The sequence below is a fragment of the Oncorhynchus clarkii genome, chromosome 12 (genome assembly GCF_045791955.1).
Source record: "Oncorhynchus clarkii lewisi isolate Uvic-CL-2024 chromosome 12, UVic_Ocla_1.0, whole genome shotgun sequence".
In the NCBI taxonomy this organism is placed as follows: Eukaryota; Metazoa; Chordata; class Actinopteri; order Salmoniformes; family Salmonidae; genus Oncorhynchus; species Oncorhynchus clarkii.
Genome location: NC_092158.1, coordinates 51,024,577 through 51,168,755, shown reverse-complemented (window position 1 = coordinate 51,168,755; position 144,179 = coordinate 51,024,577). Strand labels below are relative to the sequence as shown.

The 144,179-nt window shown below is 43.0% G+C and overlaps 4 protein-coding genes across 10 annotated transcripts; 1 reads left to right on the top strand and 3 right to left on the bottom strand.

Annotated features, from left to right (window-relative positions):
- Positions 1-7,016: 7,016 nt before the first annotated feature.
- Positions 7,017-36,424, bottom strand: c12h5orf15 (chromosome 12 C5orf15 homolog). Of its 2 annotated transcripts, none has more exons than XM_071171053.1 (3): positions 36,284-36,424; positions 18,015-19,090; positions 7,017-8,587 (listed from the first exon to the last, which is right to left on the bottom strand). In XM_071171053.1, exons 1-3 carry the CDS (start codon positions 36,393-36,395, stop codon positions 8,453-8,455), a joined length of 1,323 nt encoding a protein of 440 aa, XP_071027154.1. In that variant the 5' UTR covers positions 36,396-36,424; the 3' UTR covers positions 7,017-8,452. The 2 variants fall into 2 exon arrangements, with proteins under 2 accessions (XP_071027154.1, XP_071027155.1); XM_071171054.1 differs by having other exon boundaries at positions 18,015-19,087.
- Positions 36,425-36,998: 574 nt separating this feature from the next.
- On the bottom strand, positions 36,999-52,255 carry LOC139420786 (non-selective voltage-gated ion channel VDAC1-like). Of its 2 annotated transcripts, XM_071171052.1 has the most exons (10): positions 52,100-52,178; positions 49,722-50,241; positions 48,525-48,594; positions 47,563-47,612; positions 45,150-45,302; positions 44,712-44,764; positions 44,254-44,481; positions 41,593-41,743; positions 41,336-41,393; positions 36,999-37,990 (listed from the first exon to the last, which is right to left on the bottom strand). In XM_071171052.1, exons 3-10 carry the CDS (start codon positions 48,589-48,591, stop codon positions 37,899-37,901), a joined length of 852 nt encoding a protein of 283 aa, XP_071027153.1. In that variant the 5' UTR covers positions 48,592-48,594; positions 49,722-50,241; positions 52,100-52,178; the 3' UTR covers positions 36,999-37,898. The 2 variants fall into 2 exon arrangements, with proteins under 2 accessions (XP_071027153.1, XP_071027151.1); XM_071171050.1 differs by lacking the exon at positions 49,722-50,241 and having other exon boundaries at positions 52,100-52,255.
- A 15,398-nt stretch (positions 52,256-67,653) lies between these two features.
- On the top strand, positions 67,654-137,322 carry LOC139420784 (transcription factor 7-like 2). Of its 5 annotated transcripts, none has more exons than XM_071171044.1 (12): positions 67,780-68,019; positions 68,174-68,243; positions 69,063-69,166; positions 111,782-111,905; positions 115,691-115,778; positions 121,616-121,702; positions 122,739-122,858; positions 123,128-123,290; positions 128,261-128,368; positions 129,119-129,166; positions 131,972-132,020; positions 135,513-135,652. In XM_071171044.1, the coding sequence occupies exons 1-12, from the start codon at positions 67,837-67,839 to the stop codon at positions 135,587-135,589; spliced, it is 1,221 nt and encodes a 406-aa protein (XP_071027145.1). In that variant the 5' UTR covers positions 67,780-67,836; the 3' UTR covers positions 135,590-135,652. The 5 variants fall into 5 exon arrangements, with proteins under 5 accessions (XP_071027148.1, XP_071027149.1, XP_071027145.1 ...); XM_071171046.1 differs by having other exon boundaries at positions 135,490-135,606; XM_071171047.1 differs by lacking the exon at positions 129,119-129,166 and having other exon boundaries at positions 67,654-68,019; positions 135,490-137,322.
- A 63-nt stretch (positions 137,323-137,385) lies between these two features.
- Positions 137,386-143,260, bottom strand: LOC139420785 (S-phase kinase-associated protein 1). Its single transcript, XM_071171049.1, has 6 exons — positions 143,123-143,260; positions 142,249-142,345; positions 140,384-140,457; positions 139,204-139,347; positions 138,278-138,418; positions 137,386-138,058 (listed from the first exon to the last, which is right to left on the bottom strand). Exons 2-6 carry the CDS (start codon positions 142,343-142,345, stop codon positions 138,023-138,025), a joined length of 492 nt encoding a protein of 163 aa, XP_071027150.1. The 5' UTR covers positions 143,123-143,260; the 3' UTR covers positions 137,386-138,022.
- Between the last annotated feature and the right edge of the window lie 919 nt (positions 143,261-144,179).

Genomic DNA, 144,179 nt, shown 5'->3' with positions numbered 1-144,179 from the left:
AGGGTGTGTAAGGGGCCTCCTTTGCTGAATATGCACCAGCTCAATGGGGGGGGGCATTGGAATTTACTTCATTCTTATTTCGGCTGCAGCGTGTGACCTTTGCACACCTCCATCCATATATTGTTCTTCATTATTGCTGTTCCTCTGCAGCGTTGGCGTGACCACGGGCCTTCGTACCTCCATCCCACATGCTCAGCTGTATTTCCCGCTCTTCCTTATAGGAACTGCATCAACCAAAAGGAACTCCACAGAGTCAATGACTGGAATTTTAATGGTGTTCCTTTCAGCCTGGCCTCAGAGCCATGTGAAACATACTTTACGTATTTCTGAACACCTCCAAGACGTATGATACCTACTAATGGTCTAGTTACTTTAGACAGAGACGAAAGTAGGGAGGTTGGTGGAGAAGGATGGGTGGGCGTAATCCGTGACAGTCTAGCGATCAAAAGGTTGTGTGTTTGAGTATGTAGCGTTTTAGCTAACCCTTCCCCTAACCCTTATTCTAAAATTAACCCAATTCACCTATCCTGCTAAGTAAATTTATCTACAGATGTAGGATCTTAGTTTGATAACTATTTTGTTGCAGAGAATCTTCCTGTACAGCAGAAATGCAAACGTCTAGTGAATTTGAGTTTTAAAAAGGCTTCTAAAGTTTTTCATTTCCACTTTGAAACTTCAGACTTGATTTGCCCTAATGGAAGATGTATCAACCCCTACAAAAATGTCCATTAATTATAATACACATAATAATTTGCATTTCCTGTTGCTGCAGGATTATTTTCCTCTTGTAGCAAACTGGCTCAAATGAAGATCCTACATCTGTAACCTTCGTCATTTTAGTTCCCCTAACCAACAACGTAAATTATCCCTGTATTTTTTATTTGTTGTTACAGTACAACAAGCAACCTGTCCTCCAAATTGTATGATAAGTTATGTCATTCAATTCGTATGCTATTGTACAACCAGGTAAGACGTATGATACTATGCATCCGATAATTTGTATGATATTGTACGACCGCTACTCCATTCATAATGTAACCTAACGTAACGTAATATATGATGCTAAATGGAGTGCTACAGATTTACTTACAGAATAATACGAATTGCCCAGAGACCACGTACTTCCTTCAGAATGCTGAGATTGCTCAGTGTTCTAGTCAGTGGTCATGCCTGAGCCTGTTAATCAGGTGTTTCATTGCCCGGGGACAGAGGGTGACGCATGTCCATGTTGTTGTGACTGGCCACGACTCCCAAATAAATTCACCCTGCCTCGTCACAAGGTGATCCCATGGATTTAAAATGGGAGGGGCAAGATGTTGAGGGAACTGCAGATGGTGTCAGTGAGAAATCCCCCTCCAATTAATGCATAGACATACCTACAAATACACAGACAGAAAAAAACTGCACCTCATCATCAGAGACTGAAGGGAAGATCAAAGTAGCATATAAAGCCACGAGAAGACGCTAGTCTGAGAGCTTTGGACAGAGCTAAGATTATAGCTCCAAACTGAATAAGAGAGATATATGGACCCTGCAGGACTCTGAAGACACTACTGGTAGAGAGAGTAGAAAGGATTTTGAATAGCCCATACAGAGTTGACAGACAGCGTAGACTAACAAGAGAGAAAGGGAAGAGGAAATATAAGACAAACAACAAGAGCTGAGAGAGCTGAGAGAGCTGAGAGAGCTGAGAGAGCTGAGAGCTGTTCTGAGAGGACCGAAGGAGAAAAGTAAATTGGGGAGATGCTGACGAGGAACTTAAGGCATGAAGCATGAAGCAGCTAACATAGTAGGTCTGACAGAACCAAGCAGCCAGACACTGTATGGCTTAGCATGGGAAGGTAGGTGGAGGCAGGGGAGAAGCACACACACAGATATGTATTCGATTCCAGCCATTGCAATGAGCCCCTCCTCCTATAGCTCCTCCCACCAGACTCCTCTGGCCTCCACCAACCATCCCAAGCTAAGCCATATAGCAGGGATCATCAACTAGTTTCAGCGGTAGGTCGATTTTTGTTTATTGAGCGAGGAGAAGCACACACACACACAAACACAATGGATGCTTAACAGCAATCAGCTGAGAGTAGAACTGGAGGCAGCCGGACCAACATGCCGATTAAGACTACGAAGGGGGTGTCGCTAATACGCAAGAGTTACTGAAGAAGACGGAAGGCTACATTTAAACGTTTGGTTTTTAACGGATGATAACCATTTCATCATCTTAAATCAACAAACCAATGACAACCTCTGAGCTAACAGTTTGTTAGAGAAGGAGGAGGAGGGTTTGAAGGAAGGGAGGTGCTTTGATGGTGAGTGAGTAATGAAGGGGAGGATGACAACATAATGAGAGAAGCGAGGGAGGCTCCAGGGGAACGGGCCCCTCAGAGAAGAAGGTAGGCAGTCTTCATTACAGCAAAGAAGACATATGGTGTGGTGTTTATAAACTAGAGGTAATCCAAGAGTCAACACTGTACACTCGGTAGGCTTTCCCCAGACAAAAACTCAGGACAGTAAAGCTATAGTCAATATTAAAACCACACACCCAGATAAAACAAGGCACACAGGACTAGACAGTCTAGACCACGCATCACCAACTAGATTCCGCCACGGGCTGATTCTTTCTTGAGCGGATGGTCAGGGGGTAGGAACATCATTAAAAATCATTTGTAGACTGCAAATTGACCGCAACAAGCCCAAACAGATATAATACTGTATTTGAGTAAAACATAATAATTTCAAACCTTGCTAACATTTATACAAAGAGTGGGTCTAATGCTGAATGCTGATTGGTTAAGACTGCATTCCAGCAGGTGTCTATTCCACAAGTTACCACCGGCTAAATCTATGACATTAAATGGCTATTCACTGTCACACCGCCGGCTTGGTAGAAACCCTAGATTTGTGTCGGGACTATATCCTGTGGAAGGATGAAATTGTATGAATAAAGTCATCAAAATAAAGTTTTTAATGAAAATATGTCAATCATTATTTGAATATGTTGGTAACCCATTGTATAAAAGTGATAATGCGCTCGAAGCCGGTGTTTGGAGGATGTATTGGATATAGTGCCAATACACCGGCTTCTTGGGCATTATCACTTAATTGTATCACATACAGTGCATTTGAAAAGTATTCAGACCCCTTCACTTTTCCACATTTTGTTACATTACAGCCTTATTCTAAAATGGATTCAAATTATGTTTGTCCTCATCAATCTACACACAATAACCCATAATGACAAAGTAAAAAGAGGTTTTAGATTATTTTGCAAACGTTTTAAAAATAAAAAACAGAAATATCTTATTTACATAAGTGGAGATGGGAGAACCTTCCAGAAGGAGAACCATCTCTGCAGCACCAATCGGGCCTTTAAGGTAGAGTGGCCAGAAAGAAGCCACTCCTCGGTTAAAGGCACATGACAGCCTGCTCTGAGTTTTCCAGTGAAGCATGGTGGTGGCAGCATCGTGCTGTGGGGATGTTTTTCAGCAGCAGGGACTGGGAGACTAATCAGGATCAAGGGAAAGATGAATGGAGCAAAGTACAGAGAGATCCTTGATGAAAACCTGATCCAAAGTGCTCAGAACCTCAGACTGGGACAAAGGTTTACCTTCCAGCAGGACAACAACCCTAAGCATACAGCCAAGACAAAGCAGGAATGGCTTCCGGACAAGTCTCTGAATGTCCTTGAGTGGCCCAGCCAGAGCCCCGACTTGAACCTGATCGAACATCTCTGGTGAGACCTGAAAATAGCTGTGCAGCGATGCTCCCCATCCAAGCTGACAGAGCTTGAGAGGATCTGCAGAGTATAAAAATTGGGGGGCCCCAAAAAATAATAATCTGCAGCCTGCCAGCTGGGGAACACTGGTGTAGACAAAGAAAAGTACACTATATTCCATCCAGGTGATTTTTAGTTTGAAAGCAACAGGGACAGGACATTTTAAGTGTCATTAGAGGGTAGAGGAGATCAGAGATATCCATCTTACTGCATACTACCGACAATTGTCACATTTTGTGGTAGGGCTACTTGGCTATGTTCATTTCTAAAATTAAGGTAAACGGCACTTCCTGTGGAGCATCAACCACGTTTACATTTTAGTCACTTAGCAGAAGCTCTTATCCAGAGTGACTTACCGTAGTGAGTAGATAAATGTTCAGATATTTTTTTGTACTAGTCCCTCGTCGGAACCAAGTCTCACACAATATGAAAATCAATTTCAGAGAATTTTAATAAAAAATAACGATCCATAGAGGACACAGGCCCACAAGAGAAGGGATATTTTTCTGCATTAACACATTGCATTCACCCATGTGCACACACATTGGTCCACAAATGTCCTTTTTGAAACATACAGCACCTATGAAAATGCCATAAATGCCAACTATTTCCGTCAACAGCAAACTTTCGCACACCTTGACCTCCCTCTGAAGATAAAGCAACAGCCAGAACATATCGGATAGGTATGCTTTGATTTTATTCCAGATTTTTTATCTGCGAGGGGGAGGCTTCCCCCCCCCCCCAGTTTCCAGTCCATATATTGACATGTCAGCACCGGGGAGCCCCCGTGGCATCTGTTCTGCCAAAATATCCAGGTTTATTGAGAGCATTTCGTGATTTTATATTTTTTTAAGGAGCAATCCAGAAGGATGGCGGAAGCTTGAATCGGATGGCGGTGGAAGTGAGGATGAAGAGACTTTTGTCCAAAAGAATGGGAAAATAAGCTAAATTGAAGTTGAAAAGAAAATGTGTATTGTTGATAATACCCACATCATATCTGGTAGGAGTACGTTTTCAGGGAGTATTGGTGCCCGACTTGGTGAATATGTTGAAAATATCCAAAATGGTGGAGAAAGCCTTGGGTGAAGTAAAATCAGTAAAGATTATGAGAAGTGTGCTTGTTTTGATTTCTTGTGTTTCTGCTGATCAGAAAAAGTGTGGGTTGGGTCTCACTCGAGTTTATGATTATGCTGTGTCGTTCTTTGAGCTACGGAGAAGGGCACCTGTCAAGGGAGTAATTTCTGGATATACTAAAGAATATTAATGGTGGTCAATTGGCAGTAAAGTTTTTATTTTTATGTGGAGTCCCTCCCAACATGAGTGCAGCTGGGATATGTGCACTATCCTGTCAGAGCTTTTGTATCCAGGCCTTTGCAATGTCATCGTTGTAAAATGTTTGGACCTGTAGGAAGTGTCTGCAGACAGAAGAAGCCGAGATGTTGGGATGTGTGGGAAAGATGACTTTGAAGGTGATTCCGAATGTGTAGCAGAAGAGAATGGCCATTGGCAAAGGAGTAAAGTGTTGCAACTGTGGTCAAGAACATAGGGCGAAATCCTTGGAATGCCTGAGTAGGGTGAAAGAGACTGAGGTTGCCAAAATCTGGGCAGTTGAAAGTGTCTCCAATGCAGAGGCTGTCAAAAGGGTAGAGAGATGATCTCTGAAGGTCCAGTGGTAGTGAATCACCAACAGGACCTAGAAAATCTTCATGTGAAGAAAGTGGACTTAGTGTCTTTTATAGCGATGGTGGTAAACGGCACTGCACAAGTCGAAACGAAGTCAAGAAAGATCGACTTCCTTGTTTATGCAGCTGAAACACTTCTGGGATTAAAATACTTCACATCTGACGAGTTATATGGAGTACTGTCTTGTGCGGTCCCACCCTCTCAGGCCCTAGAGCCTGAGCAGGGTATATGAGTATATATATTTTTTTTTTAATTATTGTTAATTCCTTTTTTTGTAGTTTGTGTGGATTTGTTTTTTTTTGTAGGCATGACTCCGCCATGGCTCGCTGGCCAAAGCCTATGGGGAAATTAATGGGGGTTTTGGATAAACATAAATGCCGAAAATAAGGTCTGTGGTAAACAGGATTAGATCTTATAAAAATATAAATTTGGTTCTATGAGATAATCTTCATCAGCTAAAGTAACTTTTTGTGAATTTATGTAATCAAAATAAGTCCATAAAGCACATACAAGATTCACCATTCTTAAAGGCCATGTTAACTGACTGATATCTCATAGAACAATGCATTTAAGATCTCCTAAGCCTGTGTTAACCTCAGACCTTATTTTCGGCATTCATCCCAAAACCCCATTCTTTCCCCCATAAGAAAAGCTGAACGAACCAGTTTCATTTCCGCTTTTTAGTACTATAAACTGACAAGCTCTATACGCCCAATATCAGCCAGAATCAACCACCCTGCATAACCTTGACATCCCAATTGTAATCAATATCACTGCATTGGTTTGTCATTTACCCACCATCTTGTGCTTTCATGTATAAATAGAATCTTTGGTTTCAATTAAATTGACAGTGCTTGAGGTTTATGAAATCAACCATGTAAATATACGTATTTTTTATTTAACTTCATAAGTACATTCAACTTGCTTACACGGTTATTAACATACTAGGTTTTAGGATGATGGAATAACAGTTCAAGCTAAAACAGTCTTGTACTCAAGCTGGAAGTGCATTTCTGAACATTCTCTTGAATGGTTGAGCTGCTGTTGTCTGATCGCCACTGACTTGAAGGTCTCTACTGCCATCCAAGGGCGATATGACTAACTGCAGCCTTACCTGTCGTACAGGCCCTTTGGTATGTGCCTCCTTCAAGAACACACCCAGCTCATACCAACCTCTCTCAATAACATCAGACAGCTTCTAACACAGAACCACCATGCAAGTTCAAAATGCTATTGACACTGCTTAGGATTCAGGATTACTCACTGGGGTGCTTGGATGGATCAACAAACAAGGATATGACAGATGTAAGCATGGCTGTCCTCATACAAAACAATAGCAATGGAACGATTGAGTGGATAGGGTAGTCATGTGGTCACCACAGGCTCATTTCCAAGGACATTTCCAAAGCATTCAATACTCACGACAAACAGTTTTTTGATGACTCTTAAAACCTGGTGTGGATGTTATGTTAATTTACAAGAAACAAACTAAAACAGATTTTTCAAAATGTATTTCTTAGAAAACGAAGCATTAGCAAGAGGAAAAACAAAAAGGGGCCCCCAAATACAATTGTGCTTTATTGACAAATACAATTGTGCTTCATCGGCAAACGATTGTACAATCTCTACAGTTGATTGCAAAGGCAGTGTCCATCCACCAAATGCCATATGAAAGCTACACAATATACGTCCTGTTCCATGCATGACAAAACCTCCCCTCCATGCTTCAGCTATTGTTGTGACACTCAGATTACAATGCTTTTCCACGGTCCTGAAAAGACAGCTGTAAAAAGTATTGGGGATTGAGAAAGTGCATGAGAATTGATTGATTCTGGATTCACGTCACAGGATATGGCATTAGAATTGAAGACTCGTTAAGGTAATGACGAGTGAGCGACGGTGGTTGTCATCGTTTCCTCTAGACTGAGGTTGATTCCCAAATGGTACCATATTCCCTATATCTATAGTGCACTACTTTTGACCCAGAGCCCTAGTGCCCTGTTCAAAAGTAGTGCACTACATAATAGGGTACGTCCCCAGATTCGACAATCAGTTCTCTGTCCCCTAAAGTAATGTGTTGAAGTAGTTTCACATGCACTCCGGTCGAGTCCACATTCTCATTGAGAAACGAATTGAGAAATCTCAGTGAGGAATCTTTACCCGACATCTGAGACTTCAAAGTCATAAAACAAATACAAAAAAGGGGGCAGCACTGGGATTAGTGCATAGCACAATCTGGCCAACGTTTTAATAAGAAAATAAGTAAAATGCCGGATTATGGAAAAATACAATTTCAGGCAAGGGAATTACTGCCACCATATCACAATGTGGTGGGCTCTGTCATGTCAAAAGTCCTCACTTGTCTAATGGATTTTAGCGTAAGAAATAACCACAAGTTCTGAACATGAATGTATATTGTGTAGTACGCTACATACGTACAATATTAACTTTTACAACTACAAATGCAGATTGTACTGCAACGCCTTGTGGAATGAGGGCTTTGAGGCGAACCACTACAAATAGCCTTCACTCATTGCAGGGCAGATTAGTGACTAGCAAGTAAAGTACAGCATCATTGGTATTGATTGACAATATTTACATTCCAATTTTCTGAGTGTGTAATCTGCAATCAGCACAAACACTTAAGAGTGTGCAAAACAATAAGTGTAGAAGAATAGTAAGGCTTAAACATGGTGAGAACATATTTCATACAGACCAGTATAGGCCACCCAAATAAATCAAATACTAAATCATAATTCATTTCAAAAACGTAGGACTATGGTTAACAAAACAGAAATTAATATTTCCAGCATACGTGGGCAAACATCGAAAACGTGTATCGATTACAGAGTGGTAGTACCATCAAACTCCCTCCTGCCCAGGTTTTTCCTGAAGCAAGAAAAAAAAAAGTGGGGCAAGCTTGTGGGCAAGCAAGCGTTTCAACAATGCAGCTGGAAAAAGGCTCGTATTAGTTCTTTCAACTTCCTTCTCTGCTCAGAAGATGTAATCTTGAGTCATCTTGAGGGAAGGCATGGCCTCGTTGACATTCTGGTCCAGCCGATGATACTCCACATTGTTGCGAGAACACAGGCCGTCCCTCCAGCGCCGACTCTGGGCTAGCAGGAAGATCTGGAGAGAGGGGAGAGTGGATATTCAAGTTAACCTTTAACCTTTTTTATTGAATTCTGGGCTGTCCATTCATAAAGCGTCTCAGCGTAGTAGTGCTGATCTAGGATCAGGTCCCCACTGTCCATGTACTCCTATTCATCAAGACCTAAAAAGGCAAAGCTGATCCTAAATCCACATTCTTACTCAGATGCTTGATACATACGGACCCAAAAGTAGCTAAAATAAGCGCCATCAGGGTGATATTCAAAGGAACACAAAAAAGGCTATGAATGGAGACTACCCATGCTAACAATGTAGCTATAGTCTCAATAACAAAAGATAACTCCAACTCAATATGCATTTCTGCATAATGTTATTAATTTAAGATGACTAAAGTTCATATTTAAATTGGGCAACTTTGATAGGGGTGGGGCCCACAAAAAAAATATGTCTCACGGGACTGTGTAGCCACATCCATACCCACACAGGCAGTCAGAGCCGACCCCAAGTGAATTTTTGTTTCAATGTAAATATGCTGCAATTATACACAGTTTGTCATGGGTGTAGAGAATATTTTACAATTTACAAATTGTAAAAAAAAAAATTCAGTTTTACTGCTAATTTCTTGAAATTCTACACATTTTGACATAGGGTAGATAGAAAAATGTTTGCAGTTTAATATATCTGAATGACAAAAAAAAAATCGAATGGGGGGGCCCCCTGGTCTGTAATTCAACCATGTTTACAAGTTTAGATAGCAGACTAGACTACCTTAAAAATGTTAGCTGATTAAGTGACTGTCAGCAGCTGACGTAAGATTTTTTTTTAAACAGCACTTTGTGTATTGTACTATTCTCTCTCGCAACAGTAAGTTGAGACCTTGACCGAGTCCCTTCCCCCACAAATTATTATTATTTTTTGTTGTAAATTGATCCACAGGCCTACAAAAAGGGGGGCCCTGATAGATGCCCATCCCTGATTTAGTGATCAAAACAATATTTTGTTTCTGTAATACATCACATTTTCTGTGTTCTGTTTGTAACACTCAAGTTGCGGGTTGATGGTCACTAGATTTGGAATGGACTATTCTCATATGTTGATAGTGATTGACGCCAGACTGGAGGTACAAGGACACACTGATTATTCACTGTTGTATTGATGACATTCTATGAACACTGATTCTGTAGCAGCTGACAAAGACACCCTTTTGTTTGGACTTCCCACAAGCCTCTTGGGCTGGTGTTTGGAGAACATTTGGTGCAGCCTGATTAGGAGGATAAAGGACCTATCTACAAGAGGCCAGTTAGACATTTTCTCTGCACCTGTGCTGGGTGGTGTCTCCCTATTGCAACTTGTAAATAAACCTGATTGACATTATCTGCGGCTGCTCTTCTCTTTTGTTCACCTGGAAATTCCTATTACAGTGTGTGTAAACAAAACATCAGGAACACCTGCTCTTCCCTGACTGATTGACCAGGTGAAAGCTATAGTATGAGCCCTTATTGATGTCACCTGTTAAATCCACGTCAATTCGTGTAGAAGAAGGGGAGGAGACCGGTTAAAGGACTTTTAAGCCTTGAGACATGGATTGTGTATGTGTGCCATCCAGAGAGGGAATGGGAAAGAAAAGATTTAAGTGCCTTTGAACGGGATCTGGTCGTAGGTGCCAGGCGCACCATTTTGAGTGTCAAGAATTGCAACGATGCTGGGTTTTTCATGCGCAACAGTTTCCCATGTGTATCAAGAATGGTCCATCACCCAAAAGACATCCAGCCAACTTGACAACTGTGGGAAGCATTGGAGTCAACATGGGCCAGCATCACTGTGGAACGCTTGACACCTTTTTGTCCATGCCTCAACAAATTGAGGCTGTTCTGAGGGCAAAAGGGGGTGCAACTAGGGCTGTGGCGGTCACGAAATTGTCAGCCGGTGATTGTCAAGCAAATAACTGGTTGGTCTCACGGTAACTGACATGAATGAACATAAACACATTTAGCATCTGCTGGCTTCCACACATAGCCTACAAGCTACTGATGCAGACTTTTGGAACATCTACATTTTAAAAAGTCAACTAAATCCATGTAATATAGCCTACACCTTCACAATAATCCCACTGTTTATTTTAGACAGGTCTGAAGAAGCATGACAAGAAGAAATGTAGTCTATTTCAGGAGAACAGAATAGTATACTCGGAGTTGCCCTTATGTTAGGGCGACCTTATGTTAGGTCCTGATCTGGCGATGCCAAATGGCTGTGGGCTACACAAGTTTATTTAGGAGACAAGATTTGCTTAGAATTTCGTGGCATTATTTTATAGCATGAAAAATACAATTGATTAAAATAGAAATTATATTTTCTCCAAACAATTTGATGCAGCTATTCTGTGTTGAGCGGTTCAGAAAGAAATAGATACTCCTATATGCCTAATTTAGAGTTAATGCAATTGTTCTACAAACTCTATATGTTTTGATTTTTAATACATTGTAAGGCTGCATGAGGTGACTAATGATGATTTGAAAAAAGTCGGTACTTTGTTTTTTGCGCAGGCTGTACACACTGCATCAATCACTCATTCACAATTTGACTAGCACTTTATAATGCCTCGAATTTTACGGCGACTTCCTCTTTGTGGGGCATCCTAAAAAAAATCCATGCCTTTTGCGGTCAGTGGTTATTGTGCCCTTGGCGATCAGGTTTCTCACAGGCTACAAGTGAAGACAGACACGTCGGGGACGCATCTGCGCGCATCCTTATCCAATTCCGAGGTGCATATTGAAGATACTGGAAAAACTGTCCACATTTACTTTGTCAGCCAACAAGATGAGTAGGCCAAACAGCAAAAGCCTAAGTAAATCTACTATCCCCCATAGTAAAAATTTTATTTTTATTTTTTTAAAGACCTATTCTATTCTGTGCGAGAAATAAATATTCCAAACATAGTCTGGGACAGTTGTGGGATGCGATTGATTCCAAATTAATACAACCACTACGTACATTTTTTTTGTTTAATGCTAATGTGGCTGACGCAACAGATCAGAACGTTTAGCTTTAAAATGTTGAAAACTCCATAATCAAAAGTGACAGCAAATGCAATAATGCTTGTATTGCTTCTGTTATAAAGGTTAAATTTACAGTGAAAATGAACTTCCAAGCTTGAAACACATACGCTGCTTATTTATTCATTACCTTTATTTAACTAGGCAAGTCAGTTATTAACAAATTCTTATTTTCAATGACTGCCTAGGAACAGTGGGTTAACTGCCTTGTTCAGTGACAGAATGACAGAGTCAGCTCGGGGATTCAATCTTGCAACCTTTTGGTTACTTGTCCAACGCTCTAACCACCAGGCTACCTGCCACCCCATATGTACAGTGGGGCAATAAAGTATTTAGTCAGCCACCAATTGTGCAAGTTCTCCCACTTAAAAAGATGAGAGAGGCCTGTAATTTTCATCATAGGTACACTTCAACTATGACAGACAAAATGAGAAAACAAATATCCAGAAAATTGCATTTTAGGATTTTTAATGAATTTATTTGCAAATTACGGTGGAAAATAAGTATTTGGTCAATAACAAAAAGTTTCTCAATACTTTGTTATATACCCTTTGTTGGCAATGACAAAGGTCAAACATTTTCTGTAAGTCTTCAAGGTTTTCACACACTGTTGCTGGTATTTTGGCCCATTCCTCCATGCAGATCTCCTCTAGAGCAGTGATGTTTTGGGGCTGTTGCTGGGCAACACGGACTTTCAACTCCCTCCAAAGATTTCTATGGAGTTGAGATCTGGAGACTGGCTAGTCCACTCCAGGACCTTGAAATGCTTCTTACGAAGCCACTCCTTTGTTGCCTGGGCTGTGTGTTTGGGATCATTGTCATGCTGAAAGACCCAGCCACGTTTCATCTTCAATGCCCTTGCTGATGGAAGGAGGTTTTCACTCAAAATCTCACAATACATGGCCCCATTCATTCTTTCCTTTACACGGATCAGTCGTCCTGGTCCCTTTGCAGAAAAACAGCCACAAAGCATGATGTTTCCACCCCCATGCTTCACAGTAGGTATGGTGTTCTTTGGATGCAACTCAGCATTCTTTGTCCTCCAAATACGACGAGTTGAGTTTACCAAAAAGTTATATTTTGGTTTCATCTGACCATATGACATTCTCCCAATCTTCTTCTGGATCATCCAAATGCTCTCTAGCAAACTTCAGACGGGCCTGGACATGTACTGGCTTAAGCAGAGGGACACGTCTGGCACTGCAGGATTTGAGTCCCTGGCGGCGTAGTGTGTTACTGATGGTAGGCTTTGTTACTTTGGTCCCAGCTCTCTGCGGGTCATTCACTAAGTCCCCCCCGTGTGGTTCTGGGATTTTTGCTCACCGTTCTTGTGATAATTTTGACTCCACGTGGTGAGATCTTGCGTGGAGCCCCAGATCGAGGGAGATTATCAGTGGTCTTGTATGTCTTCAATTTCCTAATAATTGCTCCCACAGTTGATTTCTTCAAACCAAGCTGCTTATCTATTGCAGATTCAGTCTTCCCAGCCTGGTGCAGGTCTACAATTTCGTTTCTGGTGTCCTTTGACAGCTCTTTGGTCTTGGCCATAGTGGAGTTTGGAGTGTGACTGTTTGAGGTTTATACTGATAACAAGTTCAAACAGGTGCCATTAATACAGGTAACGAGTGGAGGAAAGAGCAGCCTCTTAAAGAAGAAGTTACAGGTCTGTGAGAGCCAGAAATCTTGCTTGTTTGTAGGTGACCAAATACTTATTTTCCACCATAATTTGCAAATAAATTAATTAAAAATCCTACAATGTGATTAGGATTTTCTCTTTTTTTTCTCATTGTCTGTCATAGTTGAAGTGTACCTATGATGAAAATTACAGGCCTCTCATCTTTTTAAGTGGGAGAACTTGCACAATTGGTGGCTGACAATACTTTTTTGCCCCACTGTATGCCAGTTAGGCTCTATAGCCCTTGTAAAACCGGATAAATGTGCTTCATTTTAAGAAGTTATTTGGCCACTTTAGTTGTGATACAAACCTTATCAAAACATATAGGTATGGGCTAGACAACATGAGGTATGCGACTATGATTCGAAAAAAGGCATTGTTCCTTGCGTTGTGCTGGGCATCATTCACAAGTGATAATATAGAATTCACAAGTGAAAGGCTAATATTGTCACCCATTAGACTTTTCTTGATTTAAACTGGTATTTACACACACACACACACACAAGTTTGGACACACCTAATCATTCTAGGGTTTTTCCTTATTTTTACTATTTTCTACATTGTAGAATAATGCTGAAGACATCAAAACTAAGAAATAACACATGGAATCATGTAGTAACCAAAAGTTAAACAAATCAAAATACATTTTATATTTGAGATTCTTCAAAGTAGCCACCCTTCGACTTGACAGCCTTGCCCACTCTTGGCAGTCTCTCAATCAACTTCATGAGGTTGTCACCTGGAATGTATTTAAATTAATTGGTGTACTTTAAAAGTTAATTTGTGGAATTTCTTCCCTTCTTAATGTGTTTGAGCCAATCAGTTGTGTTGTGACAAGGTACGGGTGGTATACAGCAGATGGTCTTTTCTCAAATAGGGCTAAGTCCATATTATGGCAAGAACAACTCAAACAGGCAAAGAGAACCGACAGTCCATCATTATTTTAAGACATGAAGGTCAGTCAATCCAGAAAAAGTCAAGAACTTTGAGGGTTTCTTCAAGTGCAGTCGCAAAAACCAAGCGCTATGATGAAACTGGCTCTCATGAGAACTGCCACAGGAATGGAAGACCCAGAGTTATCCTCTGCAACAGAAGTAAGTTCATTCGATTTACTCGTGAATCAGGCATTCATGGTTAAATTCCTGCAAAGAAACCACTACTAAAAGGACACCAATAAGAAGAAGACACTTGCTTGGGCAATGAAACACGAACAATGGACATTAGACCTGTGGGAATTTGTCCTTTGGTTTGGAGTCCAAATTTGATATTTTTGGTTCCAACCGCCATGTCTTTGTGAGATGCAGTGTGGGTGAACAGATAATCTCCATGTATGTGTATTTCCCATCGTTTCCCCACACTTAACCAGCATGGCTACCAAAGCATTCTGCAGCAATACACCGTCCCATCTGGTTTGGGCTTAGTGGAACTATTATTTGTTTTTCAACAGGACAATGACCTAACACACATCCAGGCTATGTAAGGGCTATTTTACCAAGAAGGAGAGGGATGGAGTGCTGCATCAGATGACCTGGTCTCCACAATCCCCCGACCTCAACCAAAGTGAGATGGTTTGGGATGAGTCAGACCGCAGAGTGAAGGAAAAGCAGCCAACAAGTGCTCAGCATGTGGGAACTCCTTTAAGACTGTTGGAAAAGCATTCCAGGTGAAGCCGGTTGAGAGTGTTCAAAGCTGTCATCAAGGCAAAGGGTGGCTATTTGAAGAATCTCAAATATATTTTGATTTGTTTAACACTTTTTTATTTACTATATGATTCGTTGAGTGTTACAGTGCCTTGCAAAAGTATTCGGCCCCCTTGAACTTTGCGACCTTTTGCCACATTTCAGGCTTCAAACACAAAGATATAAAACTGTATTTTTTTGTGAAGAATCAACAAAAAGTGGGACACAATCATGAAGTGGAACGACATTTATTGGATATTTCAAACTTTTTTTAAAAATCAAAAACTGAAAAATTGGGCGTGCAAAATTATTCAGCCCCTTTACTTTCAGTGCAGCAAACTCTCCAGAAGATCAGTGAGGATCTCTAAATGACTAATGAGGATAAATACAATCCACCTGTGTTTAATCAAGTCTCCGTATAAATGCACCTGCACTGTGATAGTCTCAGAGGTCCGTTAAAAGCGCAGAGAGCATCATGAAGAACAAGGAACACACCAGGCAGGTTCGAGATACTGTTGTGAAGAAGTTTAAAGCCGGATTTGGATACAAAAAGATTTCCCAAGCTTTAAACATCCCAAGGAGCACTGTGCAAGCGATAATATTGAAATGGAAGGAGTATCAGACCACTGCAAATCTACCAAGACCTGGCCGTCCCTCTAAACTTTCAGCTCATACAAGGAGAAGACTGATCAGAGATGCAGCCAAGAGGCCCATGATCACTCTGGATGAACTGCAGAGATCTACAGCTGAGGTGGGAGACTCTGTCCATAGGATAACAATCAGTCGTATATTGCACAAATCTGGCCTTTATGGAAGAGTGGCAAGAAGAAATCCATTTCTTAAAGATATCCATAAAAAGTGTTGTTTAAAGTTTGCCACAAGCCACCTGGGAGACACACCAAACATGTGGAAGAAGGTGCTCTGGTCAGATGAAACCAAAATTGAACTTTTTGGCAACAATGCAAAACGTTATGTTTGGCGTAAAAGCAACACAGCTGAACACACCATCCCCACTGTCAAACATGGTGGTGGCAGCATCATGGTTTGGGCCTGCTTTTCTTCAGCAGGGACAGTGAAGATGGTTAAAATTGATGGGAAGATGGATGGAGCCAAATACAGGACCATTCTGGAAGAAAACCTGATGGAGTCTGCAAAAGACCTGAGACTGGGACGGAGATTTGTCTTCCAACAAGACAATGATCCAAAACATAAAGCAAAATCTACAATGGAATGGTTCAAAAATAAACATATCCAGGTGTTAGAATGGCCAAGTCAAAGTCCAGACCTGAATCCAATCGAGAATCTGTGGAAAGAACTGAAAACTGCTGTTCACAAATGCTCTCCATCCAACCTCACTGAGCTCGAGCTGTTTTGCAAGGAGGAATGGGAAAAAATGTCAGTCTCTCGATGTGCAAAACTGATAGAGACATAGCCCAAGCGACTTACAGCTGTAATCGCAGCAAAAGGTGGCGCTACAAAGTATTAACTTAAGGGGGCTGAATAATTTTGCACGCCCAATTTTTCAGTTTTTGATTTGTTAAAAAAGTTTGAAATATCCAATAAATGTCGTTCCACTTCATGATTGTGTCCCACTTGTTGTTGATTCTTCACAAAAAAATACAGTTTTATATCTTTATGTTTGAAGCCTGAAATGTGGCAAAAGGTCGCAAAGTTCAAGGGGGCCAAATACTTTCGCAAGGCACTGTATTTCATAGTTTTGATGTCTTCACTCTTATTCTACAATGTAGAAAACAGTAAAGATAAGCGAAAAACCCTTGAATGAGTAGGCGTTCTAAAACTTTTGACCGGTAGTGTATGTGTGAAATTTGTTTTGATTTAGAATGGACAATTATCATGGACCTGTATCGAAACAGGGGCAGCAGGAAGAAATACATGTAATCTATGCACTTAAATAGCAAATGGAGATCACTTTTCCTGTGGTTCATTTTCATGCCAGCCAGGTAGGCTATACTCCTGTTGTAAAGATAAGCAATGTGTTTAACATTAGGAAAGTTGAGAAATAAATATAGTAAGGCTGGGCGATAGAAAGCTGACAGGGTCCTCCTCTTTTTAAAAGGCCATCATTCAGTTTTCAAGTAATTGCATAGCCTATAGAAATGTTGTGCATCATGAGCTCATGGGCTCTCATGAAGTGTTTGATTAGATTTTCAATTACATTTGCATTGATGTCAGAGTGATTTAAAGAGACAATAGAGTGCTGAGTACCAGGCAGTTAGCAAGTCTGGTAGGCTACTAATGACCAGCAGCAGCATCAGAGCTTGGAGAGGCCTAATTGGAATGGCAGGTAGCCTAGTGGTTAGATCATTGGGCCAGTAACCGAAAGGTTGCTAGATCGAATTCCCGAGCTGACAAGGTGAAAATCTTTCATTCTGCCCCTGAACAAGGCAGTTAACCAACTGTTCCTAGGCCGTCATTGTAAATAAGAATTTGTTCTTAACGGACTTGCCTAGTTAAATAAAAAAGGTTAAAAATAAATAAATTAGCATGATTAAAACGGTCACGTGGAATTTGACTGCCTTCGTGATTCGTGACCGCCGGTGTGGTGGTAATACGTTCCTAGCCGCAACTCAATATTAGGAATGTGTTCCTGATGTTTTGTGCACTCAGTGTATAGCCAAGGCTACTAGTTTACGAGCTAGAGAGAAGAGGAAGAGATGGGCGAGTTGCCAGCCGGAGATACATGAATTACAGTGAAATATCCACCAGAGTTTAGGCTACCCTTTTTCAATAAGTGGTTGCACCGATTTTAGATAAAGCACTCAAATTAAAATGTAGGCCTAGTGTCAACAGAACCACCCATTGCTTCACTAAAATGTATTGGTCAATGGCTGATATGCATGCAACCTGTCCATAGACTGTTTCTATTTAATTGTTGTCCATTTTATAGCCTAGGCCAGGTGTTTCCCTACTCCAAGTACCCCACAACAGTACACATTTGTGTGTATATTGAAGGGGTTCGGTACAGCAGAAATCAAACAGTCTCGTATGGATTAATAAAGTACTCCCCCTCTGCTTACCTTCCTCTTGTTGTGGTAGGTGATGTATACAATGGCCACCAGGAAGGCCAGGATGACCAGGTGGAAGAAGAAGTGGGAGTCTTCGTCCTGGGTGGTGTAGATGTTGGTGTCCTTCATACGTACATCTATCTTCCCAGCACTCTTTGTTGGGCTGAGCACCACCTGGTCATCATCGTCGGCGTCCACCATGCCGTCCACCATGCCGTCATCGTTCTCCTCGTTGAGGTCTTGGCCGCCAAAGTTCTGGTTCTGGTCCAGAGGGACCTTAACAGTGGGTCCCATGTTATAGTCTTCACCACCTTCTTCCTCATTTTCTCTGTCGTACATGTCTGTCTCGGGCTGGGACTCCAGGGTGTTGATAGGCACTTGATCGCTCTCTTGCTCATCCTCTGTTGCGTCCATGGGGCTGACGAGCTTGGTGTTAGAGGCAGGGCTTGGTTTCTCCAGGATGGGCTTGGCAGGCTCTGGGGCTTTGACTGTGGTGGTGCTGGTGGCTGGAGCTGCAGTCATGGCAGCATCAGCATCTGAATCAGCAGGTTTGGGAGGTAGTTTTTCAGGAGTCAGTCCTGATTTATCAAATTTGGTTTTGTTCTTGTCTGCAGTTATTGCATACTTGCCAACAGTTGTTTCAGCAATAATGGCAGTGGATTCAGCTATAACCTCCCCTTTGGTGTATGGTGCATCATCACGTGCTATTACACCATCGATAGGTGTGTCTTCTATAGGTGTGGCGGCAGCGTCCTTGATGGGTGTGGCGGCAGCGTCCTTGATGGGTGTGGCGGCAGCGTCCTTGATGGGTGTGGCGGCAGCGTCCTTGATGGGTGTGGCGGCAGCGTCCTTGATGGGTGTGGCGGCAGCGTCCTTGATGGGTGTGGCGGCAGCGTCCTTGATGGGTGTGGCGGCAGCGTCCTTTGCATCTGCTGTTACAGCCTTCATTACTGTTGCAGTATTGTCACTGGTTACTGTGTCTGCTTTGCCGTCTGTTTTACCAGTGCCGATGGCTGTTTCTGCATCCTTGCTGGCTGTTGCCAAAGGCAAGGGTTCTAAATCATCAACTCCTGGATCCAGAAAAACTGCTGAAGTAGGAATTGAAAACAAAACAGTCACCACACTCATTTGAACCTCTGTTCACATTCTACACTTTACAAAACAAGTCATGGGGTTTAATCTTTTTGTAGCTTACAGAACATTTGAAAATAAGCGTGGTGAAATCTTTAGTGGAAAAATGTAGCCAAATTATATAGCGTAGGCCTAATCATCAAATTGTACATGATACACACATCTTATCATTCTACATCTGACCTGTAATGGTTGAATGTGTTTTGTGTTAAATAAAAGAAAATAATAGGTTCACTTTGCCCTCGGGGGTTGGGTGTCCAATCAAAAATGCATATAAAAAAAAGTGTACCAATGGTCCAAACCTCATAATCCGTTAAGTTTTTACCCTTGTAAGATGGCTAAAAGTATGGTGACTAAATCAATGGAGGCCAGAGAAAGTGGAAAAAAAAGGCTGAATTGTGCAAAAATGAAGGTTACTTGCTACCTGACATGCTCACTTTCCCGTTGAACTCATCTTCTCGAATCCTCAGAACATAAAATAGACTCAATCGATATCCCATCATACAGGTAGCATTTTAGTATATGCTTTTCATATTAAATTGAAATCCCTGTCCTTTTTAAAAGATTATTCAAAAACAAGCATCTCTCTAATGTCAACTGCTTTTATTTTCAAAGCCGATTACATTTAATTCAGCTCGTATCATGCGTATTTAGCTTTTTCCGACCCGTGGAAACAACTGACGACAACAAAATGTAAAATCCTCAAAAGTTATGAGAAACCTCCATACCTACAGTACCAGTCAAAAGTTTGGACACACCTACTCATTCAAGGGTGTTTGTTTATTTTTACCATTTTCTACATTGTAGAATAATATTGAAGACAAACTATGAAATAACACATGAAATCCTGTAGTAAAAAAAAATGTTTTTTTAACAAAGTAAAATATATTCTAGATTTGAGATTCTTCAAAAGTAGCCACCCTGTGCTTGCGAAGAGCTGCTGGCAAAACGCACAAAAGTGCTGTTTGAATTAATGCTTACGAGCCTGCTGCTGCCTACCATCGCTCAGACTGCTCTATCAAATCAGACTTATTATAAGATAATAACACACAGAAATGCGAGCCTTAGGTAATTTAATATGGTCGAATCCGGAAACTATCATTTCGAAAACAAAACGTTTATTATTTCAGTGAAATACGGAACCGTTCCGTATTTTATCTAACGGGTGGCATCCCTAAGTCTAAATATTCTTGTTACATTGCACAACCTTCAATGTTATGTCCTAATTACGTAAAATTCTGGCAAATTAGTTTGCAATGAGCCAGGCTGCCCAAACTGTTGCATATACCCTGACTCTGCGTGCAATGAACGCAAGAGAAATGACACAATTTCACCTGGTTAATAATGCATGCTAACCTGGATTTCTTTAAGCTAAATATGCAGGTTTAAAATATATACACTTGTGTATTGATTTTAAGAAAGGCATTGGTGTTTATGGTTAGGTACAGTCGTCCAACGATTGTGCTTTTTTCGCAAATGCGCTTTTGTTAAATCGTCGCCCAGCGTTGCATCGATTATATGTAACGCAGGACACGCTAGATAAACTAGTAATATCAACCATGAGTAGTTATAACTAGTGATTATGATTGATTGTTTTTTTATAAGATACGTTTAATGCTAGCTAGCAACTTACCTTGGCATCTACTGCATTCGCATAACAGGCAGTCCTTGTGGAGTGCAATGAGAGGCAGGTGGTTAGAGCGTTGGACGAGTTAACTGTAAGGTTGCAAGATTGGATACCCCGAGCTGACAAGGTGAAAATCTGTCGTTCTGCCCCTGAACAAGGCAGTTAATCCACCGCTCCTAGGCAGTCATTGAAAATAAGAATGTGTTCTTAACTGACTTGCCTAGTTAAATAAAGATGTTTTTTTTTTAAATATAATTTTAAAAAATGTAAAAAAAAAAAAAAAATGGGCAAAATCAGCACCCTAAAATACCGATTTCCGATTGTTATGAAAACTTGAAATCGGCCCTAATTAATCGGCCATTCCGATTAATCGGTCGACCTCTAATGCAGACTGCTTGACACAAATGGTAGCAGAAGATGAATGTTGAACTTTTGTTGCACCCATATCCAGATGCTGCATACCATTTTTTGCGCAATGACGCCGTCAGCGCGATCGAGACGTTAGCCTGCACTGGGAGTCTGGGCTGCATCATTATCGTGGGGGAAAGAGCCAATAACGTGTTGTGATACCAACACCTGACTCACATCTGCGTGACACCGTCGTCTTAAAAAAAATAGCATTGAGCTATATTGTTAATCTGCAGGCTATTATAATACAGTAAACCTCTCAACTGCGGGAGGGTCTACTCACACAATTGACAGTGGTGTAAAGTACTTAAGTAAAAATACTTTAGTTGTATCTGTACTTCACAATTTATATTTTTGACTACTTTTACTTGACTACATTCCTAAAGTAAATTATGTACTTTTTACTCCATACATTTTCCATGACACCCAAAAGTACTAGTTACAATTTGAATGCTTAGCAGTACAGGACAAAAAGTCCAATTCACACACTTATCAAGAGAACGTCCCTGGTCATCCCTACGGCCTCTGATCTGGTGGACTCACTAAACATAAATGCTTCCGTCGTAAATTATGTCTGAGTGTTGGAGTTAGCACCAGCTGTCAAAAAAAGTAATAAAAAAAGAAATTAGGCCATCTGGTTGCTAAATATAAGGAATTTGATGTATAGCATTTACTTTTTACTTTTACTCAAGTATGACATTTGAGTACTTTTTCCACCACTGTACTTAAGTACATTTAAAATCTGATCCTTTTAGACTTACTCAAGTAGTATTTTACTGGGTTACATTCACTTTTACTTCAGTCATTTTATATTAAGGTATCTTTACATTTACTCAATGTAACTCAATGTATGACAATTGCGTGAGGCAGCTAGATCTACAAGTACACCCCCTGGACAGGATGCTAGTCTATTCCCTTAATACTGAGTGAGAAGCAGAGAAGCCTCAGATCCCATTTTTTACAGTCTGGTATAAGCCGGGGGATCGATCTCACAACCTTCCAATCTCAGGGCAGACTAACCACAAGGCCACTTGAGCAAGCTAACGTAAAGCGTTACATATTGTACGTTTCGCATATATGAAATGGATAGAAATCCACAAATGAATACAAACCATATGAAACGTAACATATAATACTAAATAGAGTGTCCCGCATTTACGTACAGAATAATACGAAATGCTCTGAGAACAGGTTGGTGATAGGCTTAGGCCAGTGAACAATCACACCTGATTCGGCTTGTCAACTAACCGACAAGCCCTCAATGAGTTGAATGAGGGGTGTTTGTTAAGGGCTACAACAAAACGGTGTACTGTTGGGGGTACTCGACGACCAGGGTTGGGAAACACTGGCCTAGGCGATATGAATTGGAAATTGGCAACCATTAAATACAAACATACATGCAACCTGTCAATAGCCTATCAGACATTGATCAATACATTTTAGTGAAGCAATGGGTGGTTCTGTTGACACTAGGCCTACATTTTAATTTGAGTGCTTTATCTAAAATTGGTGCAACCACTTATTGAAAAAGGGTAGCCTAAACTCTGGCAGACATTTCACTGTAATTCATGCATCTCCGCTGGCAAGTCGCCCATCTCTTCCCCTTCTCTCTAGCTTGTAAACTAGACGTCCTCCCAAAAGGCTGTCTCGTCATTGTCGGTGATCAGGCCTACCACTGTTGTGTCATCAGCAAACTTAATGATGGTGTTGGAGTCGTGGAGTGCAATGGAGGGCACAATCTTCCAGTCCAGAAAATAGTTTTTCCATCTATGCCAGAAGCCTGGGCCTCTTGATGAAGACTGTAGAACTGTCATCAACACATGCTTCTCTCTAGTAGCATTTGTGTGCCCAGGCCACATACGCGTACTGAAAGGATCCCACCATGGTGAACGATGCAGAGAGGGACGTTTACATTTTAGTCATTTAGCAGACACTCTTATCCAGTGCGACTTACAGGAGGCTCAAGGGTTATTATTTTTACTATGTTCTACATTGTAGAATAATAGTGAAGACATTAACTATGAAATGACACATATGGAATCATGTAGTAACCCCAAAAAAAGTGTTAATCAAAAAATGTTATATATTTGAGATTCTTCAAAGTAGCCACCCGTTGCCTTGATGACAGCTTTGCATTCTCTCAACCAACTTCACCTGGAATGCTTTTCCAACAGTCTTGAAGGAATTCCCACATATGCTGAGCACCTGCTGGCTGCTTTTCCTTCACTCTGCAATCCAACTCATCCCAAACCATCTCACTTGGGCTGAGGTCGGGTGATTGTGGAGGCAATGCCATCTGATGCAGCACTCCATCACTCTGCTCATTGGTCAAATAGTCCTTAAACAGCCTGGAAGTGTATTGGGTCATTGTCCTGTTGAAAAACAAATTATCGTCCCACTAAGCGCAAACCAGATGGGATGGCATATCGCTGCAGAATGCTGTAGTAGCCATGCTGGTTAAGTGTGCCTTGAATTCTAAATACTCAGTCTCAAAGTCACGGTGGTTGGAACCGAAAATCTCAAATTTGGACTCATTATACCAAAAGGACAGATTTCCACCGGTCTAATGTCCACCGGTCTAATGTTGCTCGTGTTTCTTGGCTCAAGTAAGTCTCTTCTTCTTATTGGGGTCTTTTAGTAGTGATTTCTTTGCAGCAATTCGACCATGAAGGCTTGATTCCTCTGAACAGTTGATGTTGAGATGTGTCTTACTTGAACCATGTGACATTTATTCGGGCTACAATTTCTGAGGCTGGTAAATCTAATGAACTTATCTTCTGCAGCAGAGGTAACTCTGGGTCTTCCTTCCCTGTGGCGGTCCTTATGAGAGACAGTTTCATCAAAGTGCTTCATGTTTTTTGTGACTGCACTTGAAGAAACTTTCAAAGTTCCTGAAATGTACCGCATTGACTGACCTTCATGTCTTAAAGTAATGACGGAGTCATTTCTCTTTGCTTATTTAAGCCATATGGACTTGGTCTTTTAACAAATAGGGCTATCTTTTGTATACCACCCCTACCTTGTCACAACAACTGATTGGCTCAAACTCATCAAAAAGGAAAGAAATTCCACAAATTAATGAACAAGGCACAACTGTTAATTGAAATGCATTCCAGGTTACTTCCTAATGAAGCGGATTGAGAGAATGCCAAGAGTGTGCAAAGCTGTCATGAAGGCAAATGGTGTCTACTTTTTAGAATCGCAAAAAACATTTTGATTTGATTAAGACTTTTTTGGTTACTACACGATTTCATGTGTTACTTTATAGTTTTGATGTCGTCACTATTATTCTACAATGTATAAATTAGTAAAAATAAAGAAACCCTGGAATGAGTAGGTGTCCAAACGTTTGACTGGTACTGTGTGTGTGTGTGTGTATATATACATACACACACACACACAGTACTTACTAATGGTCGAATTGTGTGTGTATCTATCCATCTATCTATCTATCTATCTATATATATATATATACACACAGTGCCTTGCGAAAGTATTCGGCCCCCTTGAACTTTGCGACCTTTTGCCACATTTCAGGCTTCAAACATAAAGATATAAAACTGTATTTTTTTGTGAAGAATCAACAACAAGTGGGACACAATCATGAAGTGGAACGACATTTATTGGATATTTCAAACTTTTTTAACAAATCAAAAACTGAAAAATTGGGCGTGCAAAATTATTCAGCCCCCTTAAGTTAATACTTTGTAGCGCCACCTTTTGCTGCGATTACAGCTGTAAGTCGCTTGGGGTATGTCTCTATCAGTTTTGCACATCGAGAGACTGAAATTTTTTCCCATTCCTCCTTGCAAAACAGCTCGAGCTCAGTGAGGTTGGATGGAGAGCATTTGTGAACAGCAGTTTTCAGTTCTTTCCACAGATTCTCGATTGGATTCAGGTCTGGACTTTGACTTGGCCATTCTAACACCTGGATATGTTTATTTTTGAACCATTCCATTGTAGATTTTGCTTTATGTTTTGGATCATTGTCTTGTTGGAAGACAAATCTCCGTCCCAGTCTCAGGTCTTTTGCAGACTCCATCAGGTTTTCTTCCAGAATGGTCCTGTATTTGGCTCCATCCATCTTCCCATCAATTTTAACCATCTTCACTGTCCCTGCTGAAGAAAAGCAGGCCCAAACCATGATGCTGCCACCACCATGTTTGACAGTGGGGATGGTGTGTTCAGCTGTGTTGCTTTTATGCCAAACATAACGTTTTGCATTGTTGCCAAAAAGTTCAATTTTGGTTTCATCTGACCAGAGCACCTTCTTCCACATGTTTGGTGTGTCTCCCAGGTGGCTTGTGGCAAACTTTAAACTACACTTTTTATGGATATCTTTAAGAAATGGCTTTCTTCTTGCCACTCTTCCATAAAGGCCAGATTTGTGCAATATACGACTGATTGTTGTCCTATGGACAGAGTCTCCCACCTCATCTGTAGATCTCTGCAGTTCATCCAGAGTGATCATGGGCCTCTTGGCTGCATTACTGATCAGTCTTCTCCTTGTATGAGCTGAAAGTTTAGAGGGACGGCCAGGTCTTGGTAGATTTGCAGTGGTCTGATACTCCTTCCATTTCAATATTATCGCTTGCACAGTGCTCCTTGGGATGTTTAAAGCTTGGGAAATCTTTTTGTATCCAAATCCGGCTTTAAACTTATTCACAACAGTATCTCGGACCTGCCTGGTGTGTTCCTTGTTCTTCATGATGCTCTCTGCGCTTTTAACGGACCTCTGAGACTATCACAGTGCAGGTGCATTTATACGGAGACATGATTACACACAGGTCGATTGTATTTATCCTCATTAGTCATTTAGGTCAACATTGGATCATTCAGAGATCCTCACTGAACTTCTGGAGAGAGTTTGCTGCACTGAAAGTAAAGGGGCTGAATAATTTTGCACGCCCAATTTTTCAGTTTTGATTTGTTAAAAAAGTTTGAAATATCCAATAAATGTCGTTCCACTTCATGATTGTGTCCCACTTGTTGTTGATTCTTCACAAAAAATACAGTTTTATATCTTTATGTTTGAAGCCTGAAATGTGGCAAAAGGTCGCAAAGTTCAAGGGGGCCGAATACTTTCGCAAGGCACTGTATATATATATCTCCGCTCTCGGTGTTTCACCATTTTGCTTCAATTCGCAAGAGGCTAAATGCATCTCACAGGAGAAAGCATCCGAGCGAGTGAAACAGCGCCCCTCTGTCTCTCTACATGTAGGCCATTATCTGATGCCGTCTGTTCCAAACGAGTATGACGTTGTTGCCGCCCGTAGAACTGAAGGCAAGGCAAGCCACGGAGCATCTGGCCTCCCTTAACAAAAAAATGATTTTAAAAAATGTGCGAATCAGTGTTGAGTTAAACTGAGCAAGCTCAACTGTGAATGGTCCTGGCGCACCAAAAAAATAAAAATAATAAAGTGTCAAGGGAAGCCCGCTTGGATTTGGCATCACTCCCAACTAATCCTATTGAGAGCATACATCAGTAACAGAAAAACTTGAATTGTTGCATCTCATTGTGTTGCTGTCCTCCAGTGGTTAGCTTGCCAGCTAGCTAAAGTTAGCCCTTTCCTAAATTAGCCATTTGTAACCGATGTGAAATGGCTAGCTAGTTAGCGGTGGTGCGCGCTAATAGCGTTTCAATCGGGTGACGTCCCTCACTCTGAGACCTGAAGCAGTTGTTCCCCTTGCTCTGCAAGGGCCGTGGCTTTTATGGCGCGATGGGTAATGATGCTTCGTGGGTGACTGTTGTTGGTGTGTGCGCAGAGGGTGTCTGGTTCAAGCCCGGGTCGGGCGAGGGGACGGAAGCTATACTGTTACACATGGATGGAGATAGGGATATGGACTTGTGGTTTTACTTAATTCTCTGTACTGGCCAGCGATTCTGATCCAATCATTAATTCATACATTGTTGCGCCCCTGGCCTGAGAGGATGGAAGTTCAATATGTAGCTAGATGTAGAAGGCTAATGTTAAGTAGCTAAAGTTGCCCATGAACGGAAGTTAGGCTAGTGAGCAAGCATTTTAGCCAGGTAGCCTTGGACAACAAAAAAATGTAAGTGTGCACTGTATGACAGAGTGATCAACCTGAAAGAGAGGATGGCATTGGCGTTTCTCTATAAGTAGGGTGAGTCAACATGTTTTTCTACTTGCACGCACACAGAAATCAGAATCATGGACAGCCACATCATATTTAGCTTACATTAATTGGACTAAATGGTTTTTGATATTTCAGCTGTCACTAGATTAGACAAAGCAGAGGTGATTTAATGTTGAAATGGTGCTGGAAGAGTGGAGGCAGCTCCTGTTTTCTTTGCAACTTGCGGTAACCCTCTGTGGTTGTAAATCAATAGTTGTTTAGTGGTCCGAAAAAATAGGAAACATTAACTTACATGACCATTTATTCTGATCTTATGGTCTCAGCCTTTAGACCTACAGTTGAAGTCGGAAGTTTACATACACTTAGGATGGAGTGATTAAAACTCATTTTTCAACCACTCCACAAATTTCTTATTAACAAACTATACTTTTTGTAAGTCGTTTAGGACTTCTACTTTGTGCATGACAGAATACATTTATCCAACAATTGTTTACAGAAATTATTTAAATGTATCACAATTCCAGTGGGTCAGAAGTTTACATACACTAAGTTGACTGTGCCTTTAAACAGCTTGGAAATTTCCAGAAAATGATGTCATGGCGTTAGAAGCTTGTGATCTCCAATTGACTCAAATTATGTAAATTAGGCCGTGTACCTGTGGATGTATTTCAAAGCCTACCTTCAAACTCAGTGCCTCTTTGCTTGACATCATGGGAAAATCAAATGAACTCAGCCAAGACCTCAGAAAAAAAATTATAGACCACAAGTCTGGTTCATCCTTAGGAGCAATTTTCAAATGCCTGAAGGTACCACGTTCATCTGTACAAACAATAGAACATGATTATAAACACCATGAGACCACGCAGCCATCATACCGCTCAGGAAGGAGACGGGTTCTGGCTCCTAGAGATGAACGTACTTAGGTGCGAGAAGTGCAAATCAATCCCAGAACAACAGCAAAGGACCTTGTGAAGATGCTGGAGGAAACAGGTACAAAAGTATCTATATCCACAGTAAAACGAGTCCTATATCGACATAACCTGAAAGGACGCTCAGCAAGGAAGAAGCCACTGCCCTAAAACTGCCATAAAAAGGCCAGACTACGGTTTGCAACTGCACATGGGGACAAAGTTCGTACTTTCTGGAGAAATGTCCTCTGGTCTGATGAAACAAAAATAGAACTGCTTGGCCAAAATTACCATTGTTATGGAGGAAAAAGGGGGAAGCTTGCAAGCCCAAGAACACCATCCCAACCGTGAAGCACGGGGGTGGCAGCATCATGTTGTGGGGGTGCTTGCTGCAGGAGGATCTGGTGCACTACACAAAATAGATGGCATCATGAGGACAGAAAATGTGGATATATTGAAGCAACATCTCAATCGGTCAGGAAGTTAAAGCTTTGTCACAAATGGGTCTTCCAAATGGACAATGACCCCAAGCATACTTCCAAAATTGTGGCAAAATGGCTTAAGGACAACAAAGTCAAGGTATTGGAGTGACCATCACAAAACCCTGACCTCAATCCCATAGATAATTTGTGGGCAGAACTGAAAAAGCATGTGCGAGCAAGGAGGCCTACAAACCTGACTCAGTTACACCAGCTCTGTCAGGAGGAATGGGCCAAAATTCACCCAACTTATTGTGGGACGCTTGTGGAAGGCTACCCAAAACGTTTGACGCAGGTTAAACAATTTAAAGGCAATGCTACCAAATTCTAATTGAGTGTATATAAACTTCTGACCCACTGGGAATGATGAAATAAATAACAGCTGAAATAAGTCATTCTCTCTATTATTCTGACATTTCACATTCTTAAAATAAAGTGGTGATCCTAACTGACCTAAGACAGGGAATTTTTACTAGGATTAAATGTCAGGAATTGTGAAAAACTATTTGGCTAAGGTGTATGTAAACTTCCGACTTCAACTGTATATATCACGTCGCAAGGCATATGAACGAACATCTTGGCTTCCCCAGTGATTTTACCCTGCTACTGATAATAATGTGAACAGTTGCCACATACAGTGGCAATGTGAACCCTTTGGAAATACCTGGATTTCTGCATAAATTGGTCATAACATTTTATCTGATCTTCATCTAGATCACAACAAACAGTCTGCTTAAACTAATACAAACAATGATAAGTTTTCATGTCTTCATTGAACACACATTCACAGTGCAAGGTGGGAAATGTATGTGAACCCTTGGATTTAATAACTGGTTGACTCTCCTTTGGCAGAAATAACCTCAACCAAATGCTTTCTGTAGTTGTAGATCAGACCTGCACAACGGTCAGGAGGAATTTTTGACCATTCCTCTTTACAAAACTGTTCCAGTTGAGCAATATTCTTGGGATGTCTGGTGTGAACTGCTCTTGAGGTCATGCCACAGCATTGCAAATCGGGTTGAGGTGGGCTCTGACTGCACCACTCCAGAAGGCGTATTTTCTTCTGTTGTTGATTTACTTCTGCGTTTTGGGTTGTTGTCCTGTTGAATCAACCAACTTCTGTTGAGCTTCAATTGGTGTTGAGCTTCAATCTTTCAAATTGAGACCATAAAATGGGAAATTAAGATAAACAGAGGTCAAATTCTGATTGACAAAAACATTTTGAAGTAAGATAAAGCGAATAGGATTTAGTAATCAGCGCTGACATCCTGTCAAATCAGTCTATAGGAGTTCTCTGAGAAGAGGTTTCTGTCATTAGAACTGGCAGGGACAAAGGTGAGTGGTATATTAGGTGGATGTACAGGATATGTAAGGTATGAATTTCCCATGTTGCTATGGGCTTGGTTTTAGATGAGCTTAGAGGTCGACCGATTAAATCGGAATGGCCGATTAATTAGGGACGATTTCAAGTTTTCATAACAATCGGAAATCTGTATTTTTGGACACCGATTTGGCCGATTTTTACACCTTGATTTAACTAGGCAAGTCAGTTAAGAACACATTCTTATTTTCAATGACGGCCTAGGAACGGTGGATTAACTGCCTCGTTCAGGGGCAGAACGACTGATTTTTACCTTGTCAGCTCGGGGGATTCAATCTTGCAACCTTACAGTTAACTAGTCCAACGCTCTAACCACCTGATTACATTGCACTCCATGAGGAGCCTGCCGGTTACGCGAATGCAGTAAGCCAAGGTAAGTTGCTAGCTAGCATTAAACTTATCTTATAAAAAACAATCAATCATAATCACTAGTTAACTACACATATTACTAGTTTATCTAACGTGTCCTGCATTGCATATAATCGATGCGGTGCGTATTGTTGCTCCAATGTGTACCTAACCATAAACATCAATGCCTTTCTTAAAATCAATAAACAGAAGTAAATATTTTTAAACTTGCATATTTAGCTAAAAGAAATCCAGGTTAGCAGGCAATATTAACCAGGTGAAGTTGTGTCACTTCTCTTGCGTTCATTGCACGCAGAGTCAGTGTATGTGCAACAGTTTGGGCAGCCTGGCTCATTGCAAACTAATTAGCCAGAATTTTACGTAATTATAACATTGAAGGTATGTAATGTAACAGGAATATTTAGACTTATGGATGCCACTCATTAGATAAAATACGGAACGGTTCCGTATTTCACTAAAAGAATAAACGCCTTGTTTTTGAGAGGATAGTTTCCGGATTCGACCATATTAAATTACCTAAGGCTCGTATTTCTGTGTGTTATTATGTTATAACTAATTCTATGATTTGATAGAGCAGTCTGACTGAGCGGTGGTAGGCACCAGCAGGCTCGTAAGCATTCTTTCAAACAGCACTTTCGTGCGTTTTGCCAGCAGCTCTTCATTGTGCTTTAAGCATTGCTCTGTTTATGACTTCAAGCCTATCAACTCCCGAGATTAGGCTGGTGTAACCAATGTGAAATGCCTAGCTAGTTAGTGGAGTGCGCGCTAATAGCGTTTCAAACGTGGGAATATTGAAGACTCATGTTAAAAGGAACCACCAGCTTTCATATGTTCTCATGTTCTGAGCAAGGAACTTAAACGTTAGCTTTCTTACATATCACATATTGCACTTTTACTTTCTTCTCCAACACTTTGATTTTGCATTATTTAAACCAAATTGGACATGTTTCATTATTTATTTGAGGCTAAATTGATTTTATTTATGTATTAATTTAAAATAAGTGTTCATTAAGTATTGTTGTAATTGTCATTATTAAAAATCAAATTTTTTGGTCTTCCAATAATCGGTATCGGCATTGAAAAATCATAATCAGTCGACCTCTAATACAGCCTAACATTCTCCTGCAAAATGTCTTGATAAACTTGGGAATTCATTTTTCCGTCGATGATAGCAAGCTGTCCAGACCCTGAGGCAGCAAAGCAGCCCCAAACCATGATGCTCCCTCCAGCATACTTTACAGTTGGAATTAGGTTATGTTGGTGTGCTGTGCCTTTTTTTCTCCACACATAGTGCTGTGTTTCTTCTGTCTACAGAATATTTTGCCAGTAACGCACTTTTGCAAACTTCAGACGTGCAGCACTGGGTTTTTTTTAACAGCAGTGGCTTCTTCTGTGGTGTTCTCCCATTAACGCCATTCTTGTTTTGTGTTTTTAGGTATTGTAGACTCGTCAACAGAGATGTTAGCATGTTCCAGAGATTTCTATAAGTCTTTAGCTGACACTCTAGGATTCATCTTAACCTCATTAAGCATTTGCTCTTGCAGTCATCTTTGCAGGAAGGCCACTCCTAGGGAGAGTAGCAACAGTGCTGAACTTTCTCCATGTATAGACAATTTGTACTACCGTGGACTAATGAACATCAAGGCTTTTAGAGATACTTTTGTAACCCTTTCCAGCTAGATGCAAGTCAATAATTCTTAATCTTATGTCTTCTGAGATCTCTTTTGTTCGAAGCATGGTTCACATCAGGCAATGCCTCTTGTGAAAAGGAAACTCAAATTTTGTGAGGGTTTTTTTATAGGCCAAGGCAGCTCTAACCAACATCTCCAATCTCGTCTCATTGATTGGACTCCAGGTTAACTGACTCCTGACTTCAATTAGCTTTTGGACACACAATTTAAACGCTCATAGTGTAGGTTGGGAAAAGTATGTTTTCAATATAGACAAGAAAAATACGATAATTTGTGTGTTATTAGTTTAAGCACACTATATTTGTCTATTGTTGTGACTTAGATTAAGATCAGATCAAATTTGATGACCAATTTATGCAGAAATCCAGGTAAATCCAAAGTGTTCACATACTTTTCCTTGCCACTGTATGCTCCCAGCAGGCCCAGTTATTCAGGAAAGCTTGCTCTGCCTTTCCGTTCTGACCAGCTATTCTTTGTGTGGCATAAACACAACCAGTCAAAGTAGTAATCTGGTTAGGCTAGTTCAAAAGTCTCCTGTCGGCAACTTGCGCACATTCATCCAAAATATACGGAACAAAAACATAAAATATCTAAAGTGTTTGTCCAATGTTTCATGAGCTGAAATACAAGGTCCCGAAAATTTGCCATATGCACAAAAAGCTCATTTCTCTCGAATCCTGAGCACAAATTTGTTTATATCCCTGTTAGTGAGCACTTCTCCTTTGCCAAGATAATCCATCCACCTGACAGGTGTGGCATATCAAGAAGCTGATTAAACAGCATGATCATTACACAGGTGCACAAAGGCTACTAAAATATGGAGTTGTCACAACACAATACCAAGTTGAGAGAACGTGCAATTGATATGCTGACTGCTGGAATATCCAACAGAGCTGTTGCTAGAGTTCAATTCTCTACCACAAGCTGTTTCCAACATCTTAAGAGAATTTGGCAGAGCATCCAACTGACCTCACAACCGTAGACTATGTATAACCACACCAGCGCAGGACCTCCACATCCGGCTTCATCACCTGCAGGATTGTCTGAGACCAGCCACCCAAACAGCTGATGAAACTGAGGAGTATTTCTATCTTTAATAAACATTTATGGGGAAAAACTCATTCTGATTTGTTGGGGCTGGCTGCCTAGTGGGTGGTCCTATTCCCTCCCATGGCTACGCCACTGCCCAGTCATGTGAAATAAATAAGGCCCTAATCTATGCATTTCAATTGACTGATTTCCTTATAGGAACTGTAACTCTGTAAAATCATTGAAATTGTTAAATGTTGCGTTTTATATTTTTGTTTAGTGTATAATTCCAGCAGCCAAAATGTGCAGATTGTAGTGTTGAAAATGCAAACCATGTTGAAGCGCCCAAAGTCTGTTTTGCCTATTGGTTATGGTGCATTTGGAAAATTCGTTGCATACATTTTATATATTACATCAAAATTTTGAAAATCAGATTTGCACCAAGCTGGTCATTGTCTGCAGCTGGCTCTGATTGTATTGTAGGTCTAATGAAAGAGGCAGGGAGAGTTAGCTCATCCGTAGTGGTCTGCGAACCCTCAACCTTCTGGCCCGGAGCTCTGTGTGGCATCGACTGTGCCACAAAAGCATTCTGAAGTGGTAAAGTCGATATCCACGTTTATAAACACAGGGTCACTACAGTTATTGTTATTTGTGGCCATAAAATGTTGAACTGTCCCTTAGGTGACTTGGTGAGAGGTATCAGCAGTTTAATTAGTTGAAACTTAATTACTCTTCACAAAACAATGTCCATAAAGGCTAGAACACTTTACAATGCAAGATGATACCAGTAGCTTCCAGCTTTGTAGGCTAACTTTCCTTGCTATGCTAGCTGACAGCTAAAACTAACAAATTCACTAGCCTAGTAGTTTCTTGTTGATAATGTGCAAACCATAATGCTGGTTTCAAAGATGATTGCCACAAAAACATTACTAATTCACTTAAAAAGCGGTCTCTTTCTCACAATTCTCTAAGATGATATACTGCCTCAGCGAACTAACTGACTGTAGTTCTCCGATGGGCAGATTTGGATACAAGGTATCTCATAATTTACTTTTCGTAGCAGGTTAGGAGAATTTACGCATCAGGTTAGGATAATTAATGTAGCAGGTTAGGAGAATTTTGTATTTATTTATTTTTCATTTAACTAGACAAGTCAGTTAAGAACAAATTCTTATTTACAATGACGGCCTATCCCGGCCAAACCCTAACGACGCTGGGACAATTGTGCGCCACCCTATGGGACTCCCAATCACAGCCGTTTGTGATACAGCCTGGAATCAAACCACTGAGATGCAGTGCCTTAGACCACTGCGCCACTCGGTATCGGGTTAGTAGAATTAACGTAGCACGTTAGGATAATTAGGTTAAGGGTTAGTTTTAGCTAAAACGAAGAAAAAAAAAAAACTTGATGTCAATTTGATAAACTGCATCCCAAGATTACTGGTTAAAGACAGTGCTTTAAAAAAAAAAAATAAGCTACTTCTATACAAATAAGTCCCAAATTTCAGAGAAACAGATTTCCATGAGGCTAAACAAGCTCAATAACGCAATGCATGCACACACTCCTACTGAATACACATTCACCTGTATTGATTTACCCAGAGATTTGCCATTCAAATAAATTATCATTATGTTATGTCGTTAAATTGGTAAAAGTCAAATTGATTTAATGAATACATGGCCTTCTCTGAAAAATATTGACGTAACATTTTTCTAATGTAATGATGCCCAACAATTGCAAAGAGCAGTAGCTGAGTTTATATGTCTGGATCAAGTGTCATTCTGTGCCTTTGGGTAATATGCCTTTTTTTTTGCTGTGGTATCGTTTTGGTATTGAGTATTGTGATACTTAACATGGTAAAGAAATGCTCTCATAACAGGTTAAATGCAGTAGGATGACAGGTCGACAGATGGGCTCTTTCCGTAACTCAAGAAACTATGGGGGCAATCGCATCTGCCGGCACAAGGCACAGTGAATGGGCTACTGTTGAGAATGATTAGACTGTTATGGATAGCATGTCATGTCAATTTGGATGCCCGTAGGAATAGGCCACATGGTTTCACTTTCCATGAATGTGGCATCATGCAATGCTCCTAAAAGAGGAACAATGATCCTAAAAAAGGAACTCATAGCAGTTCGGCTTTAGCACAAAAGGGACATGACTAGCTCTATATGAGACGATAAGGCCAGAGTTGTAGTTTTTCCCCCAAAAAAATCTACTCTGGTATCGAAAAATGATATTTTCCTCGTCCTCAAGACATTTTCAGAAGGCAATAAGGACCTTGGAAAAGTATTCCCATGAAGATAAGCTCTATATCAATACCATATACAGCATTATCAAGTAAAACATGTTGATATTAAAATGATGTACAGGCAGAAAACGAAAATATTTTATAAGTAGGCTTGTGATAAGGAAATAATTTTGTTGACATTTCCTTATTGGGCCTCCGCTTAAGAGAAGTGTTTCCATTTCACTGACAGAATGCTTATTATTTCAGATACATGGTGAGGGACACCTGGTCGGACAGTCCAGTTTCTCTCAGTCAAACCTGGAATTAGAGTCCAAGACCCCAAAATAACTCGCTAACTGTAGCTGGCTTGTTACCACCAAAATAGTATCTATAAAGTGGGTTTTCTAACCATTGAGATAATATTAAATTCATATTCGAATAATTAATTATATGATTCTAACACGAAAGCATTGTGCTACTAGCTAGCTAACTACCAATTATCAGCAGAATCGTTGACAAAATGAATCTTTACTTTCACTCTGACGCCAAACTAGCGAACCCGCTGTGGCTAGGATTGGAAACTGTAACGTTCGTTAGGTAAGGTTAATGGTCACTGATGACAGATTAGATGATTAGGCCTGTAACATTTTAACCCGGACTTCTATTTCTGACAGAGTTGGCTGCCATGCTCCTCATCTGACACCTTGGCAAGTCACTAGGCGGCACCCATTTACCTCAATCGGCGGCACAGCAGGAACTGGTCGTCGACTAGCTACTGTAGCTAGGTGAAAGCTGAACGCAGATACTAATTCAGGTAAAAGCAGATACTGGTTCAGGTGAAAGCTAGCTACGTTAGCTCATATAGCTCCCTCTCAACATAAAACTAACCATAAAACATGGTAACTTCGTTTTGAATATTAAACATACCGTTTTGGGTTGCCGGCGGAGCCGAAATACAGTTGGGAGTAAACAGTTGTAACAAGATAAACACGAAACATTGAATTTTCCAGCTACGTCTCATCTTCCTGCAAGTCGCCATCTTGTTTGTGAGGGATCATTAAGGGGCGTGGTTAAAATGCAAAAAGGTGACGTGGAACAGATGACAACCGAAACTGAACGGTCCTTTCTTTGTACTTGACACCTGAGTGGGGATTAGGACTGTCTGATCAGTTGGAAAGATAGCTTTATGTATACTAAACAAAACTATAAACGCAACATCAACATTTTTACTGAGTTACAGTTCATATATGGAAATTAGTCCATTTAATTAATTAATTAGGCCCTAATCTATGGATTTCACTACTGGGCTGGGGCACACCCACCAGGAGCCAGGCCCAGCCAATCATTACAGACAGAAATACTCCTCAGTTTCATCAGCTGTCCTGGTGGCTGGTCTCAGACGATCCTGCAGGTGGAGAAACCGGATGTGGAGGTTCTTGGCTGGCATGGTCACACGTGGTCTGCGGTTGTAAAGCCAGTTGGACATACTATCAAATTCTCTAAAACTATGTTGGAGGAGTCTTATCGTAGAGAAATTAACAGTTATAGTCTAAGTTAGATATGAATATAGGCCTACAGCAAATCCAAGGCTTTTTATTTCCATTATCATTGCATTATGGGTGGGAAGAAAAGCACAGAGGCATTCAAGATGTTGTTCTTTATTTAACGGAGTAACAACATCAGGTACAGAGTTTGTCTGTTCCAACACCATCATCGGAAGACTAACATTCCTTGTAAAATCATTTGTGTTAAGAGGGATGTTGTATAGTGTGCAGGACAGGTTACCTTTCTATTTGGGAACAATTGAGGTTTGCCTTAAACTTCACAGACAGGTTAAGTATTCAAGAACATTGTTAATATATTTTTGCTATATGTAATAAAAAATAATTCACACCAAATGCACAGACAGACGAGTCAAAAACAGGTTTGATCCTAAATGGCACCATATTCCCAAAAAGTAGTTAGTGCCTCAGAGCTAATGCTGCTTAAGTGAAGGACCACTTACCCATCCCATAATAATATCTTAGACACTTCCCTTCTTTGTCAGAGGGTTTACAAGGAGAGAACTTTCCAGTACAGAGGAATATTTCACCTTGGCCAAGGAATGTTTATGTTGTAATCCAGTACCAGTGATCTGTTTAATGCAACAGCCCCACCATGTGGACAAAAAGTAAACTATGTTTACCAAATCCTTTAATTTTTTATATCTACAGTATCTTATTTTCTCTTATCCGCTTTGAAAATATATATAAATAAATTAGTGTTTACATGAGACCTTAACAGACCTTTATCATTTTTACATTTTGCCGACCATTAAAACATCTTAGTTTTATTCTAAACTGGGCCCTGTATTCCAAAATATTTTATCTGAAATGGTCCTGTAAAAGTGGAATATCAACTGTAGTGCGATTTCACCACGTGTGCCGCCTCACCTCAACCAAAGCACATCTACTGTAAGGGAAACAAAGTTGTGAGGATAGCTATTTCAATAAAATATTTGGTTGTTGTAAAAGGTTTTGGGGTTGTTGTGTTCCTTGCCTTCTTATGCCTCAAACTCTAGGCCAAGGCCGAGCTTGTGCCCACCGGTGTTAATGTTTTTCCCATCCAGGAGAGCAGAAAGGGTCAGCTTAATGCCTGTAGACAGAGAGACAGAGACAATACATCAACAAAGGGGAGTAACAAGTGCAGCTGTGGTGATCACAACATTTTGTCAGCCGGTAATTGTCAAGTTAATGTAAAATTAACATTTAGCATCTCCTGGCTTCCAGACCTTTGGAACATCTACATTTTTAAAAAAGTCTAATAAATCCATGTAACATAGCCTACACCTTCACAATACATCCATTATTTATTGTATACAGATCTAAAGAAGCATGATATGAATAAAATGTAGTCTATTTCAGAAGAACAGAATAGCATACTCTGAGTTGCCCTTATGTTAGGTCCTGATCTGGCTATGCCAAATGGCTATAGGCTACACTAGTTAATTTAGCAGACAAGATTTGCTAAGAATTCGGGTGGCATTATTTGTATTTTATAGTATGAAGAATGCAATTGAAAAAAACTGAATAAAATAGGATATTTTCTCCAAAATATTTGAGGGAGTGCGCACATGCGGCTATTCTGTGTTGAGCGGTTAACAAAGAAATAGGTACTCCTATATGCTTAATTTACAGTTATTAATATAACTTTAGTTGTTCTACAAACATTGGGGTATATGTTTGATTTTTAAAACATTGTAAGGCTGCATGATGCGACTAATGATGATTTGAAAAAAAGTAGCTTGAAAGTCATGAGCTCTGCCTTGTTTCTTGCGCAGGCTGTACACGCTACATCAGTCACTCATTCGCACTTGATATTGCCTAGAATTTCACAGCGGCATCCCCTTTCTGTGGCCATAATGCACCCTAAAAAAATTGATTGACCTATTATATTCTAAGCGATAAATAAATATTCCAGTCTGGGACAGTTGTGGGATTCGATAGATCCAAAATTAATACAACCACTAGCAGCAAAAAAACTTTTTTTACACAATGTGGCTGACGCAACAAATCAGAACGTTTAGCTTTAAATGTTGATAAACTATTAGGCTATTTCTTCACATTATAGGCGCAGCAATGTGCACATGGTAGTAGGCTATAAGAAAACACCATTATCAAGTGACCACAAATACAATTATTTTATTATAAAAAGTGCATTTTTATGGTGAAAATTATCTTCCCCAAACTTGAAACCCACGTGCTGCTTATATATGCGTTAGGCTCTACACCCCTTGTAAAGTGGATTAATGTGCTTCATTTTAAGAAGTTATTTGGCCACGTTGTGATACAAACCTTATTAAAACATATAGGCCTATGGGCTAGGCTACATGAGGTGTGCGACTGATTCGAAAAAGTCACACAAAAATTGATAATATATAATTCACAAGTGATAGGCCAACATTGTCACCCATCAGACTATTATTGATTTAATCTTGTCTTTACATATACTAAATAATATGTGAATGGATCCTAATCATGCACCTGTATCGAAATAGGCGCAGCGGGAAAAAAAATACATGGAATCTATGCACTTAAATAGCCCACAAGGGTGCGTTCTGAGCCCTCTCCTGTACTCCCTGTTCCCCCACGACTGTGTGGCCATGCACTCCTCCAACTCAATCGTCAAGTTTGCGGACAACACTACAGTGGTAGGCTTGATTACCAAAAACGACGAGACGGCCTACAGGGAGGAGGTGAGGGCCCTCGGAGTGTGGTGTCAGGAAAATAACCTCACACTCAACGTCAACAAAACAAAGGAGATGATTTTGGACTTCAGGAAACAGCAGAGGGAGCACCCCCCTATCCACATCGATGGGACAGTAGTGGAGAGGGTATTAAGTAAAGTTCCTCGGCGTACACATCACGGACAAACTGAATTGGTCCACCCACAAAGACAGCGTTGTGAAGAAGGCGCAGCAGCGCCTCTTCAACCTCAGGAGGCTGAAGAAATTTGGCTTATCACCAAAAGCACTCAAAAACTTCTACAGATGCACAATCGAGAGCATCCTGTCGGGCTGTATCACCGCCTGATAAGGCAACTGCTCCGCCCACAACCGTAAGGCTCTCCAGCGGGTAGTGAGGTCTGCACAACGCATCACCGGGGGCAAACTACCTGCCCTCCAGGACACCTACACCACCCGATGTCACAGGAAGGCCATAAAGATCATCAAGGACAACAACCACCCCAGCCACTGCCTGTTCACCCCGCTATCATCCAGAAGGTGAGGTCAGTACAGGTGCATCAAAGCAGGGACCGAGAGACTGAAAAACAGCTTCTATCTCAAGGCCATCAGACTGTTAAACAGCCACCACTAACATTGATTGGCTGCTGCCAACACACTGACTCAACTCCAGCCACTTTAATAATGGGAATTGATGGAAATTGATGTAAAATATATCACTAGCCACTTTAAACAATTCTACTTAATATAATGTTTATATACCCTACATTACTCATCTCATATGTATATGTATATACTGTACTCTATATCATCTACTGCATCTTTATGTAATACATGTATCACTAGCCACTTTAAACTATGCCACTTTGTTTACATGGCCTACATTACTCATCTCATATGTATATACTGTACTCGATACCATCTACTGCATCTTGCCTATGCCATTCTGTACCATCACTCATTCATATATCTTTATGTACATATTCTTTATCCCTTTACACTTGTGTGTATAAGGTAGTAGTTTTGGAATTGTTAGGTTAGATTACTCGTTGGTTATTACTGCATTGTCGGAACTAGAAGCACAAGCATTTCGCTATACTTGCATTAACATCTGCTAACCATGTGTATGTGACAAATACATTTGATTTGATTTGAGAATGGAGGACGCTTTTCCCTGGGGTTTATTTTCATGCCAGCCAGGTAGGCTATACTCCTGTTGTAAATATAAACATTAATATTAGGGAAGTTGAGAAATAAATATAGTAGGCCTAGCCTATAGAAAGCTGATGCTCCTCTTTTTAATAGAGGCCATCACTCTATTGAAATTTTGCGCAACATGAGCTCATGGGCTTTGATTAGATTTTCAAATACATTTGCATTGATGTCAGAGTGATTAAAGGGACAATAGGGTGCTGAGAACGAGGCAGTTAGCAAGTTTGGTAGGCTACTAATGACCATTAGCAACATCAAAGCTTGGAGAAGCCTAATTACCGTAACTAAGTCATGTGGAATTTGCCTGCCTTCATTACTCGTGACCGCCGGTGTGGTGGTAATACGGTCACCGCAACAGTCCTAGTGACAAGATCAGGGTCCTTTGACTGGCTGAGGAGGTCAAAGATCAAGTGCACGCTGCTGTTCTGTCATTTCTTCCCAAAATACAGTAGAAAGGTATTTCAACTGCACATTTAATCTACACTGGCATGGAGAAAAATAATATTTTGCAAAACATTTTAATAAAACATTTTAAAATTACTAACCAGGCTTCAGAGTCTGAGTGTATCCCAGGCCCACAAGGCTAGAGTTGTTCACTCTGGCCTGTTGGAGAAATGTATAGATTAGAAACAGGATTAAAAATCAATTTAAAAAAATAGGACTCAAAATGTACTCAACAATACTTCCACAGATCATTTTAAACTTATTAGCCTAGTAACTCCCTCTACCCGTCCCCTGAATGTGACCCCAGGCGGAGGTCATGTCTCAGCCAGTAAGAGGACTAGCTAGAGTGGCCCCTTACCGAGAAAGATGCGTCGGCATCAATCTGGTACTTGGCTGCAATGCCAAAGTGGGTGTTGCTGTTGCCAGCGGTCCAGGCCAGGTTGACTGCTGTCTCCAGCTGGTCATTCACCTTCTGGTAGATGGAGCCCCCGAACTCGGTGCCGTCATTTCTGTCATAGGGGGAAAAAACGGTTGGTCATTATTACTATGAGAATGGGGAACTAACATGTATGCAAGTATATTGCAACATGTTCAACAAAAAAACTGAAACGAGAACTGTTACAACTACCTAATATCACATGAACTGCAATCAGAAGATCAATATTCACAGTCTAAACTAGCAAACTGAGGGTACAAAACATTAGGAACAACTTTCTAATATTGAGTTACAACCCCCTTTTGCCCCCAGAAAATGTCCCAATTCGTCAGGGCACGGACTCTACAAGGTGTCCAAAGCGTTCCTCCGGGATGCTGGCCCAAAAATACAGATTTCCGATTGTTATGAAAACTTGAAATCGGCCCTAAGTAATCGGCCATTCCGATTAATCGGTCAACCTTTAGTTTGGATATGCTTATTGGTCATAGTATTGATATAGTTAGCATGCCAAAGTTCCCAAATGTCATACTACATTAGCCAAAATACAAAATATACAAGCAATGGACACTTGTTCCATGCTTTTCGGGTCCATAATGCAATTCTTCAGAAAATAGGCATTGCTTCACAACGTTTTCAGAGGAAAATGGCGGAAAATATGCAGCCGAAGTCTGGCGAATGCAGATACCAATTTGTTGCTTTAACAAATTATGACAAATGTTAAGAAAATGTTGAGCAATGTAATAAAGTAATTACTTTTCAAATAAATTACATTACAGGTTATGTTGGCTGACAATTTGCTAGCTACGCTATCCTTACGATCCGCATACCCAGTACATACTGGTGTAATGATATGCTATGTTTAGCTACCTACTGTAACGTCAGTCGGCTACTAATAAGTCGGACTTGCCAGAATATTTACTTTATGCTAACTACCCAACATTTATTCACTTGATTATTCACGTAATTTATAGCTTAGCTAAATGGTAAAGTGGTTTGGGTGTCACTGTAAATTAACTCTGGCTACCTACTCCGATTTCAGAGCACTCTGGTCTGACTGTGCCAGACCGCAGAATAACTGATGAATTTACAAAAAGCTCAACACCCGTTGAATGTGGCCGGTGTCAGTAAATGTCGGCAAAAAAGTGTAATTAAATAGTTGCCAGCAGCACCATTACAGTTACCAACACTCTGGATAACTGCCTAACCAGCTCTGCTAGGGTGAGTAAAATGGTTAGAGTGAGGTGTTCTCTCATTTGTGTCTGGAAGCAACTAGCCAGTTAGCTTGGGTGCTTGACTGCCAGTGTGAGGTCAGAACACTCAGATCATTCCTAGATCCTAATCCTCGGCCAGAGATTCCAGTATGCGCTCCAGAACGCACTCTGACACTCCAGATTGAATTTACAAACACACCTGAAGTCTAGATAGTAATTTGTTACGCTAACAAGCAAGCAAGAGGTTGCATAGCAACAGCATCAACTTCCAGTAGACAGAGTAAGTAAGTATATAGTGAGTAGTATACACTCATTATGTAGTATACAGTATGTTCGTATGGGTATGCGAACACAGATCAAGTCTCAATTGTCTCAAGACTTAAAAATCCTTCTTTAACCTGTCTCCTCTTCATCTACACTGATTGAAGTGGATTTAACAGGTGACATCAACAAGGGATCATAGCTTTCACCTGGATTCACCTGGTCAGTCTGTCATGGAAAGAGCAGGTGTTCCTAATGTTTTGTATACTCAGTGTATATCAAGGATCAGCTGTCAAAGGATTAAATAGCCATGTCTCAGAGCTAATTGACCTTGTCAAAAAAGTGATCATGAATGGAAGGCCAGGTCGCGGCAAGAGGTTAGCTTACTATCCTATACTATCCTACCAACAAAGCCCTATGACAAATCCCATCACTGTGGGATACATAAATTAACTGCCAGTCTGCATCTGAGGGGACCAGAGAGACAGCAAGTGCTTGGGGCTGCTAGTGTCCAGACAACGTCAGCTCTCATAGTTCAGAGCTGGAAACAAAATGTTAGTGACTAGTCGTTCAAAAAGCTCAGTTGGTTGGAGCATGGTGCTTGCAACAAAGTTGGGGGGTGTGCCAAAAACACAAAATACTTCACTGTAAATCATTTTGGATAAGGGTCTTAAAGACCATAAATATGGTCCCTAAACCCCATCGCTGGCTTACTGTCAGTGTTGTTGAGCCCCATCGCTGGCTTACTGTCAGTGTTGTTGAGCCCCATCGCTGGCTTACTGTCAAGTGTTGTTGAGCCCCATCGCTGGCTTACTGTCAGTGTTGTTGAGCCCCATCGCTGGCTTACTGTCAAGTGTTGTTGAGCCCCATCGCTGGCTTACTGTCAGTGTTGTTGAGCCCCATCGCTGGCTTACTGTCAAGTGTTGTTGAGCCCGATCGCTGGCTTACTGTCAGTGTTGTTGAGCCCCCTTCTTACTTCCATTGTTTGCTGAGTTGCGGAGGCCTACCTGAACCATATTTTTGCATCTATACAATGACGGGGTAGGCAGTCATTGTACATAAGAATTTGTTGTTATCTGACTTGCCTAGTTAAATAAATATATCTACTCACACATTTGTGTGGAGCTGGAACTCGTCGGTCTTGTAGCCCACGGCGAAGTTGCTCTGGGTGACCCTGTTCTTCCCGGCCTCGAAGGTCATCTGGTAGCCGGCCAGCCAGCCCTCGTAACCCACCACCGCCATGCCGTGCACAGCCGTCCCGTTAATGTCGTAGTCCACATCACACCCCAGGTTGATGTGCTCCCTCTTGTAGCCAGTCTTGATCTTACCACTCTTCTTGCTGGAGGTAGGGATATGAGAGGAATGGAAGGAAGGAAAAACTTGTGAGTATGAGGTAATATAGGAATCACAGTGACAGAATGGCAAATACATCCAACAATCTACATTGAGCTGAGCAGGACAAAATAAAATGGCAACATGTATTGTGTGACATAATTGATTGCAATTAATTAACATTGTGAAACAATTAAATGCTACCTTCAGTGAATTAATTGGATAGCCACTTCTTACCCAGTGTTTGGCGAGAAGGAGGAATCAAACGTCAGTTTAAGCCCTTTGGTCAACTGAAGGGAGAAGGTGAGAGAAAGATGGAGGATAAGAAAGCATGAATGATTCATAAGTAAATTAATTTCAGAGGCAGACGGAAAGAACTATTAAGAAAGCATTGTTGCGTAATTAAAAGGTATATTGCTCTGAGCATTTCACGCCTTAATAGGGTGGGGGGCCCATAGGGAACAGACTCCCACACGAAGAAGACTAAACATGTAAAGTTATGTATATATTGTCTTAAAATATATAATAAAATCAATGAAACAAGTCAGTGACTGCTGATCTTTTTTATATTTACACGAAGGGATTACTCATTGGCTTATAGCACCCTTCAAACAATGACAGATTGAAGAAAACGGAATAGAGTACACCCTGATCTAAAGAACACATAGTCCTGACCTGGTCCTCCAGAGTGATCTCGGTGCCCAGAGTGTTGTCGGTGTTCCACTTCTCAGTGAAGGTCAGTCCGTGTTCGGCCCACTTGTACTTGGTCTCCAGGGTGCCGGCCACTTTGCTGGTCTCGGTGTTGGCAGAGCCCGTGCTGGTGAACTCCTGGGATTGGGGTCAAACAGAGGTCAGCGGTGAGATGTGATCACGTTATTTTAGCATCAGACATTATTAGTGAGGATTTGGATGGCTGAGGACCACATTGGCACGTCACAAGTGACGGAGACAATCCGAGAGGTCTTTGACGGGTGTTGATGAGTCAGATAACTAAACGGAATAAAAATATAAAAACAACAAGTGTTGGTTCCATGTTTCATGAGCCGAAAAAAAAAAAATCCCAGAAATTTGCTATACGCACAAATTGCTTATTTCTCTCAGATTTTGTGCACAAATGTGTTTACATCTCTACTGGTGAGCATTTATTCTTCCATCTGACAGGTGTGGCATATCAAGAAGCTTATTAAACAGCATGATCATTATACAGATGCACCTTGTCGGAGAATGCACCTTGGGGAGAATAAAAGACTACTCTAAAATGTGCAGTTTTGTCACAACACAATGACACAGATGTCTCAAGTTGAGGGAGAGTGCAATTGGCTGACTGCAGGACTGCAATGCTGACTGCAGGAATGTGCACCAGAGCGTTTGCCTGAGAATTGAATGTTCATTTCTCTACCATAAGCTGCCTCCAATGTCATTTTAGAGAATCTGGCAGTACATTCAACCGGCCTCACAACCGCAGACCAGGTGTATGGAGCCGTGTGCGTGAGCGGTTTACTGATGTCAATTTTGTGAACAGAGTACCCCATGGTGGCGGAAGGAGTTATGGCATGGGAAGTCATAAGCTATGGACAACAAACCCAATGCATTTTATCAATTTCAATGCACAGAAATACCGTGACGAGATCCTTAAGCCCATTGTGAGTCCCATTTTTTTTGATGGTATCTGTGACCAACAGATGCATATCTGTATTCCCAGTCATGTGAAATCCATTGATTAGGGCGGATTTCCTCATAACAACTGTAACACAGTAAAATCGTTGAAATTGTTTAATGTTGCATTTATATTTTTGTTCATATTTTTGATATGACGAACATATCAAGGACAGCTTTCTTCCATCTACGTAACATTGCAAAAATCAGAAACTTTCTGTCCTAAAATGATGCAGAAAAATGAATCTGTGCTTTTGTCACTTCTAGGTTAAACTACTGCAATGCTCTACTTTCCGGCTACCCGGATAAACCACTAAATAAACTTCAGTTAGTGCTAAACACGGCTGCTAGAATCTTGACTCCAAAAAATGTACTCCAGTGCTAGCCTCTCTACACTGGCTTCCTGTTAGGGCAAGGGCTGATTTCAAGGTTTTACTGCTAACCTCAAAAGCATTACATGGGCTTGCTCATACCCATCTTTCCGATTTGGTCCTGCCGTACATACCTACACATACGCTACGGTCATACCTACACAGACGCAGGACACCTAATTGTCCCGAGAAATTCTAAGCAAATTGCTGGAGGCAGGTCTTTCTTCTATAGCGCTCCATTTTTATAGAATGGTCTGCCTACCAATGTGAGAGACGCAGACTCGGTCTCGACATAAGTCTTTATTGAAGACTCATCTCTTCAGTAGGTCCTTTGATTGAGTGTAGTCTGGCCCAGGAGTGTGAAGGTGAACGGAAAGGCACTGGAGCGACGAACCACCCTTGCTGTCTCTGCCTGGCCGGTTCCACTCTCTCCACTGAGATTCTCTGCTTCTAACGCTATTACGGGGGCTGAGTCACTGCTTACTGGTGCTCTTCCATGCCTTCCCTGGGAGGGGTGCATCACTTGAGTGGGATGAGTCACTGACGTGATCTTCCTATCCCCCCCCCCCAGATCTTCGTGGGCTATACTCAGACTTGTCTCAGGATGGTAAGTTGGTGGTTGAAGATATCCCTCTAGTGGTGTGGGGGCTGTGCTTTGGCAAAGTGGGTGGGGTTATATCCTGCCTGTTAGCCCCTGTCCGGGGGGGTATTGTCAAACAGGGCAATAGTGTCTCCCGACCCCTCCTGTCTCAGCCTCCAGTATTTACACTGCAATAGTTTGTGCCGGGATGCTATTATACGCTGTTATATCTGGAGTATTTCTCGTGTCTTATCCGGTGTCCTGTGTGAATTTAAGTATGCTCTCTCGAATTCTCTCTCTATCGGAGGACCTGAGCCTTAGGACCATGCCTCAGGACTACCTGGCCTGATGACTCCTTGCTGTCCCCAGTCCACCTGGTCGTGCTGCTACTCCATTTTCAACTGTTCTGCCTGCGGCTATGGATCCCTGACCTGTTCACTTCTTTTGGCTCAAGGGGTATACGGACTGCAGTGGAACTTACCAGTCCATTATCTGACTTTGTTTTCAAGTCCAGCTTGATGAGACCAAAACCTGAAAGGCACGGAAGAAAATTAAATCAAACTGTTGTAATTACAACATATTCTATGAGTGCTTTTTAAACTGATGATATATTCCTGTTCAGTTCATTATTTCCACTAACATTCCTAGCAATCCCCGTTAACGCATGGCCTCTGTTGTTTTCAAAATAAGCATGCCGTCTCTTGCAGACTTATTTTATCACTTCATAAACACATAGTGCTTATGAAGTGACGTAACAAAATGTGGAAAAAGTCAAGGGGTCTGAATACTTTCCGAATGCACTGTAAACCACTGTTCAATAAATCCCTCTCTGAGAAATACCAGTCTAGGCTATCACACATTACAACTATTACATAACATTGATAGATAGAGTTTATTGATTTGATGTGGTTTCTACCAGGGCTGTGACGATACCAGTATCACAATATTCTTTTCCAGAAATGTGACTCAGGGCGACTACATAATGGATGTTTGTTTCCCAACATTTGGGCTGTTGTCCTAAAGTTAAATCTGCTTTGTTTCCTTGCCACGATACTAACGAGTATTGCGATACTGGTATCTTCCCGGCCCTAGTTTCTACACTGGAGTCCATTGTCACGTCAGGCACAGTTCACCGCCACAGCTTCCTTCCCATCCATCTCTGGGAGGCAGTGTGCTGGTCGCCCCACCCTCGCCTGGGGGGGATTTACCTGGGAATCCCCACAATGAGGCCTAGACCTCAATAGCTCAGTACAGCTGTGTGTCTCTCAGTCAATAAGCTGCCTAAGGACAGCCAGTCTAAACTAGAGGGTTTACCAAATGGCTATAACACTAGTCTAGTACGACTACAGTCCACTCCTGATTCTCTGCAGGACAGGAGCAAAGGCTGAGTTGAAGAATGATCTAGGAAATAGTGGGTAGAAAGTAGTACTGCTCAGTGCTCACCGTATCCCTTGGTAAAGACATCCTTGGCGGACTTGCCAAGGTCAACATAGGTAGGAGGAACGGCCATTATCTGTAAAAAATCAAAGAGAAATCATAAGAAAAAAAGGAGACAGCTTTGTGTTAGGCTACTGCTTAGCACAAAGCGCTGTGAGATAGCAATGGGGCAATGGCATACATAAAGCATTAGCAGTGTGCTAGGCCTTCATTGACATAGCAACTGAGGAGAGAGCACTGCGTGTGGGGGAGGAGGTGGGAGAGGATTGAGGTCATTGATGGACGGGGTGGGCCGGTAGGGGGAGGGGCAGACAGACATGCCTCACATCTGCCTGAACAGACTAACCCGTTTGCTCTGACTCATCAGAAAAAGAGTGATGTGCTTGCCTTGCCAGGCTAGAGATTTCACAACAGCAGCCAAACCTGATACACTGGACTGACAGCCAAATTAAAACGCAAAACACAGAAGGGTCAGCTTATGAATCAATAAGTGATTTCTAAATGGAAGGTTAGACGTGATTTAATATTTGTTAGATGACCTCAACTCCACTCTTACTATACGAGAATGTGTGGGCAGAGACTTCAATGTTGAGTAACAGGAGGAGAAAATCTGCTTGTTGCAGATTCCAAAAAGTATTTCAGCATTGATCGTGCTTTTTCATCCAAGACTAGGCTTAAACTGGAACACTTGCCCTCTGCCCATGTGCACAATGCTAATTTGCAAATGGAATAGCCTATAGCCCAAATGGCTATTTTGTACATCAGCGCATGCCACATAGCCTACAGCCTGGATCACTTCCTTCAAACACTATTTAATAGAATATTAATGATAATTACTACACCTTTCTCCCGATCACACACTGAACAAAAATGTAAATGCAACAATTTCAAAGATTTTACTGAGTTACAGTTCATATAAGGAAATCAGTCAATTGAAATACTTGAATTAGACCCTAATCTATGGATTTCACATGACTGGGAATAAAGACATCTGTTGGCCACAGATATCTTAAACCAAAAAGGTAGGGGTGTGGATCAGAAAACCAGTCAGTATCTGGTATGACCAGCATTTGCCTCATGTAGCCCGATACATCTCCTTCGCATAGAGTTGATAAGGTTGTTGATTGTGCCTGTGAAAAGTTGTCCCATTCCTATTCAATGGCTGTGCGAAGTCGTTGGATATTGGCGGGAACTTGAACTCACTGTCGTACACGTCGATCTAGAGCATCTCAAGCATGCTTAATGGGTGACATTTGGTAAGTATGCAAGCCATGGAAGAACTGGGACATTATCCGCTTCCAGGAATTTTGTAGAGATCCTTGCGAAATGGGGCCGTGCATTATAATGCTGAAACATGAGGTGATGGCAGCGGATGTCACAGTATCTCTGTGCATTCAAATTACCATCGATACAATCCAATTGTGTTCGTTGTCCGTAGCTTATGCCTGCCCATACCATTACCCCATAGTGGTGGTGGGGTTATCGGTTCACAAAGTTGACATCAGCAAACCGCTCGCCCACACAACGCCATATACACTGTCTGCCATCTGCCTGGTACAGTTGAAACCGGGATTCATCCGTGAAGAGCACACTTCTCCAGCATGCAAGTGGCCATCGATGGGGAGCATTTGCCCACTGAAGTAGGTTGCAATTCCGAACTGCAGTCAGGTCAAGACCCTGGTGAGGATGACGAGCACGCAGATGAGCTCCCCTGAGACGGTTTCTGAAAAACGATGTTGGAGGTGGCACATGTTAGAGAAATTAACAGAAAATGATCTGGCAATAGCATACCAATTGCATGCTCCCTCAAAACCTGAGACATCTGTGGCATTGTGATGTGACAAAACTGCGCATTATAGAGTGGCCTTTTATTGTTCACCTGCACAAGGTGCAGTGATCAGGCTGTTAATGATCAGGCTGTGAAATCAACTTCTTGATATGCCACACCCGTCAGGTGGATGGATTATCTTGGTAAAGGAGAAATGCTCACTAACAGTGATGGAAACAGCTTTGTGCACAAAACAAGAAAAATATTATAATGTGCATATGGAACATTTCTGGGACCTTTCATTTCAGCTCATGAAACAAAGGACCAACACTTTACATGTTGCATTTATATTTTTGTTCAGTGTAAATGCATGGTTTAGTGACACCCAAAATCAAAACCAATTATTACACATCTCTCATTTCTACACGCTTTGAAATTCAGTGGGGTGGCAGTTAGCCCTGTGGTTAGAGCATTGGTCCAGTAACCGAAAGGTTTCTGGATCGAATCCCAGAGCTGACAAGGTAAAAATCTGTCGTTCTGCATTGCTCATGGGTAGATATGCCTTGCTCAGGGGCAGAACGACAGATTTGTTCCCCTGACGCCAAAGACGTGGATGTCGATTAAGGCAGCCCCCCGCACCTCTCTGATTCATTGGGGTTAGGTTAAATGAGTTAGGCACATTTCAGTTGAAGGCATTCGGTTTTTAATACAAGCCATCTACAGTGACCAACAGGCACTCGCTCGAAGGGGACCACGGTAGGAGACAGGAAGTGTCAAACATCAGGCATTCCAGAATACACACACACACATTCCGCGCACAAACATTACACAAATACACACACAGGAAGGAGCACTGAACCTTTGAGGATCATTATTGGTGGGAGAGGTTAGAATATTAGGCCATACAGAGAAGAATGTCCGTGGGGTCTTGACGAATGTACTAGCTAGTCTACATAACCGGGTCTTCAAGGAAAGCCACACAATGTGTCCTTCTGGTCCCTCTTGAGACAGAAATACTCCATTGCAGAAAGTCAATGAAATCTCATCAGACGATAGCTTTTACTATAGCTAGATTTTTTTTGCGTTGTTTAATTTTCAAATAAGCATACCTGAACAGAAATATTAAGGGAACGTCGACTGAAAGGACCTTGAGATAGGAGATTGAGAACGAGCATTGTTGCATTAGACCCGTGTCAGGCAGGTGGTTTCACGTTCCACATGCACTAGAGAGATGGAAATGCAATGTACATGTTTCCCAGACAGTTGTCACAGAATCTGCAACCTGCTGCCTGATACGAGCAGTTCTTCTGCCTGGCTGCCTGATGATGTCCAAGGGGTTATGCAACAAGGCGGCAGACACATCACTGCTTGCGCTTGAACATCTTTAGCTTACTTGCTAACGAAGTAGAAAAACTAGCTAGCTGCTGAGGTTAGCAAGCAATATTGGTGGAGAGCGGGACAAGCGCATACACTGCACATGATCGCTGGCTATAGCGAGTAACTTTAATCAAATTGCAGATTACAGTACCTAAGCTCATTAAATTCAAATAATAATGCGTCAGGTTATTAGCTAGTTACTCGAGGCCATGTTCACATAGCCAACTAGCCAGAGAGCTAACTCATCAGGCTAGCTAGCTGAATGCTGATCAGCATTTCTCCTCCTGGACAGCTTCTAACGCAACGTTACTGGTTGCGTGGTGGATGAGCGTGCTACCTCTTCCGACTCAAGCCAAGAAAGAGGTCCATGTCTATCACAACAGGGATACAATAGTGCACCATAATATGCCACAATATTAACTTCATTTCAACATACCTCTCTGTCAGTGCTTTCCAATCCTGCCTGAGGAGATTCCTGTCAACTAGACAACAGGAGGGGTGAGAGGAGGTGCCACAGCGTTACACACGCTAGAAGTCAAGCAAGCTTATGAAAAAAAAAGAGGCATGACTCTGGCGTTGTCTTGGTGGCGCACGCGCTGTTGATCGTTTGACGTCCGCATAGCGCGTCATCGGTGGGCTCCAAACCCCGCCACCGTTAACAACCGATCTAGAATCAGCTCGTCCCACCTCATCACCAATCCCCATCATTATGTGCTTATAACAAAACCGTCCATAGTCAACGAGTAGTCTAATCGCTGGAATGCAGGAATGTCGCATCAACGCTGCACAGGAGAAGAGCCAGGATGTGACGTTGAGCACTCGTCACAGTCGACTTCTGTACGGCACTATCTGTAACCCCAGCAAATCCTGGCTGTTTTACGCAGTTTATACATTCAAAATGTGCATACTGTGAAGGCCTTTGTATGTGTAACCCTATCATGCAGTTGCTATTTTGAACTTTTTTTTGTCATATACAAATCACCTCAGTGCCAGTTTTCATACTGTGTTCTGCATTCTTGTGAGCCTTATGAGTGTAGTGTATGGCAGCATGGGTGCAAAGCTTTTTGTGAAGTAGTGTGCAACTTGTTTTCATAGAATAGTGTGGAAGTGGTTGTGTGGAACCCTGCCAAACCCCATGACTTCCTCTGTCATAGTTAGGGTGCAGCTGGCAGCAAATACCTTCAGGTATTATCTAGTGAAAATAACTACAATGTGTACAATGTCTATAGCAGTTCACTTTCGATGTCAGATCAGTTATATTATGCTCAAGATAACATATTTTATATATTTTAAAAAAATATATAAATTAAATCGCTGGTTACAGTACATGTCTATAGGCACACAGGTAACCCAGGAAGTAGAAATGCAAAGCTAGGCCAATAGAGAGCATGCTCATCTTCGAAACTATGATATGCACCTACGGTAATTATGTCTCCCTTTATCGAATTATGTTTCTATCTTTGCTGCTACGAAATAGGCAAATACCCTACAAATTAAATCATTTGGAAAGCCGTTTGTTTTGAAAGCATTTATGAACATTTGCAATCCCAAATGTGCTAGAGTGACTTCTAGGAAGGTTAGTAGCACTACAATATCTTCAGAGGACAAGGAGACCATGAAACTGCCTAATCAAAGAACCAAAGGAGAGGCCGCAAACTGAATGAGGGAATGGAAGAGGCTTTGAGCTGTTTTGGCCAGTAGGTGACAGTGTAAGCAATGTAATGTGACTCCTCTCTGTTTCCAGAAAGCACAGTGAAAGTCTCCTCAAATTACAAAAAAAAGCAACTAAAAACTTCAAATTAATTTGAATAATTTGATATGTTGTGGTAATCAGTCACTCTCGAAATAGTCATATAGTATTTTCTTGAAGTTATTTGATTGATTAGAAAAGGTTAGTTACACTATGAACTTAAACTATTTGTATTTCTAGAAAAAAAATCGATTTGGTTTCAATGTTAATGATAAGATGAATATACTGCTAAAAATAACATGTACTGTTGGGTTTTAGCTCAGTTGAAAATAATAAGGAACATGTTGTATTTCTCTGACTAATAAACACATTAATATCACATAAAATAGCAACACCTCAAATTAAATAAAAAGTCTCAGCATTTTCAAATAATTTATGTAAACATTCTCATACTGTCAGACAGAAAATAACAACTACTATGAAAATGATTTCAGTGTTATGTAGCTACCTAGCCATCTGATCGATTCATTTACATTTGCCTTAATCTTAATAGCAACATTTCAATTATTATTTTAATTGATAATACTTTGTGGCATTTATGTTATTTCATTTGAGCTAATTCCTCAAAGTAAGTAGGAGCTGTTTTTGTAATTTAATTTCTGTAATAATTAATTCATTCCAAGATAATATCATGCAGTGTTTGAGGCAGTTCTTTTGTGATTTTATTTTCCTTAAGATGGCTTGTAGTAAGTAATGTCAGTGAACAATAATTAATTATGTTAATTATAACAGCAGAGCAGTTATAAACAGCATGATTCATAACTAACAAACAGTCTGTCATTGATGCAGAGACTCTTATATTTATTTATTTCCCAACAGTGACTGGTTATTTTAATCAATTCAAGTTAGAGCTACAATCCTTAGTTGCTACATCCATTTTTGGACTTATAAATGTATGATATATATCCATTGATTCTTCAAGAATATAACTTGTAAATGCCTCATGAGCTTTAGTTCAACTGTTTTACCACATCAGAACCCCAAATATAATCTTGTTTTGCTGCAATATTTGTAAACAATGTGAATGAAAACAAACACTGTATAGCCTCAAAACATGGTTTAACTCAAAATGTTCTATCGTGGGATAGTTAGTCCTTGCATCCATAGCTCTGTCTATGAATTTAAGAGTGGTTGCATTTCTTCGTTTTTTTTTTTACCAAAACAGAAGCAGTTTTGTTATTGTTGCAATTAAGGATTCTAGCTTTGAGGTATTTCCTTTCCTTTCCATTCTTGAACTGCTCTTTTGTCTATGCTGAATCACATTTTACCAACAATTTCTTGTTTGTCGCCTTTCAGTCGCCTGCAGATGAAGCCAAATTCATTTTAAAATTATCCTCAAGTAATATCTGGATTCGCCTTTCATCCCCACGCATCAAAGCCAACCAATGCACACTTCAAACAGCCATCACCAACTGCCAATCACGTATCTAAAGATGACAAACACAACAGAAAATGCTAATCAACCCAGGGCCCGCATCTACAAAGTAAATAAAGAAATTATAAACAGATGCCATAATTTACAACATATGGATAAATAAAGCACTATGTCATCTTTTTCAAAACAGTGGTTCAAGCGAGTTCCAAAACCCTCCTATCCAACCAAGCCTCTCATGAGTCAATGACTTCACTGGAGCCTGATGTATGTTGATGATTTTTCCATTCAGCACTGAATGGAAGTCCGCAACCCAGACTCTGGTTATGGTTGTGTAAATAATTTTATTTTCCCCAAGTTCCTACTCAAACAGCCACTCTCCAAAGACCTTCGAACTTCAATTAACTATCGGCAGCGATTGAATATGGTAACTGACGTTTTTGAAGATGGGATGGTTTATTGTCTCGCACTTTTCTAAGTAAAACATAATTTCTATCAATGATTGGAAATGTTTTTTAGAGAGGGGGTGACACAGAATACAATAAGTAGTTAGCAGGAGATTCAGTCAACCTTTTCTGGACTTCTTGACTTTTTGAAATCCCCATCGTCCACTGTTGGCTGCCCTGACCTAGCACATAAAGTTAGTGATGCCAAAGACGAGCTAAAACAATATGAAAGTTGTACTTTGAAAGGCTTTGTTTTTTCTCTTCAGTTCAACGTCACAGAAGTTGATAACATTATAGGGGGGAAAAAATGTGTGTGTTTCCTGACTGAACTTTGGTAGAAGGTACGAGAAATGTCAAGGCTTGACTGTGGTCAAAGCTGTTCTCGCATACGTACACACACACACACACATTTGAGCCTTGAGTCACTCTTGCTATGCCTGCTTGTTTTGTTTTGTTTTGTTTTGCTCTAAGTGTGAGAGACTGAGATCTTTATCTAGCTACCATGCACTGTGGTCCAAGGAATGCAGTAAGATGGGTAACAGACAGTTTCACAGTAGTGGAGAGATCTGTGCTGATAATTGGGTATGCTCAGATGCACCCTTTTCCAGTATAGAACAAGCTTTGTTGTGGGAACAAAAGTATTTTTGCAATCGCCCACTTTCTATATCCCAAATCACCTCGCAGTGTAACACTGTGGTAATAATTCCATAGATATGTTATCAATCTTTCCTGGGCCAGGGTGTCTAGATTCATATTTTCAACACTAAACTGTGCTTGATCAGCAACAACTGATCATTCACACAATTAGGATATTTTTTTGCCATTGATAATAACAACACAGGTTTGGCTCAGAGAAGGGAGAGATGTTCAGCATTGAAGTTATTGAACAACCGCTATGAAGTTCTGTACCCAACATCAACATGTGTACTGAATATGTGATCATCTAATCAACAGATTCTCCATATTCTCCCCGCAGGTGTCTGCACATCAAAGGGGCAAAGGGTGGAATGGTATCTCTATGCCTGCACTTACTACTGTGAACAAGCCTGGTTTTAACCCCCTAGACATGGCCAAGAAGAAACCTAGGAAATAGAATTTCCTTACTCTACCGCTGCCTGGTTGATGTGTTGGTATCATTTGCAACCTTTAGGTAAGGTTGGACCACAAAAGAAAAACAGAAACAAAGCCCTAATTAAGATTCATTGTCAAGTAAGTACTACAATACTTTGACAAGATGTAGCACGGAGAAAGGACAATTTAATCAATCACACTCAACCCTTTTGAAATGAACATATTTTCAAACACAGCAAGCAGCAACTGAGAGGCCATAATGGATGATAACTTCCAAACTGTTATGCAGTGGAAACAAGCTTTTTGCTTGTTGTGTAACACCTTACTGAGAAATTTGCAGCTCCTTTATCTAAAGTGTAAAGAAATCACAACAAAGGACAACAAAAGGAGATGTCTACTCCAAGGCTTGGCATATGTGCTAGCTTTGAGGAGATAGACAGGAAACCTTAAATGCCAGGCTTGCGTCTCTGAATAACGAACACACAGTACATCCTCAGACCGTCTTGTCACATCCAAGCAACCCTAAAAAAAAAGACTTCTTGTATACATACATCATTGCTTTTCCCCTCAGTATGAGAAATATCAGTCTCAGTCCATCTTTTATAGTTCCGAGGAGGAGACGTTGTGTTCCCCAAAGGCCCCAATAGATCCCCTTCATTAATTCTGGTCCTAAATAACGAAATTACATACATTTTTTTAACATGATGTATTTCTGTCTTTCTCGTTCGAGTCACTATGGACTGTAAAGCCAACTTTAGTGTTGGTGCGTCTTTGGCTTGCTCAGTGTGAGAGTAACACATTTACAAAACTCTACATACAGTGGGGCAAAAAAGTATTTAGTCACCAAATGGGCAAGTTCTCCCACTTAAAAAGATGAGAGAGGCCTGTAATGTTCATCATAGGTACACTTCAACTATTACAGACAAAATGAGAGAAAAAATCCAGAAAATCACATTGTAGGATTTTTAATTTATTTATTTGCAAATTATGGTAGAAAATAAGCAAGATTTCTGGCTCTCACAGACTTGTAACTTCTTCTTTAAGAGGCTCCTCTGTCCTCCACTTGTTACCTGTATTAATGGCACCTGTTTGAACTTGTTATCAGTATAAAAGACACCTGTCCACAACCTCAAATAGTCACACTCCAAACTCCACTATGGCCAAGACCAAAGAGCTGTCAAAGGACACCAGAAACAAAATTGTAGACCTGCACCAGGCTGGGAAGACTGAATCTGCAATAGGTAAGCAGCTTGGTTTGAAGAAATCAACTGTGGGAGCAATTATTAGGAAATGGAAGACATACAAGACCACTGATAATCTCCCTCGATCTGGGGCTCCATGCAAGATCTCACCCCGTGGGGTCAAAATTATCACAAGAACGGTGAGCAAAAATCCCAGAACCACACGGGGGGGACCTAGTGAATGACCTGCAGAGAGCTGTCACCAAAGTAACAAAGCCTACCATCAGCAACACACTACGCCGCCAGGGACTCAAATACTGCAGTGCCAGACGTGTCCCCCTGCTTAAGCCAGTACATGTCCAGGCCCGTCTGAAGTTTGCTAGAGAGCATTTGGATGATCCAGAAGAAGATTGGGAGAATGTCATATGGTCAGACGAAACCAAAATATAACTTTTTGGTAAAAACTCAACTCGTCGTGTTTGGAGGACAAGGAATGCTGAGTTGCATCCAAAGAACACCATACCTACTGTGAAGCATGGGGGTGGAAACATCATGCTTTGGGGCTGTTTTTCTGCAAAGGGACCAGGACGACTGATCCGTGTAAAGGAAAGAATGAATGGGGCCATGTATTGTGAGATTTTGAGTGAAAACCTCCTTCCATCAGCAAGGGCATTGAAGATGAAACGTGGCTGGGTCTTTCAGCATGACAATGATCCCAAACACACCGCCCGGGCAACGAAGGAGTGGCTTCGTAAGAAGCATTTCAAGGTCGGAGTGGCCTAGCCAGTCTCCAGATCTCAACCCCATAGAAAATCTTAGGAGGGAGTTGAAAGTCCGTGTTGCCCAGCAACAGCCCCCAAACATCACTGCTCTAGAGGAGATCTGCATGGAGGAATGGGCCAAAATACCAGCAACAGTGTGTGAAAACCTTGTGAAAACTTACAGAAAACGTTTGACCTTTGTCATTGCCAACAAAGGGTATATAACAAAGTATTGAGATAAACTTTTGTTATTGAGCAAATACTTATTTTCCACCATAATTTGCAAATTAATTAATTAAAAATCCTACAATGTGATTTTCTGGATTTTTTTTCTCATTTTGTCTGTCATAGTTGAAGTGTACCTATGATGAAAATTACAGGCCTCTCTCATCTTTTTAAGTGGGAGAACTTGCACAATTAGTGGCTGACTAAATACTTTTTTGCCCCACTGTAGCTATCTCTTTCACCAAAACCGTAACTGCTTAGCCATGACAAAATATTTAAAAAACTGCAGTTTGGAGCAGATATGTGAAAACCAAGAGTCCGTAACACCATGCAACAACAATGGCTATTATACCAACCACTGCTCCACCAATCACCATTCAAGACCAATACATCATATCAGTAGTAAAGATAAGAGGTCTATCTAGCCTCAATGAATATTTTCAGTTGTTCCAGTTTAGAAAATCAAGAGAAATAACAACAGTTGATATATGTGTGGTGAATCTCTTGGTGCCATTGCCAGAGCAACCCTGTAATCTAGCCCATCATAAAACCAGAACAGATTTGGTTTAGCGCTTCCAGGGTGCCATCACTTTAAATTATTTTGAGCCAATCAGAAGGCCTGGGAGAATACTGTTTGTTCCCAAGATTGATTCCAAACTAGATGATATACTGTGAGAAGCAGCCCATTCAAATCTATTTCTCACACATATGCAGACAAACTCTCACCAAACTCTCACTCTCCCAAATACACAAGTATGGTTTAGGGTTGAGTTTCCCCTGTCATTACAGGGACAAGGTTAGTTGACTATGAATCACACTCTTCAATGGTCATTGTTTCTTTTCTGCAAGGATTTAACCACCACACTATTATCACAACATTATCTTCCAGCTTCCTGTGTAACACGGTCGTAGATTTGCCTCCTGATAGTAGTTCCATGTAGTAACATCCCAGATTAAAGAAAATCTCAGCTACATGAAACCCAGACGTCATAAAGATGAAAGTACAGTGTGAGCATTTACATTTTAATGAGTTGCTGAAAGTTATGTCAATCTTTCAATAGGCTGTTTGAGTTTGAAAAAAGGCAAAACAGTTCAGCACCAGTTGGGACATCCAATCTCTGTTCTCAGTCTCTGAATCAAGTCAAAACCATCAAAGCCTAAAGTTTAGGGATCTAAAGTCGGTTCAATCTCAGAACGTTTCCCGCAGCCTTTCATGGGTTGCCAAACATTTATTTGCTTTGGATTAGTTGAATTAACCCCGCCTTTCCCAGTGTCACACAGAATAGCCCCAGTCACAGCGAAAAGATTACAAGGCCCTCCCTCATATATCCAACTCAACAACCGTATTGTACCGTACACAGCTGCAAAATATTTAATATCACTGGATAATATTTAGTTTTTGTTTGACAAGTAAATGGCCCTCTGAGCTGACAGTTCCCATGAGCACAGACCTGCACCCTTGGTGTCACCTTGGCAAAATGCTCATGATATCTTGACTTTACTGTACTTGAAGCTCTATAATACAAAGTGTAAGGACACCAAAGAAACTGTTAAGTATCTTTAGTCCCAAGGCATTGAGTAGATTGGGGCTGTTCTCATTCAATGTAAAATAAATTAGAGATGATGAAATTATGATTTTTTTGAGGGGGAAATTTGGAGATGATTTCTATAAGTGTCTTGGTAATAAACATATAAGCAAACACCACAAACAGTTGTCAAAACATAATTGTATTGGAAAGTGGTTCACTATTGTGGAAAAAGTTTTGGGGATTCAAAAAAACATAATGAGGCATAATTATTTTGGCGTCAATGTTTTTTCACATGACAAATGATTAAAAAAAAGACGTGTGAGTATGTAATGTATTAGTGTTCCAACTGTAGTGAAATGTTGAATAAATACAGTTGTTTTTCTATTTCAAACTATATCTCTTTCCATGGGTAAAAAATATATATCTGTTGCAGGGAATTGGGATCAATCCCAGATGGGACCAAATCATTTTTCAAAATGTGGTAAAATGAATCCCGTGGCTTCTAATGTAGCACTATAGCACATGCAAGTTCAATTTGAGAGAACTTTCCTTAGAATGCTCAGGCAGAGACACAGACCAGAACAATAATTAAGACTTTAAAGCACTGTTCCTAAGTAATCATATCAAACCAAAAACAGAACAAATCACATATTTTATTTGTTGAAATTCGAAAGTTGGCATTGTGCTCTCTGAGCCTGAGCTGTGTTTTTACAGTCATACAATGGGGCAAAAATCAAGTGTTTGTCCATCGATAGACAACCTGGGAGGCTACTGTACAACCAATTTCCACCTTGTTCCTCAAGGGGTCAGCCTTATTCACTTTGCTGAGTCCTGCTGAGTCCTGGGTCCTATCAATTATGAAGTAGCTCACTGACCAGTTCCGCACAGTACATTGATACAATAAACGTGTCCTGCAGTTGTAAAAGAAGCAGTAGAATATTGCTCGTATTAACACATGAAATGGTTGACATGTTGACTACTTTGTGCAATGGTGTACTCCATGTAAATAATATGGGACACAACAGAGCTCTTGCTAGCCTACATTGATTAGCACCATTGACACAGCCATGTACAGTACATGTAGCTGCAGTGATTTCGTTTCATCACACATCTCATCGTCATTTACTTAGCCTTCACACCACTAATTCTGTCCCTGAGTGAGAAGTCAAGTCTGATCCTTGGCTTTCACCACTCCTCAGGCAGCCAATTAGCAACAGCTCTCTTAGTATTTTCCTTGTATTTCCATGGCTTTTGCCAGCTGGTTAAAAAATCTGGGATGTTTTCTTTCTTTTTTTTCTTTCTGTGCGACACTCCCCACTTTTGACCTTGGCTTCAGAGAGGATGTTTGGAGCCCAGTCTCTCATAAGGCTTGGAAATGAACAAGATCACACAAAGGAGTTGTCACTGTGTTCTTTATGATTCTGTGCCTGTAATAATCTCCCCACACTTTCAGTCCATTATCTTGTAAACACTACTGGTGCTGGCAGGATAAAGAGCTGAAAATCCACCCCTTTATTCATCTTCATGCTATTGTTATTTTATGAATGGCTCATATCCATTGCTTCTTGTGTCGGACAAAATCTGTGCAGAGCACAGGGGACATGTTGTACGATTTTCTCTATTCCTTTTCATGTTGATTGATACTCATGTATGGTCTTTGTGGATGTCTTGTCTTGAAGGGAGACCCTGTGAACAGGAGTCTAATGGGGGATGTCCCCCCTGAGGACGGGCATGCGGTCTGCCATGTCATCTCATTTGCCTAAAGCAGGAATAAGAGCAATTCAGAACACATGAACAATTGCTTTCTTGCCTCTCGGTATCTTGGCAGGTATCAATTGGTGGCTTCTCTATAGGTCTTGTGAAACATTGGTACCCAGATCATTTGTGTGTGTGTGTGTGTGTGTGTGTGTGTGTGTGTGTGTGTGTGTGTGTGTGTGTGTGTGTGTGTGTGTGTGTGTGTGTGTGTGTGTGTGTGTGTGTGTGTGTGTGTGTGTGTGTGTGTGTGTGTGTGTGTGTGTGTGTGTGTGTGTGTGCGCGCCTACATGCATGTGTGAGACTAAGCATGTATCCCCTTGATAGATGTATACATCCTCTACTTTGCCACATCAGTCCACTAACAGCGGAAAAACTGATCCCGGAATCTGCTGTTGACTGTCAACTCAAAAAATTCAACCCGCCCACTCACCACTAGAAAGCGACCACCGTGAACGCACACATTTAATAGCTCCGCCATAAGTCCCATGAAAGGCCACGCGGATCTTTTTCTATCTATGACATTAATTTGTTTCACTCTCCAAACCGAGAAAAAATAAACAACGCAATTGCGGAATTATAACTGCCATTTTTTCATTCATTGTGATGTATGATGCTGCAGTGAGATGGCTTATTTAGGTGGCTTTCTAAGGGACGTCATATTCATCTCCATGCAGTTTCATAAGCTGAAGTAATAACAAAAGTAAATCATCAGAGTGTGCGGTGTGCGCGCCCGCGTGTGATTTGAGCGCCGATCTAATGAGCCACTTAACTACATTGTAATAACTATATAGTTAAAAAGTGGTCCCATATTTTCTTGTTAGTTGTTCTCATTGTACCACTGTTGCCACTCCACTAACATGCTGAAGTACACTAATTCCTTTTGTGTTTCCTGATGTCCGCTGATGCCTGAGTCCCGTCCCCCCCCCCCCCCCACTTCCATTTATAGTTTGACTGGGGAAGGGAGTCAGGGGGTCCTCAGGCATCAGCCTTCAGCTGCCCGCCACTGTGGTCAGAGCCTGCTGCTGGCCCACCAGGGTTCTCACGCTAGTCCTCTACCTCTAAAGAGGCACAAGCCCCAGAGCCCTGGCCACACATACACACAAAGTCAAACACACACACACACACACACACACAAGGTGATATATGCTGTACATGAACACATATACATATGACACATGGTCATACATACAGACACACACACATACAGATTTGAGTACACACAAATACACATGTAGGAGCTTTATGCACACACAAGCACATAAGAGCACACACATTTTCACACACTCATACACAAACGTTTCTTTTCAATGTAAAATGTGACCTATATCCTGAGGGACAGACTTTAGAGAGAACATATCAAAACCAAATCAGACGTGACTTTGAAGATTGATTAGCAATTGAATGAAGCTCATCTGAGTCAATGGCACTCAAGCAACAATCCAAAGTGTTTATTAGCAGAGACTGATGAGGTTAAATTAGGGCTTTCATGGTATCTGTGATGTAGTTAGATTGTGCCTGGGTGAAAACGTAATCAGGAAGAGTTATTTAACCACCTACAGCAGACCTTGCTGGACTGTGGTAACAAAGAAAATGCTAATATCAGTAAAACACCTAATATCATGTTAGGTGCCGAGGCAAGGTAGGGCTGACTCACTTTAGCGCAAATCCAAGCTACAATTTTGTTAATGAAAATATCTGAAATTGAAGCTCTAGCACGTCAGTGATCTTAGTGTACTGTTGTGAAGTTGTGGGGAGGTGCCAAAAAAAGCGGCACTTTTTTTTTATTTTTTAAGAATTGCAACATTGGCATGTTGGCATAAGTTCAACAAGTAATGGAATAAATTCAACTAGGGAAAAAGGTGCTGTAGAAAAAAATATCTTTCCACTGAAGCGACTTGCTGCTTATGCCACATCTTTGTACAAGCGTACATCGTTGTTTCAATCTAGTGTGTCTTTAAATAGCTCTGTGTGTGTGTGTGTGTGTGTGTGTGTGTTTGTGTGTGTGTGTGTGTGTGTGTGTGTGTGTGTGTGTGTGCACGCACGCCTGTGTGTGCACGCACGCCTGTGTGTGTGGAAGGAGCGAGGAGTGAATGGCTTGGCTCCACATCAAAGGCCCCTGCAAGACTCTGCATTAACGAGGCCCTTTGTTTCCTGCCTCACAGATTACAACAGGTTTCTCCCTCCACTGCAATGGTTCAGGCTCTGCTAGGGAGAGCACAGTAACCTCAGGACCTACAGCCCACTACAGCCCTGTAGAGTAGGGGAGAGCTAGGGTAGAACAGTCATCACAATACCCCACTCATAGAAATGAATAAAGATCATTGTGATCCAACTACTATACCTACATCTGGTCCATAGCAGATTCACCCGTTCATAAACTTCCCTATCCCTCATTAACTCTGCAACAGCAAATGGCTGCTCCTTCAGCAAACGTTGTGTGATGTGAGACAGTTGGGTTGGGGTGCGTCCCAAGTGACACCCTATTCCCTATACAGCGTACTACTTTTGACCAAAGCCCTATGAATCCTGGTCAAAAGAAGTGCACTATATAGGGAACATAATTCCATTTGGAACATAGAGGTATGGTAGCTCCCATCAGAGAGCATTTTTAATGAGCCAGTCCAGCTCTTTTAACTGTAACATCTTTAGAAGCACATGAGCCAAAGCAGTCCTGAGACAAGATGGAACCTCTCCAATAATGGTTTGCTGCTTTCTTCTCCTCAAAAAAAGTCCTCCCTTAACTCAAAATGAGGCAGAAGTTTAGCTTACTTTTTTTACATAGTATTTTACCTGCCTTCGTAACCTTTTTGTGAAAGGATTGGTCCAGCATTTAAAGTAACATCACTTTACTGAGCACATTGCATAATCACTGTTACATTCCTTATGGCTCCTTTTATGTGTTAATTATCTTCAGATTGGCTCGGCCTTACAACGTACTCAGAGGGGACATAATGTATCAATAATGTAGACTTCGGAGATGTATTCAAATAGCGTTTGTGTAAAAGTCCTAGATATAAGGTCTAAAAACTGCCCTGCATGCTAGAGGAGATAAACAGACAGAAAGGCAATTTTTCAGCAAACTCCAGTTTAGAAAAGGAGAGAGAACTGACCAGGTCACAGCGACAATGTAGTAATCATGTATGCACCCCAAATGGCACCCTATTCCCTATATAGTGCACCACATACAGTAGGGAATATAGTGTTATTTGGGATGCATACAATTTACATAAACAATTCACTCATCCAATTGAATTATTGTCATTTGCAGGGTTTCACATTCAAGGGTGCTTCATACTTCATTCATACTTGTGTTGAAGGGTGTAATATTTCATGGGGGAAAACCTACTTAAAAATGTAGGCTGTCGAAAAGATTTGCTAAGGTTCAGTTTTGCACGTTGAATATTGCTTGAGAGAACATGTTTTTGGTTGGAGGGAAACCAATAAAGCGCACACAAGTGGCTACAGTTAGGAACTGTTTCCCTTCGATGTGGCCTAACCTCAATGAAAGGATGTGATTTAATTAGTTTGTTGCTTTAATGTGCCTGAAGTTTATTTAGAAAGCAGAGTATATAATTTTTTTGTAGGAATGGCAATTTATCCATTGTGCCGTAAAAATCTGTGCAAGAGAGAATGGTTTCCCTTACAAATGATTAAGAAATGGAAAAGGGGTTACTCAAATCCAAGTTTTCACTTGAAATCATTCCATGATTCCAAATTGTTTGAGCTTACTGATATCTGAGAAGGGAAAATGGAAGAACTTTGGATTTTTGTTTGGTATTCCTCTTCTCTATCTAATTTCCCTCTCTGTTCATTTCAGCTGATGTTCAAAGCTTCATTCCGACTTAGACAAAAGTATTACATGAGTGGTTTAAAACACGACTTAAGTTTACAGAAGACTGCTCACTAGACCGTTGACTGGTGTGTAGGGTAGGAGGAGTTTGCACGTTTGGGACTATTCCATTGCTTCAATAGTACCAGTCAAGCTAAATCAAGCGCACCTGAAGTATTTGATTAATGTATTTGACTCGTGTCTGCCCCGCTCAATGACTAAATGTAAATGAAATGTCACTTGATATGTCAATGTTGTTCACAATAGACAACAACGCACTAGAGATGACATATACAAACACGTTTAACGTGTGTGAAACTTTAGAAATGTACGTTGCAGGATTCCACATCATTGTAAAGCCACATAATTATGTTGCTTGTAAAGTGTACAACATCACCACCCCAGACATATTTCGGTCTTAAAAACGTGCTCTAAATTGAACCCCTAAACATTCAAGTGACTAATTTATGTGCCATTAATGTTTGCATTGAGTTTCCATAAACGGTTGCCTGAAGCAATATTACCAATTGTACATATTTTTCTCTCGACATGAAGTGCTAGTGTCGGCAGACAGTGATTTTTGTTGTCTGTTTTCTTTCCTTTTTTTTGGCGTTTCCTGCCCCTAAGGCAGAGCAGAGAACTTACTGACATCTGACGTCATGTCTCCAATTCCCATAGAGGAGATAAGAGATGGGGATACAGAGGCTGGTGTGTGAGTGAGTAATGCACACACAAACACTGATAAGGAACGATTTGGAGTCCGACAAAGATAGATCTATGATATTAATCAAATCCAAAACTCACACACGGTCAAGTCCAACAAAGGAACGAGTGCATACGCCACCTCAAGGATATTTGAAACCAATGTGAGCACGTAGAGACACACACACACACACACACACACACACACACACACACACACAAAGTGCCAAAGAATCAAGAACTTGTGAAGTAAGCCACATAGTGAAACTGGTTCTATGAAAAAAAAAAACAGCTGTGTATATTTAATCAAAGCGAATAAACAAGGAGTTTAAACAACTCATTTATAATTTAGATTTGCATACATTAAGCAGCTCATTTTAATCTTTTTATTCATATGCATGGCCAATATTGTATAAATATGCAGCTTTATGCAAATACTAGGCACATTTTCTGTTTGTATTTAATTCTATTTCCCAGTTGAGGTTCATCATTTTCATTCACGGCAACAGATTAAGCCAAATATTAAGTCACAGCATGGGAGCGTATAAATATTTCTCAATTAAAACTCAGAAGACCATGCTACTGTATCAGCATATAAAAAAATGTGTTGATGTGAAAAAATTGAAGAGACAGATGCTTGTTTGACAAGATACCAGACTCCTAGTCTACATCTTTTCCCTTCCAAGTTGTGTTTTTCCATCAATCAAAATCCAAGTGCTGTCGAGACTAGCGAGCCATGCCATGTCTCTTTTATTGATGAGATTGAGTATTTTTCTGTTGGTTTACAGGGGATGTCCTTACACGTCTCTGGTGTTCTCACTACATAAATACAAATGTCAAATAAATATTTCTACAACTTCACCAAATGTTGGGAGAAGATGATTTTAGGTGTTGTATTTAAATACACACTGTATACGAAGGAATCAAGTTTTACACTCTACATCCCCGATCTCTCTGTGTGTGTGTGTGTGTGTGTGTGTGTGTGTGTGTGTGTGTGTGTGTGTGTGTGTGTGTGTGTGTGTGTGTGTGTGTGTGTGTGTGTTTATATATAACAATGCTATAACAATGTTACACATTAGATAACGTTGTGGGAAATATCCTTCAATGCACAATAATCTGAAAGATTACAAAGTGTCCCCTTTGTTAAAAACAAGTAACTCTATCCATGATGAGGTGTTAAAACGTCATGAATGGGCTAATGCCCAGCAGGTTCTTAGGTGATGTCTCTTTAAGAACTGTACCCTCTGCGGAAACAATTGTACAACCCCCAACAAGTCATTGAATCCGTCAATCACCGGTCGGCGCTCTTTGATGTTGGGAGTCCTCGCCTTGTCTTGAGCTCAAATGCACTATTTGTTGCTGCCTGGCTGCATTACATTCAACGTGCAGGGCCGCTCCACAGCAGAGCAACTTTTGTTGAGTTTTATACTTTGGCCATATCTGAGTGCAACAAACTTGGGAGGTTTAGGTTAATAGAAAGTTTCGGGGTTTTTTTTCTAAGGAGCGCACCGCTGATTAGGCTAGGACAATATTTTGTTATTTTCAAAGCAACATGCCTCAGCTCAGCAGCGGCGGAGGAGATGATCTCGGAGCGAACGATGAAATGATATCCTTTAAGGATGAAGGCGATCAAGATGAGAAAATTCAAGAAAACGCTTTCACAGAAAGGGACTTAGCTGACCTCAAGTCGTCTCTGGTGAATGAATCCGAGACGAATCAAAGTCCGAACGCAGCGGTAGGTACAAGAGAGATAGTTCTTATGCGCTGTTGGTAAGGTTGAAAGCGGTTGTTTAAGGGGTCTTGGTGTGAAACTTTTGTCGCCTGGCCTGTTCAAAGTTATTCTCAGGTTACTAATCTATGTCTACTGTCATTGCTTTGGACACTTTCAGGCGGTCAGACGGGGACAGCAAAACGAACACAGAGGTTATCAAGAGAAACACCGGGAGCATCTCGACGGCGGTAAGAACTAACGTTAACAAACTCGCATATTTCCAGACAGCAGCTGAAGTAGGCAAATTGCATCGCAGTGAGTGAAATACGTTCCCTGGGATTTCTGACAATATTGTGTGACCATGTATTCATTCCCTGGGCTACATGGGTTATGACATGGTAATAATGTTTCAAGTAACTTCATTCTGAAAGACCTAACTAAAACCAAAAGCATAATGTAGGCATAAGCTTTACGTTAGGTTTATTTCTTGCCAATTCTGTCAAAAATACAAATACATTTTTTGGGCTGTGCTGAACCTCAGGGCAGGTAAGTTAAACGCTATTTAAAGTTTATAAGGAGCTCTAGTTCAGTAGAAATGTTTGAATGTGATAAATCACCAAGATGTGTCCACTCATGCAATTACCTAAAAGGGAGTTGAAAAAAATATTCTGTGGATCAATTACCTTCTTTTTGGACAGCCTGTAAAGATGCATCACACATTTTGTTACCATCAACAGTCAAGACTTGAGAAATCAGTGGTTAGCCCACTGTGGTGTGTGACAAACAACAACAACAACAACAAGGGATGGTGGTTTGTCTGTTTTTGTGATGCAAGATTAGGGCTGTCACTTTGTCACACAAATATGTGACAGTAGTAAAAACAAGTCTGTAACCTAGAATCTGTCAAAGAACTCTCAGTCATTATTTGCTGAAAATACTTTTGCTTATTATACCAATTTTAACTACAGTAGGCAACAACAACAAAAATGAAAGTCATTCGGAAGGTAAGTGAACATGAGAAAACATGTTATCTCACTTTTTTTTTTTTTTTTGGTCTCACTCCACAGTTTCCAAACATCAAGATGGAGGAATGTACAAAACAGCGTATCCGGGGTACCCGTTTCTCATGCTGCCTGACCCATACATCCCAAACGGATCAATGTCCCCATCTGTAAGTCCACATCACGTTACCTTCCACATCACAATGTCGAGTTCATCACTCTGTTTCATTATTATGGATTGTTATTCCAGGTCAGGTGCACGATCAGTTAAACGTCTATGCCTGAAAGTCAAATTGCGAGGGCAACAAACTGTAAGGGAATGAGAAAGTCTGGAAAAAAAGGGATTCAAAGCCACTCCAGTAGATTTTGATTTCTGTACTGCCATGGTATTGCTCTGATATGAAGTATACATCCGCACCCTCATGCAAGTTTGAGTATGGCCTGAATCAGTAGATCAGAAAACAAAGTGTATTTTGCGCACACTTTTGTATGTTTTCTGTGTATTGGTATCTTATAACATTAAAGGGAACTATGCATCTTTGATGAGGTGAAGCACATTCTGTTAAATCTGCCGAAAACAGAAGAACAAAAACGCTCATATTAGGCATGGCGTTTAATTTTTTTTTTTAAAGCATACTTTTCGGTCTTCATTTCGGGTCATAACTTTTCTTTCATCAACACTCCAAGGGTTCTGAAAGAAACGCTCGCACAATCAGAAGCTCAAGTTTAAACGGGTTCGGATATGAGGCCTAGTCATGTTGCCACTCAAATGACCAAAAAGTATCAAGTGTGTGTTTTGTGTCTGTGTGTGTGTGAGACACCTAATTGTATACAGACCAAAAACAGTCTTCCATTTGTTAGGCCCCACGTAGTGGCTTTATATGCCTTCAAAATGCATCAGACATTTATAAAAATAATGAACACATTTTATTGAGACGTTCTAAAGCTGTCATTATAAAGTAAACACAATACTCTGAATTATTGTCAGTGTTACGCCCAGAAACGAATGTGTCGCTACCTCTTTCTTCTTATAAATCAATTCCCCCGTTTTATCCTTAAATGCCCCGCAGTGCAAAGCACATAGGTTCTAAAGATTGTTTTGGGAATAAAGGGCACTTTCTTCCTTTTGTGTGTGTATGTGTCTCCACGGCTCCACACAATGCTCACTTGTTGCTTCCCTTGTAATTACCCGGCAGCAATAGCAGTACTGTAGCTGCAGATCTATCTACCTGCCACTTCTGTCTATCTACCTGCCACTTCAAAAGGAAGGGAGGATGGTGTAGATGGTGATTATTGCATGGAACATGGCAGTGGGGCGCGAGGGGAAACAGGGCTGTGAATCCCCTTCTGTTTGGCCTACCAGTTCTGATGTTTACGTTGAACAAGGTGATGCCTGTCTTCACCTCGCCTCACCCAGAGGCAGGCACTCTGCTTCTATCTCAGCTCAGGCGCTCTATCGCCTCATTGTTTTAGCTGGGTTCATTTTGTCGGTTTTTGACTTGGCTGATGCCTATCTTTGTTATTTGTTTTGGTAGCAATTTGTGAATTTACCTCACGGGAAACAATGAAAGAAATATTCTCTTTTCTTTCCATTTATTCTTGTCTGTTGAACTTTTGTTTAGGCATGTCAAATGACCTTGTTAAAACTCTAGACTATCCACAGGGTAACAATTCATTTTGTTAAAATATAAAATATATAAGACTAGTATTCGACTATTGAAAGGAGAATTTGAATCCATTTTGTTACAAAATATGTACATTTCTTCAATTAGTTGAAATGCCTCACGAAACAGATTGTCTAATTAGCTGATTCTTCACCCCAGACAGTTGAATCGAACCCCTTATTGTTTTAGAATTAATGTTATTAACTCTTCAAAAGAATTTCACAAAAATCTATTCTCTTTACAGAAATCATTTTACAATGTCTAAAAAGAAAACACAAGGCTGGAAAGCGTGTTCCTTCTAAGCCGAATGGGTCCTAATACAATTACTACAGTGTCGTTTCATGGGACATGCCAGGGAATTATGTTCTGGCTGTAACATTAATGTAGATATCAGTTGTCCTTCCAGATACAGTGTCAAAAGAAGGCGATTTGAGACAATCCCAGATGCTTCACTAGATTTCCCTAGCTTTTCTGTGAACAAAGCTTCCTCCTGAGTGTGTAGCGGTGACGCGAGAAGGGTCAGGGTGTGTGTAATGCTGTGGATTACCAGAAGACATTGTTTCATTTGAGGGGATCAGTAGAAGAGGGTCGTTTGAAGGAGCCAAACCCCTGCGGAGGAAGGGTTCTAAATGAGAGCCACCAGAATACACTCCTCCTGATCTGTCTATTTCTCTCCTCTCTCTCTCTCCCTCCTCATGGTATCCACGCCACAATGCACTCCTCCTCATCTCCCCAGCCGTCTCTCTCAGCCCATCGTCTCGCTCTTCGAATCTCCTTTGCGATCACCCCTCTCCTTCTCCTCCTTACCTTCTGTCTCGCTTCCACAAATACACTTGTTTTCTCTCCCCTCTTCTTCATTCCCTCTCCTCTTCTCCTTCTGCTCTCTATCCTCTTTCCTCTTTACTCCCCGTGTCACTCTCCTCTTTATCTCCCCTCCTCTTTCCTCTCCCTCTCTATCTCCTCCCTTTCTCTCCCTCTTCTCTCTGATGGCCTTGCATCCCAGCGGGTGGTGAGGCCCCGGGTGGAGGATGTTTGCGATGGGCTGTGCTCATGGAGGGCTAGAATGTCAGGACAATCATCAGAGCCCAGAGAGCCTGTGATGTGGAAGATGTGGTTCACCGTGTGGATCACAGGCGCTAACATGTCTAGCGGACAGACTGGGGCGGCTGTAAATCATATCCCACTTACCCCTGTTCAATTAGAACAGTTCATCGTGGACGTGTTCACATCGTTTCTTCAATGTATTGAATCTTGAGCAAGTGAACATTATTAAAAGGCCAGCTCGTTGTTTCAAATATTTGATAGTGAATTTTCACAAATACTCTTAACTGAGCTTTTTGGTGTTCCGCTTAAATTCCGTCAGTCAACTTTTTGAGTATCGTCATACAGGAAACAGGATACAATCTTAAAAAAAAAAAAAACTTTACCAGTTCAGCCCTCCCTCTCCGTATCTCTCCCTCTTTCTGTCTGTGGGTGTGCCTCTGCATTGCTTCTGTGCTGAACTATCTGTGCCTTAAGTGTTAGTCCTTCCCCAGATCAAGGGATTCATTACAAGCAAAGCCCAGGATCGCACGTCCCCAGATCACACATCCTTGTCTGGCATTGTGAAGTGCTGTTTACACTGGCTTGTTCAACTAGCCCCTAGTCCCTAGGTAAACAATAGCAGAACACTGATTTAGGCCCTGTAATCCCTGCATACAAGCCCATGGGCTGGGGCTCTGTGCCTCTGACTGACAACGATAAGAAACTGTGGTGCTGGATTATGCTCCGCTAAAGAAAAGCAGCTTTTCCCGGCCCTCTTGCGCGTGTGCGTGCGCGTGTGCGTGCGTGTGTGTGCGTGCGAAAAAACTCCTTGGAAATGTTTGACTGCCCCAAAACGGCTCCTTATTATGTAATTTAACATTTTAAGCATGAGATTATTGAAATGAACAAGGATGATGGTGGCGGTCTGGCAGAGTAGCCGAATGAAAATCAAATCAAATCGAACTTTATTTGTCACATGCGCCGAATACAGCAAGTGTAGACCTTACCGTGAAATGCTTCCTTACAAGCCCATAACCGACAGTACGGATGTACATATAGATGTATGGACCGCAGTAGAACATTCAGAGAAAGCCGTGTCAGTCAGAGAATGTTTAGGACAGCAGGAAATGACAGAGAGGCTGCAGATTTAAATACAAATGATGATAAGGGGCCCTCATCCTCAGCTCTTTGAAGTGGTTGGCTATAAAGAAGCCTCGAGAGAAAATGTGTACAAGCCTATTTTAAGAGGCGGAAACATTTAGAAAATATAAGAAACCTGTTGAATCCCCTGAGGCGTTTATAGCTGTAATTATTAATGCATTTATTTCCTTGTTCCTCCCCACCCCAATTTTGAGTCCATTTAAAGAGCTCACCTGAAAGGTGGATGTTCCAGCATCTGCTGCAGAGGTTTCTCTTTCATAGTCTTTGACTCAAAATCACAGTTTCAATGACTAACATGGTTTATAACTCCGCCTCTTTTTTTTTTTTACAAGAGTGCTACTCACGAATCTGAGAGAGTCTCAGTTGGAAGTGAGCGTCTCTAATAAACCCTCCTCTTTAGTCTACTAGAGGCTTCCGCCATGAGCCGCTCGGTCCTTCTTTGGGTCCCTGTTTCTATTTGTCTGCGAGGTCTTTACAGTTGGGGTGTGTGGGGGGGGGGGGGTGAAGAGATGTTGCACCCAGGTGACTCACTGGCTGACGGGAGCAAACCAAACGGAGGCTCAATTGCTGTTGTTGACAGCCCAGATGCTCAGGAGGATGATTATCACACAGGCCGGCACAGCACAGGGGGTTTAAATAGAACGTCTTCCTTCCTAGTCTCCACCTTGCAAGCAGGACTAAATATACAGGCCTCGGGAACATGCGGTAACCTGCTTTGTACACCTTTGAAGTGTAATTATCGAATCGTTGACTTTTCCAAATTCCAATCTGGGGCTGAGGTACCCCGTGTTACTAGGACACTGTAGTTGTAGACAGGTTCATATTGCTTCCTGTTGACCTACCTGAAAATAAATGACAAGGGTGTCTGATAGGTCGCTCGAAGGTTAATGGTCATGTGACATATGGGAAGCAGGTTTTGTATCATTTCGTGTTACTGTACTTCATAGTGCCGTTACATGGCACTTTCATACAGCATCACCTTCCCCAGATGAATCATATTTTAAGTATATACACACAGCCTGTACTTTTTCATCAAAAGAGAGAGAGAAAAATCTCCCGGCTTATATAACCATAACTTTTGATTCTTGATGTCAGAGGGTGGTATCACTTTGATGTTTCAGGATGATGTTTCTGAAAAAGAGGGATTGCTGGGGAGGAAAAGCAAGAGGAAAGAAGATGAAGGTGGCTGAACAAAACATGCGGGCACCTTTGAGCTGGCCCGAGCTCTGTGCTATAGGGGACTGGAGATATAACAATTAAGGTAGATAGCTAGATACGGAGGAGACGGTTCGGGTCTGGGACTCTATGGAGCTGCGGTGTCCAGGCTGGGGACACTGTAACCTGGGTAGAGTGAGTGACAGTCTCCTGGGCCACTTGGCCGATTGTCTCTGTTTTAATGGCCTGCCTTCCTGGGCCACAGCTGTCTCATTCTCACCCTGTTGTGTCTGTGTCCCTGGCCAATTGGTATTTGTCAGGCTGGGGGTGAGAACTCAGCAGCGTGTCCCACTACTGGCGGAGGGCCAGGGGGAGATGGAGGAGGGTGGTGCCTGGGTGGGGGTGGGGGTGGTGGTGGGAAGCTAGGCCCTGGAGGGAGGGGTGGAGGAGGTCAACCCTTCGGTGGTGTGAAGTTCAGGCAGGTTACTGTTGTTTTCCTGGGCGCTAGCTAGTAGAACACGAGTGACTGAGGCCTCCATTGTGAATGAAGCCGTTGTTTTTGGCCCGTCCACTGTGATGTCATCTCATCTACAGCATCTGGGCCTGGGTTAAGATAGGAAATCAGTCTTCTGTTTTTCCAACTATGAAATACCAGTGTGTTGGGTGATGGGGTGTGTCTGTTCACAAAGCCTGTTTTAGAGAGAGAGAGAGAGAGAGAGAGAGAGTTGTTATTGTGGGGTTTGTTGTCTTCTCTCAATCAATCACATTTATTTATAAAGCCCTTTTCACATCAGCAGTGCAGAAACCCAGCCTAAAACCCCAAAGATCAAGCAATGCAGATGTAAAAACACAGTGGCTAGGAAAAACTCCCTAGAAAGGCAGGAACCTAGGAAGAAACCTAGAGAGGAACCTGGCTCTGAGGGGTGGCCAGTCCCCTTCTCTCTTGTTGACAGGCATTTTATAGATGGGTGGCCGAATGGTTACTGCATGGCCCTAGATGACAGGTTGCCATGTGCTCTCTCTTTTATCTGGCTCTGTAAGGAACTTTATGACCCGTTTGCGCTTGTGAGTCTTCTGTCTTGCATCCAAACTACCATGTGTGCTCAGAGAAGGGTGGGAGCTTTCATCTTGATGTGCTCTGTTTTGTGCGGGGCCTGCTCGGGTGGAATTCCCCCCCCCCCCGTCACATGAAAACTGTGTCTGTTATTACTATTGCCCTAATCCCTGTCATTTCACAGAAGGTTCATAGCATCACACAGTGAAGCATGTAACTGAATGCTGCTCGATGTTTCGTCTGAATAGGTTGGGAGGGAAGTCGTAGTGGGTTGAGCTGTGTTGGACACACACACAATAGTGTGTTGCTTGCTTCTACCCAATGTGGATGAGGCGTGTTATAAAATTGTGTGTCATGGACGTCGTTCACAGTATTACAATTATGTGTTTGGGTGTAGGGCCTATCTTATTCTAAATGGTTATAGTTATAACAAGTGACTAGCAATGCATATATTACATAAATGAATTCTGTCACATGATTATGAATCACTGTAAATTATTGCAAGCTGTTTTGGTGCCTTTCAAGAGGCCACACAGGAACTCAGCCCTCTGTCACAGGTTGTTCTGCCCACTTCTGCTGTGGTCATGTGACGTGCGTCCCCTGCTGGGACAGGCCCAGCCGTGGCGGAGCAGAGCGGCAGAACCACACAGCAGCAACAGCAGGAGAGAACCAGACCAGAGCTGAGCGGTGGTGGTGGGTGGATGAGGGTGTGGGTGGAGCTGCTGGTAGATGGGTATCAGATGGGGCAGGATTAGGTCACTGTGATCGCACCCATGTGTGCCTGCCCCATGTGGCTGGGGTGGCTCCACTGGGTCTGGGGCTGGGCACCGGCTCACTTCGGGTGCGGGGCCCGGCCTGGTGGATGGGTGGGGGAGGGGGAGCTGGGCAGTGCTGGTGGGCCGTGGCTTGACCCCAGCAGAGGGAGGTTCAGCCCAAGCCCTTTGCTGCATCCCAACAGGGTGGGCGTTTGGGACACACGCCTTGTCCCAGAGCTGCGCTGGGTAGCTGCACTGGCATTGGAAGTTGAGAAATGAATACAACTGAATACAACAGGTGTAGTAGACCTTACAGTGAAATGCTTACTTACAAGCCCTTTTAACCAACAATGCAGTTTTAAGAAAAATAAATATTAATACAAAAATAGATAACTAAAAAATAAAAAATAAACATAACAAATAATTAAAGAGCAGCAGTAAAATAACAGTAGCGAGGCTATATACAGGGGGGTACCGGTACAGAGTCAATGTGCGGGGGGCACCGGTTACTCGAGGTAATATGTGCATGTAGGTCGAGTTAAAGTGACTATGCGTAGATAATAAACAGAGTAGCAGCAGCGTAAAAGAGGGGAGGGGGACAATGCAAATAGTCTGGGTAGCCATTTGATTAGCTGTTCCGGAGTCTTATGGCTTGGGGCTAGAAGCTGTTAATAAGAAGCCTTTTGGACCTAGACTTGGCGCTCAGGTACCGCTTGCTGTGCGGTAGCAGAGAGAACAGTCTATGACAAGGCTGGCTGGAGTCTTTGACAATTTTTCGGGCCTTCCTGTGACACCGTCTGGTATAGAGGTCCTGGATGGCAGGAAGCTTGGCCCCAGTGATGTACTGGGCCGTACGCACTACCCTCTGTAGTGCCTTGTGGTCTGAGGCCGGGCAGTGATGCAACGAGTCAGGATGCTCTCGATGGTGCAGCTGTAGAACGTTTTGAGGATCTGAGGACCCATGCCAAATGTTTTCAGTCTCCTGTGGGGGAATAGGCTTTGTCTTGCCCTCTTCACGACTGTCTTGGTGTGTTTGGACCATGATAGTTTGTTGGTGATGTGGACACCAAGGAACTTGAAGCTCTCAACCTGCTCCACTACAGCCCCGTCAATGAGAATGGGGGCGTGCTCTGTCCTCTGTTTTCTGTAGTCCACAATCATCTCCTTTGTCTTGATCACATTGAGGGAGAGGTTGTTATCGTGGCACCACACGGCCGGGTCTCTGACCTCCTCCCTATAGGTTGTCTCGGTTGGTAGTCATTTAGGCAGGTTACCTTAGTGTTCTTGGGCACAGAGACTATGGTAGTCTGCTTGAAACATGTAGGTATTACAGACTCAGTCAGGGACAGGTTGAAAATGTCAGTGTAGACACTTGCCAGTTGGTCAGCGCATGCTCGGAGTACATGTCCTGGTAATCCATCAGGCCCGGGAGCCTTGTGAATGTTGACCTGTTTAAAGGTCTTACTCACATAGGCAGGCAGAGAGCGTGATCACACAGTCGTCTGGAACAGCTGATGCTCTCATGCATGCTTCAGTGTTTTTTGCCTTGAACCGAGCATAGGAGTAATTTAGCTCTTCTGATAGGCTCGTGTCACTGGGCAGCTCACGGCTATGCTTCCCTTTGTAGTCTGTAATAGCTCGCAAGCCCTGCCACATCCGATGAGCGTCGGAGCCAGTGTAGTACGATTCAATCTTAGTCCTGTTTTGATGCTTTGCCTGTTTGATGGTTCGTCGGAAGGCATAGCGTGATTTCTTGTAAGCTTACAGGTTAGAGTCCCGCTACCTTTTAGCTCAGTGTGGATGTTGCCTGTAATCCATGGCTTCTGGTTGGGGTATGTACGTACAGTCACTGTGGGGACGACGTCATCATTGCACTTATTGATGAAGCCAATGACTGATGTGGTGTACTCCTCAATGCCATCAGAAGAATCCCGGAACATAGTCCAGTCTGTGCTAGCAAAACAGTCCTGTAGTTTAACATCTGCTTCATCTGACCATTTCTTTATTGACCAAGTCACTGGTGCTTCCTGCTTCAGTTTTTGCTTGTAAACAGGAATCAGAAGGATATAATTATGGTCAGATTTGCCAAATGGAAGGCGAGGGAGAGCTTTGTATGCGTCTCTGTGTGTGAAGTAAAGGTGGTCTAGAGTTTTTTTCCTCTGGTTGCACATTTAACATGCTGGTAGAAATGAGGTAAAATGGATTTATGTTTCCCTGCTTTAAAGTCCCCGGCCACTAGGAGCACCGCCTCTGGATGAGCGTTTTCCTGTTTGCTTATGGCCGTATACAGCTCATTGAGTGCGGTGGTAAATAGACAGCTACGAAGAATATAGATGAAAACTCTCTTAATAAATAGTGTGGTCTACAGCTTGAGATACTCTCAGGCGAGCAAAACCTCTAGACTATTAGATTTCGTGCACCAGCTGTTGTTTACAAATATATACAGACCGCCACCCCTTTTCTTACCGGAGGCGGCTGTTCTATCTTGCCGATGCAGTGTAAAACCCGCCAGCTGTATGTTATTCATGTCGTCGTTCAGCCACGACTCGGTGAAACATAAGATATTACTGTTTTTAATGTCCCGTTGGTAGGATATTCGTGATCGTAGTTTGTCTATTTTATTATCCAATGATTGTATGTTGGCTAAGAGTACTGATGGAAGAGGCAGATTACCCACTCGCCATCGGATCCTTACAAGGCTCCTCGATTACTCCCTCTCTTTCTCATGCGAATCACGGGGATGTGGGCCTTGTCGGGTGTCTGAAGTAAATCCTTCGTGTCCGACTCGTTAAAGGGAAAAAAAATCTTATTCCAGTACGAGGTGAATAATCCATGTCCTGATATCTACAAGCTCTTTTCGGTCATAAGAGACGGTGACAGAAACATTTATATACAAAATAAGTTACACATAATGCGAAAAAACACACACATAGCACAATTGGTTGGGAGACCATAAAACGGCAGCCATCTCCTCTGGCGCCATTGTACTAAAGCCATAAGGCCATATGTTTGTGCTTGGCTATGTGTGGGTTCTGGTCGAGAGCAGGCTGGGGACAGTCGGCCCCATACTTACCAACATTAAAATAACTTTATTTGAAAGGTATTTTCGATTCATTTTCATTGAATTATAAACGTTTTCGTGTTTGGAAGAGCATGTGACTGCCCTGTAAATCTTATGGAACAAAATCCCAAAGAGAGAGAAAGAGTAAAAGATTCCACTCCCGTGCAGACAGACAGGCAGAACATTTTGCCCATTTTCCAACTCCAATCACAACATGGAGTCCTGTTGTTCTTCATGGATGGAATTCATTTGTTTGTTTATTTTTCCATCATTGACTCCAAAGGGGAACTCAGCCAGTCTTTGTTCAACATTAAGAGCAATGCCCCCTAACATTTTCTTCTCTAACGATCTGATATCCATTACCATGTTCATTTCAAACCGTTTTTTTTTTGTCATCACAGTGTTTCTGAAACAATGTGTAGTTCGGCAAAGAAGACTATGAAATTAGTGACTGACTGGATTGTTAGACGGTGGTTTGTTTGAAGCGTTGAGCTGTATCATTCCCGTAGGTCTCGGTCTCAGACATTCCCTGAAAAGTAAGCTGATATGTTTTGTCAGAGCCGATTCCTTGTGTGTGTACTCATCCCTGAGAAAGAGGCCCTGAGATAATGATACACTGCCTACTACAGGCAGGGAGGGCTCCCCAAACACACATAGCCGTAACAAAAAAAAAAAGCAGGTGTGTGAAAGAGAAAGAAAGAGAGAGAGAGAGAAATAAAGAAATAAATTACGTAACCAAGTTCATTTCTACTCTTTTATTTTTCTTAGATGGGAAAGCACACATGGCCAAATAAATAATGTGAATATATGCAAATTGGCCCATAGCTCCACCTACACAACAGCATAGGCCGAGGACTATGCATCCTTTAACTTCTTGAGCATACTTGAGACGCAGACGTCTCAAGTATGCCCCTGGAAATGCAAATGCGCTACGCTAAATGCTAAATGTACTCGTTACAACTCAATCTTTGATCAAAATTCACAAGCAGGGTATTGAATTAAAGCTACACTCGTTGTGAACCTAGCCAGCAAGTCAGATTTTTAAAATGCTTTTCGGCGAAAGCATGAGAAGCTATTATCTGATAGCATGCACCCCCCAAAATGCCAGCACGACACGTAAACAACAGATTTTGCGGTAGCCGGCGCTACCCAAAACGCAGAAATAAAATATAAAACATTCATTACCTTTGACAAGCTTCTTTCTTGGCACTCCTATATGCCCCATAAACATCACTATTGGGTCTTTTTTTCGTTTAAATCGGTCCATATATACCCAAAATAGCTTTGTATGGGAGCTGTGTCATTCAGAAAAAATCATCGTTTTTAAACGCTGCGTAATTTTTTAAAATTAAAAAAGTCGACGATAAACTTTCACAAAACACTTCGAAATCCTTTTGTAATCCAACTTTAGGTATTAGTAAACGTTTATAATCTATCAAAATGATTACAGGGCGATGTCTTTTCAATAGGTCTTCACTTGCAAAAACAATGGCTTCTAATATCTTCCTCAACTGCAACCCTGGTGAAGACTGGGAAACTGGAGGTCAGATAGATGGATTTTCCAACAATTAATTCAATTGAAAATGAGGACAATGGCGCCATCGTGCGGAATTTGTATGAATTTCAGGCAGATCGCCATTAAATTCTGTTCTCTTTTAACAACTGGTGGAAGTGACTTATGGAAATTATTTTTAGCTTTCAGAGAGCAGTTTTTCTTGCGTTTTTCAATGAAACACACAATCTGTTATAGTCACAGCCGTGATTTAACCAGTTTTATAAACTTCAGAGTGTTTTCTATCCACACATACTAATCATATGCATATACTATATTCCTGGCATGAGTAGCAGGACGCTGAAAAGTTGCGCGATTTTTAACAGAATTTTCGAAAAAGGAGGGGGTAGAAAGAAGTAAGAGGTTTTAAGCATGGTTCATAAAGACATTGGCAAGTCAAATTCAAGGTCTTTCAGGGACCTTTTCAAGCACTTCATTATCATTTTCAAGGATGTCAATGTTATACAATTGTATAATTTATATAATTGTACATATAGGGACTTATACCCCCCCCCCCCCCCTCCTCCCAAAATGCATGCAAAAAGTGTCAACAAAAAAAAGTAGGCCATTACCACTTTAAGAAAAACATTTTTTGGGGGGCCTTGCCAATACACTGCTATTCAAATTACATTCTAAAACATGTGACGACTAAATAGTTTGGATGCATGGAGATTTTTCTGCCTATGTGGCCGACACAGGGTCACATAATAAAGCCGTGAATAGCGGCAGCATTCATCTCACCATTTGAATCTCACCATCTCTGTTTTTATAATGAGGAAGTGTCCAAAATAAAAAAACGGGTTATTTTTTTAATGGAATGGTTCGTATGGAAAGCCAAGTTGAAGCCAACAGATGTCCTCATAAAAGGCGCTGCATGGTCAATCCGACATCTGCATTGGCCCGTACAGTATTTCCTGCGATGCGGCCTCCGCAGAAGTCAAGAGCATTCTGGGAGCTGTCATAAGCATCCAATAAATTGGTCTGGTCCGCCCCACTCGTAGGGATTCAGGGCTGATCTCTACACCAAATCAACATGTGATTTCTATTGAATATAGCTATGGTCCCCCTTATATCATAATGTAACGACATAAACAAAAATGGTAGATTATTATCAATGACAGTGTAGGAAATCTTCACTGTTGCCCTAGTACATAGAAAGACCCACATAGTAGACTAGAGTGAGAGTGAGTGAGTGAGAAGGCGGGTGTGGTGGTAATTACCGACGCTGTACCCCAGTGTTGTGAATGACGATGTAAAAGCCATTTCATCTCAAGAGCCCGAGCCTCTGTTGCTCCTCAGAACTCCACAAGTTAAACAAGAGGCATCCCAGTTCCGCCAAGCTGCTCGCTGCCTTTCAAATGTTATGGAATGTGGTTCTCTCTGTGGTTTTCCCCCTATGATCGTCTGGAGCCAACTGGAAACCATTTCACGTCTTAAAATAGGGCTTTGCTTTTGGGATAGAGAGCAAGGTCTTTGTAGATATCAAACAAGCTGTGGCGGGTAGGAGAATGGAAAAAAAAGAAAATCTTGCAAAAAATAGCATCAAGATTTTTAATGGTGGACATGAAAGTTATTAACGTAAACGCTCCCCCCATTTCAGCTGGAACCGCAGCGCTCTGTGCCGCGAAGCTGTGCTTTTAGTGCCTGAGCTTAAAGGGAGGTTTTAAGGGAACAACTGTGTGTAGTGGATACAGAAGGGACGCATCCCAATTGGCACCCTATTCCCTACACAGAGCGCCACTTTTGACCAGAGGCTCTAGTCAAAAGTGGCGCACTGTGTAGGGAATAGGGTGCCAATTGGGATGCAAGCTGTGTGCTGTGGATACAGAGGGAGACCCTTTCTGCCTCAGAAGTGATGACGCCTGTTTGAAGTCCCTCCCACCCACCTCTGTCACACCTAGGCTTGTTGCAGTCTGAGTTAAGAAACGTTTTGGTTCACTGTTAGGCTGTGAGACCTAGTTAATGTGCAGGTTTCATAGCATGAAAGTGTGTGTGCTTGTGTTCACATGTGGTATATGTGTGTGTGCATGTGTTCATTTGGGTGGGTGGGTGTGTGTGTGTGTGTGTTCATTTGGGTGTGTGTGGGCGTGTGTGTGTATGTATGCGTGTGTGTGTGTTTGTGGGTGTGCGTTCGTTTGGGTGGGTGTGTGTGTGTGTGTTTGTGTGTGCGTGCGTGTGTGTGTGTGTGTGTGTGGGCGTGCATGTGTGCATGAGTATGTGCATAGGCATTGTGGTGGCTGGGTTTCTGACATGCATCCTGTATATCAAGGCCAAGTCGAAGAGCTTGTGTGAATACATTGATGGTGATGTGTAGTGTGGTTAGACACCTTGCCTCCTCTTTGTGTTAGTGTGTGCGTGTGTGTGCGTGAACGTATATTCATGTATGCGGGGAAACACGCAACATAGACAGTGAGAGGGGTAGGATAGGTAGGGGCCGCGTAAAACAAGCTTCTTTCTCATCTCTCTCATTACCTTATCTGATTTATAGAAGGGGAGAGAGAGAGAACACAGTGATAGCGGAAGGGAGTTAGCAGTAAACATTGAGAAGCAGGTAACCGCGTATGCACCTGGTATACCTCACCGCAAACGACTTCAAACAGTCAGAGGCACCTTCGCAGCACCTTAACTATTTCACAGCTATCCACGGCAGGCAGCATTCAAGGAACAGCGCCAACAATGAACGCCTCGATGCCTTAATCAGTTAAGGCAGGGCCACAGCAAAACTTCTTTGCCAGACACTCCCTAACTAACTATCCGACAGGCCTATACACAGCCCAGCGCTACACAGTCCAGCCTTGCACAGTCCAGACCTGCACAGTCCTGACCTGCACAGTCCAGATCTGCACAGTCCAGACCTACACAGTCCAGAACTGCACAGCATCCAGCCCTACACAGTCCATCCAGCCCTACACAGCCCAGCCCTACACAGTCCAGCCCTACACAGCCAAGCCCTACACAGCCCAGCGCTACACAGTCCAGCCCTGCACAGTCCAGACCTGCACAGTCCAGACCTGCACAGTCCAGACCTACACAGTCCAGACCTGCACAGTCCAGACCTACACAGTCCAGCCCTGCACAGTCCAGCCCTACACAGTCCATCCAGCCCTACACAGTCCAACCCAGCCCTACACAGCCCAACCCTACACAGTCCAGCCCTACACAGTCCAGCCCTACAAATTACAGCCCTGGAGAGTCCAGCCCTATATAGTCCAGGCCTGCACAGTCCAGCGATACACAGTCCAGCCCTGCACAGACCAGCCCTGCACAGTCCAGACCTACACAGTCCAGCCCTGCACAGTCCAGCCCTACACAGCCCAGACCTAAAAAGTCCAGCCCTGCACAGCCCAGCGCTGCACAGTCCAGCCCTGCACAGTCCAGACCTACACAGTCCAGCCCTGCACAGTCCAGCCCTGCACAGTCCAGCCCTACACAGTCCAGACCTACACAGCCCAGCGCTACACAGTCCAGCCCTGCATAGTCCAGACCTACACAGTCCAGCCCTACACAGTCCAGACCTACACAGTCCAGCCCTGCACAGTCTAGCCTAAGGAGTCCAGCCCTACACAGCCCAGCCCTACACAGCACAGCCCTACACATTCCAGTCTAGCCCTACACAGTCCAGCCCTACACAGCCCAGCCCTACACAGCACAGCCCTACACAATCCAGTCCAGCCCTACACAGTCCAGCCCTACACAGCCCAGCCCTACACAGTCCAGCCCTAAGGAGTCTAGCCCTACACAGTTTAGCCCTACACAGTCCAGACCTAAGGAGTCCAGCCCTAAGGAGTCCAGCCCTACACAGTCCTGCCCTACACAGCCCAACCCTACACAGTCCAGCCCTAAGGAGTCCAGCCCTACACAGTCCAGCCCTACACAGTCCAGCCCTACACGGCCCAGCCATACACAGGCCAGCCCGACACAGCCCAGCCCGACACAGCCCTGCACAGCCCAGCCCTACACAGTCCAGTCCTGCACAGCCCAGCCATACACAGTCCAGCCCTACACAGCCCTGCACTGCCCAGCCCTACACAGCCCTGCACAGTCCAGTCCTGCACAGTCCAGTCCTGCACAGTCCAGACCTACACAGTCCAGCCCTGCACAGTCCAGCCTAAGGAGTCCAGCCCTACACAGCCCAGCCCTACACAGCCCTACACAGTCCAGTCCAGCCCTACACAGCCCAGCCCTACACAGCCCAGCCCTACACAGTTCAGACCTAAGGAGTCCAGCCCTACACAGTCCAGCCCTACACAGTCCAGCTCTAAGGAGTTGAGCCCTAAGGAGTCCAGCCCTACACAGTCCCTAAGGGGTCCAGCCCTACACAGTCCAGCCCTACACAGTCCAGTCCTAAGGGGTCCAGCCCTACACAGTCTAGCCCTACACAGTCCAGACCTACAAGGCCCAGCTATACACAGTCCAGCCCTACACAGCCCAGCCCGACACAGCCCTGCACGGCCCAGCCCTACACGGTCCAGTCCTGCACGGCCCAGCCCTACACGGTCCAGTCCTGCACAGCCCAGCCATACACAGCCCTGCACAGCCCAGCCCTACACAGTCCAGTCCTGCACAGTCCAGCCCGACACAGTCCCGACACAGTCCAGTCCTGCACAGCCCAGCCCAGCCATACACAGTCCAGCCCTGCACAGTCCAGTCCTGCACAGCCCAGCCATACACAGTCCAGCCCTACACATTCCAGTCCTGCACAGGCCAGCCCAGCCATACACAGTCCAGCCCTACACAGTCCAGCCCTGCACAGTCCAGCGCTACACAGTCCAGCCCTGCACAGTCCAGACCTACACAGTCCAGCCCTGCAAATTACAGCCCTGGAGAGTTCAGCCCTGTATAGTCCAGACATACACAGTCCAGCGCTACACAGTCGAGCCCTGCACAGTCCAGACCTACACAGTCCAGCCCTGCACAGCCCAGCCCAGCGCTGCACAGTCCAGCCCTGCACAGTCCAGACCTACACAGTCCAGCCCTGCACAGTCCAGCCCGGCACAGCCCAGCCCAGCGCTAGACAGCCAGGCCCTGCACAGTCCAGCCCTGCACAGTCCAGCCCTGCACAGTCCAGCCCTGCACAGCCCAGCGCTACACAGTCCAGTCCTGCACAGTCCAGACCTACACAGCCCAGCCCTACACAGTCCAGACCTACACAGCCCAGCCCTACACAGCCCAGCCCTGCACAGCCCAGCCCTACACAGCCCAGCCCTACACAGTCCAGACTTACACAGTCCAACCCTACACAGTCCAGACCTACAGAGCCCAGCCCTACACAGCCCAGCCCTACACAGTCCAGCCCTACACAGTCCAGCCCTACACATTCCAGCCCTGCACAGTCCAGACCTACACAGTCCAGACCTACACAGTCCAGCCCTGCACAGTCCAGCCTAAGGAGTCCAGCCCTACACAGCCCAGCCCTACACAGCACAGCCCTACACATTCCAGTCTAGCCCTACACAGTCCAGCCCTACACAGCCCAGCCCTACACAGCACAGCCCTACACAATCCAGTCCAGCCCTACACAGTCCAGCCCTACACAGTCCAGCCCTACACAGCCCAGCCCTACACAGTCCAGCCCTACACAGTCCTGCCCTACACAGCCCAACCCTACACAGTCCAGCCCTAAGGAGTCCAGCCCTACACAGTCCAGCCCTACACAGTCCAGCCCTACACGGCCCAGCCATACACAGGCCAGCCCGACACAGCCCAGCCCGACACAGCCCTGCACAGCCCAGCCCTACACAGTCCAGTCCTGCACAGCCCAGCCATACACAGTCCAGCCCTACACAGCCCTGCACTGCCCAGCCCTACACAGCCCTGCACAGTCCAGTCCTGCACAGTCCAGTCCTGCACAGTCCAGCCCTACACAGTCCAGCCCTGCACAGTCCAGCCTAAGGAGTCCAGCTCTACACAGCCCAGCCCTACACAGCCCTACACAGTCCAGTCCAGCCCTACACAGCCCAGCCCTACACAGCCCAACCCTACACAGTTCAGACCTAAGGAGTCTAGCCCTACACAGTCCAGCCCTACACAGTCCAGCTCTAAGGAGTTGAGCCCTAAGGAGTCCAGCCCTACACAGTCCAGCCCTAAGGGGTCCAGCCCTACACAGTCCAGCCCTACACAGTCCAGTCCTAAGGGGTCCAGCCCTACACAGTCTAGCCCTACACAGTCCAGACCTACAAGGCCCAGCTATACACAGTCCAGCCCTACACAGCCCAGCCCGACACAGCCCTACACAGCCCAGCACAGCCCAGCCCTACACAGTCCAGTCCTGCACAGTCCAGCCCTACACAGTCCAGTCCTGCACAGTCCAGCCCGACACAGTCCCGACACAGTCCAGTCCTGCACAGCCCAGCCATACACAGTCCAGCCATACACAGCCCAGCCCTACACAGTCCAGTCCTGCACAGCCCAGCCCAGCCATACACAGTCCAGCCCTGCACAGTCCAGTCCTGCACAGCCCAGCCATACACAGTCCAGCCCTACACAGTCCAGTCCTGCACAGGCCAGCCCAGCCATACACAGTCCAGCCCTACACAGTCCAGCCCTGCACAGTCCAGCCCTGCACAGCCCAGCCCTACACAGTCCAGCCCTACACAGCTCAGCCATACACAGTCCAGCCCTACACAGCCCAGCCTAACGCCTCTCTCTGGCCACTCACACTCTCTCATACATCAAACATTTGATTCTGTGAGTCTCTGTGTCAGAATATTTTGTCTCCGTCTTTTTCCTATCCAAAGATGAAAAAAGAAGGTTTAGTCCGTGGATTTAACTGATGTTAACTGAGGTAGCAGCAGAATGAAGAGATGAGAAAACAGCCCTTGCCTTAATTGTCTAAGAAAAGTGAGGAGAGAGGAAACCCTAACTTAATGAGGTCTATAATCAATAGCCTAACTGTTAAATGTGCCTGGCTTTGAAAATCATCCATATATATCTAAGTATGTGGACATCCCTTCAAATGAGTGGATTTGGCTATTTTAGCCACACCATTGCTGACAGGTGTATCAAATCCCACAGCCATGCAATCTCTATAGCTTGCAACACTTACTGCTGGTTGCAACACTCACTACCGAGTTCCAAACTGACTCTGGAAGCAACGTTAGCAAAATTACTGTTCGTCGTGAGCATCATGAAATGGGTTTCCATGGCCGAGCAGCCGCACACAAGCCTGAGATCACTATGCGCAATGCCAAGTGTTGGCTGGAGTGGTGTAAAGCTCACGGCCATTGAACTGGAGCAGTGGAAACACGTTATCTAGAGTGATGAATCACGCTTCGCCATCTGGCTGCTAAATGACAGAAATGTCATCAAACAGTGTGCTTAAAGCATCAGACAAGCTCAGTGAATATAGTTGATTTGATTAAAAAACATTTATGTTTGTCCAAAGAACAGATAGCCCTAATATACACAGGGTAGCAGTACAGAGTCGATGTGCAGGGGCTCCTCGCACTCTACCTCTTTCTCTGCCTCTTTAGTTGACATGGTTGCCACCATTTCCTCGACGTCCTCTTCCTCCTTCAGAGTAGTACATCAGCTGTACCTTCTTCGGTGTCTTTCCAGGGGTACGAGGTAATTGAGGTAGATATGTACATATAACTAGGAATAAAGACACTCGGAAACAGGATAGATCATTAACAGTAGCAGCAGCGTATGTGATGAGTCAAAAAAAGTTTGTGAAAAGGGGTCAATGCAGATAGTTAAATAGTTAACCAAAGTATTTAGCAGTCATATGGCTTGGGATTAGAAGCTGTTCAAGGTCCTGTTGGTTCCAGACTTTGTTCATCGGCACTGCTTGCCATGCGGTAGCAGGGAGAACAGTCTACTACTTGGTGGCTGGAGTCTTTGACAATTTTTTTGTGCTTTCCTTTGACACCGCCTGGTATAGAGGTCTTGGATGAAAGCGAGGGCCCATGTAAAATATTTTCAACCTCTTGAGGGGGAAAGAGGCATTGTCTTGGCCTCTTCACAACTGTGCTGGTGTGTGTGGACCAAGATAGATTCTTAGTGATGCGGACACCGATGAACTTGAAGCACTCAACTCGCTCCACTACAGCCCCGTCGATGTAAATGGGGGTGTGCTCGGCCCTCTGTTTCCTATAGTCCACAATCAACTATTTTGTCTTGCTGAAGTTGAGGGAGTGGTTGTTGTCAAGTCCAATCCAATATATTTAGAAAACCCCTTTTTACATCAGCAGATGTCACAAAGTGCTTACACATAAATCCAGCCCCAAACCCCAAAACAGCAAACTATGCAGATGTAGAATCACACTGCCAGGTCTCCTGACCTCCTCCGTGTAGGCCGTCTCATCGTCGTCGGTGAACAGGCCAACCACCGTTGTGTTGTCAGCCAACTTAATAATAGTGTTGGAGTCGTGCTTGGCCACGCAGTCGTGGGTGAACAGGGAGTAGAGGAGGGGACTAAGCACGCACCCCTGGAGGGCCCCTACCCTTACCACCTGGGGCGGCCCGTCAGGAAGTCCAGGATCCAGTTGAAGAGGGAGGAGTTTAGTCCCAGGGTCCTTAGCTTAGTGATGTGCTTGGAGGGGACTATGGTGTTGAACACTGAGCTGTAGTCTATAAACAGCATTCTCACATAGGTGATCCTCTTGTCCAAGTGGGCAGTGTAGAGTGCAATACAGAGTTGCTTCGTCTGTGGTTCTGTTGGGGCGGTATGCGAATTGGAGTGGATCCAGGATGTCTGGGATGATGGTATTGATGTATTGGTATTGAGACATGGCCAGCCTTTCAAAGCATTTCATGGCTACAGAAGTGAGTGCTATGGGGCAATAGTCATTTAGACAGGTCACCTTGACGTTCTTGGGCACAGCGTCTATTTTGGTCTGCTTGAAACATGTTAAAGACACGACGGATGTTTCAAACGCACTGGGAGAGCGTGTTTACAGTGTCTTAGCTGTCACTGATCTGTCATTGATCCACTGATATTCATCTGTGAATCTCCCCCTCCCAGTTTCTAAATCAGTGAGGATCCTCCTCTCTGAGGAGCAGCAGATGCCCCGGTGACTAAGAGAAAGAGCACTCTGTTGTGTTCCTGGAGGCTTCGGCCGCTCACTGCAGTTGGTTGTCTTTTCTGAATGGGAGCACAGACAGTGAACGGTCTTTATCAAGTCAATGTGACTGGGAGCACAGAAGTCAGCTGCGTCCCAAATGGCAACCTATTCCCCACATAGGGTGCCATTTGGGATGCACAGACGACTCCCCAGCGTTTTACGCTCCCACTTGCTTCATCTCCTTTCCAGAACGTGTCCAACCCGGGAGATTTACAGCAGCTAGTCGTATTAGAATGAAATCATTGTGACTGGGGACCCAGAGCCCCCTCTCTGCGGTCCAAGTCTCAAAGGGACGCCATCGTCTCCCTCCTCCTCCCATCCATACTGGGGGGGGGGGGGGGGGGGGGGGGGGGGGGGGGGGGGTAGAAAGGGGGGGGGGGGGGGGGGGGGGGGGGGTAGAAAGAGGGCTCCAAGTTAATGTGTCGAATTAGACGTTACCACTTTGTCTTCATTAAAAGCAGAGAGCTATCCCAGCTCAAGTAGATTTCCCTCCTCATTAATTCAAGCCAACCCAGGGAATACTGTTTTCAATTATACATTCATTAACAAAACATTATGTCAATGTGATACATTTTTGATGAGGGGAAACAAGGGAGATGACTGTTGATGTTTTTTAGGTTAATTTCACCACAGGGAAGGAAGAAAGTCCCCGAAAGTCCCTTATGCCCGTAGTACGCTCTGCTTCTAATGCAAAGTTTAGAAGTGGATATGATATGTATAGGGTGCGTAATGTTATTTAACTTAAGTGATATAATAAGCTCATGTTCATTATTAGCACTTAAACAGCCTGTGATAACTTTTGTAGTGTTTGTTTCAGGCCTTATTTTCTTTGATCCTGGGTTAGTTATTTCGCCACCTTACCAGAGAGAGCTGCCTTCGAGGGAATTGCTTGGGCGACATGGAGGAGGGCACAATCAAAGTCATGCCGTCAAACACAGCACGTTTCAAACGGATTGAGATGGATGAGAAAAATATCGCAAGACTCACTGATCCACGGCTGCTGTGTAACAGTATTGTGCGGAATGTGCACGCAGCATAGGGCTGCGTCCCAAATGGCACCCTATTCCAGGTGCACTACTTTTTGACCAGGGCCCCATAGGGTGCCATTTAGGACCTGGGCAATGTCCTTCCTGCTAGCTACCATGTGATGACGTGCATGAAGGATTTTCCTCTATAGGACATGTTTTTATGTGATCGTGATCTCTGGTCTTTGTATTGCCCAGTGAACGTTACCTTTCGAATGTACAGAATACTGCGCCTGTCTAGGCGTTGCGGCTTGGAAGTTGTGTTAAGATTCCGTCTAGATGGTTTTGCCTGCAGCTTGTCTGTGTGCCTCGCTCGTCTCATCGTTTACAGTGGCGTGAGGTTAAACCTGTTGTGGTTCACCATGGAAAATAAAGGGTCTGTCACTGTGTGTCAAGTGAGCAACACAAACACAGCAGTTCGTCGACTGGGCACAGTGCGCCGGAAACCTTTCCACGGTCCGATCCGCTCTTGGCCTCAGCCCTTGCTACTGCGGCTGTCACAAATGGAGCAAAATGTGCAAATACCTATTTTATTTGACCTTGACAGGTGGCTATGTTATTTTGAAACCGGTTGTCAGGTACTTTATCCTATCTTCAACCTTGCTCTTTGTTGTACGTCCATCCCAGCACCTATGGCCCCTCAGCTCTGAATGAAGAAGTGAGTTAAATGCAGTGGATTAAAAAATGCTCCCTTCCCCAGAAGGGACAGCGCTAACTCCATGTATAAGAAGGTAACAATGTCAGATGTTAGCATTGTGTGCTGTGGTCATGGTTTGTTTTGTTTTGCAGCAGTGGGGGGTCTTCAGTTGCGTAATGGATCAGGTGACGTGAGTGAGTGATGGGTCTGTGTTAGCCGTCAGCACCATCCCCACTCCCCAGCAGCCTCCCTCCCAGCATATCCCAACTCCCAGGCGCAGTAGCAGGGAGGGAAGCCTGCCTGGAAGGAGTGGGCTCGGCCGGCGCTGTAAAGGCAAACACACCCATCTTTTCCATGTTGCTATTGGAGCGTGATGAAACAAGGCCGATGGACTTATCTCGGCTGCATCTGAGGACCACACTGTGGCCTTAAAGCTGACAAGCTGCTCCTGGTTAGCGTCTTGGCTCCGACGAGCCCCACGCTAGAAGACGAGAGTCAGGGAGCAATTATGGGATGCAGCAGAGGCAGGGAGGCAGTGCTACAGGTCCCAGGCAGGGAGGCAGCGCTGCAGGTCCCAGGCAGGGAGGCAGCGCTGCAGGTCCCAGGCAGGGAGGCAGCGCTGCAGGTCCCAGGCAGGGAGGCAGCGCTGCAGGTCCCAGGCAGGGAGGCAGCGCTGCAGGTCCCAGGCAGGGAGGCAGCGCTGCAGGTCCCAGGCAGGGAGGCAGCGCTGCAGGTCCCAGGCAGGGACCATTTACATTTACAAATCTTCTGCAAAAATTAATCTGACTTTAGGACAAATAAGGTCCATTGTTTTAGCGGGGATGGAGGGAGAGTACAGAGTCGTCCTAGACCATGTTCAAACAGGCCCTCCCAGCAACTTTTTGAGAGAGAGAGAGAGAGAGAGAGAGAGCGAGCCCTGCATGGCACTTTATTTTGGGGTGAAAATTACACAGTGAGAAGGCTTACTATGTTATTTGTACTGATTATCGATCGCTCAATGCCACCCTTTTGCTCGGCAGCTTGGCAGTGTCCCGAGAACCGCTGGCAACCTTGTTCTCTAGGGAGGGTAGTGTCCCAGCCAAGCGGCCCTGGGCCTGGAGGAGTGTAACCCAGTGATGACAGTGGTTCTCTGTGATGCTGGACCACAGGGGGGCCCCCTGGGGCTGGGAGTGCTGCTCTGTGGTTTTGCCCTCGTTGGGTTGGCTCACTGCCGACGGAGCTCTGCCGACTCCTGGAAGACCGACGGCTCATGGAGAAGCTGACTCTGCTTTTAGAAGTGGCCAGTCAGAAAGGCGGGGCACTAAATAGGGAATAGGGTGCCATTTGGGATGCACCCGGTGCAAGTCACTCCTGCTACACAGAACTCAGGGGAGAAGCTGCCCTTTCTGCCTTCACTCACTGGACCAGCCTGAGGTTTCCACCTCGCACAGCCGTGATGAGCAAAGTTCCTGAGCTGCTCACAAGCAAAACGCTGCCCATCTAACTGTCTCGTCTAAAAGGTCTTAGCAGCTGTCATTAAGGGTTAAAGACAGACATGCTGGGGATGGGGATGACTCTCCCCTGTAGGTCTTTGCGTCTCCAGTGCCCCTGGATATAAGGGAGAGCTTGAACATCTCCTGAAGATTAAAGGCACACAGAGATGGAGTGACACGAGCTAATAGTGTACAAAGGCAGGCAAATGCAAAGGCTTTAATTGACGTGTGTGTGTGTGTGGGGACAGACACACACTCACACATTGACCCTCGTGACGAGCAGCGCGCCCTCAAAAGGATCTGTGTGTCCGGTTGGTGTGTCTCAGTGCCATTGATCTCTTTAATCAATTGATCTGGCTCTCGTTCGCCACTCAAAATGCATTAAGGTGCCACTCCATGCACCTTTATAGCTCCGTTTGGTTGGTGGCCTTTTTTTATGCTATTATTTGGTATAAACATAATGAGGGTTTTCCGAGGGCTCATAGAGTACTTGCATTGTGTGGATTTTCTTAGTGATCCACCGATATGCCATTTTTGGCCGATACCGAAATCTGATATTTTCCTTTCCAAAAAAATGATACCGATAACCGATGTTTAACATTTTAGCAGGCTTTTAAGCATTCTAGTACAGTTAAATAGTTAACACACACACATGGACACAGTGGTCTAAGGCACTACATCTCAGTGCAAGAGGCATCACTACAGTCCCTGGTTCGAATCCTGGCTGTATCACATCCGGTCGTGATTGGGAGTCCCATAGGGCAGCTCACAATTGGCCCAGCGTCGTCCGGGTTTGCCGGGGTAGGCCGTCATTGTAAATAAGAATTTGTTCTTAACTGACTTGGCCAGGTACATAAAGGTTACACACACACACTGGCCAAAAAGTTATTTTGTTGGCATTTACGCATGTCCCCATTACCAGTAAAACATCATCAAAACCTATTTCTTTCACCTACTTGCTGTGCTGTTTTCGTTGTTCTTTTGTTCAGTTGTTTCTTTTTCAACCAAGATTGCATCATACTGTACATGTCATGTAAAGTTTCAGCTCTGTCTGTCCGTGGCCTCATCCTCGGTGCGCACTGTCACTGTGTCCGTTTCCATCTTGTCCAGCTGTGTATGTAACATTTCATGTAAACCCTGTTTCTTGTCTGCATCAAAGTAGCAATCCTTGTACATAGCATCGAGCATGGTGGTAAAGAGAGAATGCCACCAAATCGCTTGTTCACAACCTATGTGGGCAGTTTTGCTGCCGGGGCAAACTGTTGTCAAGGGCAACTGTTTCATTCGCAAATGTGGGCCAGTAACAACATCCACCTCATCGGGAAAAGGGGCCATCTTCACTCCATAGAAACCAGTCAGCACTAACGTTGCACACTAGCTGCTAGCTAACTGTTTAGCTTAACATTGACAAAGTCAGAATAGGCATGTGCACTCCACTGTCATGTGACAGAATCTGTAGCATTAGAATTAGGAATTAGAATATGAATACTACACTGTACAAAAATATAAATGCAACATGTAAAGTGTTTGTCCCATGTTTCGTGAGCTGAAAATAAATATCCCAAAAATGTTCCATACACACATAAAGCTTATCTCAAATGTTGTCCACATTTGTTTACATCCCTGTCAGTTTTGTTGAGCAGGCGTTTCAATGTCATGACAGAGGGTCTCACGTCTGCTGCAGGCGCAGTCGATGAGCTTATTTCTCGAGTCAGTTGTTTCGAATGGTGCTAGCTGGTGTGATCATGTTTCCAAGTTTCAAACATGTTCTCAAATGCCATTAAAATGGCAGCAGCGGTATGACAACTAGCGTATTCATGAGCATGCAATCCGACTTTCCTCAGTACGAAACCCTTGATGACCCACTGTGCTGTCAGACTCACCATGCACATGGGGCTGATATCGCTGATCCAAATGTCAGTCGTGAAGCTAATAGCAGTGACGATGTTACTGTGTTACTCCACTAGGGCAGCTTATGAAAAATAGTATTTAAAAAAAAAGTCAAAGTGTACTGGTGCTCGACCAGTTGGCGAAAGCCAACATCACCTACGACAGAGAACGGTTGATTGTCAAGGGCAATGAATTCCATTATCTTGCCGTTAATGGATTTCGCCTTTGAGTTGTCTCGCTGACATTTCCTTATTCTTTCAAATGACTGCTGAAATGACTTGTTGACTGCTCAATCCACACAGCAGACATTGTGGACTAGGTTAGGAATGCTGTGTTGCACGTGTAGCGCAAAATTGTAGGCAGCGTCATTACGTCATGTACCTACGTTGTGTACAAAGATGTTCTCATCTTTCTGTGCTATATAGCCAGGCACGTCAGCTTTGACTTCGATTTTGCACATCGGCGTTAAACTAGATATTGGCATTTTTAGCTAATATCGGCCGTTCTGACATGTTCACCGATATATCGTGCATCCCTAGATTTTCTATTACAAATTAGATTTTGTAATAAGAATGTTTGGTTATGAGACGTGGTGAAGAAGAAAAATAGGCTAGTTGATTTTGAATCCTGCCTTCTTCATAGACCATAGACTGTAGATGTTGACAACCTGTTGTTTATTCATTTTGTATTTTCTGCTGCAACTAACTTTTATGGTGCGTGAAATACATTTTGTAGATGTAGTGACGAAAACGAGAGACGACATTGTTTGCATGCGAAGCCAAATGACTGGCTCATGTGCTCACTGGATAGAACAGAGACATCAAATTACAAGGAGACGTATGAACTAAGAATGTATTATTTGTGTGTCGTGTCACCTCTACTTTGTGTGTGGTCGGGCTCTTCTCTGTGTTGCTCTGAGGTCTGCTCAATCTCATCACAGTTGTTGCGTTGTGTGAAACACCAAGAACAGAACGGTCTTTACCAAATCCCTTGATAATATGGGCTGTTTGATGTCACAGTCTGGAATTTCAAGAGATAATATATTTTTTTCACAATGAAGATCTCATATACTCGAAGGCCTGGCTGTGTCGTGTCATTCTCACACACCGTGTCTTTTCTCCTATATTGTGCTGGCTACAGCTCGTGTCGCATCCCTGGAAGAGCGATTGTCTGAATGGCCTCGGTCGGTTTCCTTGGTCTTCACTTCTGCCCCATGTCTTCACTTAACTGAATACATGAAGGTGGGGATGCTCATCTGACAGATCTCAAAGTTTTTTTTAAATTTTTTTTATGGTGCCCACTGCAATTGTTTAGGGGCTTTCCCTGCACTCAACATAGCTCCCAAATCCAAACTGACATTAGTTATCTTAGCACGAAAGACACTCTACACTGTTGCGAAACTCTCCGTCCCTTGAAGGAAAACCGTTGAAATACTGTAAGCATGCATCACTTTGACAAACTTGTCATAAATACTCACCACAATATTCCTCGTCTGGAGTGATGTCAGGCGATGGTATTTTTTAAAATATGAAAAGCCATTGGTAAAATGGGAACAGCATGTCGGTCCCAGCTAGGGGAGTTCTGGCTTGCAAATATACAAGCGATTCCAAAATATTATTTCATAGACAGAACCCACAGGACAAGGCTCCTTCGAGCCGTCTTCTTCTTGGTTGAGTTCCAATGATATCTGTGGCCACATCAGAGCGTTGGGCCCTGTGATATCTGAGCCTGGTGGCTTAAATTGGAATGGCTGCTGGACTTAAAGCCTACCATGAGGTCCAGCTCTGGGAGACTGGTCAATGATGTAACGCTCATTCAATAACAAACCATTAGCCTTCCCAGGCAGGCACACAACGTATTTTTTAACGGTCCCGTTTCCACGGGGGGGGGACGGACTCTTTCCTTTCTTTCTCTCTCTCTCTCTCTCTCTCTTTCTTTCCATCTCACTCTCTGTCTTTCTTGACTCTCGTCACCGTTCTCCCCTCACTCAAAGGCTTGAACAAACAAACAAACAGCGGGGGGTTTGAGTCTCAAATCTATAATTCAAACCAGTCAACTACTGTGAGGATGTTTCCGAGCAAACCGTCAAGATGCCTCTCGGGATTTGAGTTCAAATCAAGGAACGGCATGTTCAAAACTTTTTAGGGTTTCCCTATAAGTTTGAAACCTTCAATCAATGTGTATGTAATTCATCACGCATCAACTATAGGGTTTGATTATATATGTAAGCAGAGGTTTAGTGTTATTTTTTTTAGGTGAGGGAGCGCAACAAAAATAATGAATGATGTCATAATTTCTCAATCAAGGTTTGTACCGACCGACTATTGAATATCATTATAGAATATGCATGAAATGCATCCCCGAATTGCAAAGTCTACCTATGCCCACACATACTGTCTTAAGAAAAAAACTGATATTTTTAATACCCTCAAACACAAAGTTAAAAAATAGGCCATCATCACTGTCAATAAATCTGGACGTTTTTCCGGTGAAATGTCCAAACTGCTTGCCAATCATTTGATTTGAATCAGTTTCATGGGAATATGCATTGAGCTCTTCTTGAATGACTGTTTTGTGAGTGATATAAAGCAGATGGTGTTAATTAACAAACTACAAGCCTTTCTTGTACTCCCATTTTGTTTCAATCAAAGCATATATCCTGCCTAGCGGCGCACACTGTTGAGTTTTGGCCGCATGACGAATTTCTGGGGACTATTCAGTTTATGTTAAGAATTAACTGAGGTGTTTTTGGTGTGACATATTATAGGCCTGCTATGCTACAGGATATGCTGTTATATTCCATTCTGTTATGTAAAATACAAATGAATCATTATGTGATCTTGCGAGACTTTGATTCAGCTTTGATCTAACTTTACTCAACGAGCACCATTGTGAGAAGTGATAGTCTTCTATTTGTAATAATAATAGATGTAAGTGATGAGTAGGACTGTTAGGGGCGTAGGGAACAGATCTTGATGATGAGGGTTATTTTAAGCAATTTGCGGTGCTGAAAGTACAGCACCGTAACCAAGTGGTCACATATCGTTCTGGGTTCCACTGCGCAAGAGGAAGTTTTATGAACGTCAAGGCAGACACGCGGTGAATTTGGATCCTAGATCCTAGATCTCGTTGGTGTGATGATAAGGTTCATGCGGAGGATCAGTTTGTCTGCGTACGCAATAGAGGCGGTACGTTTCTGTCAGCTAAGCACTCGGACAGTAGGGCGAGTTCAAGTGCGTCGTAGGCCTACTTAAGCCCCAAGTCCATAACAAGCTGTTTTGAGGACATCCGTTTCAGCAACCCCTGAAGTTTTCTGTCAGTGGCAGTTCCTGTTATGTCAGATTTGGACCGCTCAAAGGGCCTCTGCACACACCTACAGTTATTCAGAATTTGCGCCCCTGCCAGAGAGAGAAGACAGGGAAGAAACCACCAATTACCTACCTATAGGCTGCTATAGCCTATATTTTTATTGAGTTTGTCATTCTATCGTTTTCATGGAATTTTAGTGGTAATTAAATAGCATTTATTTAGAATTTATCCAAATGAATTTTCCAGAAATATTTTGACCTTGAATATTTAGCATTCTCAAATTGAAAAAAGGGAGGGAACGGCATGCGGCAACATCCCTGTTGGTACGGCCACTAATAGATTGTGGTGGACAGGGTGGCAGCAGTCTAAGCCACTGCATCGCAGTGCTAGAGGCGTCACTACAGTCCCGGGTTCGATCCCAGGCTGTATCACAACTGACCACGATCGGCAGTCCCATAGGGCGGCGCACAATTGACCCCAGTTTAGGGGAGGGTTTGGCCGGTGTAGGCCATCATTGTAAATAAGACTTTGTTCTTAACTGACCTGTCTAGTTCAATCAAATAAAATAAATAGATATGTCCATGTTCTAACTTCAGTTGAATCAAGGGGCTTAGGATGTGTCTCAACAGGGGGTTTCCTCACAGGCTTAAGTTGATGTTTAATTAAGTTACATTAAGCTAAGACGTAGCAGAACACACACCATCCGCATCTCACCTCCTCTGTCTGTCCGGCAGCAGCAGATCTGCCTCAGAGCAGTGCAGTGCCGGATGAAGGGGTTTGGCTCTCACTCTCACACACACACATGGCTGAGAGGAGTGAGCCGGCACAGATTTCCACAGAGCAGGGCCTCGCAGCCTACCTGCGGACGGCGCACACCGTGCAGGGACGGTAACCATGGGAACGGTATGCCTTGTTCCAGGCGGCCGTAGAGAGGGCCCAGCCCAGCAGGTGGGCTCTGAGAAACGAGAGAGAGGAGCAGCTCGGGGCTGTGTGGAATAGGGTAGGAGGGAGGGAAGAGGAGGAAGGAGAAGGGGAGGGCATATCCACTGGAATCACTTCAGCCACAGGGGCAAAGAGAATTAATCAGACAGAATAAATTATGACATGAAAGAAGATCATCCACCCCCCTTCTCTGTGCATGCATTAAGCAGCCATGTTTCCCTAATCCCCACTATTTACTACTGCATCTAACTCTGGATGGATAGGGATGATGCATGCGGTTTTGGATAGATAGAGGATTTAGGTGTGTATGACTGTTTGTGCTGGTTTTGAATGGATTGATCCATTTCTCCTGTGTTGAGTTTAACAATAGCCATCGAACTGAGCAGATGGAAAGCAGAATCAGGGACAGCGTAGACTTCATCTGTGTCATGTCAGTGTCAATGGCTAATCAGCACGAGTTTGTTGTGCTTTGAAGAACAGGGAGTTCAGGGCCTAGTAAGACAGCTAGACAGACAGTGTTCACCTTCCTCAACAATAGGTGCAGGGTGTTGAGGGCTACACTGTAGTAAGTCAATGGAGTCTATCGATAAGAAAGATGTTTTGTATGGTTTATAAACGATTTAAATAAAATATATTTTTTTTAAAGACAGAAAGAAAGATCTCTCCAGATCTTTCAGACCGATGCTGGAGCAATGTTCTGATTGGTCAGTTGCCTCACGCCTGTTTTGTCCACCATTGATTTGTTCATCTCCACTGGGTAGATGTTAGGCTGGGGAGAACATTCCCCTCCTCCTTCCTTCAATTCCTCTACCATCCTCCCCTCGGGGGGGAAGAGGGTCATCTCTAAGGTCAAAGTAGAGGGAAAGCTCTCTCAGACGCAATAGATAGATAGATATCAAAGGCATTGTCTACGTCCCATATGCCACCCTATTCCCTTTATAGTGCCATTGGGTTATTCATTAGCATGGCTTTGTTTGTAAACACGGGAAAGCAGAATTGACCATTTACACTTCATAGACTGATTCATGGCACGGGAACTTGTGGTGATGTTTACACAATTTCAGATGTCTGAACTGAAAGTGACCTCTTGGACTGAAACAGTTACCACTTCCATACGGAACACAGGGCTGCCATTTTTATTTGCAATTTTCCATACGCACACACACACACACACACACACACACACACACTGTTAACAGATATTAGTGGTCTACATGTGTAGTATACATGCATGTTTTCTATCCAAATGTAGTCCATAGCTCAGAGTGTCATTGAAGCACCCCCCCCCCCCCCCCCCCCCCCCCTTCAGAGACTCTCCTCTCTTCTCCCAGTCCTTTGACGTTCCCACCATTTAACCCATAAGAGTCTGAGCCCTCTGTCTATGCTGGGGGAGGGGGGGTTCTGCTAAAGCTTAATTGTTTTAAGAAGGTCATACCAAGGATCATTTTTCTATTTGATTTTGAATTTTAAGACCCCTTGAAGTATGAAAAGTAGTATACTGCTATTAGCCCATACAAACACATTGAATTACAGATTCACTACATGGAACAACAGATAGCCCCCCCCCCCTACCCCCCCCCCCCCCCCAAAAAAAAAAAAAAAAACATAAAACGGAAGTTTCTTCTGAAGTGTCTGTTCTATGTCTGAGAGATAAACTACACAACCAAAAGTATGTGGACACCTGCTTGTTGAACATCTCATTCCAAAATCATGGGCATTAATATGGAGTCGGTCCCCCTTTTGCTGCTGTAACAGCCTCCACTCATCTGGGAAGGCTTTCCACTAGATGTTGGAACATTGTTGCTGGGTGTCACGTTCTGACCTTTATTTCCTTTGTTTTGTCGTTATTTAGTATGGTCAGGGTGTGAGTTGGGGTGGGCAGTCTGTTTGTTTTTCTATGATTTTGGGATTTCTATGTTTCGGCCTAGTATGGTTCTCAATCAGAGGCAGGTGCCATTAGTTGTCTCTGATTGAGAATCATACTTAGGTAGCCTGGGTTTCACTGTTTGTTTGTGGGTGTTTGTTTCCGTGTCTGTTCGCCACACGGTACTGTTTCGGTTTTGTTCACGTTTATTGTTTTTGTATTAGTGTTCATGTTGAGTTTTTTATATTAAAGACATGGACACTTACCACGCCGCATCTTGGTCCGATCCTTGCTACACCTCCTCAGAAGAGGAGGAGGAAAACCTTTACACTGGGACTTGCTTCCATTCAGCCACAAGAGCATTAGTGAGGTCGAGCTCTGATGTTAGGAGATTAGGCCTGGCTCGCAGTCGGCGTGCCTGGCTCGCAGTCTGCGTTTCAATTCATCCCAAAGTTGTTCGATGGGGTTGAGGTCTGGGCTCTGTGCAGGCCAGTCAAGTTCTTCCACACCGATCTCGACAAACCATTTATGTATGGACCTCGCTTTGTGCGAGGAGGCATTGTCATGCTGAAACAGGAAAGGGGCTTCCCCAAAGTGTTGCCACGAAGTTGGAAGCACAGAATCGTGTAGAATGTCATTTTATGTTGTAGCGTTAAGATTTCCCTTTACTGGAACTAAGGGTCCTAGCCCAAACCATGAAAAAACATTATTTTTCCTCCACCAAACTTTACAGTTGGCACTATGCATTGGGGCAGGTAGCGTTCTACTGGCATCCGCCAAACCCAGATTCGTCTGTTGGATTGCCAGATGGTGAAGCTTGATTCATCACTCCAGAGAATGCTTTTCCACTGCTCCAAAGTCCAATGGCGGTGTGGTGATCTTACGCTTGTGTGCGGAAACCCTTTTCATGAAGCTCCAAACGAACAGTTCTTGTGCTGACTTCCAGAGGCAGTTTGGAACGGTAGTGTGTTGCAACCGAGGACAGACCATTTTTACACATCTAGCGTTTCAGCACTCAGCGTTCCTGTTCTGTGAGCATGTGTGGCATAACACTTTGCGGCTGAGCTGTTGTTTCTCCTAGACATTTTCGCTTCACAATAACAGCACTTACAGTTGCCCAGGGCAGCTATAGCAGGGCAGAAATTTGACGAACTGACTTGTTGGAAACGTGGCATCCTATGACGGTGTCATGTTGAAAGTCACTGAGCTCTTGAGTAAGGCCATTCTACTGCCAATGTTTGTCTATGAAGATTGCATGGCGGTGTGCTCGATTGTATACACCTGTCAGACTGAAATAGCCAAATTCACTAACTTGAAGGGGTGTCCACATACAGTACATTCTGAAAGTATTCAGACCCTTTTACTTTTTCCACATTTTGTAACATTACAGCCTTATTCTAACATATATTAAATTGTTTTTTTTCCACTCATCAATTTACACACAATACCCCATAATGATAAAGCAAAAATAGTTTTTTTTGCAAATGTAATTTTTTAAATAGTAACATAAGTTATTATTTACCATAAGTATTCAAACCCTTGACTCAGTACTTTGTTGAAGCACATTTGGCAGTGATCATAGCCTTGAATCTTCTTGGATATGACGCTACAAGCTTGGCACACCTGTATTTGGGGAATTTCTCCCATTATTCTCTACATATTTTCTCAAGCTCTGTCAGGTTGGATGGGGAGCATCTCCTGCATTGTCTTGGCTGTCTGCTTAGGGTCGTTGTCCTGTTGGAAGGTGAGCCTTCGTCCCAGTCTGAGGTCCTGAGCAGGTTTTCATCAAAGATGTCTCTGTACTTTGCTCCGTTAATCTTTCCCTCGATCCTGACTAGTCTCCCAGCCCCTGCCACTGAAAAACTATACATTTGCAACAATAAATTATACATTTGCAACAAGAAATTATACATTTGCAACAAGAAAAATTCACTTTGTCATTATGGGGTATTGTGTGTAGATTGATGAGGAAAACATTTAATTAAATCAATTTCAGAATAAGGCTGTAATTTAACAAAAATGTGCAAAAAGGGAAGGGGTCTGAATACTTTCCGAATGCACTGTACTTTTGTATATATAGTGTATAAGAAATATCAGGAAACATTTGTTTCATTTTTTAAACTTGTATTTGACCCATTCTTTTTGGCACTAAACAGTCTCCATATTCACTTCCATCCATTTTTTCAACTGGTACCGGGGGACCGTCAGACGAGTCTTGTGAGGCCCGTGGGTGTCCTACAGAGAAACAACCGACGTACGTGTTCGTGAGAGTCTCACCTTTCCACAGAGGGTGAAATTATGTGTAGCCCAAACTATTCGGGCGCTACAGAAAGGAGTTGGCAGATCGGCTGTACCAATTTCAGACAAGTCCCAAGACGCTTGTAGGGGCCGTAAAGCAAAACAGAGAAAACCATCATGTTCGTGAGAGTCTCACCTTTCCATAGAGGGGTAATAGTAGTTTTGTAGGCCAAACCGTTTGTACGCTACGATGGGATTGTGAGAAGGCCGATTTTCGGGATGTCTCATGGTCAGACAAACACCACTCCAGCTCTTGTCATATTTCACCACAGATGCAGAAGTGTGACATAGGCGGATGTGATGGATTGAGATGCATCCAATGTAAAAAACAACAACAACAGATATCTCTACCTGAAACGGATTTTAATTGGGATTTTTGTATTATGCTAATTTGATTTCAGCGGGGCACAGACATCAATTTTAGCAGATTAACAGGGCAACAGTAAACATTTGTCCCCAACAAATGATGCACCAATTGAGATATCGCATGTGACTAACACATTTCAATGAATTACTATAGGTCCCTCCTTGGGACAATCATTGTAACGTTGTAAATGACGCATCTCTATGGCAACACGCATCCATCACCCAAGTTTTGTCCCAAGTGCTATATATTTGTGGGGGACATTAGAGTCTACTAAGTGTGTAGAGGAGAGGACATCCAGTCCGGCAGGGCAGGGCCACACCCCACCCCTGGCAGTGGGAAGCAGCTGACTAGTAGCTATGCTGTGGGAAGGTCTGCCTGTCCTGATCAACCTAACTCTCATATATCAGGCAAAGATAGGACTCGTGCCTAAAGGCGTCTGCAGGCTTCCCAACCGAAACAGTTCTGGAATAGTTTGTGCATTTATTATGACGACGTTTTGTGAAGTTTGTGTTAGTTTTGGACTTCGGTTAGGGTTTTGCAGGCTGTTCGAGCACACAACATTTTTTTCTCAAGGCCTGCGGAAGTTCGGGAGCCGAAGTCTATGCAGCTTCGTCGGTAATTGGTGAACAGTATGGATTCTTCAATAAAGACTATGTTGTCATAGAAACGAGATGCGACTCGTTTTCATGCTAATTTTATCATTAAGTAATACTGCACCAAACATCTTAGTTAGATGTAAAATCTCCTCGGGCAAAAACGTAAAAAATTATGGATCGATTTCCTGAGTGATCTCAGATTAATTCGGACAATTTTGTGGAAGTTCTCTTGCCGCTTTTTTTTCTCGTTCTTCAAGCGAAGGTCTTTTATTAAGGGAGTATGCGAGCACACTCGTTCGGTTCGCTTAGCCGACATCGGCTAGCCGCCAGCCGAACTGGAGCATGCAGACGCCTTAACCCACCATACCGTATCCATAGAAATAGAATCCATTGATCCATGGATTCCATTTCTATTGCCTTATCTCAGTTTATTATCTCACCTTGTTAGAGATCACCCATCTCGCTGTCTTTTATTTTTTTCTGTCCCCTCTCTCTGCTGTCTTTCCCTCGCTCCTCATCCCCCTTTCTTAATCTATTGTCTCTCCTCCAGCACTCTAATGCCAGAGCCCTCGGCATTCTTTGTATTCATCTAGAACAGGGACAACCTTTTTATACGAGTAAAGTACATGTCGGATAAAATATATAATGACAGGCCTGATGGAAACAGAACATCTGTCAGGGAAATTTCCAAAATGTCGACAAAAACAAAATAAGCGAGACAAGGTAGGATCTTTTTGTGTCTGTAAAATGAATTATTCAAGAAATGTCGGTGGAAACGCTTTTATACGCAAATTTGGGAGTCACGCGATGACCTGTTGTGTGGTCCTCCCACTACGACTCATCGGGAAATCATGCAGTTTGTTAGGCTACAGATCAAATAAATGACGATGAACTTCACAGGGTGGTGAAAGTGCAAGGTGATGAGCTTGATGCTTCTTTCCAATAAATGTTGAGGGTCTTATTCTGGTGCCATGATCATCGATGCTTGGCTGCCATTTGACTAATACAAATTATGTCGCTCTTTTGTCCATAATAATCCCATCAAGTAGACTATACCCGCACTGTATCTGCGAGCTGTTGGCTAGAGTGCCAATACCAGTGTGCCAATACACCACGTGTATACCACGTGCCAATACATGCTATATAATTCTACATTTTTTGGTTAGAAAACCATCCGTATTCGGTACATGGGGAATTTAACCTAAAAATATATTTTCATGTGAATTACATCATCACGCACAGCCTTTTATCCCCCCCAAAATAAATTTGATCGAAACACGTCTCTGGTGGGGATGCAGATTTTAGAATATTTGCATGAAAATATGTCGCAAACCTAGCTAGTGATACAGTATAGAGGGGGTTTTCATTGACAAGGGAAGCTGTGTTCAGTTTGGGAAATCAATAAGTCTATTGTGTCATCGACCACAACATAAAGCCTGATGGGAGTTTTTTTTAAATGTTTTGTTTTAATGTGCTGTGGTATTTCCCAGGGGGGCGCAAGTTCTGTTTTCCAAAACCACCTGTGAGTGAAAGCTGGCCCATCCGCCGTAAAGGTTTCACTATGATTCGCACAGTGCTGAATGGATTGTCTGTTCAGCATCATTACTGCCAGACCATTCAACCACTGACTGAAGGGATTTGATTCAAGGGGATCTTTAAGAACATTTCGATGGCGTCTTTTCCCTCAGTGTACGGGATTCATAAAATGTCATGTGGGTTGTAGGTGACAAAGATCGCGTCTCAATCCCCATTCCCTACCATAGCACCCAAAAAGGTCAGAGAGCACAGATGTAGGATCTTAATTTGATCATTCTTTTGTTGCTGGCTTGTAGTGTATTTGAGTTTTAAATATGTAACTTTTTGAGTGACATGACCAAATTAACAAAGAAATGTGTGTTATAGATATGTCATTCTCATTGAAAGCAAGTCTAAAAAGTGGTAGATAGATATGTTCTATGTGCGCTATTTCTATGCTTCCCATTCTTAAGTTTCGCTTTGCTTCTTTTACTTTCGGTTTAGTACACCAGCTTCAAACAGCTGAAAATACAATATTTTTGGTTATGGAAAATATATTTCACAACAGTTTAGATGGTACAATGATTCTATACACTATACATTTGTCACATAAACTGAAATTAGGCGAACTATTAACATTTTTGCAACCAGGAAACTGGTAAGTTTGTAATTTCCACATTTACATTTCAGACTTGATTTGCCCTACACATAATAATCCATCACATTTTTTGTCTCTGCAGGATTATTTTCCTGCTGTAGCAAACTGGCTCAAATTAAGATCCTACATCTGTATAAGTCTTGACATTTCAACAAACAATGAACACCCAAGAATAACCACACACGTCATACTTCTGACTTTCGAGCCACTTTGACAATGCTCTTATTTCACCGCTTACTGTCTGGTTCTGTGTACAGAACGCCACTAGACAAACAAATATGTCTGGTTCTGTGTGTTAAAAGGTTTATATATTGTGTTGATAAACCATAAAGAGGAGGAAGTGATGATTTCCACCAGGATTTATGATTCTGTGGTCATCTCATTTCCCTTAATTCTGTGTCAATATTTTGCATCAATAGTTACGGATGACTCCTCTGATGATATAAACGAGAAGACCATTAATTCGCTTTTAAAGCATGATCTTTAAAGACCATTTCAGTGGAGCTGAACACGTCTTTATTGTGGTCTATTTGTGCTCATTTAGATGGAGATATAATTCCTCTGCAAGTCTGTGTATTGAGTTGGCCTGGTCTGTCTGTCTGTCTGTCCTTCAGTCCCGTATATTGTTCAGTTAAAGACAGAATGGCTCAGCAATGGAGCATTCCCATAGTGCTGCTACGAGGTAACACTTAAGATACTAGATCCCTTATGATCCGCCTCCTGCCCTACCAACACAGCCCAGCATCTGCCCACCAGCATACCATAGATGTCCACTGTGATGTGCATTGGCTGTGTGTGTGTGTGTCTGTGTGTGTGTGTGCGCTTGTGTGGAGGGGGGATTTAGTATTTTAAACATGGCTTCGTTGTTATGTCTGCCCAGGCTTTGATGTTCTCCAAACCTCCAACTAAGTGCCGCTCATTTTGGGTAACTCTGGAGAGGGAGAATCACTTCCAGATTGGGCTTCCTACTCTGTGTGATTGGGTGTTGGGTTATAATGGCAGGGAGTGGCAATGACGGGGAAGGGACGTTTGGAGTACCTCTGCCTGACCGTCAGCCATTAGACATGGGCCCTGGGCACTGGATACATACACATGCAGAACGCATGTACGTACACACACACACACACACACACACAGTGTTGGGGAGTAATGGTTTACATGTAAGGGATTACAATAAAAAAAACGGTAACTGTAATCTGTTACGTTACCAGCAAAAATATTGTAATCAGATTACAGATACTTTTGAAAAACTAGATGATTACTTTTCAATTCAGAAAGGATGTTTGCGAAAAAAAAATATTTGACACTGTTTTTTTCAATGACATTCAAATCAGCATTGAAAAAACGCGCAAGTTTAAGTTCGTTCCACCTGAGTGAGTCTGACCACAAGTCAGAGACCACTATGATGACACACCAAATGTGTTTGATAGATCACAGGAAAAGAGCAGGAATAGGGTTTTGTAGGCTACAGTCCAAACTACAGTCCAAGCTATGTCTTCCAATGGTGCGACTGCTGTCGGCATCCAAAGATGATCTAACTTGAATAAACGCTTGGAGGTAAGGATGACAGCAGTGGTGTAAGCTACAGCGATACGGATATCACTTATTATTGATATTTACATAGCGCATTGATGTCAAATTTGCTCTATCAACAGCTGCATAGTGCGGATCCCAGCCTAGGGAATAAAAGTGACACTTTTATTGCTCAATTTAATTCATGCTGATAAAAAAAAAAATATATATATTGATTCTTGAAGAATATAACTTATAAATGCCTCATGAGCTTAGTTCAACTGTCACACTCCATGAGAACCCAAGAAATAAGCTTGTTTTACTCCACTGTTTGTAAACAATGTAAATGCAAACCAACACTATATAGCCTCAAAACATGGTTTAAATAATAATTTTGAACAATTTAAACAAACGTTATTGAGTTTGGGTAATCCAAAAGTTACGTTACTGATTAACATTTTGGGCAGGTAACTAGTAACTGTAATGGATTACATTTAGAAAGTAACCTACTCAACCCTGCACACACACACACACACACACACACACACACACACACACACACACACACACATGAAACTGTCTCAGTCTTTTTATAGAAACCATAAACTTAGTCATCCAGAGAACTTTTTAAATTATTTCCACCCCTGGCCTGGACCCATATATAAACACATAGCCAGTTCCGGGATAAAAAATAACGTGAACGTTTCAGGTCTCATTTTGAAGACATCCTGTGCCACCTCAAACAACCCTTTCACTCTCTCTGTACTGCAGTCGGGTGTGGGTTATTTCCCTACCTTTAGATTCAGCCTCTATACCCCTGCTCACCCAGACCTCCAACCTGTCTCTCACCTTTCAGTCAGTATGTGTTGAATGTGTGTGTATGTGTTGGTGGGGGGGGGGGGGGGGGTATTGTTGAGAGAATGTGCGGATGGGGATATGTAGGTATTGTTGAAAATGTATGTGTGTGTATGTGTTGAGGGGGGGGGGGGGGGTGTAGTGTTGAGAGAATGGAGGGGTATGTAGGTATTGTTGAAAATGTATGTGTTGGTGGGGGGGGGGGGGGGGGGGGGTAGTGTTGAGAGAATGTGCGGATGGGGGTATGTAGGTATTGTTGAAAATGTATGGGTGTGTGTTTGGGTGTGTGGGTAGTGTTGAATGTGTGTCTGTATGACTAATGCCGCAGCCCCACCACAGCGAGGCTCTGGCTCAGTCTGTCTCAGTGTGGCTCAGTGTGGTTCAGTGTGGCGGTGGTACAGTGGATTGGTAAACAGTCACAACTGTCTCCCATCTCGCTCATCTGTGTACTTGCCTGTCTATGTCTGCAGCCCAGAGGCTCAACCTGGGATTTCACAGGGGCCACATATAGACTACACTGTATACGGTGGGGACAGGCTCTCTATTGTAATGAATAGTAGATGACATTACAAACATAGTTGTCTTCTGTACTTAACAGAATGGTAATTCATGGTAACTTGCGATTGATTCACATGGGTAGGGAGTGTTTTGTCAGTGGTACTTTATGTGTTCTCCTCATTCATGTAGTGACAATGTTACAAAAATATCAAAACTAGCTTGACCCTGATTTGGATTGGATCTCTTTACTTTACAAAAATCGCTTTTTTTTCACCTACCTGAAAGCCCCAAAGACCATTCGATCGAAATGATTCTACTTCATTCAGCCATGAGATATAACAGAGGGTAGACCTAGAGGAGGAACAGAGAAGTGAGTGTGTTTTTAATCTAAATAGAGAGATTAAAGACGTTACTCTCAAAGCACTCTGGCCGTGCTCTAGAAAGGACCCCCTAATTTCCGCTTCAAAAAACCCTACTTAGGTCTGTGAAAACCAAAGAATACATTATGCGCAAAGTGTTTCATCAGCATAGGGAATGAAGCGGCAGAGACAAGGGTCAAGGTGTAGCCTATTGGCCGTCGGGGGTGTGTGGGGGGGGGGCATCATCCGTCATTAATTCCCAGTGATGTCTCAAACACCATTACCTCTTTTATTTAACACCGGATTCCTGTTCAAACACAACCCCGCGCCAGATAAAAGGCAATAACAATATGCTAATAGATGTCCTTTTAAGTGAAATTAGATTACTGCAGGAGGAGCACTGTGCGTTTGCCGTACTTTAAAAAGGTTTAATATCTAATTGGAATTTTGACTTTGATGTTATCGGAGACCGAAGATTGTCGATTGGAGTTGGATTGAAGTCTTGCGTTAATTTCACTTCTCTTTGGGTGCATGCGCACTTTCGTGCATACGTGTGTGTTCATTTGCACTCGCTCCTATGCGTGTACGCACTAGTCTGTCTCTGTTACAACGACAGAATCGCAATTATGTCTAAGTTCTGTGTGTGTGTGCGTGGGGGGGGGGGGGGGGGGGGGGGTTAAATAGAGGGAGGCTGATAATTATATGTTAAAGGAGTGCACTCACTTGGTCTCTGCGAGTGTGTGTAAAGGAACACACATAGTGAACCACTTCAAGGACGACTAATTGCCTTTAGGAAAGGCGAGACATCAAGAAACTGAAATATAACATTGTGTGGCGACTCTAATGTTACAAGGAAATGGTACGTCAACCTCAGACCTTGAAACGGAACTAGTGGTCCTGGAGGGTTTTTCTGGTCTCTTACAGGGAGGGAGGGAGGGAGGAAGGGGAGAGAGAGAGAGCTAAAGAGAAAGAGAGAGACCTAAAGAGAAAGAGAGAGCTTATGAGAGAGAGAGAGCTAAAGAGAGAGAGAGCTAAAGAGAGAGAGAGAGCTAAAGAAAGAGAGAGAGAGAGAGAGATAAAAAGAGAGAGAGCTAAAGAGAAAGAGAGACAGCTAAAGAAAGAGAGAGAGAGCTAAAGAAAGAAAGAGAGCTAAAGAGAGAGAGAGCTAAAGAGAGAGAGAGAGAGAGCTAAAGAGAAAGAGAGAGAGAGCTAAAGAGAGAGAGAGAGAGCTAAAGAGAATGAGAGAGAGCTAAAGAGAAAGAGAGAGAGAGAGAGAGCTAAAGAGAAAGAGAGACCTAAAGAGAAAGAGTGACCTAAAGAGAGAGAGAGAGAGCTAAAGAGAGAGCTAAAAAGAAAGAGAGAGCTAAAGAGAAAGAGAGAGAGAGATAGCTAAAGAGAGAGAGAGAGCTAAAGAGAAAGAGAGAGCTAGAGAAAGTGAGAGAGCGAGCTAAAGAGAAAGAGAGAGAGACCTAAAGAGAGAGCTAAAGAGAGAGCTAAAGAGAGAGAGAGAGAGAGCTAAAGAGAGAGAGAGACCTAAAGAGTGAGCTAAAGAGAAAGAGAGAGAGAGCTAAAGAGAGAGAGATAAAGAGAGAGAGAGACCTAAAGAGAAAGAGCTAAAGAGAGAGGGAGCTAAAGAGAAAGAGAGAGAGAGAGCTAAAGAGAAAGAGGGAGAGGGAGAGATGCCCTGCTCCTGAATATACTGTAGACCACGTGGTTTGTCAGATGCAAAAAATACTCCTGAGATCCAGTGTTAGGAGGTCTACGTTTGATGTGATCAGGTGATAGAGGGGAATGTTGAAAGTATGTTTTAATGTGTGTCGGCGCGCGTGGAAGAACTGCCTTAAAGTGATAAGGCATTCGCTTTGTAAAACAGCAGGGGGCACCGTGAAGCAGTAGGACGAGCCTCTCTCAGTAGTGCTGCTGCTGGAGTCTTCAGAGCAGCGGGGAAAAAAATTGAAAACTTTTTCATAAATATGTACATACACATGGAAATCAATGCCTCTGCCAAACCTTCACACACACACACACACACACACATTGAATAAATTTGAAAGGCTCTGCTATTGCAACTATGTCCAAGAACGGGCGAATACCTCCAACATGGTAACCACTGTGACATATCATATGTCAAACAGCATGCTGTTAGCATTAGAAATAACTGGATTTCACGTAAGTTATTGAAAGCCATTTGTAAACAGAAACATGAAAGCAAACAAGCTCTCACGCAGCCTCCCTTGATCATCAAAGGCCTATCGATCAAATGTACCCCCACACCCTCCACCCCTCCCCGAATCCCCAGCCAACCCAATGGGAGCAAATGTATTCAGCCTCCAAAGCACATGTTTGTTCCAAACCATGCTTAAAATGACGACCGCCTCTCTTTCTCTCTCATTCTCTCTCTTTCTCTGTCTCTCTCTCTCTCTCTCTCTCACACTCTTTCTTTCTTTCGTGCTCTCTCTTTCTCTCTGTCTCTGTCTCTCTCTCTCTCTCTGTTGCAGTCCAACAAAGTTTCGGTGGTCCAGCAGTCTCACGGGATGCACCCCCTGACGTCCCTGTTGCCGTACAGCAATGACCACTTCAACCCCAGCCCCCCTCACCTGCCCACAGACATGAGCCAGAAAGGTAGGTCATTCATCTCCCTCATCATCATCTCCCTCACCATCATCTCTCTCATTACCATCTCCCACATCATCATCTCCTTCATCGTCATCTCCCTCATTTCCATCTCCCACATCATCATTTCTTTCATCATCATCTCCCTCATCATCATCATCATCATCATCTCCTTCATCATAATCTCCATCATCTCCCTCATTACCATCTCCCTCATCATCATCTCCATGTCCCTCATGATCATCATCTCCCTCATCACCGTCTCCCTCATCTCCCTCTTCACCGTCTCCTTCATCACCATCTCCCTCATCATCGTCTCCCTCATCATCATCTCCCCCATCATCTTCTCCCTCATCACCATCTCCATCATCATCATCTCCCTCATCATCGTCTTGAGAAGGACTGTGGACTATTGTCTTACTCTGCTGTGGTGACTGACAGGAGAAGTCAGGCCTTCCCCCTCATCATCATCTCCCTCATCTTAACGCACACTAGCCAGATGAGTGGGAAGGCCTGACTTCTCCTGTCAGTCACCACAGCAGAGTAATACAATAGTCCACGGTCCTTCTCGATTCACATTTTATATGGCCCTTATTTCACCTGAATCTAATTGAAGTAGTACTTCCACCTGAATTTGAACAACATTCCTGAAAGAAGAATATGGTTCCCCCTTCACCATCTACTTGGGCCAATGCCTCTGTGGAGCCTCTCACTTCTCTTAAGTCATACCTGTACTGTGCCACTGCTATGACCTTATCATGAAAAACTATGGGCCCTTATTAATAGCATATTACTTGGGTCTGGAGTTTTTCCTGGTCAGTTCACGCAGTCATGGGAAACCCCTGGCCCTGTGTTGGCTGATGCCGTCTTTCCCGAACCTCCACACACACACACACACACACACACACACACACACACACACACACCTCCACCCATGGTTCCTGAACTGCAGCGGTGGAGCCGTGTGGAGCCGAGCAGCAGCTGCAGCCCAGAGACAGGGGCTGCATCCCAAATGACACCCTATTCCTTATAGGCCCTGGTCAAAAGTAGAGCACTAGCTGGGAGAAATGGTGCAGCCCAGAGACAGGCCCTTCTTTCCAGTGAGCCTCCGGCGGTCCCACCACCGCACTTGAAGTGGTCCCTTCCCCACGAGGGGCTGCTTGCCACACAGCCCCCTCTCAAACACACACACACACGCACACAGCTGGGAGCAATTAGGGTGACAATCACACAGGGCCATCTCGGCAGCACACAAGGAAGGTTCTGCTTGGCACGCTACTCTTACACAGTCGCTCGCACACTTGGCTCGCATAGTCCCTCACAGACCCACACCCACCGCACTCACACCATCACTCTCCTAAACATCTCCCACGAAGATGCCACTCAAATCCAGAGAGAGAGAGATGACAAATGTGTTTGAGTTCATCTTTATCAATTCAATGGATCCGATTCATTTTCAGTGGGATGAAAATGCCATTTTAACCCGAACACAACCAGAGTCACACTTTAATTAACAAGCCAATGAAAATGTCCTCTTGCATCACTCCGGTGAAGACTGACTCTGGCTGAATAGCAATCAGTGTTGGAGTGTGGCTGTAGTTGGTCTTTGGCCAAGGCTGGGTCTGTCTGTCAGTGCTGCTGCCTGCGTCGGGGCCTATCTCTGTCCACTCTGAGAGACGGGCAGGCACAGAGAGACAAAACCTCCTCCACAGACAGAGCAAGGCAGCAGGCCCCAGCCCAGACAACCTCTCTCAGTTTCCTGCTGGAATTCCCCTGCTCTCCCATCCCTTTTCTAGACTGGGGCTGAGTGGTGTAGCAGCTAGGTAACGTGACAATGCCCAGGGGTGACGCGAGGGCCGAGAACCAGGGACTCACCCCACAGTGAGAGGTCTGGCCCTACCTGTACACAGCTGATACCGCCTTACGTCCTTCTGACACCATCTCACCTCGCCCCTATTACTGTGCTACATCCTCTTACCTCAGACATCATCACACCTCACCTCTCTTACCACACACCCTTGCGCTGCAGGCCTACCTCAGTATCCTCACATTGATTTCCCACAAGTACCTCACTTTGCAGTGTGCAGAGACTGCAGCTGACAATCAGTCGGAGTTTCCAGCAGCTTCTCTGACAATAGTCCCTCCAAGCACTCTCCATCCATTTCCATTACCCCACTCAGCCAGCCAGTCTGTCTGCATGTCAGTCAGTGCATTCACTACAGACATGGACTATTAGTCATTCGGTGTCAACCATCGTACCAAACGATCAAAGTCACACCATGTTGTCACGTTTGTTTACGGGTGCAGCTTTGGCTGCGCTAGGGTGAAGTACAGAGTGAAAAATAGAAAAGTACAGGAGAAACGAAAGCTACTGTAATGCACTGTACTCTACAGGTGTTTCTCTTTGGGTCTTTTTTTCAGGCACAGCACAAGAGCTACTGTCCAGTCATTTTGGATTCCGATACAATAACAGTTTCTCTTTCTGTGGTTTTGGCTACAGTAACTGGTTGTCAGTATTGAAATGCAATTTTGAGCCGTGTATCCTAAAAACATATCGAGTTTTTTTTTTGACTACGTTGTTTTATCTTGCACCTGAGAGATACAGTTAACTGAACGACCTTGTGTCTGATATCATTTCACAGATGTTTGTTTTAATGTATTTGATGTTTTTCTTTACCGCAAGAAACAAAACAGTGCAATTACTACATTTTAACCGGTAAATAAATCAAAAGTGACATTTCATTTTGAATTTACCTGAATAGATTCAAGTTAAAGTTAAATGTAGGTATTTAAAATCATTTAAAAGGCTAAGTATTGAAGTTAAGTGCGTCATAAACGCATTAAATATCAAGCGGGGTTAAAGTTGTTTCTGGAGATCTCTTAATTTGTCATAACTGTGTTGGGAGAGTAGAGATTGAGACTGCACAGTGGTCTGTACACGAGGGACAGAGGCTTTTTTAGGAGGGAGGGAGGGACGAGAGAGGTACATTCCAGTCCTTCAGATTTCTAAATGATCCAGTCCAGAAACAGGCCTGCAGCAACGGCAAATTACAGTAATCTGCAGCATTCTTCTGCAACAAATATAGGTTACCTTCGGGTTGCGCTTAAGTGCTAGGTGCTCGCTGTTGACAAAGGACTTCCTTTGAAAGGCACAGAGAGAGCCTTTTTTGTTTTGTTTCGGGACGCTGCTCTTTTATGTCGGCCGACTCGATAATGGAAAACGTCCCGTTTATTAAAACCATTTCGCTGCCTGGCCTAGCGAGCGTCAGTAGGGTGGGTGTCTGTGGAGCGGGGTGAAGTAGTGAGTGGGGTCCTAACCTCACAGGCTTCTGATTGACTGACACATCATGGGAAGGTAGCTTGTAGCTTGGATCAAGATCCCTCTTTTGCCATGAGACAATTGTTGGTGGTGTGATGCAAGCAGCAGGGGCCAGACAGTAAAACTGCTTTCCCTAGGAGAAGATGACGTAAGCTCAGAATGTCAAAGTCATGTTCACAGGAAACTGGCTGTTTACAAAGGAGTGGAAACAAAGAACATAGTTCACGGCTCTGAGTTTCTTCATTTCACTTGGTAGTGGTTCAACAAGATGCTGGAGGGCTGACTTTAGGCCTTAGTTCTCGTACATCGTACATCAACACCCCCTTGACCCTCCCAGTAGGGGTGTATGAGAATGGGGGAGGTTGTGTGTTTGACCTGTGTGTGTAATGGTAGGTTCCCAGCCAGGTAATGAGGCCCTTGCTGAGTCAGGGGCCATGAGTTAACAAGCCTGTCGTCTCCTGTGTGTCCCCTCCAGGCGTTCACAGGCCCCAGTCCCAGGACATCTCAGGCTTCTACTCCCTACCTCAGGGCGGTGTGGGACAGATGCCCCCCTCCATGGGCTGGTAAGTCTCACGCACACACACACATACACACTCTCTCTCTCGTGCACACACACACACACATTCATATACTCTCAAGTACACACACACACACACACATACTCTCTCGCACACGCACATGCCGCATACACACACACACCTTGACTACTCACCACTATTACATCAACCAATCCAGCTTCACCTCAGCCACTCAATACTTTTTTTGTATGGTGTTCTTTAATGGAAGCCTCTCCAACATAATCCAGGTAGAATCAGGAAATCCCCAGGGCAACTCTCTAGGACCCTTACTTTTTTCAATCTTTACTAACGACATACCACTGGCTTTGAGTAAAGCCATGTATGCGGATGACTCAACACTATACACGTCAGCTACTATAGTGACTGAAATGATTGCAACACTTAACAAAGAGCTGCAGTTAGTTTCAGAGTGGATGGCAAGGAATAAGTTAGTCCTAAATATTTCTATAACTAAAAGCATTGTATTTGGGACAAATCATTCACTAAACACTAAAACCCAACTAGGTGACTAAACTGCTTGGAGTAAACCTAGATTGTAAACTGTCATGGTCAGAATATATTGATACAACAGTAGCTAAGATGGGGGGGTTCTGTCCATAATAAAGCGCTACTCTACCTTCTTACAGCACTATCAACAAGGCAGGTCCTACAGACTCTAGTTTTGTCGCACCTGGACTACTGTTCAGTCGTGTGGTCAGGTGCCACAAAAAAAGGACTTAGGAAAATTGCAATTGGCTCAGAACAGGGTAGCACGTCTGGCCCTTGGATGTACACAGAGAGCTAACATTAATAATATGCATGTCAATCTCTCCTGGCGCAAAGTGGAGGAGAGATTGACTTCATCACTGCTTGTATTTATGAGAGGTATTGACATGTTGAATGCACTGAGCTGTCTGTTTGAACTACTGACACTCAGACACTCATGCATACCCCACAAGACATGCCACAAGAGGTCTCTTCAGTCCCCAAGTCCAGAACAGACTATGGTGAGGCGCACAGTACTACATAGAGCCCTGTCTACATGGAACTCTATTCCACATCAAATAACTGATGCAAGCAGTAGAATCAGATGTAAAAAAAAAAACACCTTATGGAACAGCGGGGACTGTGGAGCAACACAAACATAGGCACAGACACATGCATACACACACACAATAACATCCGCACTATACACACACGTACACATGGATTTTGTACTGTAGATATGTGCTAGTGGTGGAGCAGGGGGCCTGAGGGCACAAAGTGTGTTGTGAAATCTGTGAATGTATTGTAATGTTTTTAAAATTGTGTAAACTGCCTTAATTTTGCTGGACCCCAGGAAGAGCAGCTGCTGCCTCCGCAGCAGCTAATGGGGATCCATAATAAATACAAATACAAACCACTTCATCCCACACAGTTAGTAGCTCCTATAAAGCTGGTTATCGTGACAAATTTGGTGATTGAATAGTTCACTTCCTAAGATACGAATGCCCTGATTCATTGATCATATCTAGCCTAGAGTTCCACTCTCAAAATGAAACCACTGTCTTCCTTGCCTTCCCGGCCTCTAAGGCACTATCACAGAATGTGGAGACGATGCCAAATCAGAATATGTTTTTTAACACCCATAATCTCAGACACGCTGTGGCTAACAATCCATCCATTGACTTGAGCTCAACTTTACAAATCCATGTATAAAAATCTGTAACTGGCAGAATAACTTAGAGCGAATCCCCCTGAACAATTGTAGGCTTATCTTAAATGTGATGGGGATTTGGTTCACCATAATAGAATGACAGCTAATACTACTTCCATTCACACCCATGCTGTGTTTCTTTAAAGCTGGTGGAGGACTTTGGCACTCCCTAGACAGGCTCCGTCCGCACGAGGCAGAGGTCTGCTATTTCTCTGGGCTCTCTCTCACTGACTTTTATTTCAAACAGTTAATGGTCACTGTGGAGTTTCTGTGGTATTGTCAACAAATCATCTTGTTTACAAACTCGTAATCTTCTTAGTGCAGATTATGCATTTGTTTGGTTTTCTTGTGTCCCTCTTTGTGTGGGGAAAGAGAGAGCAAGGAAAGGGGATGACAAAGAACTGGATGTGACTCACTCCAGCCACCGTATGGCACGTGACTGGGGCCTGGGAGGATGTGTATTGTCTTCTTTCCACATGAAGCTAGGCAGCCCACTGTAGGCACAGCCTAGCAGATTGCAGTACATTTCACAGTTCATTTGTTTCAAAGAAGTTCAGATACAGGTTTAAGTTTTTTTTTTTTAAATGGATTGAGATTTCTCTATAGAGTTTGAATAGTTGGTACTCTTAAAGGGACATGAGAGGGACAAATCACAAGTGTATCGGTATGCAAATACACAGGAAAACCCCATCTGTGCCACAACACAAACAGGAAATGTTCTCTCCCCAGCAGAGGACAGACAGGGCTGTGGAGAGGAGAGGTGTTAGTTGGGTCCTGGATGTGGATGTTGCTCCTAATGGGCCTGTTGGCTGGGATTAGCAAGTGAATCCCTCCCTGAGAGAACCCTCTGGACCTGGGAGCCTCCCTGACACTGAGCCTCCTCTGCCTTCCTTGATCTCAGGGACCTCCTAGGGCTGAGGAGGGCTGGGAAAGGGGGTGCTGCTGCATATCAAAGATTCCTGCCTCCCCCCATACATCCATCCACCACCCTTCACACAGTCATGTTATACAGGTGTAGAATCTTAATTTGACCAGTTTCTCACAGTAGGAAAATAATCCTGCAGCAACAGGAATTTAGAATTATTTTCTGGATTATAATTAATGGACATTTTTGTAGGGGTTGATTAATTTTTTGTTAGGGCAAATCAAGTCTGAAATGTGATATTGGACATTACAAACATTAGAAACCTTTTTAAACCTTGAGTACACTATACACAATAGACATGGACACCCTGTTCATGGCTCCTAGGAAACTGTGCAGTATTTCGTTTTTTTGTGTGTTATAACATCTGCTAAATATATGTATGCGACCAATAACATTTTATTGGATTTGATTTGAAGTTTGCATTTCCTGCTGTGCAAAGCAGGGTGATCAAATTAAGACCATACATCTGTACATACAGCAGGACCCTTAGTGAGGTTAGCAGTGAAGGTAGCCAGAGATACTCTATATAGGGTCATGGAATATTGGATGAGGGTAATTGGCAAGCCAAATGTCACTGTAATAACCGTTTGAATAAGTAAACGAAGCTCGTCCCTCAACCGATCTATCTCTCTTGTAGGACGTGGAACTCATATTCAAATTTGAAAACATAGTTCACATTTTTTTTATATCGCTGCACTCTCGTATGACTCTCCATGAAATAGGAAGAACAACTAAATTATTACAAATGTTGTGACAGTGATTTAATAGTTTGAAATTGTGAGAAAATAGCCACTGGTATGTTTCTATCTCCTGCACAAAGTCAGGACGTTAGTCGCCAGGCACTTCATCAGCTGTGTAGCTAACTGTTAACTTAGGCTCCTGACATAGTTAGCTAGCTAGTTAGCTATCTTTTCCGTCACTGACATAAAAAGCTTACTTAGCCTGTTTCAATTACCCTAAAGTTGTAGACATGCAGCCCCAAAATTAAGAGACTGTTATCAGAAATCAGTCCGTAGATCAGAATGTTTCTCCGCGATCGTTGGGTCAGCTGAGCACAGCAGCTGACTCAGGAGGCTACTGCAATGACTCGTGAATACTCATAATGATGTAAGCATTAGCACTACTAGCTACAGTAGCTTGCTAGTTAGCTTTTGTTGGAAGATTCAGCATTGTGGGCGCGTTCGAGCAGATCACGTGTCAAGTCGGTGACCAAAGTGTGCTGCATTATGGGGATAAACATTTTCGACTTGCGCCTACACGTTGACTCCATGAACTTGACAAAAATCACGTGATCAAAGGTCATGAGGTTTTGACAGCAGTCGCCTGCAAGTTTCTGCAGTTGCTCTTCACCACCTTCATCCTGCAGCCATCGCCTGCATTGTGGGAGGCTCTATTGTCAACCAAGCATTAGGGTGTTTTTGTTTCACCCACGCGAACGTGACCATAGATGTGACTGGAACAGGAACCAACTTTGCCGCAATACATGTATACAGTGGATATGTACAAATGAATGTGACGTTTCAGGCTCTCTCTCACCAGTTGATTGTACAACGTACACACACATATTTTCAGTTTCTGAGTGTGTGGGGTGTGAGTGTGTTCTTTTTGTAGGGTACGAAAATGTGGTTTTCTGTTTGTAAATTTACATTTGTGTATATGCAATTTGGCCAAAAGAATAATGAAATGAATTACATAAAAATGTTTCAGATTATTTCTATTGTATGTAAAGAATCCAAACAGTACATCTCTCCACAATAGTGTAAAATCTTCATAAATGTGTTCAATTATAAACCTACTGATGTCTGGCCACAGTTTTCTTACATGCATACAATGCCAAAAAAGATGCAACACTGTTTCTGGGTGGTCATTACAAAAGGAGCAATTTGAGTTGATGTTTTCCTTAAACTTCTTCATATAGTGGTTGGCAGGATAATATTTCTGAATCATTTTAAAGGAAACTTCCTTCATTTTGTTAACAAGTAGGTAATGTGTGTGGCAACATCCAAACTTTTTCCCAACAGATATTATCAATAAATCCATTCCAATAAGGCATGACATAAGGTATAGATAGATACAACATCCTGCTGAAACAAGGATCAGATCGCTCTGTTGTTGAATGGACCAAAAGAGAAACAAATATGCACCTCCCCGATTTCACTCCTCGTCTTTCAGTTGGTGACGTCACCCGCTCTGAGAACTAGAAGTAGTTGTTTCCCTTGCTCTGCAAGGGACACAGCTTTTGTGGAGCAATACATAATGAGGTTTCTTGAGTGGCAGTTGGTAATGTGTTCAGAGGGTCCTTGGCTAAAGCCCTGGTTGGGGCGAGGAGAGGGACGGAAACAATACTGGTACATTAGGATGGACTTAACTCCATAACCTGTCATGATCAAGCCCCTCATTAGCTAGCTAGTACACAGACTGAGAACCCAGACTGCCCGTATATACCTATAGCAGGGCTAGTCAACCAGGGTCTGCAAAAATATTGTAATTTTCTTTTAAGTTTTGTTTTCCCCTCACCAATGTTTTTATGGATATCGCTAGCAATAACAGAATAAAGTAATTTTGAATTACATACCTACAGTAGAACATAGGAAAATATATTATTTCTAATGATGTCGACTTCATTTCTAAACTCCTAATATTGAGCAAATTACACTTATTGGAACCAATTACACTCACTGGATTATCTGACATAGACTTTGAGAAAGCTCCCTCGAATAGGCTACCAGTGCAGCAAGTGCCACTGGCTGCTGGTAAGCTTTCTTGACTTCGACATAATGTTTTGCCAACACATGGCTAACCTTTGTTTAACCAGCAAAACAGCTGCTCTTAGCGAAAATGTGTTTGGAGTTACCTCTCTAGGTAATAGGCTATGTTAGAGTTTACACTTCCTCTTCCAATTATAATGTGGGGAGGTCAAAATAATGACAAATGATTTATGTTGATTACTTCGCCTTGCCATGTTCGTTCACCTGATGATAAGACTTGAAAAGCATTTTTTTTTTTGCTAACATATGATGGAGGTCCCGGGAATGGTATCAAACAGATGGTTTCTATGTGTTCCATGCCATTCCATTTGCTCCGTTCCAGCATTTATTATGAGCCGTCCTCCCCTCAGCAGCCTCCACTGGTCTAAACATATTGTAAGAAGTTAGGCAGTGAGGATTTGGTCAGCAGCCTAGTTGAACCCTGTTGCATCCCTATTTGTCCTCCCAACCACAGGCAAAGTCAGCCTGTCTATCCCCTGTCCTCATGTGGATTCAGACAGCCCTACTCCTCCAGTCTCCCCAACAGCTCTTCCTACCCCAGGTACAGTATGAGCTGAGCCGCTTCAGTCTGGGGAGGGAATCGCAAAATACATACCCCTTCCAGACCAATGCTTCTACTCCTCCCACCTACCATGTGCCCTTCGCTATTGCCTTGTACAGATGCCTCCGCAATGTGTGTCCTGTCTTTCTGTGTGTCAACTGCTATAAACTACCCTGCAACTGTGTGGGGACACACATGAAGAGACAACCCGTCTGTTCTCCTGGACAGAAGAGTGAGTGCAGCAGTGTGTCTCCAGTTGCTGTGACAAAGAGAGATGCTATAAACCACTGCAAACTGTCTGCTGTTGACTGTTGTTATTTTAGGCAAAGGCTCAGTCATGAGATCTCTCCTCTGTTACTGTACCTGGCGAGCCAAACATGCTAGCTCAGTTAGCTTCAGAAATATATCCAACTGGAGACATGGTTCACATTTAAATGTCACCAAACATCTATGTCACACCGCATTCTCTATTTCCCATCAGTTCAGGGTGAATCTGTAGGATTTTACACTAGAAGAATGATGTCTTTTGAATGAATCAGAAAATACATTTAATGACCAGGTATATAAAATATGACTTTCGGGAAATCAAAAACACACATTTCCAACATGGCAACTAAAACGTTCAGTAAAGTTTCAGTAAATGGCACTTTTCAGTCCCAATCCAATAATGAATAAATAGATGTCATCAACCATATGAATCTCAAAAAAATAACACACTGAAAAGAAGCCTTTAATGAAACACGAATGAAAACTAGAGCAAGTATATTCCTGTTATCTGCTGTATCTACAGCGCAGCCTAGCTTTTGTCTAAGTGTGACCACAGCTCCATCTGCTGGCGTTGGATGAGACTTCTCACAGTCTTAACGCTCTTGAGAGGACTGCCAGGAAGCCCATTCTCTCAGGGCCAACCAACCGCCCGCATGCTTCAGCGCTTCATGGTCACGTTGCCATATATAAAGACAAAACATATTGTCTGATGCTTTGGTCTCTGTCTCTCTTTGTCTCTCTCGCCCTCCCTCTGTCTCTCCCCTTCTAGGTTCTCTCATTCTCTGATGCTAGGGCCAGGCATGCACTCAACAGGGATCCCCCATCCAGCCATCGTGCCACCTTCAGGCAAACAGGACCATCATGACCATTACGACAGGAACGTGTACGCGTAAGTACCCCCATGGTGAACCCCTGTCTCTACAATGACTCCTAGAGTTAGACACACGTGTCTGTCAAAGGAGATGTGTGATCTGTGTGTGCTAGCTACAGTACATGGCATATAATACCGTAGTATCTCATTGATGCATTGAAAGTGTATCAAAAGCTTAGATGGATGAATAGCGCCTTATTGTTTTGATGTTCTTGTGTACATATTCACCACGGGTGTCCCTGTTGATCTTGTTTGTTTTGCTCTGCTCTGCCCCCCCCCCCTCTCAGTAAGCCACACCAGGAGCCCAAGCGGGAGAAGGAGCCTAAGAAGCCAGTGATCAAGAAGCCTCTGAATGCTTTCATGCTGTACATGAAGGAGATGAGGGCCAAGGTGATCGCTGAGTGCACGCTGAAGGAGAGCGCTGCCATCAACCAGATACTTGGCAGAAGGGTGAGCAGCGAGCACACACACACACACACACACACTAAAACACACACACACATCCATGAATACTCATGCAGCAAAGAGACTCATTCCCAAATCCCTCGTCTCAACCCCTGCTGTTGATTTCACACATGAGAGATGGACTTGAGAGGAATATCTCAGTAATGTGAATTACTACCCTGTGAGTTACCTCCTGCGCGACTGACTGCTGCATATGATACCATTGACCAAGATGCAGAAATATCTCAATGGGATGAATATCATCATTTCAAATAAAACTTTATTTGTCACATGCGTTGAATACAACAAGTGCAGACCTTACTTGCTTACTTACAAGCCCTTAACAACAGTGCAGTTCAAGAAGAGTTAAGAAAATATTTACCAAATAAACTATAGGGGGGGGTCAATGTAATAGTCCGGTGGCCATTTGATTAATTGTTCAACAGTCTTATGGCTTGGGGGTAGATAGAAGCTGTTAAGGACCCTTTTGGACCTAGACTTGTTGCTCCGGTACCGCTTGTTGTGCGGTAGCAGAGTAAATAGTCTATGACTTGGGTGACTGGGTGGGTGACGCTCTACCCTCTGTAGTGCCTTACGGTCAGATGCCGAGCAGTTGTCATACCAGGCGGTGATGCAATCAGTCAAGATGCTCTTGATGGTGCAGCTGTAGAACTTTTTGAGGATCTGGGGACCCATACCAAATCTTTTCAGTCTCCTGAGAAGGAGAAGGTTTTGTCGTACCCTCTTCACGACTGTCTTGGTATGTTAAGACCATGATAGATTGTTGGTGATGTGGACACCAAGGAACTTGAAACCCTCGACCCGCTCCACTACAGCCCTGTTGATGTTAATGGAGGCCTGTTCGGCCCGCCTTTTCCTGTAGTCCACAATCAGCTCCTTTGTCTTACATTATGTTGTCTGTCTCAGAACTTTTCATAGTGGCCCTTCATCTATCCAATGTATATCTTGTGAAATGATTAAATAGTATGAATAAGTTGGTAACCCGTTGTATAAAAGTGATAATGCCCTCGAAGCCGGTGTTTGGAGTATGTCTTGGCACAGTTTGCCAATATATCCTCCAAACATCGGCTTATCAGGCATTGTCACTTAATTAGAGTTCTAAGGAGAATAATGAAAGACATTGAAGGTGTGTAGCGCGGAGTGGAATTGACCTTCCACAGAGTTGCATTATTTTCCAGAGAACGCTTGGAGCCCCGAGCTGATTGTCCCTTTTATACCATGACTATAATTTAACACGTTTACCATTAGAAATGGGTTCATTTGCTGTTGGAAATGTGTTCAACACCCACTGAAGTAGCTATCAAGTTTACTAGATAGCTACAGTAGTTGCCATGGTAACCAAACAAACAGACGTGGTAACCAAAACTTCAGTCCTAGCTTGCTATTATGAAAATCGAATTCAACAATACCAATACTGTTTTCAATTCGACTTTTGCTTTCAAAAGCAGCTCAAACAAAACATGTAAAAATTAACTATAGCCATTGAATTCTACCATGCAAACATACCGTGTGTTATAAGGGTAAAAAAATGCACGCTCTAGAATGCACTTCAGAAAGGAGTATTCAGCAATGCCATGGTATAATTAAGCAATAAGGCCCGAGAAGGTGTGGTATATGGCCAATATGCCAAGGCTAAGGACTGTTCTTAGACTCGACGCAACACGGAGTATACCACAGCCCTTAGCCGTGCTATATTGGCTATATATCACAAACCCCTGAGGTGACTTATTGCTATTATAAACTGGTTGCCAATGTAAGCAGGTAGCCTAGTGGTTAGAGTGTTGGGCCAGTAGCCAAAAGGTTGCTGGATTGAATCCCCAAGCTGACATGGTAAAAATCTGTCGTTCTGCCCCTGAGCAAGGCAGTTAACCCACTACTCCCCAGGCACTGAAGACATAGCTGTTGATTAAGGCAGCCCCCTGCACCTCTCTGATTCAGAGGGGTTGGGTTAAATGTGGATGTTGATTAAGGCAGCCCCCTGCACCTCTCTGATTCAGAGGGGTTGGGTTAAATGTGGATGTTGATTAAGGCAGCCCCCTGCACCTCTCTGATTCAGAGGGGTTGGGTTAAATGTGGATGTTGATTAAGGCAGCCCCCTGCACCTCTCTGATTCAGAGGGGTTGGGTTAAATGAGGAAGACACACCTCTCTGATTCAGAGGGGTTGGGTTAAATGAGGAAGACACACCTCTCTGATTCAGAGGGGTTGGGTTAAATGAGGAAGACACACCTCTCTGATTCAGAGGGGTTGGGTTAAATGAGGAAGACACACCTCTCTGATTCAGAGGGGTTGGGTTAAATGCGGAAAACACATTTCAGTTGAAGGCATTAAGTTGTACAACTGACTAGGTACAGTGCCTTGCATAAGTATTCACCCCCTTGGCATTTTTCCTATTTTGTTGCATTACAACCTGTAATTTAAATTAATTTGTATTTGAATTTCATGTAATGGACAAAATAGTCCAAATTGGTGAATTGATTGAAAAATTACTTGTTTCAAAAAATGTGTATGTATTCACCACCTTTGCTATGAAGCCCCTAAATAAGATCTGGTGCAACCACTTACCTTCAGAAGTCACATAATTAGTTAAATAAAGTCCACCTGTGTGCAATCTACGTGTCACGTGATCTATCACATGATCTCAGTATATATACACATGTTCTGAAAGGCCCCAGAGGCTGCAACACCACTAAGCAAGGGGCACCACCAAGCAAGCGGCTCCATGAAGACTAAGGAGCTCTCCAAACAGGTCAGGGACAAAGTTGTGGCGAAGTACAGATCAGGGTTAGGTTATAAAACAATATCAGAAACTTTGAACATCCCACGGAGCACCATTAAATCCATTAATAAAAAATGTAAAGAATATGGCACCACAACAAACCTGCCAAGAGAGGGCCGCCCACCAAAACCTATAGACCAGGCAAGGAGGGCAATAATCAGAGGCAACAAAGAGACCAAAGATAACCCTAAAAGAGCTGCAAAGCTCAACAGAGGAGATTGGAGTATCTGCCCATAGGACCACTTTAAGTACACTCCACAGAGCTGGGCTTTACAGAAGAGTATCCAGAAAAAAGCCATTGCTTAAAGAAAAAAATAAGCAAACACGTTTGGTGTTTGCCAAAAGGCATGTGGGAGACTCCCCAAACATATGGAAAAAGGTACTCTGGTTAGATGAGACAAAAATGTGGCTTTTTGTCCATCAAGGAAAACGCTATATCTTGTGCAAACCCAACACCCTCCATCACCCCGAGAACACCATCCCCACAGTGAAGCATGGTGGTCGCAGTATCATTCTGTGGGGATGTTTTTCATCGGCAGGGACTGGGAAACTGGTCAAAATTGAAGGAATGATGGATGGCACTAAATACAGGGAAATTCTTGAGGGAAACCTGTTTTGGTCTTCCAGAGATTTGAGACTGGGACGGAAATTCCCCTTCCAGCAGGACAATGACCCTGAGCATACTGCTAAAGCAACACTTGAGTGGTTTAAGGAGACACATTTAAATGTCTTGGAAAGGCCTAGTCAAAGCCCAGACCTCAATCCAATTGAGAATCTGTGGTATGATTTAAAGATTGCTGTACACCAGCAGAACCCATCCAACTTGAAGGAGCTGGAGCAGTTTTGCCTTGACGAATGTGCCTATATGTGCCAAGCTTATAGAGACATACCCCAATAGACTTGCAGCTGTAATTACTGCAAAAAGTGGCTCTACAAATTATTGACTTTGGGGGGGTGAATAAGTAAGTTTTCTGTTTTTTGTCTTATTTTTTGGTTTGTTTCACAAACAAAGTATATCAAATTATACAAACCCCCCAAAGATCTATTTTAATTCCAGGTTGTAAGGCAACCTGGAAAAATGCCAAGGGGGGTGAATACTTTCTCAAGCCACTCTATCCCCCTTTCCCTAATTAGAGCAGTAAAAATAAATGTTTTGTCATACCCGTGGTAAACGGTCCGATATACCACGGCTGTCAGCCAATCAGCATTCAGGGCTCGACCCACCCAGTTTATAAAACAATATACGGTGCATTCGGAAAGTATTCAGACCCCTTCACTTTTTCCACATTTTGTTACGTTACTGCCTTATTCTAAAATGTATTATATAAATAAAAATCCTCATCAATACCCCATAATGATAAAGCAAAAACAGGTTTTTAGAAAATTTTGCAAATGTTAAAAAAAATGAAATATCACATTTTCATAAGTATGCAGACCCTTTGCTATGAGACTCAACATTAAGCTCAGGTGCATCCTGTTTCCATTGATCATCCTTGAGATGTTTCTACAACTTGACTGGATTCCACCTGTGGTAAATTCAATTGATTGAACATGATTTGGAAAGGCACACACCTGTCTGTATAAGGTCCCACAGTTGACAGTGCACGTCAGAGCAAAAACCAAGCCATGAGGTCAAAGGAGTTGTCTGTAGAGCTCCGAGACAGGATGGTGTCGAAGCACAGATCTGGGGAAGGGTTCCAAAACATTTCTGCAGCATTGAAGATCCCCAAGAACCCAGTGCACTGTAATAAGATCAACACATTCCCTCAGCCCTCCTAGCCTCAACAGTTGTCATTGTGCATGTCATTGTCTAGGCCACGTGTCACAAACTCAAGGCCAGGTGCCGGATCCAAATAAAACGACATTGAACTGACGAAAACCAAAACAAACTGTTTAGAAATGGTAATAGCCCTACATTCCTAGTATCTTCACTCTGTCCAGCTTGACAACAGTCATCGAAATGATGGCGAGATAATATATTCAATTTTAAGTGCGGCCCTCCGGACCTCAATGAAGACTGAATGCAGCCCGCGGGGAAAATTAGTTTTACACCCCTGGTCTAGGCTAATGAACAAAACCTAAATGGTATTTTTGTTGTGTGTGTGTGTGTGTGTGTGCGTGTGCGTGTGCGTGTGCGTGCGTGCACGGGTGCATTCTTGTGTGTGTCTTCCCTGCAGTGGCACGCTCTGACCCGGGAGGAACAGGCTAAATACTATGAGCTGGCCAGGAAGGAGCGGCAGCTACACATGCAGCTCTACCCCAGCTGGTCCGCCAGAGACAACTACGTAAGGCCCGCCTTTTCCTGGTTACACACACGCAGCATGATCACCCCACCCTGCCACCTGTCAATCAATGAGGCTAGTGGCTACACATAGAAATATCAACATATTGTATCTAATCATATTTATTTGCCGCATTTCCAGAGTTGGTCACGTATCAGTGCAGACATTTTTAGAGAGACTAGTTTACGACCATATTGTTATGACCAGCGTTATAACCTCTATGACCAGTGTTATAATCTCTTGGCATGCCATTCCTTTAGAGTGAGTTTTGAGAATGAGATAGAGTGTACTGGACATTAGTTGGTCAGACATGGCTGTTCAGCACTGTTCAGTGAGGTGATTTAATTGGCTGTTGAGTGCTTTGCTGTTAGGGACGCATGACGAGCTCCGCTTTTATTACACATAGCATTACACAGTCAGCTGCAAACCTCCCGCTCCCCTCTCATCTCTGTATTACTATAATAGGTTTTTTAACCACTGGTAGTTATATACATGGAGGGCACCTTTGTACTGTTGTAACTGGACCTTAGTATAAGTGCACTGTCTGTGAAATCTGTAATTAGTAGTGGGCTTGTAGACTGAGTTAAGAAGTAGTGTAGCGAATCCCTTGCTTCAAATACTGTGCAGATGAATATGATGTGTATTAGAGAGACATGTCTCTAAGAACGTCTCTGTTATGTGTGTTAGCTTAATGCTGCTTAACTACCCTTCTGTGCTGTGCTCAATTGTGAAGTTGCTGTTGAATTCTTCCAGGAGGCGGGCCTTAGAGAGGGCGCGGGGGAAAAGAATAAAGCTGATTGGGTAGGGCACACATTTTACCCCACTTACCCGCTCTACTAACAGCAGGGTGGCTTTGGCTTGCTCTCCTCCTCAGGCGGTGGGGCGGTGGGGTTCGGACTGTAGAGAGGGAGAGGACTGCTGGGAGCTGGGCTGGAGAGGCTTTCTGGGCTTTGGGGGACCATTATTAGGCTTTACCTCCCTTAGGGCAGGCACAGAGGGGTGGAGGTGGCTTATGTTATGTAAGTTATGCTATGTATCTGGATGTGTTTCTATGGGAGGTGGTTTTCCTGGACTACATAATTGCCAATGTTCGCTCACCCCATATGAAAACAGACCGGATGAGTCACAAAGGGAGAGAGAGCTCACTTTCTTGCTTTCCTGGAGATCTTTTACACAGCCTATTTTCCTTTCCTTGGCTTGATAAAGTTTTGGGGTTTTGTATCATAACACACCATAGGGGCTTGGCTCTCTCATTTCTCTCTGTCTCTTGGCTGTGGATAGTCAGTTAGCTGGTTAGGGTAAAGAGGGTTACGAGCTGGTCGTGGTGGCATTCTCAATGAGGTGAAATGTGCATGAAGCTTTTACTGCTGCATCTGATTTAGTATCAAATCAGATGAATATGATGCAACGTACTGTGGATAATGTTTTTATGTGAAGGTAAATGTCACTATTTAACACTTGAATGTATGTTTCCCTGCATGTTTCTTCATATTTCAAAGATGGGAAAATACAGCCAGAGACAATATTGTCCCAAAACACATTAGAATGAATGGCAACTCTATAATAATAGAATAGAATAAAATAGTAACGCTATTCCAAGTCGAGGTCGCGACCCCTTGATAAGAAATGGAAATGCAATGAATTAAAATGACCCATTTTAAGGCTGTGCCATTACATTTGGGGTGAGGTGGGGTCGTGAGAATGTCTTGGGGGAAAAATGGGGTCCCCAGAAATTCTGGCTGAAAAAATGGGCTCGCCGCTGAAAAAGTTTGAATACCAATGCTTTATTGTGACCGTATAGATAACACTTTATTTGAATAGTCCCAAGCAGATGGTTGGTAGATGTTCAGTAGATACTACCAACAACAATGATAATAATAATAATCATACATTTACTTTATATTGAGCTTTTAATTACAAGTCAAATCTTAAAGTCGCTTTACAAACAAAATAATAAATAAATAAAAATAACAAAACAAATATAGGGATTTGGCAGTTCTTGGGTGAAGGTCTTCCACAACTTTAGATGAAAGGCAGTTCAGAAATGTAGTATCTTGAGAGGAGGGAGCATAGATGGTACAGCCAGGCAGGGAGATAGAGACATCAGACAGACAGGCCACAGAGCTCTTCATCAGCCCCCTCGTCATACTCAACAGTCACAGCTCTTCCTCCTCCGTGGGTACACTCTTAGAAAAAAGGGTTCCAAAAGGGTTCTTCGGCTGTCCCCATAGGAAAACCCTTTTTGATTCCAGATCTGTGAAAAGGGTTTTACATGGAACCCAAAACGCTACTATTTGGAACCAAAGGGGTTCTACCTGGAACCAACAAGGGTTCCTTCAACGGGTTCTCCTATGGGGACAGCGGAAGAACCGATTTGGGTTCTAGATAGCACCTTTTTTTCTAAGAGTGTATGATGGATCGTCCACTACTGAAATGTACCACGCACCTGGGTGATGCTTCGGCACTGTAAAACGCAATTAAGACCACGCCACCTCAGCAGTGGTTCAGAAAAGCCCTCAACAAAACAAGCCTTTAGGAACTGGGGCAGAGGGTCAAAAATCATTTTAGCTATCTTGCCAAGCCAAATATAAACAGGCTTGCCATAATCAGTCCTGCAATTTCGTGGGTCAGCACCAGATATTTCAGTTGATCCATTTTTTATTTCACCTTGATTTAACTAGGCAGGTCAGTTAAAAGAACAAATTCTTATTTTCAATGACGGCCTAGGAACAATGGGTTAACTGCCTTGTTCAGTGACCGAACAACAGATTTTCACCTTGTCAGCTCGGGGATTCAATCTCGCAACCTTTCGGTTACTAGTCCAACGCTCTAACCACTAGGCTACCTGCCGCCCCATTTATCAACAAGTTATCAAAAAAAAAAATGTTTGATTCAAATATGCAATTAAAAACACTTAAAAACAATAAATATGTACAATATTTACAGAGCTCTCTGCCAAGGCTACCTCACGGCGCCATTCCAAGCGTCACACTCTACCAACTGAGATACAAAGGACCACTAGCTCTGCTACAGTATTAACCCCTTCCCAGACACAAGCCAGAAAACCCGGGTAGTCATGTGATCTGTTAGCAAAACAGGAAGTCAAGGTCCACCTACGCAGTCGTGGGATTTTCTTCCGCAAGCCGTAACCACACACACACAATGCTTTAGGGAGCAGTGAGGGTAGATGCGTCTAGGCATCCAAGAGCTGTTCCCACATCCTCTCCCCAATATGAGACTTTAGACTTTATGACTCTCTTCATGTGAACAACCCCAACCATACTATTAAGGCCCCACTGTATAGCCCATGGAGTTTACAGCAATATTACTATAGATCATTTGAGTTCTTTCCCTTCTCTTCTCTTCTGCTGTCATTGTAACTTGTGGCCTAAGTGATCATAAAGTGCCCTCAGACCCCCCTTCCACGACTTGTGAATTGGGCCGTCTCTGGTACAGTTGACTTAAGTCTCATGAACATGGTGAATATCACGACGTGGTTCTCCCATGGTCTTCATCGAGATGTCACTGACAGATACTGTCCCGGTGGTGCATAGGACCCCGTCCCCCCTACTGACTCTCTGTGCGTTTGGTCGTGTGTTCCAACAGGGCAAGAAGAAGAGAAGAAAAAGAGAGAAGCAGCAGGACTCCACCACAGGTAATGTTCAATTAACAACCTTCAACATCCTCTCAGGCCAAACCACCACGCTTCAATACAATATACCAAAACTTCAAGCCCTATTCTAGCGTTTGAAACAACTTCACTGGTCGACTATCCTCTACTCGGACTGGGTCTCTGCTACTCTAACTAGCCGAGTTTGAACGCATGGCTGACTTCCCACTTGAAGTGTTCCTCTCTTCCCTAGTGTCCTCAATGCCTGTTGTGAATGGAGCTCCTGCTCCCTTTACTCTGTTCTGGCTGCAGTTATGGGTTGTTGTTGTTGACTCCTGCTCAGTAATTGGGGACTAACAGTCTGGTTTGATGGCTCTCTGATTTACCATCTCTGTCAATGCGTCAACGTCTGCACTGACCTCTTTATCTGATCTGCTCTGTGCTCTCTCTCTCTCTCTCTCTCTCTCTCTCTCTCTCTCTCTCTCTCTCTCTCTCTCTCTCTCTCTCTCTCTCTCTCTCTCTCTCTCTCTCTCTCTCTCTCTCTCTCTCTCTCTCTCTCTCTCTCTCTCTCTCTCTCGCTCTCTCGCTCTCTCTTCAACTCTTCCTCTCTTTCCTTACTTCTTTCCTATGCGCATGTTGCCTTGTGCTCAGACCCTGGCTCTCCTAAGAAATGCAGAGCTCGCTTCGGCCTCAACCAACAAACGGACTGGTGTGGTCCCTGCAGGTGTGTATCTCTCGCCCTCTCGCTCTGCTACCCCTCTCTCCCTCTGTGAGCGTGCCTCAGCCCACTGCTGTGCTCTGCTCTGCATGCACTCATCTCACTAACCCTGTGACCCACGTCGCCCCCCTACAAGTAGAGAACCTCAGCGTACTGGGGTGTCAGGAGGCTGTATTATTGTAAACTAAAGCTGCTTTGCTGGCTGGTGATGGGGTGGGTGTCTCCTCAGGGATTTGTGGGGGATGATGGGTGATGATGATCAAAGGAAAGTGGGTGAGAGGTCCTGTAGGTCTGAGGGGAGGAAAGGGATTCACACATAGAGTTGAAGTTGGAAGTTTACATACACTTTGGTTAGAGTCGTTAAAACTCGTTTTTCAACGACTCCACAAATTTCTTGTTAACAAACTATGGTTTGGCAAGTTGGTTAGGATATCTACTTTGCGCATGACACAAGTAATTTCTCCAACAATTGTTTACAGACAGATTATTTCACTTATAATTCACTGTATCACAATTCCAGTGGGTCAGAAGTTTACATACACTAAGTTGACTGTGCCTTCAAACAACTTGTAAAATTACAGAAAAGGATGTCATGGCTTTAGAAGTTTCTGATAGGCGAATTGACATCATTGGAGTCAATTGGAGGTGTACCTGTGGATGTATTTCAAGGCCTACCTTCAAACTTAGTGCCTCTTTGCTTGACATCATGGGAAAATCAAAAGAAATCAGCCAAGACCTCAGAAAATAAGTGTAGACCTCCACAAGTCTGGTTCATCCTTGGGACTAATTTCCAAACGCCCGAAGGTACCACGTTCATCTGTACAAACAATAGTACGCAAGTATAAACACCATGGGACCACGCAGCCGTCATACCGCTCAGGAAGGAGACGCATTCTGTCTCCTAGAGATGAACGTACTTGGGTGCAAATCAATCCCAGAACAACAGCAAAGGACCTTGTGAAGATGCTGGAGGAAACAGGTACAAAAGTATCTATATCCACAGTTAAACGAGTCCTATATCGACATAACCTGAAAGGCCTCTCAGCAACGAAGAAGCCACTGCTCCAGAACCACCATAAAAAAGCCAGACTACAGTTTGCAACTGCACATGGGGACAAAGATTGTACTTTTTGGAGAAATGTCCTCTGGTCTGATGAAACAAAAATAGAACTGTTTGGCCATAATGACCATCGTTATGTTTGGAGGAAAAAGGGGGTGGTTTGCAAGCCGAAGAACACCATCCCAACCGTGAAGCATGGTGGTGGCAGCATCATGTTGTGGGGGTGCTTTGCTGCAGGAGGGACTGATGCACTTCACAAAATAGATGGCATAATGAGGATGGAAAATTATGTGGATATATTGAAGCAGCATCTCAAGACATCAGTCAGGAAGTTAAAGCTTGGTCGCAAATGGGTCTTCCAAATGGACAATGACCCCAAGCATACTTCCAAAGTTGTGTCAAAATGGCTTAATGACAACAAAGTCAAGGTATTGGAGTGGCCATCACAAAGCCCTGACCTCAATCCTATAGAAAATTTGTGGGCAGAACTGAAAAAGCGAGTGTGAGCAAGGAGGCCTACAAACCTGACTCAGTTACACCAGCTCTGTCAGGAGGATTGGGCCAAAATGCACCCAACTTATTGTGGGAAGCTTGTGGAAGGCTACCCAAAACGTTTGACACAAGTTAAACAATTTAAAGGCTAATTAAACTAACTAACTAATTAAATGTATGTAAACTTCTGACCCACTGGGAATGTGATGAAAGAAATAAAAGCTGAAATAAGTCATTCTCTCTACTATTATTCTGACATTTCACATTCTTAAAATAAAGCGGTGATCCTAACTGACCTAAAACAGGGAATTTTTACTGGGATTAAATGTCAGGAATTGTGAAAAAAACTGAGTTTAAATGTATTTGGCTAAGGTGTATGTAAACTTCCGACTTCAACTGTAGCTGTTCTCTGCTTAAAACAGATATTTCTTGATTATGCTATTGGTAGAAATGACAAAGCAGGCATTTTTTATTTATTTACAGTGGATGGAGGATCAGTCATGCTCATCATCAGTGCCTTTTTTTTACCAACTCAATCTCTTCTCCTTTATTCCTTTACACATCTGCACACTCAAAGTCACATCAGTGTAGAGGTATCTGCCCTGCCTTCCCCACCATGCCGTCACATCACGGAAATCTCCTGACCACTGTGCGTGTTGTATGTGTGTTGTGCTGCAAGAGAACAAAGGGAGGTGAATGTGGTTAGAGCGAATCCTGATCACCGCAGATGAACGCACACACAGACACACACAATCTCGCACATGCACCGCCGCTCTGCACTTTGATGCCATTTCTCATGCTCATCTGCCTTCAACTTTCTCCATTCATGCGGTCAGGCAGTGCAGCTTTTGATAGTGAACTCTGACATTTAGAATCGCTCTCTCTTCCTCCCCATCTCTAAATATTTCCTCGCACCTTCTCTTGCGCAGGCACTAAGTGACTCATGTTGGGTTCTGGTAATAATCATGGGATAAGGCGTGACGCTTTGGTTTTAACGAAGAGGCAAACAACCGTTGTTCACTTTCAATTTAGCTTAGAAAACAACATTTCTAATGATCACGAGAACAACCACAAAAATCATTCATGATTTGAAGGAAATGGTGGTGGATGATCTATGAAAACATATTTGATGGTATTCTATGGATTTGCTCTTTTGGGGTCTTCAAACTCAATTCAAATCATGTTGAAAACAGTAAAAAAAAAGTTCATTTTGGTGACGCTTTGCATCCACGCTTTATTCACAGATAACTCTCTTGACTGTTCCTAGGAGGAAAAAGAAGTGCATTCGATACCTTCAAGGAGGATGGTGCGCCAGCCCCACTTCTTCCGATGGAAGCGCTATAGACTCGCCCCCCTCCCCCGTCGACGGCGTCCCCCCTCAGCACCCCTCCCTGCCCAGCTCGCCCTCGCCTGCTTCCCCCTCACACATCCCTCTGCACCCCCAGCCCAGCAAACAACACACACCCCGTATCCTCTTAAAACCCAAGACCACAGAACTCTCACTCAAAGCTTTAATAGAATCATCCCAACAGCACGACAATCTCAATCATCATCATCATGACTGTACCCTGCCCAAGTCTCACTAGCCAGCCTCACCTGTCCTGTCCCCTCTCACACTTCCTCGCACCATCCCAACACCCCGCCAGATAGACAGACAAAGCCCAACGTCATCCGGACCAAACAAGGAGTGGGGAGCAAAACGCTGGAGAAAAGACCTTCACCACAAACATCCAAAAACAATGACAGAGCTTTGTGTCTGGGAGAGGATGCTGACTTCTGACTGATTTACTCAGTGCTCATGTCATTTTAATATTGCCGGGATGATAACTGCTTCTCTTCCTCACTGCCTAAAATCGAATTGATTCCATTTCCAAAGATTTTTACAGAGGAGTACGGTACTCCTCCTTTTCATAAGACTTTCAGACGTGTCAAAGGAACCTTTTCCAGAATAGATAGTATTTATATTGATAAATGATGTCGTATAAGGTTGAAGCTTCAAGGTAGTGACAGTGTTTTTCACTGTGTCGACATGTTCTTGTCTCCCCTCGGAGAGACTCATCTCTATGTTATGTTCATTTGTTTTAGGCACTTCCTGCTTGTCAGTCAAATTCTTGCTAGATACATTATTTTGATGTAGGCCCCTCACAGAGAATTAAAACATCATTGGTGTTTGTTCATAAGGATGCAGTTTGGGAGATTAATTTGTTTCCTGGTGTCAAAAAGCCTCCATTATATAATAACAAATGAAATTCGGCAGTCCTAAACTGCCTCTGTCTGACTGAACATTCTATAATCCGGGGTTTCTAAAACTATGGGTCAGGACCTAAAGTGAGACTCTGGGATGTTAGAGGTGGGTCGCAATTTATGAGAATACATCTACATTCATACACTATTTCTTCTTAATTTGGTTTAATGGAGGACGATTTGAGTCACAAGAGGACTGTTAATTTCTCATTTGGTTCTCAAGCTGAAAAAGATTAAAGAACCCTGCTGTAAACTAAAGACCAAATGAGTACTATATTTCATTGTGTTGTAAAGCTGTTGAATTCCCTACATAAAATGTATGTTTTGTTATGTAAAAGAATGAACTTTTTCTCCCAAAGTTGTTTCTTCAGTCTCTAATTTCAGTTTTCCACTAAAAGCAATATATAATTTATTTTACACCCATCTTCTCAGAGAAAAACACATTTTGTGCATAAGTTTTGCATTAGCTTTTTCTTTCATTGAAGTTATCAGAGCTGTGTCAATCCTTTTCAGTGTGTTCATGTTCCACCTAAGTGTACCAAAAATATATGTGAAAAACAATGGCTTTAATTTACTGCTTGCAAGTGTCAAACCCTGCTTACTTTGGAGATACTGTAGGCGGTGTACAGCAAGGCTTTTCTGTTTGTTCAATCAATGTCTAGTCCATCAGAGGGTGCTCTAATGTTAACACACATCTTAGATTTGGGGACTGCTCGTATCAGAACGACCACACATAAAAAAGGTGTACTGATGTCTGTTTTTTCCACATTGAAAGACTTCTGCCTTTGATGTGCTCATTTTTGTTCGATGTATTAAAGTATTTTGAAAATCTGGATCAGTTTCCTCACTATTTCCCCATTAGATGTACAATCACAAACAGCAGCAGACAGACATTATTTTAAGTAATTTATTAACTCCTGGAATTCAATGGTTGTTAACCCTAAATGTCATCTTCAGAGCAGAACTGAGAAAATATTCCAATAGTACTAAGCTTGGTAAATACCATAAGTTGAGTGAAACAGATCGCACACATTTACTTCTTCGACAAGCACTTCCAATCCACAGGACATTTTGCACATGTTTACCCCCACTTCAAATCTCCTACGACAGCTTGTCTCCTTATCATGACTTTAAGAAGACAGCACAGAAGAGGCTGCATTTACAAAATTCTGCACTGCGCTATCATTTCAGTCAAAAAAAAGCTATTTATTCAGTTGACAAAAAAAAAGAGATATTCGGTAAAAAAAAAAAGACAACTATAGCAATTCAAAAAAGGAGTTAAATTGTAAAGACCAGACTATGCATCTCATGTGAATATGTGAAGTAACATTTGTAAAAACATGAAATAGCTTATTAAATTATTTTGCACAAGCAATAGAAATGGTCATGCTATGGAGTACATAGAGGAGGGAGGGGGGGGGGGGGGGGGGGGGCTCTATAGACTATGATGTAATATTAACACGTATGAACAGCGCAGTGCAACCAGTTAATGGAACAATCCTTTCAGTGTGTTAGTGTTGGCATGATCCTCCTTTATTTCTCTTCACACCACTGGTTCTCCTTGCGTACCTGGGGGGGGAAGCAGCACACACTGTCACATGGCTCAAATGTATATTATCACAAGGCAGCTCCGCATTCAGGACTGCGGTTCTGCCCTAAATAACACCGTATTAATTTTATATACTACTTTTGACCAGGGCCTATAGTGCTCGTCAAAAAAAGGTAGTGCACTGTGACTCTATAGGGTGCCGTGTGGGACATCCTGAAAACCACAGAAGGGCGTATTACCTGGGCTTCCTCCTCCTCTGTGAAGTCATTTTTGATATTGAACGTCTTCCTGATCTCCTCTGGGGTCTTGCCTTTTATCATGTTGGCCACCGTCTTGCAGGTAACATCTAGCAGTCCTTTGATGTCCAAATAGTTTGCGGCCTAAACATTAAAAAAAATATTATAATAATGGGAGGATGAGGATGAAAAGAAAACAACTGCAAATACTGCCTTTCAAGTGAACTACTGCAGCCCTGGGCTTAGGCCGAGTAAACAGGTCTCGGGAGCTGGGTAAAACCTACTACTCAAATGACAGACTTGTGTTACAGTTCCTAGAAGCCCTGAGCGCTACAAGAACATATTGCGCAAATCACTACACAAGAGCCATGCAAGGCTGCTTGTTTAACTTCATATGCACATAGCTGATACTTCCTGAGCCGCTTACACACAGGAAGAGAAAACGCAGCCGTCTCCATGCGTTTCTACGCTAAGCCGGTGGCAGATTTGTCTCCCACCTTGGCGGCAGCAGCACAGGGAGGGACGGCACATGCACAGGGAATTTCTCTGACACTCAAATTCAAATATTTGCCACCTGTGCCTCCCCTCGGTGACCAATCAAATTACAGGGGGATGGATCCCTTTTTCTGGGGCGTTTCATTGGATAATCCAGTGGTTTCATAGTGGAGGTGTTTTGTACCACCAGAGTTTAAGATTTTGGATAAAGCGTCGGCAACTTTATTGACTGTGTGTGTAAGGCTCTTTAGTAATGACCTACTACTATCTCCAGTTATAACTTTATTAAGCACCTACTAGCTTAACTGGTGTGGTATGTTCAGCTAAGCCATTGCCTAAATTCAAGACCTGAGACACTTCCACTTTGTATGTGTACAGGTGTCAAACTGTTTCTGTGAGTGAGTGGCAGGGGGGGTGGGGTGGTAGGTACACACCAGAATGAGTTCGAAGAGGGTCCCTTGGTCCACTTTGAGGAATTCCTGGTCCCAGACGGGAATGTCGTCCGTCCTCTTCTCCTTGTTCTCGTCATCCTCGGGGGGAGGGGGGTCGTCTTTATGGTGGGTGCACCACTGGATCACCTGGAGGGAGGAAACGGAAGTGAGAAAGGAAACATGAAAAGGAACCACTATTCCTGGCGCACAGTCCGTGAATCAACAATCAGACACGCCGGGGCATCCATCTCCCACGGAGTTCAGTTTCAGAGGCCTAACTTGAGGACAGAGGTCAGAGCAGTTCTGTTTAGAGCCGTATGCTTCTGGCAGAGAGACACATGCTATATTATACAGATGTAAGAAACAACAACAAAAAACCTGACATTAATTAAGTCAGGCAGACAATGTATAATTGTCTGACCATGCAAACATTTCCCCAAACAAAATGTAATTCATTAGCCACAAGGATACAGTTGCTGAACAAAGCAGCAGAAACAACATCAGCTTGTCCCTCAGTTGGAGACATGCACAAGACAGCATGGAACAATTCAACTGGGAGATGGAATAACAAAAATCATCTTTAATCCCACATCCCTTCACACAGTATAAATCCAATGAACACCGTCTACACCTTCAGCAGACAATCACACCATTTGATTTCTAGAGATTCGGACAGGCACAGATGACCAGTTGCATTTGTTCTTTCACATTGTAGACTGTGCCCAAGGCCAACTATCCCAACCATCTGTCCTCGAGCAAGGCTGCTCCTGTAAGTCGCTCTGGATAAGAGCGTCTTCTAAGTAATGTAATGATCGAGCATGGACCCTCACAGTGCCTCCCACATAGGTACGGATCCCTGTTACAGGTTTGGGAAAGTCATTCTGCCTACACGTTTGGCGTACATTGGTTTAAATAGTGCACAAATGTTTCACTTCCTGGAAAATCATCTAGTAGAAAAGGCTAAGAAGGGTTTGGGTTTGGGTTCAATTGAATAGTGCCGCTATGGATAGAAGTGATGTGCAACTAAACTGATAAAAGTGGAAATAGAGATAAGATAGCCCCAGCTCTGGTTGGGAGGAGGCACTTTACCTAAGGTTATCAATGTCCAACTCCCAACAGTTTGCCTGTCCCTCAGTCCATTGCACCAGATATGGGATAACTGTCAGACAGTGAGTCCACTTGCCTTCTTGAGGATGGCTGCATTCACATTCGGGAGGGGGACTGGATCATCATCTCCTTCATCATCCATACCCAAATCTGTCAAAGACAACCATTAGACAAGCACACAGATACTGCCAGACAGTTTTGATAGCTGTACTTTAAATCAAATTGTATTTGTCACATGCGCCGAATACAACAGGTACAACACCTTCCCACAAAATGCTTACTTACAAGCCCTTAACCAACAATACAGTTCAAGAAATAAGAGTTCAGAAAATATTTACTAAATACATCTTCAAATAACAAGATTTTCACATTAATATAGGGTGTCTAATCAAAAATGCATATTTTGACCAATGGGTAAAATAATATGTAAATTTTGTAGATGATCCTCTATGAAAACCAATGGTCCAAACCTCAAGTCTATATCCAATCAGATAAAATGTTATTGGTCACATGTGCTGAATACAACAGGCATAAACTTTACAGTGAAATGCTTACTTACGAGCCCTTTCCCAACAATACAATAAAAAAATATATATATTTGCACCAAAAAAAGGAAACAGTAACACAAAATAATGAGGCTATACACAAGGAGTACCAGTACCAAGTCTATGTGCATGGGTACAAGGTAGTTGAGGTAATACAGTATGTACACGTGGGTAGGCAATCAGGATATATAAGAAACTGAGTAGCAAATCAAATCAAAATCAAATCAAATGTATTTATATAGCCCTTCGTACATCAGCTGATATCTCAAAGTGCTGTACAGAAACCCAGCCTAAAACCCCAAACAGCAAGCAATGCAGGTGTAGAAGCACGTAGCAGCAGTGTGAAGTGTGAAAGTGGTTCTGTGTGAGAGAGTGTGTGTGTGGCGTCAATATGCTTGTGTATGTTTTGTGTGTGAGCGTATGTAGTGTGTGTTGGAGTGTCAGTGTAGTATGTGTGAGTCTGTGGGTAGAGTCTAGTGGGTGTGCATAGAGCCAGTGCAAAACAATTCACATACATAAATAAAGGAGATCGATGTAAACTGTCCAGGTGGCCATTTGATTAACTGTTCAGCAGTCTTAAGGCTTGAAGCTGTTCAGGTGCCTTTTGGTCCCAGACGGTACCACTTGCCGTGCGGTAGCAGAGAAAATAGACTATGACTTGGGTGGCTGGAGTCTGACTATTTTTAGAGCCTTCCTCTGACACCACCCGGTATAGAAGTCCTGGATGGCAGGGAACTCTGCCCAGTACATCCAGTGATGTACTGGGCCGTACACGATGTACTGGGCCGTATGCACTACCCTCTGTATTGCCTTGCAGTCAGATGACAAGCAGTTGCCATACCAAGCGGTGATGTAGCCAGTCAAGATGCCTTCATTGGTGCAGCTATGTAACTTTGAGGATCTGAGGACCCCTGCCAAATCTTTTCAGCCTCCATTCAAAACTTACTGGGAGTTACAAGTTACCCTTGTTGGATGGTCAAAATTTGCATGAATAAATCAATGGAGGCCAGAGAAGAAGAAAAAAGTTCCCAAAAATATGAAAAACAGCATTGTCAGCTAGGCTGGATGCTGTGCGAGAATTAAGGCTACCTGACAGGGTCACCGGTGAACTCTTCATCTTTCTTCTCAAATCCAGAGGACATAAAACAATATAGAGGTAAGATAAATATCGATTTGAGACATGACGTAGTATTTTCATTTTTTTGTATACACTGTTAAAACTCCAATAACCTTTGATGGGATTAGGGTAGTTTAATGGGGTTTTGACCATTGGTTTTCTTAGAGGAGTAACAACATAATTAACATGTTTTACCCACTGGTCAAAATATGCGTTTCGATTTGAACACCCTACTCATGTTACAACCACATGATCACAACAGAGTACATAGCTACATACCTTCCAGCATTGTCTTTATCGTAACGGACTGCTTTGCTATTTCCACATCCACCTCAAAGATCTCTCCATCTGAGCTTTGCAGTTTAATTGTGGGCATCTGTAAAACAGGAAAACGTTTGTCAGTTTCAGGCTTCGCGTTAGCTAGCGGGGTAATGAACTACATTTTATAAACTACGTTTTATATAGGGTGACAGGCGAGCCCTGTATTCGGCTTACTGACAAGGGAACAGTTACGCTACCTTAGCTACCGTTAAGGTGGCTAGTTAGTAATTAGCTACGTTAGCTAACGTTAAGGTGGCTAGTTAGCTATTTCCAATCCTAGTTAGATAACGTTACTGTAGTCAGACAAGTAACGCCAGTTAATAGGTACCCAAACACTTGCCAGCCAAGTTCATGTTTCGGTAGACAGGCAAGTTAGTTAACTAACTAAGTAGTTCTACCTAGCTACGTTACCAGTTCACGCAACTGGCTGTATAACGTTAGCGTGTGAAGCTAGCTAACGTTATCCAGCTAACTCAACATAGCTATCTAGCTTCGATTCCAGTCTGTTTCATGAACTAGGTACAGTAGTTAGCATTAACTTGTTTGGTTACTAACTACACATGCAGCCTGGGCAACTGTAAACAACCAGGATATCTGAAACAGGCATAGGCTGAAATTAGATTCAATACTAGCGCTACACTGTAAGTGGCAATATTTTCAGGTAACAGTAAGCTAACTAACAGCTGACAACGACTAGCTAACGACGTCGTCAGCAAGGCCTCGTCTTAGCAACCATATTCAAGTCATTTATATTTTCATTTAGATATAGGAATACTACATTTAAAACACAACTTATTTCACCAAGACATGCAACTAAATGGTGGTTACTTACTGCGATTTTTTTTAAAGCAAATCTAGATATAAAATGTTAAACGTCAACAGGGCCAGACCGAAGCACAGGTAATCACTGAAACTGTGCTAGCTGCGCTTTGTCAAATGGAGCAGGTCGTCTTGTGATATGCCTGTGAGTGATTTCCCCCATTGACATTAAGGCAGAATTTCACGTAATATTTATTAACATGATTGTCTTCTAATGTTATTTTTTTAATATTTTGTGCATTCTGTTCATTTTTGCATCCAAAATATATACAATTATAGTATTATATGACCATTGTTGCTCTTTCATGATGTGTACTGCTCAGGTTCTGTCAATTTGTCCCAGCACAAAAACAAATTACCGTAATTGTTTTACTCTCTTTGTGCAGTCATATAAGCCAAGATGTTAGTATTTTTTTAATGCCATGACAGTAATTGTTTAATGTAAATATGCCTACACTTTGTTGTTGCAGTACTTGAATAGTAGGCCTATGAAGTATTGCATATAATATGTAGCTATAAATATTATGTAAAATATTATTCGCATATATAAAATACTATTCACGACAATGATCACTGATTCACAATCACACCATTACCTTGACCGACATTCCGAGTTGTAATGTTGAGTCCTGCCGTGAGATGGCACTCTTTCCACATTATTTGTATATTATTATTTCCATGGTATCTTCTTCACTTATAATATTTAGGTGGGTGCTTAATATTTGCATTATATTCATGTGTGAATTGGAAATGTTTTTCTTTTGCATATACCAACTCCCCCTAAGACACCCTCTGAAAGTAGGGTCACGGCCAAGACCTGTCATTATCAATGGAGCATTTTTTTTATTTCACCTTTATTGAGAACAAGTTCTCATTTCCAACTGCAACCTGGCAAAGATAAAGCAAAGCAGTGCGACACAAACAACAACACAGAGTTACACATGGAATAAACACATGTACAGTCAATAACACAATAGAAAGAATCTATATACAGTGTGTGCAAATGAGGTAAGATTAGGGAGATAAGGCAATAAATAGGCCATAGTGGCGAAGTAATTACAATTGAGCAA

What these genes read in the sequence shown, in the direction of transcription:
- c12h5orf15 (XM_071171053.1), bottom strand. Translation starts at nt 36,395, where the DNA reads ATGGCGACTTGCAGGAAGATGAGACGTAGCTGGAAAATTCAATGTTTC. An exon ending in TCCGCCGGCAACCCAAAACG is followed by an intron (nt 19,091 to 36,283) that starts GTATGTTTAATA and finishes TTCCTACTTCAG; the next exon opens with CAGTTTTTCTGGATCCAGGA. An exon ending in CCTACCACAACAAGAGGAAG is followed by an intron (nt 8,588 to 18,014) that starts GTAAGCAGAGGG and finishes CCCTCTCTCCAG; the next exon opens with ATCTTCCTGCTAGCCCAGAG.
- LOC139420786 (XM_071171050.1), bottom strand. Translation starts at nt 48,591, where the DNA reads ATGGCCGTTCCTCCTACCTATGTTGACCTTGGCAAGTCCGCCAAGGAT. An exon ending in TCCTTCTCGCCAAACACTGG is followed by an intron (nt 44,482 to 44,711) that starts GTAAGAAGTGGC and finishes CCCTACCTCCAG; the next exon opens with CAAGAAGAGTGGTAAGATCA. An exon ending in CACTCAGACTCTGAAGCCTG is followed by an intron (nt 37,991 to 41,335) that starts GTTAGTAATTTT and finishes CTCTGTCTACAG; the next exon opens with GCATTAAGCTGACCCTTTCT.
- LOC139420784 (XM_071171044.1), top strand. Translation starts at nt 67,837, where the DNA reads ATGCCTCAGCTCAGCAGCGGCGGAGGAGATGATCTCGGAGCGAACGAT. An exon ending in AAAAGAATAAAGCTGATTGG is followed by an intron (nt 129,167 to 131,971) that starts GTAGGGCACACA and finishes GTGTTCCAACAG; the next exon opens with GGCAAGAAGAAGAGAAGAAA. An exon ending in GCAGCAGGACTCCACCACAG is followed by an intron (nt 132,021 to 135,512) that starts GTAATGTTCAAT and finishes GACTGTTCCTAG; the next exon opens with GAGGAAAAAGAAGTGCATTC.
- LOC139420785 (XM_071171049.1), bottom strand. Translation starts at nt 142,345, where the DNA reads ATGCCCACAATTAAACTGCAAAGCTCAGATGGAGAGATCTTTGAGGTG. An exon ending in GATAAAGACAATGCTGGAAG is followed by an intron (nt 140,458 to 142,248) that starts GTATGTAGCTAT and finishes TGTCTTTGACAG; the next exon opens with ATTTGGGTATGGATGATGAA. An exon ending in CAGAGGAGGAGGAAGCCCAG is followed by an intron (nt 138,059 to 138,277) that starts GTAATACGCCCT and finishes TTCCCCCCCCAG; the next exon opens with GTACGCAAGGAGAACCAGTG.